Here is a 144,179-nt window from a genome sequence, read left to right as displayed (position 1 = left end):
TAGTTGCACATTCAACTTTTCTATCAATAATTTCTTTAGCTTTAGGCATGCGAACATTCGTTGATCAAGAAAAAGTTGGCCGAAAACTAATTTTAACAATTAACTAAATTAAAATTATCATTCCCACTTTGATAAGGTGGTAAAGTGGTTAAGGTATTAAATAGGAGGTCAATGTCAATAATTCAAATCCCATAGTGTACAGATATTTAATCGTTTAAAAAAATTAAAAATAAACACACACTAAATTAAAACGATCATAATTTTTTTATGAGTTAATGGAGCGACGTAGTTGGTGGTGGTGGCGATGGTAGTGGTGATGGATGTTGTTGTTAAGTGGTGGTGGTGGTGTTGAAAAAGTAGGGTGAAGAAGGAATGTAATGAAAAAAAGAACGGTGTGGGAAGAAATGGTTTTGATGGAATGTGATTCCATGTGTAATGGATGATTCTATTCCATTGATCAACCAAGCTTCACTTTTTTCTCTCACGCAATGAATCATTCAATTCCTCCTATCATTGTTGTATATCAAACGCTACCTTAGCGTATTTTTCATTTCATTCTCTTCATGTTTCCCCTTTCTCATGATTATGTTTAGGGAAAATTCCCAAAATAACCCATTATAGAGAGAGAGTCCCCAAAATATCTCAAAAGTATTGATTATTCCCAAAGAATTTGGACTGAGTAGACACATTGGGAGAAGATCTTTATTATGAGGGAGCAGGCCAAGCTCTTAAAAATATGAAGGGAGCAAACCAAATATGGGAATAATGTTGATGGATAAGGCCAAATTTTTGAAAATATTGAGGGGGCATGCCATATTTTTTTCTTAATTTTTCTTCTCAAAAGACAGTCTTCCCAAACGGTTTTATTATGATTCCTACCTGGGCTGTACAAATTTACAAATTCTTGGAAAACGTGTCTTTTTAATTTCGTCTTAGAAGACACATTTAAGAGAAATTTGTTCTAAGGTGACGAGATTTTTTATTTTCTTCTTATAAGTTGGATTTATTCAAATTTTGTCCACTCCGGCAATATTTATTTAACTTCCGTCGGCATCGACAAGATTTAACTATAATCCGTCTACACCGGCAAGATTTTGATTAATAACTTTCTTTCCTTAATATTTTGATTTAATGCATCTGTTCATTTGGACTTTACGAAAGATTTGGACGGATTATTTGGTTATTTTGGGAATATATATATATATATATATATATGAAAAGTATATAATGAAAACCATTTGAGTTGTGAAAACCCATGAAAACCCTATATAATATTGTTTTTTTTTATGTTGTTACATTTAATACAAAACATCGAAAAATGTAAAAAAAATTGTTTTGCTATTGTTTTTACATTTTTTTTACTAATTTTTATATATGTTTTCAGGAGAGAAAGTATAAATTTACTTTTATATTTTTTATTAACTTTAATTGTGTACCATAAGATTTAATATTTAATTAAAAACATGTGGTTGAGAATGGGTTTCTAGAGTTTTCACAACTCAAGTGGGTTTTTATTCTAACCTAACCACATATATACATATATATATATACATACTAGATTTTATCCCCCGTATTACGGGGGTTGTTTTACATTATTCGTTTTTAATATTTATATATGTATATTTGGATTTTAATTTTATTTATTGTAAGAAAGTTAATAATTAATATACTTGAGGTTTGATGATAAAATGGTTTCACAAATAAATGATATGTTATAATCTGGTTTAAAAGCTATCTGGGTTTGGTGATACCCGTTACCCGTTTATTTTCTTTATTATAAAATTGTTTCTTAATTATAAATAATATCTTTTTTAAAAATAAAATAGGATATTAACTTTTTAGTATATTCCTATTTTGTAGGATTTTCATATCAAATATTTGATGAGATTATTTTTTAATATAATGAGATGTTATAACCCGTTTAAAAGCTAGCTAGGTTTGGTGAGACCTTTACCCGTGAATTCGGGTCAAATGCGTGAGAAACCTTCATTTACAAATAAAGTAAGCTGATGGTCTGAGAGAATGGCTCTGATACCAACTTGTAAGGACCCGAACCCTGGGAACCCCACAGTTGGTATTCATACAAAACACTTAGGAAAATAATTAAACTTGAAAACGGTTTCTTCCATTACAACAAACATCTCAGAGTATAATTTAACGGAAAACATAAATAATAAAATAAGTTCCCAAAACCCGGGAATTTTGCCCAAAATCAACATAGTTATCTTTAAATAAAAACTTTTAAAAATAATTGTTTAATAGTAAAACTTCAATTCCCGTATGCCCTTCACCGTCCAAGTAGCTTCATGCACGTTCAAGCGATAAGGCATTCTCTTCCTAACCTGAAACTCACACTAACATGCACACAAAGTCAGCTTGAGCTGGGCGAGTTCAAGTTTTAAGTAAATAATATCAGTAGTAATAGTTATGATAGTCATACCAAAAGCTTTAAAAAGTAAAAGGGTGCATCCATCAAATCATCATTACCGAAAACTAAACATCCTCATACATACATATACAAAATGTATATGTAAACATCCTTTCAATTACATCTCTATATATATCACAGTATATATATATATATATATAATATCCACGTATAACATCAGGGTCGAGCAAACGTACAACCCAAACACGTAACATCAGTGCATGCAAACACAAAGTAAGCATACACAACATCAGTAGTCGAAACGACTACAACATCGCCAGATATAGGCCAAACAATAATGTATATACATATACATATATATATATATATATATATATATATATATATATATATATATATAACATCCCAAGGCCTACCATATGCTAGCAAGCCTATATAAATTCGTTTAAAACATTTCATCATGTAAGAAAACACTTAGGTGTGCATGCTAGCCCAAAAGTAAAAAGAGTAAAAAGGGCATCATGAACTCACCTGGAATCAATCGAACACTTGCAATGAGCTAGGAAATCCCTAAGTGCACAATCACAAGCAAAGGCCTGTAAATTATACACAACACGTTACTAAACTAGACCGTAAGAACACTCTTGCCTAATGGGTCGTTCAAGCCCAACACTTTGGCCCAAGGCCCAACACTTGGCCCAAGGCCCAATAACTTGGCCCAAGGCCCAACAACTTGGCCCAAGGGTAATCAAATCGGGTCGAATGCGCGTGTAATAAACCTTAAAACCATTGGTTAAACGAATCAGCCCCAAATGGACCAAATTCCATTTTAAATCTTTTCATTCATCAAGATTATGTCACCCGAGTTGATAGGGTTGACCGTTCCTTTTTACAACTCTTACTTTAACATTTAAACGAAATTTCGCGTACCGCCGACTCGATTGACGAAGCACTAACCACAACAGCCCCGAGCATCAAAAAAAATAATTTTTCCACAGCCCTTAAACCCCCCTAGGGCTGTACAAACTGATTCGGTCGGTCACCCGACAATTAACGCATCAAACTCAACAATTTGCAAATCTACACCCGATAAACCCTAGTTTTCGAACTAAAATCGATTGACCGACCTAAACACCTCCAATGACCACGAAATTTTAATATGATGTAAATGCCATACCCGGGGATCTTTCTACACCGGAAACTCTAATTTTTATCTACGGGAAGTGGGTCAATTACACCTTGGCCGAAAATCTATCCAACGAAAAGTTTCGGCAAAATTGAGCATCAAAACGATTAGGGGTGATCAAAAAGAGTGTTGGGGATTGTAGTACATACCTTGAACTACTTCTAGGAGCTTGGAATCGATCAAAAAGTCGAAGCAAAGAAGGGGGGTGGTCAAGTGGCCGATCGGCAGCTGCACATAGGATTAGGGTTTTTTTTTGTTTAATGTTATATTGTAAAACATTTCCATTCTAGCCCCCAGAAATGGAAGAAATGTTAAGAGATTTGACGTACCGGGATGACGTAAAGGCTTTCGAGAAACGTCGGATAAATCCCGAGAATTATACATACTCTACAAGCTTTAATTCTTGAAACCGGAATTAACGGGCGTTACAATTTATGTATTGTGTAGGTTCGTATATGTACTGTGTATCTGGTAATTCGAATTGTGTATGTGTAATGTTTATCGTGCGTAGGTTCATTTATGTACTATATAGGTTTGTTATTGTGTAGGCGCATATATGTAATGTATATGTGGGATTTCGAATGGTGTATGTGTATTTTTTTTATCGTGTGTAGGTTCATTTATGTGCCATGCGAGTTCTCATATGTACTATGTAGGTGATATTTCGAATTTTGTATATGTAATTTTGTTCATGTGTATGCTCAATTATGTAGTGTGTAAATTTATCGGTGCTATTGGCTTTAAGAACCATTACCTGGATAAATGTATGAAATTCAAATGACAAGAATAAAAAAAATAAAATTGATAAATCAACAAAATTGAATATGATAAAATAAAAAAACAAGAATTCAATATAGGTTGATTTGACTATATTTTAAAAAATATATAAAAACAAATTACTTGTAACTTCTCCATATATAATAACCTACCAAATATGAAAAAAATGCACATTTTACTATAACCCCCTTGTTACTAAATAAATGATAAAATAAAAGAAAAAATGTGATTTGTTGTATTTATTTCTCGCACTTCTCACAATAAGAAACACTTCTTAAATGAACCTAATCCTTTGTGTGTGTGTGTATCGATTAATTAAGTATTTCAACTACTTTTTATAATATTAACTAATAACACGGGATTAGTATTCAAAATTTAAACATTCTTTATCTAATACTTTGAACTATTATGAATAAGAATCACTACCTTCACTTTATACAACTTTAAATCTTCTAATATTATCCTAACTCAGAATAATCACTGTTATTTGAACAATGGCTTTAAGGTTAGTATGCCTTTGTCATTTTCCTATGAATTGCATTCATATGAAATGAAACAAATCATTTTGTTATATTTTAATTTTCGATTTTATATGTTGCTTGATTATACAACTTTTAATAGTAAAATATAAAATCAATTAAAAATTTGTCATACACGAAATATTAACGACAATAAATTTATCATGATCAATCAATTTCAAATTCTAAAGATTATTATATCATCAAAGTTCAGGTAATCTGGTTTTTGGGATAATCATGTTTTTTGGATAAACAAGAACAGATGATTTTTTCAAATGACATCATACTAATTGTTTAAAATGTATGATATTTTATGTGTATGAGTATTTTTTTTTGTTAGTTTCATGGATATATTTATCATTATTTAGGGTTGGTATGTACTTGAAAGAATCTTATTTGTCACACGGACAACTATACGTGAGCAAACCTATATGCTACCTTATCAACAGTTACAAGAAGACATGGACTAAAGATTTTGATTTTTGATAAATAATATATATCGACCAATACAACAACAAATTAGTGTGCAAGAAAATTTTTTACTTATTTGTTAACATTTTTATGTAACCTTAGTTATGTAAATTTTACAATTTTAATGTAAATTGTAATTTTATTAACAATATATGATCATTTTGTTAACTGAATTTCACTTAATGGCTAGAGTTTAAAATTTTCATCAATTACCTATATAATGCACGAGCCTCAAACTAGTGTACAAATATATTTGTGCTTGTGCTTGTGTAGGATTTAATTATATGTGTAGGCATACTTATATAAGTGCAAACATGTATTTTCGGTGTCATTTTTTTTATCATATGTGCCATTTGTGTATTTACTACGTTTTTGGTACCAAACTATGCCGTGTAGTGAAGAGGTATGTACCCGCCTCAACATCGAGCGGGGCGGGTCAACCCACAAGATATATACAAGACATTAGAAATCAAAGATATTATCAAGGCACAAAGCCAAAACTTATGCTCAAGCATCACATGCTTGCACATATCACATATGCTCAAACATCACATATGCTCACGCATCACATGTGCTCATGCATCACATATGCTCGCGCGTATCACATGCTCACGCATCATATATGCTTATGCATATCACATCGTGCGTGGCGCATCCGCGCGCGGCGCATATCACATGCTCGCGCATCATACATGCCCACCCATATCACAGTTGCGCATGGCGCAGCTGCGCGTGGGGCATCCGCGCGTGACGCGTATTACATGCTTGTGCGTATCGCATCTGCGCATGAAATATCTGCGCGTGAGAATAAAGAGAAGACCTCGCGCATCCTCAGGATGGGCGCATATCACACATGCATATAATCAACCTCGTCCTTATCCAAATCAGGATTAGGGCAACCTTGATTATGCACGTCAGACAACCTTCCAGAAGGCATCTTTTTAAGGAATAAGGATATGCTGATGTTGACAGCTGCTAAATGAAAGATGGACAGCTCAGCATGACTCATGGGTTACCACGTGATTATAACCAATGAAAAAGCACCAGGTGTCTCCAGGGACACGTGGCGCAAATCGATTGGAGGAGGCCAACAAAACCCTAATTTGGTCTCAGCTCAATCAGTGGAAACCCTAGCATTATAAATACATCATAACGTACACAGTTACAGACACACATTGATTCACATTGAAGCATATTCAATTACATTCACTGACAGGCAGCCCTAGTCAGTTACTTTCTCATACACAGAGAGACAATCACACAATCATACAGAGTAAACATACAGTATTCAGCTATTAAGCAATACTCTCCCAATTCCCTTACTCTCACATTATTATCTTCTCCACCATATACTTATTCTCACGCCGGAGGGTTACCCCAAAGAGGACCCCTCTGTCCCTTTCTAAGGGGTAAGTAACGGCGATGTTCGTTTTGTAGGTGGAAGAACATTGATCCAGACGAACCATCGGTGAAATAGTATAATCACACCCGAGGAAAGTAGATCTGCTACCAACAGGCGTAACATTTGTGTACCGCGATCATTTGTGCGCAGTGACAAGTACGCCGCGGGAAGGGAGAATGAAACTTCCAATGGCGGACAATGCGCCAGAGAAGTGGATTTTAAACCCAAAATTCCCAGAGTAAACGGTCACAATTGGCGCTACCATTTCAGACGAAACGAGATTGAGAATGAAAAAGTTGCTCACAAAATACACGTCAGTCTTCGCGTGGCAACACTCCGATATGACTGGGGTCCCGCGAGACTTGGCGCAACATTCTCTTAACACGTTCAAGTCGGTGGAGCCAATTGCTCAGAAAAAGAGAATCATGGGGGATGAAAAGGCGAGGGCCATGAATGAGCAAGTTGAGGACCTGTTGCGCGCAAACATCATCCGCCCGATCCGATACCAGACGTGGGTAGCCAATCCTGTGATGGTAAAGAAAAGCAACGGGTCATGGAGGATGTGTATTGACTTCAAGGACCTCAACAAAGCATGTCCGAAAGACTGTTACCCCCTCCCAAACATCGACGCAAAGGTGGACTCCGTGGCGCCATTCAAGCTCAAATGTTTCCTGGATGCCTACAAAGGCTATCACCAGATTCAAATGGCACCACAAGACGAAGACAAGACTGCCTTCAGAACCGACAAGGGTGTTTTCTGTTACACAAAAATGCCCTTTGGTTTAAAGAATGCGGGCGCAACCTATCAGAGACTTATGGATTCGGTTTTCAGTGAACAAATCGGAAGAAATCTAGAAGTCTACGTTGATGATTTGGTGATCAAGAGCAGGGAGGAGAGACAAATGCTCAAAGACATCGAGGAAACTCTTCAGCGCCTAACGGAAGTTAACTTGAAGCTCAACCCGAGTAAATGTACTTTCGGCGCGGAAGAGGGGAAATTTCTTGGTGTAATGGTCACTAAGGATGGTTTCAAGGTGAACCCTGAAAAGGTGGAAGCCATCCTTGACATGCCCTCACCATCCACCATGAAAGAGGTTCAGAAGCTGAATGGTAGATTGGTGTCAATCAACAGGTTCCTAGCGAACCACGCCAGCAAATCTACTCCATTCGTTAACACTTTGAGGAATTGCTTGAAGAAGAGCCAATTCAAGTGGACGCCTGAGGCTGAGCAAGCTTTCAGTGAGATAAAAGAATGTCTCATAAAGCTGCCCGCGCTCACAGCTCCACTTCCTGGCGAAACCCTAACATTGTACTTGTCAGCTGGAGACCGCGCCATCGGCGCAGTATTATTGGTGGATCGCAAGGGGATCCAAACGCCAATATACTATGTGAGTCGGGTGCTGACAGACCCTGAGACGCGCTATTCCATCATGGAAAGGTTAGTTTTGTCACTAACACACGCGTCGCGCAAACTTCATAGATACTTCAATGGTCATCCTATTGAAGTTCTGACTGGTTACAACATCCAGCAAGTCTTGCGACGCCCCGCGCTCTCCGGAAGGCTGACAAAGTGGGCGCTGGAATTAGGTGAACACTCGATCACCTATAAGCCCCGTCCAGCAATAAAGGGTCAAGTTCTGGCGGATTTCATCACGGAAATCCCAGAGGGAAAGATTGAAGAAGCTCAGCGCGAGGTAGATCCTCCGCGAGCAAATGATGAAGAAGATGTTTGGAGGCTATTCACTGATGGAGCCTCCAACAGCGAAGGATCCGGCGCGGGCCTCAAACTGGTGGACCCTGATAATCATGAATATACTTATGCTATTAGGTTGGACTTCAAGAGTACCAACAATGAGGCTGAATATGAAGCCCTGCTGGCTGGTCTGCGCATTGCGCGCAAGTTTGGAGTTAAGAAGCTAGAGGCCCATGTTGATTCGTACTTGGTAGCAGCACAGGTCAATGGCCTTTATGATGCCAAGGAGAACACCATGCCTCTATATCTAGAGCAGGCGAAAAAGCTCACTGAGCAATTTGACAGCTTCAGAATCATTCATATTCCGCGCAGTGAAAACAAATCTGCAGATGCGCTGAGTAAGATGGCATCAACCAGTTTTGATCACTTTGGCAAAGATGTCAGGGTAGAAGTAATGAGCAACCCGTCGGTGGTGGCGAAGACTGTCTTGGTAACCCATACAACCCCTTCATCATGGATAACTCCAATAATGGAATTCTTGAAGGAGGGAAAGGTACCAGATGATCGCGCACAAGCGAGGAAGATAAGACACAAGGCGCAGAACTATGAACTGCTTGACGATACATTATATCGACGCTCTTATCTTGGGCCGCTCATGAAATGCTTGGATGCTGAGGAAGCAAGCTATGTGATCAGAGAGATACACGAAGGAATCTGTGGAATTCATGCTAGCCCGCGCATGGTGGTTGCCAAGGCAATGAGCGCAGGCTACTATTGGCCAGGCATGTACTTGGACGCTTTAAAAGAGATCCAAAAGTGCAAAGCATGTCAGAGCTATGCGCCAAACACCATGCGGCCAAAGAACAACTTGATTCCGGTAACCTCAGCATGGCCTTTCCACAAATGGGCAATCGACATTGTGGGTCCCCTACCGCAGGCGCCTGGGCGAGTAAAATTTTTGGTTGTGGCAGTAGACTATTTTACAAAATGGGTTGAAGCCAAGCCACTAGCAAAAATAACGGCCGAAGCAATGAAGCAGTTTATCTGGGGCCACATCATATGCCGTTTTGGCTTGCCCATGGAAATTGTTAGCGATAATGGCAAGCAATTCACTGACAAGAAGATTTCCAGCTGGCTCAAAGAATTGCGCATTAACCAAATTTTCACTTCAGTCTATCACCCTCAGGGGAATGGACAAGTGGAACGCGCAAATCAAAGTTTGTTAAATGGGCTGAAGAAAAGGTTGGAGGGAGAATCCCATTCTTGGGTCGAAGAGTTACCTAATGTCCTGTGGGCGCACAGGACATTAAGCAAAACTAGCAATGGCGAATCCCCGTTCAGCCTAACCTATGGGACAGAGGCTATGATCCCAGCAGAAATTGGATGCCCATCCCATAGGGTACTCATGATGAGCAAGACTGATAACGAGCGCGAAAGAAGATTGGACCTCAACTTGCTTGAAGGGCGCAGAGAAGCGGCTATCATCAATGAAGCCAAATACAAGAAAAAGATGGAAAAATATTATAATCAGCGCGTTAAAGAGTGCCACTTCAAGAAAAATGATTTTGTCCTTCGAAACAATGAAGCTAGCCGCGCAATACCCCCAGGAAAAATGTCCCCCAATTGGGAAGGACCTTATCAAATCTCAGAAGAATTGGGGAAAGGCGCGTACACTTTAAAAGATTTGAATGGAAAAAAGATACCGCGCGCGTGGAACGCAGCACAGCTTAGAAAATGCTTCATGTAAAAATCCAAATATGTACTCAAGGCTTTTAAGCCATCATGAATGATGATTCGCGCTATCTTTCAATATTTGTTCTATTACCTTTGCATACATGTTTCACACTTCCTTTATTAATTTGGAGCAATATGACAACACTATATTGACTTAAAAAACAAAATAAAACGAAGTAAAACATACATGCGCGAGCCTTAGCTCAAACGCGTTAACGAGTCTTAACTCTAAAACGTCAGGGCCTTAGCCCAAACCTACGAGCCTTAGCTCAAACACGTTAACGAGTCTTAACTCTAAAAACGTCAGGGCCTTAGCCCAAAGCAAAGAGCCTTAGCTCAAAACACTCACAAACATCCATCTTACATCCCGCGCAGTCTGACCATAAAAATCCCTAAACACAACTAAGGCAAAGTACATGCCAAATCATAGTTGTTAAGGTCTCAGGTCGAGGTCGCGCGCGGAATAAAAGTGGATATCTGAGTAATACATGCTGACATGTAATGGCTAAAACTCATATAAAAAACGCGCGACAACGACGCGCAAAAAAGGAATAGTGAAAAGTCATCGCGCGTGTCAGCATAAACAAGATACTGCGAAACCACTTACAAAATAGGACTATGGTTAAGTGAATAATTTCCTTACAACCTTGTTCTTATTTTAACGTGCAAGCATATCTTATATCTATACAAGCAAACATGAAGAGATGAATGGAAATGCGCAAGATGTGAAAAAGGGAAAACAAATTTCATTCCATAGCGTTGAAATTTACAAGTATGATGAGTTACAAATTACAAATAAAAATAAAAACATGAAGGGCTTCTCAGGTCTCCACGTCGACGTCAGCCACTTCATCACCCTCATCATCTCCCGCAGCATCTGGCGCGGCCTGCTCCTCATCTCTGAACTGACCATAGTCAAGTTCTTCCTCCTCATTGGAGTCTTCTATCACGACGGTGTCAGGAGCAGATTCTTTCGCCGCGCCAGAGCTGCTGGCAGGGGCAACATCCCCCGCGCCACCATCATCGCCACCAGCCCTCTCGCATTCATCGAGCAACTTCTTTAGCGCGCCGAGGTCGGGCTGGTCAGCAAGCGCAGCAATCTGCAAATCAATAGAAAAGTATTGAGTACAAAACACTTGGAAAATTAATCAAGAAAAACTCATTAAGGTCAAGGTACCTGAACAAGGATGGGGATGGGAGTACTCATATACTTCTCCCCCACCGCGGCCATGTCCGCGCAGGCCGCGTCGCTCTTGTAAGGGTACTCGGATGGGTTCTTCTTCAACATACCATATTCGTACCCATCCGTAAACCCTTCAGCTCGACCCACCAAGCGCGCGGCAGCATTGCAGTCCATCACAAGGGCCTGAAACTCGCCAGAATATTTCATCGCCAAAGCGCAACGAGTCATGCCCTGTGACACCAGCCATTGGCGATCCTGCGCGAGGCCAGCAACAGACGTCTCGAGGGCAGGAACCTGGGAGTTTAATAACTCCACAGTTTCCTTGGTCTTTTTTAGCTCCTCTCTATCAGACGCTGCTGCCGCCAAAATTTCTTCTTTCTCCGCCTGCGCAGCATCAAGTGCTTCCTGGCTAGACGCTGCCGTCGCCAGGGCCTCATCTCTATCGGCCTGCGCGGCCGCCAAATACTTCTTCAGGCGCGCAACCTCGCTCTCCAGTGATGATTTCTCAGTGATATTCTGGACGATAGCTTGGTCACGCGCCTCCGCCTGCTGTTCCAAGACACGCACTCTCCGCGCGTACTTGGCAACTTCGGCCTCCGCCACCTGCTGCTTCTCCCGCGCAGCTTGGAGCTCATGCCCGCGCTTAATAAAGGCGGTGTTGGCACTTGCTCGGTTTTCGCTGAGCTCCGCCTGGAGTTTCTCAGCTCGTGCGCGAGCATCAGAAAGGTTCCAGGCAGCCACCTTAGCCTCTTGCTGGGCTGCCACAAGAGCATCGCGTACTTTAATATAATCGCGATGAAGCTCTTGGGAGGCAGCAAAGAAAGCTGACCCAGCGAAAATGTGATCGTTGAGCAAGTCAGCGCGGGTGCGCTCCTCCTGATACCTCCTTTCAGTAGGAGGGACGGCATGAGCCCAGAAGTCCTCGCATACGCCCATGGATTGGAAGGAACTGTCTTCATTAATATTCCATCTCGGGCGGTAAACGTGGTCACCTTCCTGCAAAACACAAGAAATGTTCTAAGTCATAAAACATACTTATATGGAGGTACGCGCAGCGGAGCAACAAATTAAAACATACCTGCGGGGATGAAGCAGAAAAGTCAGCGCTAGCCCCACCAGAAGTCTGCGCTGCGAAGTCTTGTGGCATCGCAGGGCTGGCGCGATCTCCCAAGGAGTCTTCAGCTTGAGCCCCCTCATCCTCCTCATCTTCTTCAATAGGCCTCTTTTCCTGCGACCTGGAGGGCTCCAAACCAGCCTCGCGGAGAGGGCTGCGCGTAGGAGGAGGCGAGGGAGGTCTCGACGCCGCCTGTTCGGCGCGCAATACGGCTTCCTGCTCCTTTGTAATCCCAATAAGGGGAGACTCAGCACTAGCAGGAGCAGGACCAGAACCAGCGGCGCCACCAACGGCGCCAGGAGTGTCACCAGCAACTTGTACGCCAGCTACAACTCCTATGAACAAATCAACAAGGAAAATTGGTTTATGACTGGATCCAAAAGAAAAAATTCAGAAGACAAATGTGCAAAACATACCTTGGCGCAATTCTGTTCGCGCGGCGAACATCGCCATAAAGTTCATTCTACCCTTCTCAGAGGGTAGAACGGGGGACTTCGAAGCAGACCCCGGCGCAGCCTCAGCACCTTGTGGCGCCTGCGACTGATCTGCAACCGTCGCCGGTCCTGCAAACATTCAAAGGAGCAAAGGTTTAATAATAATTCAATCAGATGAAGATAAGCAAAGTATACCTGTCGCAGGCGCGGCACTGCTTTTCTCTTCAGCCGCGCGAACGGAGGAGGTGACGCCACCATACCTCAAGTGGACAGGAGGTCTGCCCACTTTCACAGGCAGGGAAGCTAAAGAACCCATGGTGGTAAACACCTGGGTTTCCTTAGGTCCCTTCGTTTGAGCATGGGGATGAGCGATAGGGGTGTCATCTTTCTTTTGTCTCTTACTGCCCCCTGCGCCAGATTTCCCCTTAGCTTTGCGTTTTAGTAGGGGCGCCTCCTCTTCCTCCTCCTCCTCTTCCGCGAGCTCCAGCTCGTAGTTTTCGAGCGCATCTGCAATACATGCAACACAAGTGTTAGCAAAATTTGGTATTCTAAAGGAATAAGCATAAGTGCGAAGGCTTACCAGGCGCGTCGCCATCAAAGTCAAATTCCAGATCCACTGGGATGAACATGTCATCGAAGCGATCTGGGAAACCAACCTCCCCAGCGCCAAGCGCGACGGAGCCACCCTCCACTTGATCATCATAAGCGGCGTGGATATAATCCTTGGTGACTGCGCAAAAACAAGTCAAGTGATATCAGAAAAAGAATTATGTTCGCGCAGAAAAAGAAATAAAGCAATAAACTTACACAACCCGTCGACTTGGATAACGGGCTCAAGCGAGCTGTCCGCCCACCTCTTGCTCATGCCAACCCCCACCAGCGCCTCCTCACGAATGCTCTTGGCGGGGGATGGTTCAGTGGACAGCTTCTTAACCCAGGCGCCAGTTGGGTTCTTGAGGACACCCACATCCGCAGGCGCAGAAGAGATGGAGCGCATGGTCATACGGATGGGTATCACACCAGCCCTAATGTAGAAGAACCTCTCAGACCAGTCATGAAGGCTCTTGAATGAAACAGTGGAGCACTTCACCTTCTGACTGCGAGGAATAAAAGAGAACCAATTGTCTTGGATCTTGGCCTTATAAAAATACTGAAAGCGCCGAGGGGTAGGCTCCTCGCGCTGGGATTTGCACATGAACTCAAAGTGAGTCATGCGCACAAGTCCAAAAGGATGGACTTGGGATATATGAATCCCATAGAACTGCAGCAGTGCACCCACAAACCTTGTCATCGGGAGACGAAGGTTGCAGTGGGTGAAAAAATGGCTATATAAGGATATATAACCGGCAGGCGGGTCCGCCGCCGATTGCCCGGCCTCAGGCAACATGTAGCCAAACAGGGTGGGAAAGCCCTGAGAGGCGATAAGGCTGTCAAGATCAGCCTGCCTCAATTTGCAGGGGATTTCATTCCACCTCCTCACCACCTTGGTCATCCTTACCTCCTCCGATGAGCCCTCAGCAACCTTCTTCCCCTTGCCTTTCTTCTTCAACGTCGACATCACTACGGATTTAACGCGGCGTTTTCGGGAGACGATTGAAGTGATCGACAGGTTCGACGAGTCCGAGCTATCAGACATACAACTGACAAATCTAACAACGGAAACTTCTGAAGAACAGATATTTCAGAAGACAAAGAAAGAAAAACTCAGAAGAGAAAACAAGAAGATGAAGGATAAAGAACTCCAAGGGCTGGCTTTTATAGGCCGAGGAGAGAGAAATTTGGGTGCTGAACGGACTTCACGCGCCCCCACTCGCAGGTATAAGCCAACATGAGCGCGACACGTGTCCCTGACAACTGTGTGAGAGGACACGAAAAGAAAAATACGGCGGATGCCAGAGTTCACGCGCCCCCACTCGCAGGTCTTGGCCAACACGAGCGCGACACGTGTCCCTGACAGCTTGTGAGGGGACACGAAAGGCAACTGTAGCACCTCGAGCACACGAAATGTCTGACACGTCTCCATCACTGACCCACGTCAGCAACCGTCACGTACACAGACGATTCGTTTTCAACCAAATGGATAGAACTTCGCGCAACGATGGAAACAACCAAGAAAACGACAAAACCCATTTTAAAAGACCAAATCAGTAAGTCTAATATCTATCTTACCGCGCTCGCGCGAGATAAGACACACATTAGACTGGGGGGGCTTGAAGAGGTATGTACCCGCCTCAACATCGAGCGGGGCGGGTCAACCCACAAGATATATACAAGACATTAGAAATCAAAGATATTATCAAGGCACAAAGCCAAAACTTATGCTCAAGCATCACATGCTTGCACATATCACATATGCTCAAACATCACATATACTCACGCATCACATGTGCTCATGCATCACATATGCTCGCGCGTATCACATGCTCACGCATCATATATGCTTATGCATATCACATCGTGCGTGGCGCATCCGCGCGCGGCGCATATCACATGCTCGCGCATCATACATGCCCACCCATATCACAGTTGCGCATGGCGCAGCTGCGCGTGGGGCATCCGCGCGTGACGCGTATTACATGCTTGTGCGTATCGCATCTGCGCATGAAATATCTGCGCGTGAGAATAAAGAGAAGACCTCGCGCATCCTCAGGATGGGCGCATATCACACATGCATATAATCAACCTCGTCCTTATCCAAATCAGGATTAGGGCAACCTTGATTATGCACGTCAGACAACCTTCCAGAATGCATCTTTTTAAGGAATACGGATATGCTGATGTTGACAGCTGCTAAATGAAAGATGGACAGCTCAGCATGACTCATGGGTTACCACGTGATTATAACCAATGAAAAAGCACCAGGTGTCTCCAGGGACACGTGGCGCAAATCGATTGGAGGAGGCCAACAAAACCCTAATTTGGTCTCAGCTCAATCAGTGGAAACCCTAGCATTATAAATACATCATAACGTACACAGTTACAGACACACATTGATTCACATTGAAGCATATTCAATTACATTCACTGACAGGCAGCCCTAGTCAGTTACTTTCTCATACACAGAGAGACAATCACACAATCATACAGAGTAAACATACAGTATTCAGCTATTAAGCAATACTCTCCCAATTCCCTTACTCTCACATTATTATCTTCTCCACCATATACTTATTCTCACGCCGGAGGGTTACCCCAAAGAGGACCCCTCTGTCCCTTTCTGAGGGGTAAGTAACGGCGCTGTTCGTTTTGTAGGTGGAAGAACATTGATCCAGACGAACCATCGGTGAAATAGTATAATCACACCCGAGGAAAGTAGATCTGCTACCAGTGAGTAGATCCACGTTTCTTCATGTAGGAATGTGATGTTTGTTTTTGTTTCATTGTTAGGACTTAGGAGTGGAAGTATAAAATGTTTAATGTGTAGGATCTACTTTGTAGCATATGTGACATTTGTGTAGCTTTCCAGTTTTATACAGTGTTATATTATTGTTAAGGATTTTTATGTTGGATTTACTGTATAGAATTATTACGAATATATAAGTACTCATGTGAAGAATTAAGTGTGTGTAAAATGTAAAATATGTGTGACAAGAATTAAGTTATCCTGCATACTTAATATTCATTCTTGTGCTTGTGTAGGATTTATATTATATGTGTAGGCATACTAATATAAGTGCAAACATGTATTGTCGGTGCCATTTTTTTATCATATGTGCCATTTGTGTATTTATTACGTTTTTGGTAGCAAACTATGTTGTGTAGGAATGTGATGTATGCTTATGTTTCATTGTTAGGAGTGCAAGTATAAAATGTTTACTGTGTAGGATTGTGTTTATATGTGTAGGATCTACTTTGTAACACATGTGACATTTGTGTAGGTTTTCAGTTATACAGTGTCATATTATTGTTAAAAGATTTTTATGTTGGATTTGCTGTGTAGAATTATTACGAATATATAAGTATTCATGTGAAGAATTAACTGTGTGTAAAATATATATGTGTGACACCTATACGTGTTCCTGCATATTTAGCATTCACTTCAACACTTTATATGTGTAACTAATTGTTACCAAAATTACAAAATCCAATTTTTTTACTAATATATCGTTGTAATAAAATAAATGATAAAAGAAAAAAGCAAATTGCGATTGGCTGAATTTATTTCTCACACTTCTCGCATGAACTTAAGCCATGTTATATATATATATATATAACATAAAGAATGGAAGAAGAAGATGGTTTTGAAGAAAAGAAAAATCTGATCTTCTCATAACAAATTTCTCTTAAATGCGTCTTTCAAGACGAAATTAAAAAGACAGATTTTACAAGAATTTGAAAATCTGTACGGCCCAATTAGGAAACATAATAAAATCGTCTGGGGAGATTGTCTTTTGAGGAGAAAAGTTAAGAAAGAAATATGGCATGTTCCCTCAATATTTTCAAAAATCTGGCTTTTTCCATTAACATTGTTCTCATATTTGATATGCTCCTTCCATATTTTTAAGAGTTTGGTCTGCTCCCTCATAATAAAGATCTTCTCCCAATGTGTCTACTCGATCCAAATTTTTTGAGAATAATCAAGACTTTTTGATTATTTTAGGGATTTTTTTCTCTAAAATTAGCTATTTTAAGAATTTTCCTTTTATGTTTATATGTGAGAGTTCGGCAAAACATTGTTTTTTTTTTTCAAGAACACACATAACAAAATAAAACATTCATTTTTTATAATCTATAAATTTTAAAAATAAAATTCAATTATAATACGATATTTATTTATCTTTTTTTTTTGTTCTAAACATCCGTTCTGGGGATTTTGTAAAAGATTGGAAATCGGAAATCTTTGAATCCAAAATGAAAAGAAAGATTTATTTTAATGTTTGATTTTAATGGTCGAAGCAAGACTTCCCGATTCCTTTCTACTACTAATGTAATGTCTACTTATTGGGTCTTGATTGGAGATAATTTAACTACTGGTTGGGGGAAGTTCTTTCTATTTCTATACTGTGTAATCTACATATATAGGCTCGCGAGAATCTCTGAGTGTTCAGACATTCAATCACTATTAGATTGAGATGGATAATTTATAGAAAAAAACATGAAAAAAATGATTCTTTTTTTTTTAACATCTTGTCAAAAGTATAATATACTATCTCCCAACTCCTTCAGAGAGACAATCGGGAAAGGGTACGGATTAGATCAAATAGGAAAAAGTTTGTAATAGATAGCAATTGATTTATTTTTACTTTGAAGGGCAAGAAAAAAATGAATGTGCCCTCTTATTTTATTACTAGATGTTCCATTAGTAACATTCCTTTGTAGTTTTGATTTTTTATTTTACTTGTGTTTAGTCTTTCCCGATTATAAATCATATAGAAATTTTTGAAACGGATTTTTTGATTGGTTCATCAATAGTGTTCGCCCAGAATCCCTTTTTGGCTACATCAAGATACTCCAAGAAATAACCGATATTTACCCAATCACCGTCGGGAAACATATCGGCTTCGCACCAATCCACAAGAGTAAACGCTTGTAATGTTTCTTGTTGGGCAAAAGCACATGAGAGCATATGACAAGTTGAGTTCCAACGGGTTGGAACATCCCAATTTGGCCCAAAATATTTTCTTTCCACCGATTTGCAATAATTTTTGTATTCGAAATGTCTTCTTTTCCCACTTTTTATAACATCTTGTAACATATATCCTAAGCATTTCAAACCGGCATCCATAGTTTCATTGGCGAGACCCTCTTGAACAACCAAATTGATAATATGTGCAACACATCGAGCATGAAAAAATTTCTGTAGCAAGATGGTGTATATTTTATGTAAAATTTTTCAACCGCCCTTGTATTGTTTGTTGCGTTACCAAACGACATTGAAAAATCTTTTTTCCTCAAGTTAAAAGTCGTTATTATCTCATCTAAAATTTCAAACAATTTTTCGGCGGTATGTGGATACGGAAAGTTTTCAACGCGATGGTGCGTTTCATCATTTGCCAAGAAACTGGAACGACCCAACGAGCGGTGACACAAAGTAGGATTCCGGTAACCCATGTGGTACCAACCAAACATCACAAGTTAAATTCACACCCGTTTGTATAGTTCCAAAAAACTCAATTAAATCTTTTTTTGCACATTCCCACAATTTTAGACAATGGCGTCTAAGGGTGGTACGATCTACATGGCTGTAGCGAGGTTGAAAAGTCTCTCGAATCATGGTCGTCAAACGAGGGTTGTCAAAGTGGTTAAACGGCAAACCTTCTTGAATTACAAACTTCGCAATTACATCATGAACCGCTTACATGTTGTAATGAAATATTGTACCATCTCGACCCAATTCGACTTGGTCTGATGCGGGAACTTCTTTCAACGCCTTGCAATATTTCTTTTCGATGTGCTTTTTAAAGTTGAGTTTGAATCATGCTTTAGGAAAGTGCCACAAAATTTGCAACGAGCCTTAACGTCTCCATTGATCAACTCAACCAAATCCCAATTCCGCCATGCATCTTCGTTGCGGTTATGCGGGATGACCCGTACAACTTCGGGGTCATCTTCAACACGAACCGGGTCAATAAAAAAGAATGTAGAAGCCGCCTTCTTTTTTCCCTTGTTTTTGCTTGCCATAATAACTAACAAGTGGAGGTGGTGGAAGTGAAAAAACTTGGAGGCGTGGGTAAGTCGGGAGTGTAAAACGAGTGTAAACACCGAGAAGTTTTTTTTGGTGTTTTTGACTTGGGTGGTAAAACAATTGATCCAAAACCATGTTATATAGTTTTAGGACCTCAAAAACGGTTCCAATGGTCCTAAAACGGCTAGATTACCGTTGGAACTGGTTCCAACGGTTACTTTTGCACAGCAGGCCATTTAAATCAAAAACCTGGTGGAACCGGATATTCCGGGTACAAACCGGAACCGGGTTGGAACTGATTTTTGAAAGAATATTCAGAACCGGGTAGGAGTTTTCGGGTATAAAATAACCCAAACTGGGTATAGGATACACCGAGTACGAACCGGAACCGGTTCCGCTGGGTCGGGTACCGAACCGGTTTTCTGTGCACGTCTAGCTCAGCCCAAATATTTATTTTTTTATCATGATTCATGAGACAAGAAATATTTATAACACGTATATGTGTTTGATAATGAATTGGCGTGATATATTTTGACAAATACTAGTATCAGAAAGTTTTTGAAATTTGGTGTTGACCAAAACCAAAAGAGAAGAATACGTGAATGGCGATGCATGAATCTATGCAAATATTAATCTGTGACTTATATTCACACACAAACACACAAGAGTGAAAACTGGATATTAGTAGTACGAAAAACATGTCAGATCAAGAATTGTGACGAAAGCGAAGAAAGTGTTCCTTCACTTTCTATTTTAAGACTCACTTTAAACAACATATTATTAGTATAAGTACAATCCTAACTCACTTATGATCCTTTACATTGCATGCATGCACCCCATTAAATCACTTTTGCTTCGGGTTTGATCTAAATTTCTGAATATTTATCTCTGTTGTTGATCATCTCTGTCCAGTCTTTGTGTTTTCTTTCGTGTTCGTTGGTTGAAAGACGATAAAATGGATCCCGCCGCTTTGAGAACCCTCATTGGAATACTTGGTTCGTTAGGACATCTTTTTTAAACATTTCATTTAGTTGTGTATTTATTTTAAGAGAATGTAGCAAACGTAATTAGTTGATTTTAAGTAGTTTTTGTCTAACTTGTTCGGTTTTGTGTATGCAGGGAACATCATTTCACTTATTCTCTTTCTCTCCCCCTTGTAATTTCTTAATCTCTTCTAATTAATCTTTACTTGTATAAAGTTGTATTGCGTATTTTTTTTTGTTAACTTTTGTTAAGAAAAAAAAATATTGACGATCCGCACGCATAAAAAACTAAGAAAGGAAAATTTTATGTTAAAATATATAAATTTTTTTTTTTTTTTTTTTTAGAAAATGTAATATCGAAGTTTTATATAATTTACTATAAAACGATTACAATAAAGTGGCAGGCAAACGGGCAACAAGTTGCGCCGCAACCCCCTTTTGAACAGCAAAACTGCAAAACTGATTAAGTTAACCCTATACAAGTTATAAACTTTACATTTAGGCTCTTAGGTTTATGTAACTAAAAAAAAAAAAAAGAAACTCTTGCCATTCACCAGTTTATTATCCATATGTGAAAATCTATTTTGAGTAGTTTTAATCACCAAACCTTTGGTGTAATTTTGGAAACAAAAATTTACAGGCCAACATTTCTAAGGATTATCAAAGCAAAATCAGTTCAAGCTTTCAAGCCTGATCCATACGTTGCCACGCTTTTAAATTGTGCGGTGTGGATGTTCTACGCTCTCCCAATTGTCCATCCAAACAGTCTTTTGGTCATGACGATCAACGGTGTTGGATTAACCATTGAAACCGTCTTCATCGCAATCTTCTTCACATATTCTACTTGGGGTGGTCGAGTACGCTCACACTTATCTACTTTGTATCTTATTTCACTTGTTTTAGTCACCTGTATCTAAGCTAAATTTTTAAAAAAATGCAGAAAAAGATCATAATCATCCTCATTATTGAAGCCATTTTCGTAGCTGTCCTTGTTGTAGTTACGTTAATGTGCTTCCACACCTACGAGGCTAGATCTATGGTCGTTGGAATGGTTGCCATCGTCTTCAACATACTCATGTATGCAGCTCCATTGACTGTCATGGTAAGTGTAAATTTTGTATAAACGAAAATCTATCTAATATAACAAAACATAGACATGGTTAGGATAACTACAGTATTTGGTCCTCAGGATTAATTAGATGTTCCAATACCGTGTAAACTTTGTGTAAGCAAAAGGTAGAAAGAAGGTGATAATTTACAAATGTTAATACACGATAGCTCGCTTATTTATACTAGAATCTTGTATGCCAAGGAATCATGATAGGTATATAGATATAAATTATTCTTGACTCAAAAATATACTTGAAAACAGAGAATGGTGATCAAGACAAGAAGTGTCAAATACATGCCCTTTACTTTATCACTTGCCAGCTTCGTCAACAGCGTTGTATGGTGTGGGTATGCTCTCATGCCGTTAGATCCCTACATCTTGGTAACCGGTCTTTTCGTGTCATTAATTCGTATGATTTTACATTTATGTTCTCTTTGACACATTTTTCATGTCTAAAATAGGTTCCCAATGCTCTAGGATCAATATCAGCTATAATTCAACTGGTATTGTATGCAACTTACTACGGGACCACGAACTGGGATGACAACGACGACCAAGGTGAAGTTCAAATGTCAAAATCCAACGTCTAAGCATCGATCCAGGACGCATTTCTTTCAGTAATAACCGTTGATGTTTATGGATCTGTGAATCTAAACATGTTTATGCATCCCTGCATGGAGTTCAGGGGATTTTTTGAAACTATTGAGAAGTCATGTTCTGAAAGGGTAAAAAAATGATTCATTTGAAATAAAAGAACACATGATTAGGGTTTATATACTCTTGCAAATTTTCTTTCCAACTAACAATTTCTTACTGATTATTAATTTCAGTGGTTGGATCATATGTACTAAGAAAATAATAATATTAAATCGCTTAAAGATATAAAAAAACAAGAACATGTAACCGATAAAATACTCGATAATTAAGTAATCTTATTAATAAAACAAAACACGATTATATATTTATATCGTCAATACTTCTTAATTACGCATCAAATATAAATACCAGTAAATAGAAACATAACGCTTTACATGACACAAATATCAATCATCTAACATATTCCCATTTTAAGGAATATGCAAATTTCCTTGTTTTTTCGAAGTAGCAAAACCGGGTCGAATCTTCCAATATTTAAATAACAATGTACAATCATCTCAACGCAAGGTTGAAGGTACATTTCTTTAAGGCCCACGATACTTCCGGAAGCAAAGACAACCCTGAGCTTGATCACCTGGAATCATACCTCCGCCTTTTGTTGTATCGATTGCCTGCAACATTGTAACCACCTCATCCATTTCAGGTCGCTTGTCGGGATTTGCATCCCAACATTGTTTCATCACATTTGCAAGAGAACTCGGACAACATCTAGGTATCTCGGGCCTTAGATTCTGCACATTTTTTAACCATATGTAGACCAGCATCATCTTTACAAGACCAAAAATGTCATAAATAACTAAATGTGTATGTACTTGTCGAACGACAGCAGATGTAACTTCTGAGAAACTAAGGTCGGGATATGGCATATCACAACAATATATTTCCCATAAACAAATGCCAAAACTATACACATCACACTTCCTATTATATGGATTCCCATTTAGTACCTGTAATTGTTTAACAAACCACCAAACACATTAGACGAACAGTTAAAAACGAATAAATCAAAAGCCGTTTTATAGTTAAAAGATAAAAAGATGGAAGGTAGACCTCGGGAGCCATATAGCCAAGGGTCCCGGTTTCACCAGTCATGTCATTTGGGTTAGACGCTTCAACCCGAGCAACCCCAAAATCAGCAATTTTAACGGTTCGAGTTTTGTCCAATAGCATATTTTCGGTCTTCACGTCTCTGTGTACAATCTTTTGGGAATGCAAGTAGCTTAACCTAGTCAAAGTCAACAGATCTAGTCAAACAACACAATTTCCAACTTATTGGATTTTTCAAAGTAGTAAATCTTTAGGATAGCATACCCTCTTGTGAGATCAAGTGCAATCTGGATAACAACTTTAAAGGGCAGCTTTTTTCTTCGGTTCTTTATTAAATATGACTTCAAAGCGCCCCCGGGAAGATACTCAACCACCACACAACAGATATTGCTCGGTAATCCAATTTGACCATTTTCGGTCTGCACTTGAAGATCCGAAGAACCCATTGTTGCACCTATAAACTGCATTACATAATTAAATGTGATAGTTAAGTTTGACTTCTGGTTTGACCAGAATTTCAACTTCATAACGGTGAAATCATGACCTTAGTGACATTAGGATGATCAAGCTTATGCCACACCACCACTTCCTGCGTAAACGCCGCCCGTAACGCTTGTATCTCGGCCTCTGACCGGTGTCCTTCTTCACCCCAATCCAACAGCTTTACTGATAATGAAATTAAAAAATAATCACTCAAAACAACTAATTTCAGGCTGTAGTCAAAATCCCCAATATGAAACCCTAATTTCAAAACTTGCATAGATTAATTAAACTAATTATTAAAACTAAACAAAATTAAGGTGTGAATAATTAATAAAAAATTGGGTAAAAACTGACCGGCGACGTCGGTGCCGTCGTAGATGCCACGGTGGACGGTGCCGAATGTGCCACGAGCAAGGACACCTTTGATGATTAGGTTAGACGAATCGATCTCCCAGTCCTGGCGCTTAGTTACGAAGGATTAAGAGGGTGGTGATCTTAGCTGTGTGTTGTTCTTTTTGTTTTCCATGGTCCATACTCTGGTGAGATGACGTTCAAGCTGTTCATCTATGCTCTTCAGATCAATCTGATCTGCTCGCACAAACCCATCATTATTATTATTGCTGGTGGTGTTGCTGTTGTTGTTCTCCGTCATCTCGTCGGTGTTTACAGACTCCCCAAAATTGGTAGTGAAGAAATTGGGGTTTTGTGGGTGAGTTTGAGTTTGAGTTGAGAGGCTTCCATCCACAATTATTCTTTTATGGAGAGATATAAATATATAAATACAGATATATACGTACAAATATAATACAGTTAAAAACTCGACATGTGGCGATATCTGAAAGGTCCGACTGTATTTGTATTTTCTAATGCAGGTCAAATTAGTTTAGTTTTTTTTTAATGGTAATTAGTGTTAGTCCTGCTTAAAAGAAGATTTGACATTTCCACATTGTTTTATCTCAGGTAGGTTTATACTGGCTTACTTTTAAATTAAAGTATATTTTAATCAGATAACGCAAAAAGAAACAAGACCGGTGTGTATTTTTTAGTGTTTTGATGGATGTGTAATGTTAGTGATAACTAGGTTACTGTCATACATAGTAATAGATATTTGAGGTTGTTGTTGCTAGGGGTGTTTATTGTTTGGGTATAGAAGATACGTCTTTGTATATCGTTACATTTCTCTCGACTGCTTCTTTGTTTGTTGGTGGTGAGCAAGTATCGACTTTAGTGACTAAACATTGCATATCATTATAAAAACAACAAATCGTGTGTATATTGAACGTTGCCATTTGCCAACAAGTATAGAAAGTAACTTTCTTTTTTGTTGAAATGATTACAAGTACGTATATAAAATCGTAGTCATGGCCAGCATGCTTGATCCATGATACGATAAAAGAAACATTTATAGCTAAAATATTATTCGTAGACAATAATTTCGTTAAATCTATATTACATAAATAATATTTCATTTAAGGTTAAAAATATTTTTCATCATTAATAGCTAGCATGCTCTCTAGTACAAACATAAGTTTTCTTTATGTGATCATATTTGAAAGATGATACTACTTGCCACTTTTTCATCTTCGGAAAACAAGTTCCCGAATATGCTGTCTATAGAAGACCAGCAATAAATTATTTACCAGTGTGGAACCTCTTATGAAAAGAAGACTAGTTGTTCATCTACGTTCCATCAATGTAACCCTTCAAAGTACAAATACGTGCTCGATGGTATACATGGTTTACAAAAGAGGGGTCAAATTAATATTATCGAACATTAGGAACTACCTTCGTATGGGTTCGGACCAGCATATTTTGAAAGAGTTGAACCTAATGAAGGTTGCTCTTACTGGACTTGGCAACATTTGATTCTTTTTTCAGGTAAACATGTCTACGATCAAGCATAACATCCTATATGTTGGTGAAAGGGCTGAATTATGTAACTTTAAGCGCAATCGGCCTTCTTTTCATTAGAGAATTCACACATTGGAAATTTGGTCTTGGTTTAAGATGGAAAGAAAAGTACTTGATATTCATTTTCCATGAGAAGAAAGAAGACAAACTTCTTCTTTTAAACATATGGTCTCGTGTGTCCCGTTATATGGTATGTTAATAATGTCCACATGATCTTCCATAAGTCTCGACATGTACTATCATTCATTTATGATAGCGGCAATGGGTTTGGCTTTCCTCCTAGTGCTGTCCTGAGGACTCTTATTAGCTTCCCAAGTTTGACCATAACTTCATGTTGGTGGTATGCGTGAGTTGTATATAAACTCATAAATATTGACCGGTTTAAAATCTTTTTCGCAATTGAAAGACAAAAGTCATTTGTATACTTCTTACACTATATGTGCCGCCTTTTATAAATATATGATAAGAATTTGCCATTTGTGTGTGAAATGTTGAAATGCATGTGGGCACATGGGATTGCCTCTTGCCTGAAACCTAGCGTGTGTTCCTGACCCATAGGAATGGCAATGGGGCGGGTTTGGGGCGGGTTTTGCTTAACCCGAACCCGAACCCGAAACCAAAAACCATCCCCGTACCCGCCCCATTACCCGTCGGGTTTAATTCGGGGATTCCCCGTTTGGTTTTTTGTACCCCCCCGACCCGCCCCGTCCCCGAACCCGAAAACCCGAAACCGATCCGACCCGACCCGAAATTGGTTCATCACATAACTGAACATTTATCGAAATAAACTTCTGCATCACACACATGAAAGCTGAAACAATGTGTTACAAAGGAAATAAAACCAAGTCTACATGGCCGAAAAATCATGCCAAATACACAAACTACAAACTTGCGACCAAATCTAAATACCAAATCAAACCAAATCATCCAAAGTCGTCGTGCCACTTTCTTTAGTACCTACCTACATTAAGAATATTTATCAATAAATCAACCAAGTTAAAAGAATAAAAGCTATGTTACAAAAATGGTAAATTTTATAAATATTATTACCTCTTCCACATCCATTTCATATTTAATTGGCTTTTTCTTACAATAGTTACATTCCGCCTTATCTTCACCGTTCACTTTCATTAATTTAAAATGGTTCCACACGGCAGATCTTTTCCTTTTACCACCGACATTTTGACCATCTTCAAAAGTATCATCAAGGTTAGACTCATCGTGGGTAGTAAAGTTAGTTGGTGGTGGTTCATTAGAATCATGTACCCCTTCACTGCTTCCTTGAGGAGTAGAATAAGTAGGAGTGTTTGAAGCAACGGGAGTAGGAGTACAAGTGTCTGAAGCAAATTTATCACCTTGTGATGCCATATAGTTGTAAAAACCTACAAAGAAGAAGTTTGAAATAAACCAATTAAATCATTGTGTAATATCTATACGCCTTCACCTTTTTGATAATATTTTCAAAAAGCTGGTAGTTGTCAGTGTACGGATATCTATACGACTCGTATAGGCTGTACGAGTCGTATAGAGGGTGTATGAATATTGAAGCAGGGTGTGTTATTAACAGGTGCCAAAGGAAATATGACATTTCAGAATTCAGGAGTCAAATAAACATAAAATCATGTCTAAGTGCAGCCCATATAGACACAAGAAATGCAGTCAAATTATCTAAGAAATTATTACATCATATCCACAAATTATCTAAGAAATTAATAAGCATGACATATGTGAACTCGATAAAATAATACAATCATATCCACAAATTATCTAAGAAATTATTACATCAAATCAAAGTATTTTGTTTAATGCAGATAAGATCAAGAAACTGTAAGCACACATAGTCACATATTAGCTTAATTTGAAAAAATCTGTTAAATCTCATCAACATATCCAAACAAACAATATCACATGTTCTGCTATCTAGGCACTTCGTAGTCAAAACATGATGTGTGATTTTGAATGCATCAACCATTTAAGACATGTCCTCTTTTTCACTCAAAACAATCTGTATCTTAACGAATTATAGATCTGGATCTCTGAATAGTTTAATTGAGACTCAAAACAAACGGGAGAAAACATAGAGAACGGTGTATCAATTACTCAATTTCAAATGATTAAAGAGTGAGATTACATACTTCGGCTGGGATCAAAACGAGGAGGAGGAGGAGGGTGGTCCGGTGGTGCAGACGGCGATTGAGTGGATGGTGATGGTGGCGGAAGAGTAACAGCAGCAGGGGAGAGGCTGGATTGTCGGAGTCTGGATTGCCGGAGTCTGGATTGCTGGATTGCCGGAAGAGTAAAAGCGGATATGAATCGGGGGGACGGGGGCGGACTGGATGTCTTTTTAGGGTTTATTGGTTTTTAATATATATATATATATATATATATATATATATTATTTATATTTATATTTATATATTATATCGGGGCGGGTCGGGGAGGGGGTACCTGAACCCAAACCCGAACCCGAACCCGAAACAATCCCCGAAACAATCTCCGAAACCCGACCCGAAACCGAAAAAACAAAACCCGACCCGACCCGAAATAAGCCGGTTTTCGGGTTTCCCCGTCGGATTCGGGGATTTTTGACATCCCTACTGACCCACCTTGCTTCCAATCATCTTATCTTATTTAAATTATTATTTTTCTCTCTATTTACAAATAATAAAAGAAAACTTTAAATATTCCCCTTTATGTTATCATTAATCGTTTTCAATATTCCCCCTTAAGTTTATTAATAATAAGCTTTAATAGAAATGTATTATTGAAGCACACATGATAATAACACTTTTTTTTTTCTTTCTAATATCAGATGTAAGAACTCTTAATAGACTTCTTGCCGAGCAAGTAACAGTTTTCCTTTAGACCACTCCAATGGTTGGTTTTTGTTGGTTCAAACCAACATAAACCATTAAAGTGATTGGTTCAAACCACAATCTAAGTTTTGAGGTTTGAAAAATCAAACCATCAAAAACCACCTATTGTGGGTCCAACACATCTTTCACCACACACACACACATATATAAGGTAAGGTTAAAGTGAAAACTCATTTGAGTTGTGAAAACCCTATGTAACATCGTTTTTTTTTGTTACATGTAATATATGTTGTAACATTTAATACAAAACATCGAAACATCAAAAAAAAATATGTTGCTATTTTTTAACATTTTTTTACTAATTTTTATATATGTTTTCAGGAGAGAGAAAAAGTTATATTTATATTTACATTTTTTATTCACTTTAATTGTAGATCACAAGATTTAAAAATTAATTAAAAACATGTGGTTGAGAATGAGTTTCTAGAGTTTTCACAACTTAAGTGGGTTTTCATTTTATACTTAGCCTATATATATATATATATATATATATATATATATATATATATATATATATATAAAATATATTAAAATATTATATATATACATATTTTTATATTTATTTCAAAAATGATGTATTTTTTTGTTTGTTTATTTTTTATGTAACGGCTAGTTTAACGGTTAAATTATTTAACGCCTAATTTTTTAAAAACGCCTAGTTTTTAACGATTTTATTATCTATTTTACAACGCTTAATTTGAAAAAAAGAAACATGACAAGTACTAGAAAAAAACACGTTACAAGAAGTCCTAGAAAAAGGTTACAAGAAGTCTAGACATTACAAAGAATCCTAGAAAAAAAAACGTTACAAGAAGTCCTAGCAAAAAAAAATGTTACAAGAAGTCCTACTCATCCAACCCGTGTTTCGCTATTAATTTAAATAAAAATTATAATATTAAATATTTAATAGTATTGCAAAATTCTTATTTAAAATAAATGTAAAAGTAAGTGATTATGTGAAAATATAAAGATGGTTTGAGAAGGTGTATTGTTTGAGTAAAAAGGTGGTTTTTAAAAAAAGCTGATATGGCAGTGATGTAGCTGGTTTAAACCAAAAAATGTTAGAGATGGTCTTAATAGTGTCCTTTTAGTGTCCTAAAACAAGTAACGGTTTTTAATGAAAGTTGTTGTTCGAAACTAAATAGTGTCTAAAAGCAGGTTAAGCAAACAAAAAGTATATATAAACTTATTTTACACTCGGATTTATATGATAACTGATTAACTCCTGACGTCTAGATATGGTTTTCAAATATAAAACCTTTGAAATTTAGAAAAAATCAAACGCACATTATTTCATGTTACGTGATCACTTAACTCTAATTAAATAACATTATTATAAGTAATATAATACGACAATTCAAATCCATCATTAGTTTATTGACCATCATATAGCATAATTATGATTTATACGACTAAAAGCCTTAGTTCTTTCTATTTGAAGATGTAAAATGGATAAACATTAAAATGTCATTGGTCAACACACATTAGACTAGGGTTCCTCTATATGGTTAAGGTTCTTATGGTAGAAACCATATTGAGAAGTGTTGAACTATGAAGCAACTTCATCAAGATAAAATGAAAATAATGAAAAGAATAATAAAAGTTGACCGCTTTGTAAAGATATGATACATTGTTGGAGAGTAATACACATCTTTCGATTTTTTGGTATGTGTTATTCACAAGTTCTATCATCAAACCTAGAGATATATATATATATTCTGATTCACCCGATTTTAACAAAAAAATATTATAACTTAATCGTTAACTATTGTTTCGAGAATATAAATCAAACCGTTCACTTTAACAATTAAATTTTGATGGTCTTAACGGTTTGGTTTTTCAAAATAATAATAATAATTAGTTAGTATTATCATTTTAAAAATAATATAAATGGTTCATCACCTAATATCAGTCAACTTGCTTTGGTTTAGTAGATTCGGCTAGCTTCAACTAGCGTCCGCAGTTTTTTTTTTCGATTAACCCCGAATTTTCTGAATGACAACTCGCATGATGGCGAAAGTTGTGTTAAACAAGCCAAAATAAACATTTTGTATGTGTGACCTTCGTTTGAACAGGTTATGAATACTCGTAAAACTATTATATGCAATATGTTAAATGAATATCCCTTACAAAATATGAGGTTGTGGGTTTAAATTAGGGATGTCAATGAGTCAGGTTTGGGTCGGGTTTAGGTATTTCCAAACCCATACCCGGTTATAAAAGTGTTTCCCAAACCTGTCGGGTTTTAATCGGGTAATTACCCGTCGGGTTTCGGGTTTTCCCATCGGATTTCGGGTTTCCTATCGGGTTTTGACAAAATACTCGTAGGGTATACCCGGCTGAAAACCCGTCGGGTTTCTACGGGGGTTTTGACAAAATATAACTAATCAATTACAAAAATTGTTACCATAAAGGTAAAATATCTCAAATAATTGACATACACAAGTTTCGACAAATAATATATTTGGAATATAGTGTGTGTGTGTGTGTGTAATAAGCAATATCGGATACATTGGGTATATGATCGGGTAAATTGGTCTATGCTATCGGGTAATCGGGTATATTATAAATCCCAAACCCGTCTCAAACCCGCGAAAAATTTAAAAACTAATCCCAAACCCGTCCCAAACCCTAAAGGGTCGGATATTACCCGTCCCATTTATGTGGGGTTTCAGGTTTTTCCATCAGGTTCGAGTTTCATTGTTATCCCTAGTTCAAATCCTTGTAAATTAAAGATTTGAAGGATTTTAAAGAAAATTTGTTGTTATGTTCAATGGATGTCATCATTTCTTATTTAATGGTCCATTTAATTAGCATGTTAAAAACATTGAGGGGTGGTGATTTATGGAAAATTAGCAATAAATATTAAGAAAATATCAATTAGCTAGTGATCATTTAATATTTGATCCGTAAATGTCAATGTTTAACAATAAATATAGTCGGCAACTTGAGTTTGGTATAGTGACGACGGTGATAAACATTTAAACATAAATAATCTAATTTAGAATGAGTGATGTTTGGATGTACCTCGCGTGGGTTTATTAATGTTGGGTGATAGGTTTATATCAAACATGGTCTTGTCCTCTCTTTACAATTGTAATTTGCTTTTGGTGGAGAAAACATATACAAATTATTTAAAATCGATCCAATGCTAAATCACTAAAACCTACATTAATTGCAAAACTAGCGTATAATGACAATCGAGGATAGTGAACATAGGTATTAGTCACATACATGCACACATAAATATAGACACCTACACACCAAACACACACAGTCATTCTAATGTTATTATTTTAAAGTATATTAAAGAAAATGATACAAATATAATTTGCATATTTATGTCTATTACCTATTTACCTACACATGTCTTATTAATGGTATGTAATTATTTATGTGCATAACCTTGACGACACTTATGGGTCCAAGGGGTGAAGGGGCGAAGCCCATGGCAGAGTCTACAGAGTTGAGCCTGTGGCAGGGTTGCACTAAGAAGCTTAATCATATATGCTTTGGAATTACATGGATGACAATAGGTTGCATGAAAAATGATAGTTGATGGGAACTGATGATTAGTTGGAAGTTGGAACTAGTCATTAGTGGTAAGATCAATGTCACATTGATCATCGGTGAGCAAAATGAGGATCCGTGGCAAAATGGTAATAAGCAACAAACTAATCACCAATAGCAAGTTAATCATTAGTGGCAACTATGCAGTAATGGCTATTGCGAGCGGTGACACCTAAAATTTCCACTAAAGCCCTATTGTTGTAACCGTCAAATGTTTACACCCAACTATCATACTATTTTACGTGAGAGTTGTGAGACCTCACTCTAACCATGCAACGACTTGAAGGCTATATAAAGAAAACCGTCTTGTCTATTAGACACAAACCCTTTTCCGATTATTGATATCATATACCCATGTTATACCTTAATAATATGATAGTAAAACATTCACGATTCACAAGCTATCCATGAACTGAAATACAAAACCTATCCACTAATAAGAATTATATGCAAATCATGGTAATAACATAAAGTAAATAGTCTATAAACTGCTACCATAACAATGATATTAGTCAAGACTCCAAAATCAAATACGAACAAAAATATTGGGGAACACTCTGTCCATGAGGCACGTTCACTCTCGGAAGTGTGCCTGAGCATCCTGGGCATCTATCTCCCATGATACAATAATATTGATATGCATGCTAGCACAAGATTATTCACTCTAAACATATAAAGTGTAATGCTTTTAGATTCACGCAAGAGAGAGCTTGAATGTATCTTTGCTCACAGCCTCATACCTTTCACCCTTGGGCCTTGATAAAGACCACATGAGTGGGTTGGATCCAAACCTTCGATGGGCCTTAGCCTGTGAGGTCACTTCAAACCTTAATGGCTTAATATCGATATATCGACATATCGTGGTACTATAAAAAGAAAATGTGTTTTAAGACTATTCGTTATCATGGCGTTAAAGTGGGCGCCAAACCTACTTGGAGGTGAAAGGGCGTCAAACATCATAAAATCATGTAGGTGAAGGGGGCGCAGCCCCTTCGATGCATCACTAACGGGCGTCGCCCACCTTTTTGTTCTTTTTTGAATTACTAATATTCAATAAATTGTAACCAATAGCACGTCTTCAATTCACCCCCGTTCAATGATTTTTTGTTCATTTCACTCACATCTCCCGTAACACTCTCCAAAGAGCGTGAAATTGAAAACCTTTTGGCATCTCATCGCTAATTAATATGTTGTGGTTTGCTTATTTCACCTTGTCACTTTTCACTTATTCCATGATGGATAGTCTAATCCTATAACTAGAAGGGGAAAAGGGTGAATCACATGACACTTAGAGACCTATTTATTGGTTTTAATTTCGAATAATGATAATGTTCATCAGATTGGTTTTCTAACTATTCAAATTTCAAAATTTCAAAACGAATGGCATTATAGTTTCAATTATGATTCGAATTTGGATTGATTCTTTTAAACTGAATTACAAGAAATACACAAAAATATATATAAACTAAATACATAACGCATGTCCTTTATAAATTGAATTCGAATATTCAAGGTCAAATCGCTCTGAAATTACAAATAGTTTTAAAATAAAATAAAATTCAATGTTTAGATTACATCGAAATAGAAGGCAAGCGGACAACAACCTGCGCCGCTACCCCATTTTGAATTGCAAAACCCAATCTTTTAAAAACTATATTTGCTGATCTTGGAGTCATAACATTACTATGCATGACCCGCTGAACACGGGTAAGTAACTACACAGCTTCAGGAGCGAGGAAACCAAAAGTGTCAAAAGCAAAAGGAATAAATACATGTTGGTTGTCAAGACACGCCTTCTCATATTTTGCCACCTTACCTGAAACAGCTTTTAATGCAGCTTGACCGACTGTGAAACCACTACTCCCTAAGCCCACCAAAGTGGAAACCCTGTTAAATCCGCACACACGTGTTTTCCTCCTATCCATCCAAACACCAAAATGTCAGTCGGTTGAAAAGATGATCTTCCCTCCGACGAGTCAATTAGGAAATTCATAGGTGCTTCTTTTTTAACAGAAATTCCGGCCCGCTTGAATATATCAAATAGCGCATCCTCAACCAGATTGTGTGAGATTCAATATTAGGTTCAGATGTTAACCCAGCTTAGAAGTTAAAATCCAAGTTCGAATTTATTCTTTGAAGTTTTAAGTTTGATAACTTCAAGTTTGATTCAAGTAAAGAAATCTCTAGTTTAAAAAAAGTATATTATAAAAATATTCAATAACATATTAACAACTAGAATCTCAGCGGAATCTTTTACTGCATCCTTTATAATTGTTAGTTAGTTAGTTTAGAATAAAATAAAAGTAGAAACCCGAAATCTAAATTCTTCAGGATGTTTTCATATTTGATTTGTATGGTTGTGTTTTGTTAGCAAACTCCACTAGCCTTTTTCTTTTTTCTTTTTTAAATAAAATAATATTGTAAATAATAAAAGGTAACAGTATTGTTATTGTACCATATCGTACGTCACGTGGTTGCATGTGATTTCAATTATGGTTTTTATGGTTACTCATTTGATCCCATGCCTAGGTCCCTCCCTAGTTCCCTCTGTCTAGTATATTAATAAATTATAGAAAAATAAACAAAACATTTCTTTTCTGTCACAGTTATACATAGGAGCATAAATATCACAAAATTATATTTTGCAGTTATATACAGTTCACTTTGATTGTGACTAGCTTTTAAAATATAAAGTGGACATGCAAAAATAAAAAAGACACTAAAAATTTGTCACATGAAAAAGAGTTGTAGATATCCAACAATATAAGTAATAACTTGATCATTTTATTCGTATCTTCAAGATGTTTATAATCATACATTAACATAAAATAATTAAATAAACATACCTAGTATGATATATACGTGAACATAAAGTCGATCAACATGTCATCCTCATAACCAACAATTAGGGCATTGCATAATATTTGTAATTTGTATCTTTTGCTTGAACTATTTACAAATATGTTATACACGCTAAATATGTTTTTTTACATGTGAGTTCTTATTTTTTTAAATACAAACTAACATAAAATATGTCTAGTGGAGTATTGATTGAGTGTTGCGTATCGGTTTGTGGTCTAGGCATTTAAGTATCTCAAAGACAAAATGTCCCGGTTTCCTTAGTAATAAATACGCCCAATTTTAAAGAAATAAATACTGTCAATTTTGTTGTTAACTAAGGCCGAGGGGTGTGGGGCTTCAACGGGGGCGCTAGAGCCCCTCCGCTCGCGCCACCAGGCGCTAACACCACACTACCGGGGCGCTAACCGGGGCGCTAACGGGGCACTAGCGCGAAAAAACATGCAGGCGTGAGCCTGTTAGCGGGAGAAGAGAGAGAGGAGCTTGTTGAATTTTAAAAAAAGAGCCGTTGGGCTCTTATTAAATTAAAAAAAAAATCGCTGGAGCCCCTGCTGGAGCCCCTCCACACCAGGGCCAGGGGCTCTAACGGGGGCTCCAACACCCCCCTTATCCAGTTTCTCTTTCTGCCACACGTCATAATATTATTGGTTGGAGCCCCCATTAAAGCCCCCCACACCCCTCAGCCTAAATAAATATACTACGTGACGTGTGACGTACCGTACGTTCCCATTTTTTAACCTTGTAGAATGCTTTTTATTTTTTTTGAATCACTAAATTTTTGTATACATTATAGGATTTGATCCCATAATTTTCCATTTCACACCTTAACCACCTCACCAAAGTTAGAATGACAAACTTATAGAATGTTATTTTAAATATATTTTTATCTCTACTATATATAAAGCATGAGTTAATGTTCTCTAAATTTTTAAGAGATATTTAACTTATTGTTTTATCCACAACTTTTGTAGCATGAATTTTAAAATTTCAAGGGGCAGTAAATGTCTTTTAATCACTACCATTGTATGTGACAATTGATTTGCTAGTATATAATTACATATTTTCTCCTCCATCTTTGCCATTTTTTATAAATTTAAGCAATAATTACTTTTTCACCCCTCATATTGTTCATATATCCCTCAAATTTTATTTGTTTTTTACTATTTCTCTTATATCTTTGACTATATTGTATTTTTAAAAAACTCAAACACACCGTTCCAGCATTCTTTTTTTATCTACGTTTTGATATAAATTTTATTCAAAACATATGCGCGAATTATAAAGTACAAGTCATAGTTGTCTCTATTACAAGTATTGATAACATAAATGCTGCAACACTTCATTATTCTAATTTTAAAGTTTTTCCTCTTAATCCGGTTACCTAATTTTGTTGTTTTCCCCTTAATTTAGACTCTAACATATGTTAAATGTCCAAACGTAGGCTGTATCTTTATTGTGAACGGGCCGGCCAAGTATCCTTAGTAAGATGCATCAGTTTTTGTAAATTAATAAAAAAAAATGTAATAGTTTACCGATAAGTTTTTAACTCTAATATTACTAAAGTATTTTTCATTTACACTTGCATACCAAGTGTAAGGTTCATTCACGTCCACATATTAAATTCGTAGTATTCGCTAATATTTTAGTTTTTATAATCACTAATATATTTCTGTATATTTATATTCAAGAAACTTTACATGTTTAAACTAAACATGATATTCTCTTTTTCCAAACTACATTACTTTCCAAACAAAAGCTACGAACTATTTCTTGACCGTCAACATTAGCATCACGTGTAATGTGTGGCTGAATAATTTGTTATTTTTAGCAAGTTAAATGGCATGTTATGTGTTTGCCTAATAAACACATGTGAATTGGTTGTTTGGAATCCATTAACAAAACTAACTAAAATACTATTCTTGGTTTAAAAAAGCGTGAGGCGAACAAAAACGAAGAGGTCTTCATCCGAGGCGAAAAGCGCAAAAACAAACGCTTTTTGAACATGAGGCAATCGTGTTTTAAAAAGTATGTAATTATTTATAAGCAACATATTATAGACAAACCACATTATAATATATATTAAACGTCTGAAACATCAACATATTTTATCCCAAAATTTCAAACGTAGTGTAGTATAATTTTTCGAGTACCACATTACTCGCCCAAAATATCAAAGTAGCATAAAAACAAGTTATCGAGTACCAAATTACTCATAAGTGTTTCCAAAAGAACACTACTCAAAAGTGTTTTAACTTTCAAAAGTTTATTGCCAAATGTAAAAAGTCTAGAAATGACTAATTATAAAGGTTAAGTTGAAAATGTTTGACTGGTCGCTTTTTGTACATAAAGCCTTCGTCTCCTCGCTTTTTCGCCTCGCACAAAAGCGCAAAAAGCGTTCGCTTTTTTAACAGGCTTCGCCTTGGGTAGGCAAAAGCGTTGAGGTGTTCGTCTTAGGTCGCTTCTCGCCTCACCTCGCCTCGAGCGTGCTTTTTTCAAAAAGGTACTATTATACATTATATCAGGAGTTAATTTATGAACCAACATAAACAAGTATGGTGTTGTTAATTCCCTCTATCGTAGTAAAGCGCAGGCGCTCTACTAGTAACATATGAAGAAAAATCACAAATATTTTCATTACTTATACTATATTTATATGTTACAATTAATGAAAGTTAAATCCAGTGTTGTAAAAGTCGGATTCCAAGGCCGACTAGTCGGTCCTCGGACCCCTACCTTGGAGACTTTTTCCAAGTCGGCTGGATTAGTCGGAAGCAGACAAAAGTCGAACTAGTCGGGCTAGGGGGTCAAAAGTCGGCCTAGTCGGGCTAGGAATTTCCAAAAGTCGGACAAAAAGTCGGGCCAGGCGGTCAAAAGTCGGGCCAGGCGGGCTAGGGTTCTCTAAAAGTCATTAAAAAGTTGTAGAGTCAGCTAGAGTACCCTTTTGATGTGAATTATGCTTATTTTGACAAATATATACTGTCCAAAAATTAATTTTCATTATAATTACCATGTCCGAGTACTCATCGAGTACTCCGACTACTCCTAACTCCCCAGTCGGCCGCCTAGGGTCCGCCTAATGACTTTTGCAACATTAGTTAAATCTTATAAGTTTAAATTAAACAATCTATTTCAACTTCTTTAATCATACGGTCATACCAAATAGCCTTTGACTTTAGAAGGATGATATGGTCTAATAAGGCTTTTGCATTTTCATGCGGGGCAAATAGGAAATAAACATTCTCATTTTTTTTAAAAACCATTACCAGCGATTCAATCTTTCAATTATTTTTGTTTTAATAGACATTCGTTAGAAAACACTTAGCGTAGTTAAGGTTTTTTTTTCGAGTTTCAAACCGATGTTTTAAGGCTTTTGATCGGAAGAAGGATACGAGTCGACTGATGTAAAACTTATCTCGAAACGGTGATTCAAATGTCTTGATTTTTGTTAATTGGAAATTCAAACACCCGAATTGAAACTCTGTTTCATCGTTTAGGACACCGTTTCGAGATAAGTTTTACATCAGCCGACTTGTTTCCTTCTTTCAATCAAAAGCGCTAAAACATAGGTTTGAAACTCGAAAAAAAAAACTTAACGACTGTTTTTTAATGAAGGTCCATTGAGGCAAAAAAAAATAGTTGAACCGTTGGTAGTGATTTTTAAAGGTGTGATTAATATCAGCCAATACACAAAATGTGAGATTATTTATTTTCAATTTACCTTCATGTAATTATAGTTCTAATCTCGTGGATGACAAAAATATTTTGTGTGAATTAAGCTAATACCAAAAAAAAAAAAAAAAACCTCTTTAGTCAAGAGCATCCAAATAAGTAAACTCATAAACGCAAACATGTTAGCTCGGTTTTATATCAAGCTTCCACTCCTTTTATTAAAAATATTCTGTTTTTCAGTTACACTATTCACAAAACAATCTTATATTTCAATATCTCAGGCGCTCTTCATCCTAAAACTTTGGATGAATTCAAAGGCAACCAAACACCCGCAAGGGTTTCCTCCAACACATCAGTCACGTCAGATGTGAACGGGCTCATGAACATAGTAATTTTGGCCTGTCATTTTTCTTGATCGTGATTTTAATCACATATTTCCACAAATCACTATGTTCATTTTTGTTTTTGACTTTTTAATGCATATAGGTATAATCTCAAAGACTTTGATACAGCATACCTTTTCTATGTTAGGTATCGATTAGTCACACCTTTCAACATTTGGTTCTCATAGTTGCACATTCAACTTTTCTATCAATAATTTCTTTAGCTTTAGGCATGCGAACATTTGTTGATCAAGAAAAAGTTGGCCGAAAACTAATTTTAACAATTAACTAAATTAAAATTATCATTCCCACTTTGATAAGGTGGTAAAGTGGTTAAGGTATTAAATAGGAGGTCAATGTCAATAATTCAAATCCCATAGTGTACAGATATTTAATCGTTTAAAAAAATTAAAAATAAACACACACTAAATTAAAACGATCATAATTTTTTTATGAGTTAATGGAGCGACGTAGTTGGTGGTGGTGGCGATGGTAGTGGTGATGGATGTTGTTGTTAAGTGGTGGTGGTGGTGGTGGTGTTGAAAAAGTAGGGTGAAGAAGGAATGTAATGAAAAAAAGAACGGTGTGGGAAGAAATGGTTTTGATGGAATGTGATTCCATGTGTAATGGATGATTCTATTCCATTGATCAACCAAGCTTCACTTTTTTCTCTCACGCAATGAATCATTCAATTCCTCCTATCATTGTTGTATATCAAACGCTACCTTAGCGTATTTTTCATTTCATTCTCTTCATGTTTCCCCTTTCTCATGATTATGTTTAGGGAAAATTCCCAAAATAACCCATTATAGAGAGAGAGTCCCCAAAATAGCTCAAAAGTATTGATTATTCCCAAAGAATTTGGACTGAGTAGACACATTGGGAGAAGATCTTTATTATGAGGGAGCAGGCCAAGCTCTTAAAAATATGAAGGGAGCAAACCAAATATGGGAATAATGTTGATGGATAAGGCCAAATTTTTGAAAATATTGAGGGGGCATGCCATATTTTTTTCTTAATTTTTCTTCTCAAAAGACAGTCTTGGAAAATTCTTGGAAAATGTGTCTTTTTAATTTCGTCTTAGAAGACACATTTAAGAGAAATTTGTTCTAAGGTGACGATATTTTTTATTTTCTTCTTATAAGTTGGATTTATTCAAATTTTGTCCACTCCGGCAGTATTTATTTAACTTCCATCAGCATCGACAAGATTTAACTATAATCCGTCTACACCGGCAAGATTTTGATTAATAACTTTCTTTCCTTAATATTTTGATTTAATGCATCTGTTCATTTGGACTTTACGAAAGATTTGGACGGATTATTTGGTTATTTTGGGAATATATATATATATATATATATATATATATATATATATATATATATATATATATGAAAAGTATATAATGAAAACCATTTGAGTTGTGAAAACCCATGAAAACCCTATATAATATCTTTTTTTTTATGTTGTTACATTTAATACAAAACATCGAAAAATTTAAAAAAAAATTGTTTTGCTATTTTTTTTACATTTTTTTTACTAATTTTTATATATGTTTTCAGGAGAGAAAGTATAAATTTACTTTTATATTTTTTATTAACTTTAATTGTGTACCATAAGATTTAATATTTAATTAAAAACATGTGGTTGAGAATGGGTTTCTAGAGTTTTCACAACTCAAGTGGGTTTTTATTCTAACCTAACCACATATATACATATATATATATACATACTAGATTTATCCCCCGTATTACGGGGGTTGTTTTACATTATTCGTTTTTAATATTTATATATGTATATTTGGATTTTAATTTTATTTATTGTAAGAAAGTTAATAATTAATATACTTGAGGTTTGATGATAAAATGGTTTCACAAATAAATGATATGTTATAATCTGGTTTAAAAGCTATCTGGGTTTGGTGATACCCATTACCTGTTTATTTTCTTTATTATAAAATTGTTTCTTAATTATAAATAATATCTTTTTTAAAAATAAAATAGGATATTAACTTTTTAGTATATTCCTATTTTGTAGGATTTTCATATCAAATATTTGATGAGATTATTTTTTAATATAATGAGATGTTATAACCCGTTTAAGAGCTAGCTAGGTTTGGTGAGACCTTTACCCGTGAATTCGGGTCAAATGCGTGAGAAACCTTCATTTACAAATAAAGTAAGCTGATGGTCTGAAAGAATGGCTCTGATACCAACTTGTAAGGACCCGAACCCTGGGAACCCCATGTGACATCTGCCCCGATCCGACCCGACCCAGGTACCCGTTTCTCTGACCCGATCTCTTTCTTTTATGATTTAGTATTTATTTATACTTATATTTTACTTTTAATAATAATATATATTTTCCTTCCCGCCTCTTTCTCTCTCTTTCTTTCCGCCGTCCCGTCCCTCTCCTTCTCTCTTTCCGCCTTCTTTTCCCTCTTGTCGCCGTCCCGCCCTTACGCCTTGTTTCCCTCTTTTTCTTCTAACTCTTTGCTTGTCCTTTGTTCCTTCCCGCCTAAGGTTGTCTGCGCAGCTCCACGCACCAGACTCCTTACAAGGAATCCTGCGTGAAGACCACCTGTTTCAGCGATACGCGAGACGAACTCTTCTCGCAGCGCGCTAAGAATTGTAATTCTTCTCGCAGCGCGCTAAGAACGGTAGTTCTTCCCGCGACGCGCTAAGAATTTGTAGTTCTTCTCGCAGCGCGCTAAGAATTGTAGTTCATCCCTCGACGCGCGAAGAATTATAGTTCTTCCCGCGGCGCGTTAGGAATTTTAGTTCCTCCCGCGGCGCGCTAAGAAATGTGATTCTTCCCGCGGCGCGCTTAGAAATGGTAGTTCTTTCCGCGACGCGTTAAGGTTAGTTCTGTCTGCCTTCGCGCTCGCGCTCTCTTGACCTTCTGTGTCTGCCTTCGCGCCTTAGCCTTCTCGCGCTGAATCCTTCGAGTTTTCTTCTGTTTAAATCTAGCCGTTGCTTTTGTGTTGTCTTATCTTTTGAGCTGTTGACCTAATCTGCTTTATGTCTGAAAAGTTACTTTCGGCGCAGCATGCGCGCCAACCCCATTGGTTGACAGATAAAGTGACTGACATAATCTTTTGAGATCTGCTTTTTCCATGCTTGACCAGTACCTTTATCTGACCTGCCCATGCCTTTTTACTGTTCCCTGTCAGCCTTTTTCTCTTTTTCCCTGCTACCATATCTTTTGATATCTTTTGCTTTTGGAATCTTTTACTTTTGGAGATCTTTTCTAGGGTTTGTGTCCCCTAGGGTTTGCCTATATATAGTACTATTTTCTTAACACTTCACACACTACACTTATTATCTCTTCCTCCCTTTTTGCTCTCTGCCGTTGTCCTCCTGCCGCCTCCCTCCCTCTCTGCCTCCGTCTTCCTCCGTTCTGCCCTGCTTTTCCGGTAATGTATATATATATATATAATAATTTACTTATTAATTATGCTAACTTATAATCAAGACTTAAAACAAATCATTAAAACAATAATCTTGTTTATAGGTTAACTTGTACTTGTTTAAAGTTGGTTCTTGCTTTATCTTACACCGCACCGATTATCAAGTGAGTAATCTCGTACCTAATCCCTTTTTAGTTTTAATGTTTTGGGATGTTCATGTGTTTGTACAAAACTTAGAGTCTTAAACTTGTTTATGAACTTTAGTCGCGCAGTATCCCATGTGTTGAGGACGTTTACTTGGCTGTTTATTTGTATGTGTGTATCATTAACCGCTTTGTTCGGCCTATTCCGCAGTTCCGTTGGTACCATTAGATGAACACGGGAGACCTATCGTTTACGGTTTTCTTTGTTTACACTTGCACAGATGTTTTCTCGTTTTTATGCTCAATTGGGAGCATGGATTGAACTATGATCTATGAACTATCTTAGGCTTGATCACAATCTGATTACACCCTTGTTAAACTCTAGACATACACGTGTTGCGCGCAGATTTATGATTTTCTATGTATTGTATTAAACTTGATTTCTCACCAACACGCAAGTGTTTGACGTTTATTTTAACACATGTTCAGGTTTGCAGTAGCTGTTTTGGAGCTTGTGGACACGTAGGACGTTTTTACTTTTGGACTTAGAATTAAAATGTATCAAGACAAGTTAATGTTGTTCGAATGTTATAATTTATAATATATTGATTTATGTTTGATTTATGTTCTTTATTTTCCCCGCTGCGCGTGCGCGATAAAATGTGTATAAATAAATATTGACACCAATAGTGTCGCGAGTAATGAAGCAATATGTGGCGCCCCGATGTATAATCCGCCTTTGGTCGGGGTGTTACAGATTGGTATCAGAGCTCGTTGACTTTAGGATAGGTGGTTAGACGTAACGGCCTAGAATACCTAAGAGTCCCTTCTCGCGCATGAGAGAAATCTCATGTTTGCGCGCTTATTGTTAATTACTCGTTATTTGTGAATATGCTCGCGCTTGCGCAGTATATGATTTTATGTTTTATTTCGCGATATTTCGATTTTTGTTGAATTTCGATTTTTATTGATTTTACTTACATACTCGTTTGTTGGATTTGAAAATCCGAAAAGTCATGGTGATACATGAATAGTTGATTTTCAATTTCCATTTACGATTATGTTCTGAGGTTGGAGACTTGAAAAGTCATGGTGATACATGAATTGTCAACCTCCAATACTCATTTTCTTGTATATTTTATATTGAAGATTGGAAAGTCATGGTGATACATGAATTGTCAATCTCCAATACTCGTTTACTCGTATATTTTAAATTGGGAATTCGGAAAGTCATGGTGATACATGAATTGTCGATTTCTGATTCGAATTTGTTACCTTTATTAAGTCTGCATTTAGGGTCATTTATTTTACTTTAACTTTTGACAGTAACTGACTCCGCGAAACCAAGCTTTATGAGATTAAAACTTTGCGCTAAAACCAAGGTATTAACTAAAATTAAAATTTTTATAGAATGCCTCCGCTATCTCGCCGATTTCAGAGAAGAGAAGCCTCGCGCATGCGTAGACAGCAACGTTCCCAGGAAATGGCCGCCGCAATAGCCCAAGCCTTGAGCCAAAACAATACCTCCAGTTATAACATTAAGTCCTTTAACGCGGGTAACCCTCCAAAGTTCACAGGTCTTGAAGGAGCCACCGTGATGCTCCAGTGGCTTGAGAAAATAGAAAACACTTTCCTTCACACCCAATGCCCCTCAGACAGACGAACCCTATATGCTTCCAGTGTCCTGGAATCCAGAGCGCTTACATGGTGGAATGGAGTAGCTCATGCGCGTGGCGCAGAGGCTGCTTCTAGCATGACGTGGGAGGAATTCAAGGAAATTCTTACGCGAGAATTCTGCCCTCCCAACGAAGTTAAGCGCCTGGAGGAAGAATTTTGGAATCTTAAGCAGTACAGCGGTGAAGCGCGCGAGTACGCGACGCGCTTCCATGAACTAAGTTTGCTTGTCCCTCACCTTGTTACCCCTTCACGCCGAGCAATCGAGAAATTCCTTGGGGGACTCCCCATGGAAATTCAAGATTCTGTATGGGCCAGAAACCCAGTTACCCTCTCTGACGCCATTGAGTTGGCCGCTGTGCTCAGCGACAACCATGTCAGAGCAGGAACCCTGTTCCTGCGGGGAACTGAGAAGACCAAACTCACCAAGACTGTCCCTGAACCAACAGAAACCAAACCTGAACCCTCAAACCGTAACAACCTCAAGCGCAGGCGCAAGGCCTATGCGCTTACCAACCCGCCCATTGCCCAGCAACCCATTTACCAACCTCCAGTTTACGCGCCTAACCCACTGTCAGCCTACCCAACTCCTCCTGTAGTTCACAACTATGCCCTAACCAATCCAGCACTCCCTGCCCCGCCACCTAAGAAATCTTACACAGGAAATCAACCCTTTTGCCCAACCTGTAGACTTCACCACCCAACCCAAACCCCGTGTCGACAATGTAACCGATGTGGCCGCGTTGGTCACTCTGCCGAATACTGTAGAGTCCCTTCCGCCAACCCAACTGCGCCAATACCACCAGTTTACCCGCAGAACCCACAATCAATCTACCAAAACCCACGACCCAGGTCGTGCTATAACTGCGGTGATCCCAGTCATTTCCGGAACGCGTGCCCGAGACTACAAGTGCAAATCACACAAGCGAATCCGGTGAACCAGATTTCGAACCAAGTGACGCGTGGACGAGCTTTTAACATAACCGCGCACCAAGCGCAAGCGAATAATGACGTAGTTAATGGTACATTTTTACTTAACGGATTTTATGCTTCTATACTTTTTGATACTGGCGCCGATCGAAGTTTTATCTCTCGCGCCTTCGAGCAGAAGCTTGCGCGACCGCGCAATGATTTAAAAGAAGATTTTTCAGTTGAATTGGCTAATGGCGAAACTGTTTTAATTAACTCTGTGATTAAAGATTGCACGCTTAACCTTAACGAAAACGATTTTCTGATTGACCTCATCCCCATGCCTCTTGGAAGCTTTGATGTTATCATTGGTATGGACTGGCTCTCGAAAAATCGCGCCGAAGTTATTTGCGCCAAGAAATTTATTCGCATACCTCGAGAAAATGGTGATCTTCATATCTACGGCGAAAAACCCTCCCGCGGTCTTAAACTTATGTCTTGCGCCGAAGCCCAAAGACTCATGCGGAAGAAGTATATTGCATTCCTAGCCCATGTGGTTAAGCCTGCTGAAGAGAAGAAGCTTCGCGATATCCCTGTTGTGCGTGATTTCCCTGAAGTTTTTCCTGATGATCTTCCTGGTATCCCTCCCGCTCGTGAAGTCGAGTTCCGTATTGATCTTGTCCCTGGTGCTTCCCCCGTAGCTAAATCTCCTTATCGTCTTGCGCCCGCTGAGATGCAAGAATTGGCCAGCCAACTTCAAGAGTTGACTGCTAAAGGATTCATTCGCCCTAGCTCTTCGCCCTGGGGTGCTCCGGTGTTGTTCGTTAAAAAGAAAGATGGATCGTTTCGCATGTGTATTGATTACCGCGAGTTGAACAAACTCACCATTAAGAACCGGTATCCCTTACCGCGTATTGACGACCTCTTTGATCAACTCCAAGGTGCCTCTTGTTTCTCGAAGATCGATCTCCGTTCTGGTTATCATCAGTTGCGTATCCGCGATGAAGATGTTCCGAAGACTGCTTTTCGAACTCGTTATGGCCATTTTGAATTCTTGGTCATGTCCTTCGGTCTAACCAACGCACCCGCCGTTTTCATGGATCTAATGAATCGGGTGTGTAGGCCTTTCTTGGATAAATTCGTGATTGTGTTTATCGATGATGTTCTGGTGTATTCTAAGACCAAGGCCGAGCATGAGCAACATCTCCGATTGGTATTGCAAAAGCTTAGAGCTGAACAACTCTATGCTAAGCTTTCCAAGTGTGAATTTTGGTCTGATGAAGTACAGTTTCTTGGTCATGTTGTAAACAAGATGGGTATTCATGTCGACCCATCCAAGATTGAAGCAATCAAGAACTGGATTACGCCGTCCTCTCCTTCCGAGATCCGTTCCTTTCTGGGCTTAGCTGGTTACTACCGGCGATTTATTTCGAACTTCTCAAAGATCGCTTTGCCTTTAACAGCTTTAACGCACAAAGGTAAACCGTATATTTGGGGCTCGAAGCAAGAAGAAGCCTTTCTAACACTCAAGCGTTTGTTGTGTGAAGCTCCTGTTCTTGCGCTACCTGAGGGTAATGATGATTTTGTCGTGTATTGCGATGCATCCAACCAAGGTCTCGGTTGTGTTCTCATGCAACGAGGCAAGGTTATCGCTTACGCATCAAGGCAACTTAAGGTTCATGAAAAGAATTATACAACTCACGATCTCGAACTTGGTGCAGTTGTTTTTGCCTTGAAGATCTGGAGACACTACCTTTATGGTACTAAGTGTATCCTTTACACTGACCATAAAAGCCTTCAGCATATCTTTGATCAAAAGGAACTTAACATGAGACAACGCCGATGGAACGAACTCATCAGCGATTACGATTGTGAGATCCGGTATCATCCTGGTAAGGCTAATGTGGTAGCCGATGCGCTCAGCCGAAAACCCTGCCAGCTTAACTGTATTTTGCCGCGCACGCATCTTCACTTTGCGCCGATCCAAAGCAACCTTGAATCGCGTATTCGTGACGCGCAGCGCGCATCCATCAGTAATGGAAACCTTCGCGCCGAGTTAGCGTGTGGCGCGGAAGCACTCTTTGTCCCTAATCTGAGTGGAATTCTCTGTTATCTTAATCGCATCTGGATTCCCTTTGATGGGAATCTTCGCGCTGATATCCTGAGTGAAGCGCACAAATCTCGGTATTCTATTCATCCTGGCACTGATAAGATGTACAAGGATTTGCGCATTACTTATTGGTGGCCCGGTATGAAAAAGGATATTGCTGCGTTCGTAGCTAGATGCCTGACTTGTTCTAAAGTGAAAGCTGAACACCAACGCCCATCTGGTTTGCTCGAACAACCAGAAATTCCTACGTGGAAATGGGAATGTGTAGCGATGGACTTTATTACCAAGTTACCTTTGACAGCAAGCAAACATGATAGCATTTGGGTAATAGTGGATCGTTTGACTAAGTCTGCTCACTTTCTGCCCATTCGTGAAAACTACCGTGTTGAGCAACTCGCGCAGCTTTATGTCAAGGAAATTGTCTGCCGCCATGGTACTCCTTTGAGCATCATATCCGATCGCGATGGCCGTTTTATATCTCGCTTTTGGAAATCTCTCCAATTTGCGCTAGGAACTCGCTTGGACATGAGTACGGCATATCATCCTCAGACTGACGGTCAGTCTGAGCGAACTATTCAAACTCTTGAGGATATGCTCCGATCTTGTGTTCTTGATTTTGGAGGTAATTGGGATTCGCACCTGCCTTTGATCGAGTTCTCTTATAATAACAACTATCATTCCAGTATTGGTATGGCCCCATTTGAAGCACTTTACGGTCGAAAGTGCCGCTCCCCGATCTGTTGGAGCGAAGTGGGTGAAACTCAAATCACAGGACCCGAACTTGTTCAAGAGACAACCGATAAAATCGCCAAGATCCGTGATCATCTGCTGACTGCCAGAAGCCGACAGAAGAGTTACGCAGATCGTAGGCGAAAGCCTCTCGAATTTCAAGTTGGTGATCTTGTTCTCCTCAAAGTGTCGCCTTGGAAAGGTGTTGTCCGCTTTGGGAAGAAAGGTAAGCTTGCTCCTCGTTATGTTGGTCCATTCAAGATTCTCGCGCGTGTGGGAAAAGTTGCCTACAGACTTGACCTGCCGCCCGCGCTCAGTAATGTGCATCCAACGTTCCATGTATCCAATCTCAAGAAGTGTTTAGCCGACGAGAACCTTCACATTCCACTTGATGAAGTTCAAGTTGATGAAACTATGCATTTCGTTGAGAAGCCTGTTGAGATTATGGATCGCGAGGTAAAGCAAACCAAGCGCAGTCGTATCCCTATCGTGAAAGTTCGCTGGGAGTCCAAGCGCGGAGCCGAGTTTACATGGGAAAGGGAAGATCAAATGAAGATCAAGTACCCGCACCTGTTCTCTGCGCAACCTACTTCGAGATAAATTTCGGGACGAAATTTCTTAAAGTAGGGGAGACTGTGACATCTGCCCCGATCCGACCCGACCCAGGTACCCGTTTCTCTGACCCGGTCTCTTTCTTTTATGATTTAGTATTTATTTATACTTATATTTTACTTTTAATAATAATATATATTTTCCTTCCCGCCTCTTTCTCTCTCTTTCTTTCCGCCGTCCCGTCCCTCTCCTTCTCTCTTTCCGCCTTCTTTTCCCTCTTGTCGCCGTCCCGCCCTTACGCCTTGTTTCCCTCTTTTTCTTCTAACTCTTTGCTTGTCCTTTGTTCCTTCCCGCCTAAGGTTGTCTGCGCAGCTCCACGCACCAGACTCCTTACAAGGAATCCTGCGTGAAGACCACCTGTTTCAGCGATACGCGAGACGAACTCTTCTCGCAGCGCGCTAAGAATTGTAATTCTTCTCGCAGCGCGCTAAGAACGGTAGTTCTTCCCGCGACGCGCTAAGAATTTGTAGTTCTTCTCGCAGCGCGCTAAGAATTGTAGTTCATCCCTCGACGCGCGAAGAATTATAGTTCTTCCCGCGGCGCGTTAGGAATTTTAGTTCCTCCCGCGGCGCGCTAAGAAATGTGATTCTTCCCGCGGCGCGCTTAGAAATGGTAGTTCTTTCCGCGACGCGTTAAGGTTAGTTCTGTCTGCCTTCGCGCTCGCGCTCTCTTGACCTTCTGTGTCTGCCTTCGCGCCTTAGCCTTCTCGCGCTGAATCCTTCGAGTTTTCTTCTGTTTAAATCTAGCCGTTGCTTTTGTGTTGTCTTATCTTTTGAGCTGTTGACCTAATCTGCTTTATGTCTGAAAAGTTACTTTCGGCGCAGCATGCGCGCCAACCCCATTGGTTGACAGATAAAGTGACTGACATAATCTTTTGAGATCTGCTTTTTCCATGCTTGACCAGTACCTTTATCTGACCTGCCCATGCCTTTTTACTGTTCCCTGTCAGCCTTTTTCTCTTTTTCCCTGCTACCATATCTTTTGATATCTTTTGCTTTTGGAATCTTTTACTTTTGGAGATCTTTTCTAGGGTTTGTGTCCCCTAGGGTTTGCCTATATATAGTACTATTTTCTTAACACTTCACACACTACACTTATTATCTCTTCCTCCCTTTTTGCTCTCTGCCGTTGTCCTCCTGCCGCCTCCCTCCCTCTCTGCCTCCGTCTTCCTCCGTTCTGCCCTGCTTTTCCGGTAATGTATATATATATATATAATAATTTACTTATTAATTATGCTAACTTATAATCAAGACTTAAAACAAATCATTAAAACAATAATCTTGTTTATAGGTTAACTTGTACTTGTTTAAAGTTGGTTCTTGCTTTATCTTACACCGCACCGATTATCAAGTGAGTAATCTCGTACCTAATCCCTTTTTAGTTTTAATGTTTTGGGATGTTCATGTGTTTGTACAAAACTTAGAGTCTTAAACTTGTTTATGAACTTTAGTCGCGCAGTATCCCATGTGTTGAGGACGTTTACTTGGCTGTTTATTTGTATGTGTGTATCATTAACCGCTTTGTTCGGCCTATTCCGCAGTTCCGTTGGTACCATTAGATGAACACGGGAGACCTATCGTTTACGGTTTTCTTTGTTTACACTTGCACAGATGTTTTCTCGTTTTTATGCTCAATTGGGAGCATGGATTGAACTATGATCTATGAACTATCTTAGGCTTGATCACAATCTGATTACACCCTTGTTAAACTCTAGACATACACGTGTTGCGCGCAGATTTATGATTATCTATGTATTGTATTAAACTTGATTTCTCACCAACACGCAAGTGTTTGACGTTTATTTTAACACATGTTCAGGTTTGCAGTAGCTGTTTTGGAGCTTGTGGACACGTAGGACGTTTTTACTTTTGGACTTAGAATTAAAATGTATCAAGACAAGTTAATGTTGTTCGAATGTTATAATTTATAATATATTGATTTATGTTTGATTTATGTTCTTTATTTTCCCCGCTGCGCGTGCGCGATAAAATGTGTATAAATAAATATTGACACCAATAGTGTCGCGAGTAATGAAGCAATATGTGGCGCCCCGATGTATAATCCGCCTTTGGTCGGGGTGTTACACCCCATAGTTGGTATTCATACAAAACACTTAGGAAAATAATTAAACTTGAAAACTGTAACATCCCGTAATTTCAAAGTGATATTAATTATATTACTTACTAATAGAGGGAAAGTTTACTCGGGTTGTCAGGAAATAAATAATAGAGTAGGAGTTGGTATGAGTCGGGCTAGCGTTGGATTAATGGAGACGGGTTAAATGAGAATGGGATTTAAGGGATATAAATATCCCCTAAAACCCCAAAATATCTTCATTTCCATCATTTTCCTAAAAACACTCAAAAACACACACACCACCTACAACCGCCGGCGGCAGCCGAGGAGAGGGAGAGCGAGGTCCGAGAGAGAGAGAGCGGTTGGTTGTGATTAAGCAAGTAAACGAGATCCAAACAAGCCCAAAAAGGTATGGTTCTTGATCTTTGAAGTTTAAAGATCCAAGCTTTTTAGTGTATAAACGACCGAAAATGGTCGGGAAGCGTAGTGGGTGATATTGAACAATAGCAAGGGTGTTAAAATCGCTCGAAATGCTGATCCGAAACTAAAACAGCGGCTATCTGGGCAACTTCGCCTTCATCTGGGCAACTTCGCCTTCAAAGCGATGAACTTCGCCTGCAAGCTAAGTTCGCCTGATGAACTTCGCCTGCAAGCTAAGTTCGTCTGATGGCAACTTCGCTGTAAAGTTAAGTTCGCCTAACTGGTAACTTCGCCTGAGGCCAAGTTCGCCTGATGACAACTTCGCCTGCAAGCTAAGTTCGCCTGATGAACTTCGCCTGCAAGCTAAGTTCGCCTGATGGCAACTTCGCTGTAAAGTTAAGTTCGCCTAACTGGTAACTTCGCCTGAGACCAAGTTCGCCTGATGACAACTTCGCCTGAAGCCAAGTTCGCCTGATGACAACTTCGCTGTAAAGCTAAGTTCGCCTAAGGTTTAACTTCGCCTAAAGCCAAGTTCGATTAAAAAATAAATTAAAAACGATAAGTAAAAGTAAGCTAATACTAGACCACCAGATTAGATCAGGCGAGTATTGATACGTGTAACTTGTACAGTCAGCCGAGCTCAGTTAAAGAAGGGATTTACAGATATCAGAGGAAGAAGCAGAGTCCAGGTGAGTTTCTAGCCCCATTCCTTGTTATGTTTTCGGGGCTGTGTGCATACTCGATGTGTTGTTAATACATTTATCCTAAGTGATAAGTGTATGCCATATGTGATATATGTGATGGATATGAATGATTGCTTGTCGGTACGCGAACGATCTTCGGATATTGCGCGTACTGTCAGGTTAAAAATAAAGGTACTAATATTATATATCGAGGATAGTAAATTCCAAGTGGTTGATAGTGTGTACGAATGTTATGATGTGACTGGTTTATTACGTAAATACCGAACTGATATGAAGTGTGATATAGGCAGGTAGAGGTAGAGTGTGTTAAAAGTGGCAAGAGTCTAGTAAGAGTGTTAGTGGCATAACGATAGTACGTGGTAGGGTAAGCCTATACGTGCCTTCGTTATTAAAGTGGCAAAGTGGCATAACGTTCTACGTTATTAAAGTGGCAAAGTGGCATAACGTTTTACGTTATTAAAGTGGCAAAGTGGCATAACGCTTTACGTTATTAAGTGGCAAAGTGGCATAACATTATACGTTATTAAAGTGGCAAAGTGGCAAGGTGGTAGGTGTAAATAAGAGGCTAAGTAGTAAGTTAAGCAGGTTAGGTGCGAAAGTGTGAATACACTTACCTTAAGTGGTAAGTGTATAGATGTTATACAAGTAACTATTATGTAATGCTTGTCGGTACGTGAACGGTCTTCGGATATTGCACGCATCGTCAAGGAGAGTGATTGTCAAGTGGTTGTTAGTGTGTATGTATTCTATGATGCGACTTGCTTATTATGTAAATATTGTATTGGTATAAAGAGTGCTGTTGACAAGTAGTGGTAGAGTGTGATAGAAGTGGCAGAGTCTAGTAAGAGTGTTAGTGGCATGACGATAGTACGTGGTAGGGTAAGCCTATACGTGACTTCGTTATTAAGGTGGCATCAAGTGGCATATAGTGTCATAAGTGGCTAAGCTGTAGGGGTAATTAAGAGGCTAAGCTATAGGGGTAATTAAGTGGTTAAACAGTGGCATGTTAGACAGTGGACTATGTGTCTTCGGATACGTATATATTGTATGAAGTGGTTGTATGATAAGTTGCTTGATTAACTAGAACTCACTCAGCGTAGCTGACTTTTAGTATGCACGCAGGCGAGCTGATTATAGAGTTAGCATGAGGATGACACACGGCATGGATTGAACGGCTGGCATCTGAAGAAAGAAGTAAAGATGTTTTAAATATAAAGTTTTGTGTTATGGTATCAAAGAAAAGATTTAATGTTTTGTAACAAATGATTGATGTTTTATATTCCGCGAAAAGTTTTAATAAACTCTGATTTGAAGAACTGTGTTTATGAGTAAATCCGACGCTAAAGTAGGGTCACCGGGTTCGGGGCCTTACAAAAACGGTTTCTTCCATTACAACAAACATCTCAGAGTATAATTTAACGAAAAACATAAATAATAAAATAAGTTCCCAAAACCCGGGAATTTTGCCCAAAATCAACATAGTTATCTTTAAATAAAAACTTTTAAAAATAACTGTTTAATAGTAAAACTTCAATTCCCGTATGCCATTCACCGTCCAAGTAGCTTCATGCACGTCCAAGCGATAAGGCATCATCTTCCTAACCTGAAACTCACACTAACATGCACACAAATTCAGCTTGAGTTGGGTGAGTTCAAGTTTTAAGTAAATAATATCAGTGGTAATAGTTATGATAGTCATACCAAAAGCTTTAAAAAGTAAAATGGTGCATCCATCAAATCATCATTACCGAAAACTAAACATCCTCATACATACATATACAAAATGTATATGTAAACATCCTTTCAATTACATCTCTATATATATCACAGTATATATATATAATATCCACGTATAACATCAGGGTCGAGCAAACGTACAACCCAAACACGTAACATCAGTGCATGCAAACACAAAGTAAGCATACACAACATCAGTAGTCGAAACGACCACAACATCGCCAGATATAGGCCAAACAATAATGTATATACATATATATAACATCCCAAGGCCTACCATATTCTAGCAAGCCTATATAAATTTGTTTAAAACATTTCATCATGTAAGAAAACACTTAGGTGTGCATGCTAGCCCAAAAGTAAAAAGAGTAAAAAGGGCATCATAAACTCACCTGGAATCAATCGAACACTTGCAATGAGCTAGGAAATCCCTAAGTGCACAATCACAAGCAAAGGCCTGTAAATTATACACAACACGTTACTAAACTAGACCGTAAGAACACTCTTGCCTAATGGGTTGTTCAAGCCCAACACTTTGGCCCAAGGCCCAACACTTGGCCCAAGGCCCAACAACTTGGCCCAAGGGTAATCAAATCGGGTCGAATGAGCGTGTAATAAACCTTAAAACCATTGGTTAAACGAATCAGCCCCAAATGGACCAAATTCCATTTTAAATCTTTTCATTCATCAAGATTATGTCACCCGAGTTGATAGGGTTGACGGTTCCTTTTTATAACTCTTACTTTAACATTTAAACGAAATTTCGCGCACCGCCGACTCGATTGACGAAGCACTAACCACAACAGCCCCGAGCATCAAAAAAAATAATTTTTCCACAGCCCTTAAACCCCCCTAGGGCTGTACAAACTGATTCGGTCGGTCACCCGATCAATTAACGCATCAAACTCAACAATTTGCAAATCTACACCCGATAAACCCTAGTTTTCGAACTAAAATCGATTGACCGACCTAAACACCTCCAATGACCACGAAATTTTAATATGATGTAAATGCCATACCTGGGGATCTTTCTACACCGGAAACTCTAATTTTTATCTACGGGAAGTGGGTCAATTACACCTTGGCCGAAAATCTGTCCAACGAAAAGTTTCGGCAAAATTGAGCATCAAAACGATTAGGGGTGATCAAAAAGAGTGTTGGGGATTGTAGTACATACATTGAACTACTTCTAGGAGCTTGGAATCGATCAAAAAGTCGAAGCAAAGAAGGGGGGTGGTCAAGTGGCCGATCGGCAGCTGCACATTGGATTAGGGTTTTTTTTTTGTTTAATGTTATATTGTAAAACATTTCCATTCTAGCCCCCGGAAATGGAAGAAATGTTAAGAGATTTGACGTACCGGGATGACGTAAAGGCTTTCGAGAAACGTCGGATAAATCCCGAGAATTATACATACTCTACAAGCTTTAATTCTTGAAACCGGAATTAACGGGCGTTACAATTTATGTATTGTGTAGGTTCGTATATGTACTGTATATCTGGTAATTCGAATTGTGTATGTGTAATGTTTGTCGTGCGTAGGTTCATTTATGTACTATATAGGTTTGTTATTGTGTAGGCGCATATATGTAATGTATATGTGGTATTTCGAATGGTGTATGTGTATTTTTTTTTATCGTGTGTAGGTTCATTTATGTGCCATGCAAGTTCGCATATGTACTATGTAGGTGATATTTCGAATTTTGTATATGTAATTTTGTTCATGTGTATGCTCAATTATGTAGCGTGTAAATTTATCAGTGCTATTGGCTTTAAGAACCATTACCTGGATAAATGTATGAAATTCAAATGACAAGAATAAAAAAAATAAAATTGATAAATCAACAAAATTGAATATAATAAAATAAAAAAACAAGAATTCAATATAGGTTGATTTGACTATATTTTAAAAAATATATAAAAACAAATTACTTGTAACTTCTCCATATATAATAACCTACCAAATATGAAATAAATGCACATTTTACTATAACCCCCTTGTTACTAAATAAATGATAAAATAAAAGAAAAAATGTGATTTGTTGTATTTATTTCTCGCACTTCTCACAATAAGAAACACTTCTTAAATGAACCTAATCCTTTGTGTGTGTGTGTGTGTGTCGGTTAATTAAGTATTTCAACTACTTTTTATAATATTAACTAATAACACGGGATTAGTATTCAAAATTTAAACATTCTTTATCTAATACTTTGAACTATTATGAATAAGAATCACTACCTTCACTTTATACAACTTTAAATCTTCTAATATTATCCTAACTCATAATAATCACTGTTATTTGAACAATGGCTTTAAGGTTAGTATGCCTTTGTCATTTTCCTATGAATTGCATTCATATGAAATGAAACAAATCATTTTATTATATTTTAATTTTCGATTTTATATGTTGCTTGATTATACAACTTTTAATAGTAAAATATAAAATCAATTAAAAATTTGTCATATACGAAATATTAACGACAATAAATTTATCATGATCAATCAATTTCAAATTCTAAAGATTATTATATCATCAAAGTTCAGGTAATCTGGTTTTTGGGATAATCATGTTTTTTGGATAAACAAGAACAGATGATTTTTTCAATTGACATCATACTAATTGTTTAAAATGTATGATATTTTATGTGTATGAGTATTTTTTTTTTGTTAGTTTCATTGATATATTTATCATTATTTAGGGTTGGTATGTACTTGAAAGAATCTTATTTGTCACACGGACAACTATACGTGAGCAAACCTATATGCTACCTTATCAACAGTTACAAGAAGACATGGACTAAAGATTTTGATTTTTGATAAATAATATATATCGACCAATACAACAAAAAGTTAGTGTGCAAGAAAATTTTTTACTTATTTGTTAACATTTTTATGTAACCTTAGTTATGTAAATTTTACAATTTTAATGTAAATTGTAATTTTATTAACAATATATGATCTTTTTGTTAACTGAATTTCACTTAATGTCTAGAGTTTAAAATTTTCATCAATTACCTATATAATGCACGAGCCTCAAACTAGTGTACAAATATATTTGTGCTTGTGCTTGTGCTTGTGTAGGATTTATATTATATGTGTAGGCATACTTATATAAGTGCAAACATGTATTTTCGGTGTAATTTTTTTTATCATATGTGCCATTTGTGTATTTACTACGTTTTTGGTACCAAACTATGCCGTGTAGGAATGTGATGTTTGTTTTTGTTTCATTGTTAGGACTTAGGAGTGGAAGTATAAAATGTTTAATGTGTAGGATCTACTTTGTAGCATATGTGACATTTGTGTAGCTTTCCAGTTTTATACAGTGTTATATTATTGTTAAGGATTTTTATGTTGGATTTACTGTATAGAATTATTACGAATATATAAGTACTCATGTGAAGAATTAAGTGTGTGTAAAATGTAAAATATGTGTGACAAGAATTAAGTGTTCCTGCATACTTAATATTCATTCTTGTGCTTGTGTAGGATTTATATTATATGTGTAGGCATACTAATATAAGTGCAAACATGTATTGTCGGTGCCATTTTTTTATCATATGTGCCATTTGTGTATTTATTACGTTTTTGGTAGCAAACTATGTTGTGTAGGAATGTGATGTATGCTTATGTTTCATTGTTAGGAGTGCAAGTATAAAATGTTTACTGTGTAGGATTGTGTTTATATGTGTTGGATCTACTTTGTAACACATGTGACATTTGTGTAGGTTTTCAGTTATACAGTGTCATATTATTGTTAAAAGATTTTTATGTTGGATTTGCTGTGTAGAATTATTACGAATATATAAGTATTCATGTGAAGAATTAAGTGTGTGTAAAATATATATGTGTGACACCTATACGTGTTCCTGCATATTTAGCATTCACTTCAACACTTTATATGTGTAACTAATTGTTACCAAAATTACAAAATCCAATTTTTTTACTAATATATCGTTGTAATAAAATAAATAATAAAAGAAAAAAGCAAATTGCGATTGGCTGAATTTATTTCTCACACTTCTCGCATGAACTTAAGCCATGTTATATATATATATAACATAAAGAATGGAAGAAGAAGATGCTTTTGAAGAAAAGAAAAATCTGATCTTCTCATAACAAATTTCTCTTAAATGCGTCTTTCAAGACGAAATTAAAAAGACAGATTTTACAAGAATTTGAAAATCTGTACGGCCCAATTAGGAAACATAATAAAATCGTCTGGGGAGATTGTCTTTTGAGAAGAAAAGTTAAGAAAGAAATATGGCATGTTCCCTCAATATTTTCAAAAATCTGGCTTTTTCCATTAACATTGTTCTCATATTTGATATGCTCCTTCCATATTTTTAAGAGTTTGGTCTGCTCTCTCATAATAAAGATCTTTTCCCAATGTGTCTACTCGATCCAAATTTTTTGAGAATAATCAAGACTTTTTGATTATTTTAGGGATTTTTTTCTCTAAAATTAGCTATTTTAAGAATTTTCCTTTTATGTTTATATGTGAGGGTTCGGCAAAACATTGTTTTGTTTTTTTTTTTCAAGAACACACATAACAAAATAAAACATTCATTTTTCATAATCTATAAATTTTAAAAATAAAATTCAATTATAATACGATATTTATTTATCTTTTTTTTTGTTTTTTTTTGTAAGAATCTAGGCACATCAAATGGTTAAAAGTAAGAAAAGATGAACTAATTAGTTTGGTGATTTTTATATACACAACATACATATTCGTATTTAATAAATAAAATGATTTATAAAAAAATTAAACAATTTATTTTTTTCTTCTTCTTCTGGTAATAATTTAATATATTCTAATAAACCTCATGTATCATAATAAATCAAATTTAATTTAACTATACTATTAAAGCAACACAAATCGTTCACATGGCATTTAACTGGGCATTCCACATAGAATGCCAAGTAGATGTCACGTCACTATATTCTATTATATTATGACCCATGACTCATTTCCTATTATAACCCATGGCCCGTAAGGCTTTATAAAAATTTGAAAAATCTATTATTGTGTGATATGGGTTTCAAATCTAAGACCTCATGTTTCAAACCAAATGTGCTTACCAACTCCACTAAAATGGTAATTGTGTTTGATTTTTGACTTAACATATATAAATGTGATTTATTTTCAAGTATAAACCCAAAATTATATTTAGAGCATGTTTGGGATTGAGTTTGAGAAATGGTTATTGGCTTATTGATTTTCTCAAAAAGCTATTTTGAAAAGCTAGGACTTGCGACTTTTGGAAAATTACTTTTTAACTATTTCAAAAGGCTAAAATAAGAAATATTTTTGTGATTGCCAAACACATTTTAATTTCTTGGCTTTTTAAAAGCATCAATAAGCCAATAAGCATTTTTCAAACTCAATCCCAAACATGCTCTTAATTGTTAACATTTTTATAATTCACAATATGACATTGTCTTCTCATAAATCTTTAACACAACCATTTAAAATTATTCATCGTTTCTCTCTTTATTTTAAAATATAATATATTTTTATTTATTTTCTTTACAACAAAACCTTAGTATTTGTAAATCTAGTTTTTAAATTTGTGACAACATTTTGTTATAAATATCATTTTTATACGCACAATATTTAATATAACAATATCGGCATTATATTTTATTTGAAATAAATCAAACATCAAGATTTGGTTTTTAACTTAAAATCATAGTACATAATATTTCAAAAAGTTAGTTAAAAAGTCATAAATAAAAATTATTATATGAAACAATTGAATTTACGTATTATATATAATATTTTTTTATTTTTATTATATTTTACACCTGTGTACAACACGTGCTCTAACCTAGTTAATAACAATAAAACAATAAGAAACAACTACAAGAGGTAAAAGAAAAGGTTACAAAACTTCAAAAGAACTACAAAACTTCCGTTTTCTTTACTTTCTTTAAGTCATTTAAAGATTAAATGAAATGAAAAAACAACTAGAAGTATTTATTTAAAGGTCTTTAAATTTAAGAAAATGTGATTTAATATTTTAATTTTAACAAACATAAACCTATATATTACTCTAAAATTTACATTATTATTCACTTGGTCACAATACTCTTAATTTAATTTCTAAGAAATAGCAGTACATTATCAATCAAGTTGATATCACTACAAAAGTGATTCTGTCGGCGTGTGTTTTAAATCGGTGGATTAATGTGTGGATTTTGACCAACTTTGAAGGGTGGAACACAACGAGCATGGCCCCAACTAGTTCCAAAAATGAAAAGAGAGACCGTATACGGAAGGAGTCCGACACACCCATTACACAGTATGGGTCCCACTGCTTCCGTTTTTGATTTCTTCCTTTTTTTCTCCCTCCCTTCAAGTTTTAACCTATTTACCCATCATTGGCATTTTCATTCATGGTGTGAATTCGATCACTATTAATTTTGTTCGTTAAGATATTGGCACCCGATATAACACTATTAATTCGATCGCTATTAATCTTGGTGGGACCGGTTCGACTGGCCAATCCGATTTGTTTTCAACAAAATTGCTTTTAACACCACCTTAACTTCGCACTCCAAATCAGTTGAACTTAAAAATGTCTTATACATACCTGACAGAACCTTGTTTATGTACGCCAGTTTAATATTGATGATTGGATATATATTTAATTTGATCCGTCTGAGTTTCCTATGAAGGACTTCACAGATAAACTCATTCACCAACATTGCTTCCACAATTTTTTGTTTTCAAAGCAATTTATAGATTTAAGTTCTAGAATTAAATCTTGAAAACGTCATGGGTGTTATATTCTTTTTTAATTACTTGAATTCAACCTTAGTGAAAGATTTGTGACAAGCTTTACCATAAATCATTGTATCTGTTTATTCTGCTACTAAAATAGTTTTAAGACAGATTTCTAATTAGTTTTGGAATTAAATTGTGTTTCTAAATAAATGGTAAATGTGAAATTAAACTTCAGGCTCATCATCATAAGTTGACCCTTACATTTTAAAAGAAGTTAATGCATCTTGTAAAAAATATCATTGAGACGACTATCATATAGATACTTAACGATTTTATTTTTTTAGTCAAACTCTTATTTATGTGAGTTAAGTTTGAACAAATGTAGTCTTAAACAAATAAGGTGGGACACTAATTTATATAATTTAATTTGAGTATAACATTATATATATATATGTATATGTATATATGTATATATAGGGGTAAGATCAAATGAAAATTGCTTTTAAAGAGAAAACTTAAAAACCTCTAAATATTATTTTTAACTTTTTAAAAAAAATTGTTTATAGTTTCTTTTTTTCATTATTCTTATATGTTTTTATTATACCAACATATAAGAATAATGAAAAAAAGAAACTACAATTTTTTTTTAATTTATAAATAATATTTAGGAGTTTTTAAGTTTTCTTTTTAAAAACAATGTTCATTTAATCCTATATATATATATATGTTATACTCAAATTAAACTATATAAATTAGTGTCCAACCTTATTTGATTAAAAGACTACATTTGTTGAAATTTAACTCACATAAATAAGAGTTTGACTAAAAAAAATAAAACTTGTAAAGTATCTATATGATAGTCGTCTCAATGATATTTTTACAAGATGCATTAACATCTTTTAAAATATAAATGCTAGTACGGGTCAACTTATGATGATGAGTCTGAAGTTTAATTTCACACTTATCATTTATTTAGAAACACAATTCTTAAAACTATTTTAGTAGCAGAAAGCATATACAATGATTTATGATAAAGCCTGTCACAAATCTTCCACTAAGGTCGAATTCAAGTAATTAAGAAAGAATATAACACCCATGACGTTTTCAAGATTTAATTCTAGAACTCAAATCTATAAATTGTTTTGGAAACAAAAAATGTGGAAGCAATGTTGGTGAATGAGTTTATATGTGAAGTTCTTCGTAGAAAAGTTAGACGGGTCAAATTAAATATATATCCAATTATTAATATTAAACTGGTGTATATAAACAAGGTTCTGTCAGGTGTGTATAAGACATTATTAAGTTCAAGTGGTTTGGAGTGCGAGGTTAAGGTAGTGTTATAAGCAATTTTGTTGAGAATAAACCGGATCGGCCAGTTGAACCGGTCTCACCAAGATTCGGTTCATTGACCGGTCCGGTTTTATGAAGTTTGCGTTCTTAGAGAGCCAACGGTCTGAACCGGTCACACAAATCCGACCAGAAAAACCGGACAGGTTGAACCAGTTTTACTATAAAAAACTTTTTTTTTAATTTTTATTTTTAGCCCTAACCATCATTTTTTAGACGAATGTTGTTCGCTCGGTTGAACCGGTGAACCGTTCGGTTTGCTTTCCAATTCGGTTATGAAAACATTGGTTATAAGATCTAAGAACTGGGATTAGCTAACCATTAACGATTCATATAATATTAATTGAATTAATGTGGCACCTGGGTTAGTAATTTTACTTGATCACCCGTGATGGTGGGATGTCACACCCCAACCTACGGCGGAATTGTCACACCCCAACCTAAGGCGGAAATGCCGGGGCGTGATCCAATTGCTCACAGCTCGAAGATACTATCATAATATAAATGTGACAATATTTATTTAATTATTTTATTTCAAATGTACACACAATAATTAAATACAACAAAATAATTCAAATAAATAGAGTAAAATAGGGGAATGATAAAACTCACCTTAGATTAAAGGCAAGTGAGTATAATTAAGAATAAACGAGTCAATGGATAAGCGAGTCGTCCAATACGTGTCAAACGGGATAACAGATCAGAACCTGAAACTTTGTGATATGAAACTCTAAATAAAAAAGAACTTAATGCCGCTGGAATCAATCCAAACAGATGAGTAGAACTCTAGTTATGTTGAATTAAACGTTTAAGCGAGTTGGTACTGACCAGAATCCGAACAGCGAGTCGGAAGTCGGGTTTTGGTCAGTAGTCTTAAAATCGCGTTACGAGAATAAAAGTCTTTTGGACCGAACGTTGAATCCGACCAGAAGCATGAGAAAACATAAAGTCAAACTTGTTGATTGTTTTGCCATTTAACGGGTTTTAAGCGAATTGACCAGTCAACACCCTTCAACCACCAAAATTGATTGAAGTTTATTGACCAGGGAATATGTATGAACGATTCCTATGTTTACAACTTACCCGGAAAGTGAAAGAATCGATGAGAAACGGAAGTCAAAGGTCCTAAAGCAAGCAAAGTCAACGAACAAGTCTTGTATCTTCAACGAACATGCAAAAACCGAGAGAATACGAGCTGGGCAGAGGGTATGACGGATGTGAGGCTCCTCTAGGGTTTGTGCAAAAGTGTTATGGCAGGAGATTAAGGGTTGTTTATATAGGAAAAGCAATAATGAACTAAATATGGGTTTTTTACTCGTTTAAACAAGAATATGCGATTTAAAGGAAAGAATCATCGATTTATTTATAAAGATCTGACCTTGGGCAGAGAAAAACGAATTAGAACTTGTAATTTAGTTATATAATGTTTACTTGGTCCTTAATTCACTTAAATATGCCAAATATAATCGATTTTATACCAAAATCGAACTAGGAAACGATCTATCACGAAACGAGTGTGTGCAGCTATCCCAAAGCGCCGTGCGGTAGGGGAGGGGTAGCCCACCGTGTGAAGCTCCGGCCTAGGGTGCCTAAGTTTTGATTTTTGACGCAAATGGTCCTTGAAGTTTGATGTTTGGTCAGTTATTGATCTTGTTATACAATAAAGAAGAAGTGAACATTATCTAAACTATGAGGGGTCTAAAATGAACTTTAGAAACTTAAATATTTGTTTCTTGATTAACTATAATGAACTAAAATATTCCTGGGTCGAATTATGAGTAAACGAATACGGGCTTGAAAAGTCCGAAATGTTACATGAATGCCGAGGTGCGAACCGTTGGTTCACAGCTCACAAGACACTATAATGCAATTTATGACAATATCTAATTTATTTATTTACAATTTTCAAATCAAGTACACATATTTCGTACAAGTACAAAATTAATCTAAAAACAAATAACAAAAATAAATAATTCAAAACACTTTATCTTTCTTGTATTAAGTATCCTAATGTCCTTTCTAAATAATCTTCTCATTCCCTTCGAATCAGATGGTAACCTGCAATATGCTTACAAAATATATAGGTTTGTCAATATAAGGTTGAGTGAGAAAATCATCAGTTTTTGATAATATGATATTATATGTATGAATGAGCAAACTCATACTGTGAGTATCAACAATTAAACAAATGCAAGTAATTGGTGTTGTTTGACCATTGCCATGCGAATCCAGATTTGGCTACTAAGATGTAATCAATGAGTTATGCCATAATCAATGATAGACCTCTCCGAATGCTAGAATTAAACAAATAAGCAAGTAAGCAAATAGCAAATAATCATTTAATCGATCAACACACAATATTCACAGCTAGTTGTGTATAGTATGTAATATGTAAAGTATAGTATGTAATGTGTAAAGTATGGATAGGTAGTGGCGGAGCCACATACAAGTCTCCGGGTTCGGCCGAACCCGGTCCATTTCGGATTTATATATAACTTATAGGTATGATTTAATGAGCGAACCTATTCTTTTTCAACTAGCGGTGTCATGAAATATCCACAAACATTTCACCGTTCGCCGGTGAAAAAACAAACAACTTGAATTTTACAGAGAGACAACAATGTCGTTTTCTTCATCTACTTTGTCATTTTTGTGCTATTAGTACACACTATTTAATTTTAGAGCACTCACGGAGAAGTAGATGGTATGATGAGTTTTGTCAATTTTTCTACATTCATAAAATATATGTCTAGAAAACTATTGTTTTTATTATAATAATATATATAGAACCGTATTTGTTTAATGGTCGTCATCATTCATTATATGCACTTTTATTTTTTTAAAGGCTAAAACATTATTAAAAAAACTCCAATACCTAGCAAGAAGCTTCAAACGGAGGAACATGCAACACCAAACTTCAAATTTTTTAAAATGTAAAATTACACAAACTCGACCAATCGAGTTCCCTCGCCGCTCCTATTTTTTACTCATAAGAATGTACTCATTTGGATTTCCTCTATCATCATTTTAAAAAAATATTTGAACTACTCGGATGGGTAGCGGTTATCCGAATGAAGTTGCAACTGCTATATTGAAAATGAGTCTTTTAGAAAGTCGCAATCGAAGATATTATGATTCGTTTTCAATACATGAAAACGCGTAGGAAACAATTATAATATGTAAACTTTTTTATTTATTTAATATGACTTTGTCTTTTATTTTAACGGTGACGATGTACTTTTGTTATGGTAATTATATTGCGTTTTACTTAATTGGCCGAATGACCGACCCGACCCGAAAAATTTGACGCTGGAAAAAAATCGAACACCGAAAAATCCTGAACTCATAGAAAAAATTTTCGGACTCCGCCACTGTGGATAGGTATGCATAAGTCCCCAAAACAGTTTTAAATGCGGTAAATAGGGGAGTGATTACTCACCTTATTAATAAAACGAGTTTAATGATAATAATGAAAACAAGAAACTTGAACTTTAACGTGCGGACCGAGCCAAAACGAATGGACCTAAAACTTGGAAACAATAAAGTATAATTAAAACCGAGAATAATGCAATTGGAGTCAGGTTAAACGGATGTGTAAAACTCAAGTTATGAGATTTTTAAGATTTAAATGAGCTAATACTATACAGAATCCGAACATCGATTTAGAAGTTGGGTTTAGACCATCACACTCAAAATTTTATGGTGAACAAAAAAGTCTTATGGCCCGAAAGCCAGTTTTGACCAGAAGATAGAAAAATTGTTAGTCAAAATATTTGACTATTATGCCCTTAACGAGTCGAAATCAAATTGACCATCGCCTCTCAATCTAAGAAATTGATTGAGGGTTTTTGTTTATTGATATTAGTATGGGCAGATAGGGTTTATGGTTATTGATATCATGTAAAGGATTGTGAATCAGTGGTTTCTCATTCCAATCTCAATGATATGTAGTTACAATACATAGGATAAATAAGAAAATACAATCACCTATACTAAACACAATATTATACAAATAATACAAGAATACACACTAAGATCAATGATGTTGTATTGTTTTCAAAGCTGAGGTAGCTTGGGATCGTACCTCTATTATACATGCCTAAAGTGAATGGAATGAAAAAGAAAAAAAAAGTGTTTGATAGCAAATCCTGAAAGGTGCTATCAAATTTGGCATGTCACCTAATAATACAACTAGCCTATTTTATTGATTAAATGTATTTGGTTTTTAATTTTAGAGGGAATTTCAAGTATATTTTATAATTAAATGATTGTAAGTTCTACTCTTATTTGAGAGTATATTGAATTGTAAAAGGTTAATTTATTAATGGTATGAAAATATACTGAATTGTTAGTGTATCTTGCATGATATTCAAATTACCGATATCTCCACATAATGGTTGATATCTCACATATCGGTCCTTGACCGATAAGAATCGATATCCGATATTTTTCTTCATTAACTGCATAGTATAGCGCTTAGCGACTAGACCTAAACTTTAATAAAGTTATTATATGGATCATAAACATTAATAGTGTTTATTTAAACAATTTACGTTTCTACTCATTAACTTTAATAGCATTATCACACCTCTTTTTGAAGCTTAATAAAGTTTTTTTTTCTTTCTTTTACCAATATTATTTCTTTTATATTTTCTTATACATTCCTTCTTTATTTAACTTTGTATGATTAAAAACTCTAGACATGCTTACTTAAGTGTGTGCCTTTTTCTTCTTCTTACGTCAATTAAGTTAAAAGTCTACATCGATATACCATGTAACAAGTACACCTCGTTGCGTGGCACAATATAACAAACCAAAAATGTAAGCAGAGGGAAAGTGAAGAAATAAAATCAGTCAATTTTCATCTCACATTGATGGAGGAAGAAAATTGAATGCTTCCACCTTGATATAAATAAGAAGGTAGGTTCTTATGCCACATCACAAGATTACAAAACTTTTTAGCTCTTTATAAGAAAGAGAGCTCATATGATAATGTTCTTGTATTACACGACACACTCAGTGGCCCTAGAGAGGGTGCGAAGCACCCGGCACGCACGGGCGCATGCGAAGGGCGCAATGTGGCGCTTTGATGGCGTACTTCGCACGCTCACATCACTGCAAGCCGTTTGAGAGCCGCCTTAGTATTTTTTTGGAAAATAAAATATTTTAGTTATCTTCCCATCGTTCTACACGACGAATTGAAATAAGCCTCTTCGTGATACGCGATGACATGTAATTATCTAGAAAATTTTGTATTTCATCGCGCGACAACTGGGAGGCTACACAATGGGTTCCCACTTCGCCCATCGTGATACGCTACGTGGAGGCTACGCAGCCATGACACGTTTCCTGCCACGTGGCATAGCTAGAGCTATCTCGGCAAAGCTATAAAAGGGATACCCCAATGCATGTTCTACTCGTTCAATTCCCACGTCTCTCTCACACACTTTCTATTATATTAAGAGTGTTGGTATAACACCCTTGATCAGTCGTAACTAATCTGATCGAAAGAAGCTTAGTATACGAATCCAAAAGCTCTGCCTGAACAAGGTAAGACTTTGTGCCATCGTGTAAAGTTTCTATTCTCATGATTATAGGGCTTATACTAATCAAGATATACTACATTGTGTTTAACAAGTTGTTTCATACCAAGAAGCTATTTGTGTGTAAACTTACAATGTGAGACATTCGAGTTTTTATATGACTCACATTTGTGTGAGACAACTGGTTTTTCAATACTGCTATAATGATTTTTAAACTTATAAAATCATGACAGATGGTCTAAATGTTTTCAAAGGGTTTTAATTGTGTTTACAGTGATTAAGATTTTGTTGTTTTTTCAGAGGTAAAATGTCTGTAGACTGCGGACCACATCTGCAAACATTTGTAGAAGAATAGGTGGACCAAACCTATTCAGCATGCAAGAAAGAGACTGTTTGTTTTTTAACGCCTGTAGATTAATAAAATAAACTGGTGGTGGTGTACGAACTGTGATAGTAGGTGGCGGTGCTGCTGGATGGTGATAGTGGTAGTGACGGGTGGTGGTGGATGGTGCTAGTTGTGGTGGTAGAAGGCGGCGATGGTTGGTGGTGGTGGTAGAAGGCGATGGTGGATGGTGGCCAGTGGTGGACGATGGTGGGTGGTAGACGGTGGTGACGGCGACGGTGGCTGGTGGTGGTGGAGGAAGAGGACGGTGATCGTGGATGGTAGATGGTGGTGGTGGTGGACGGTGGTGGTGGGTGGTGGTTGTTGCGAAGGGTGGCGGTGGTGGATAGTGGGTGTTGATAGGGTGTGGTGTTTTAACCCCATGCATATCTTACAATATCTCAGAAATAGATGTTCCAAATCTGCACCAAAAAGGGCTTGCACTGAAGTTTTTTAGTGAACGTCTTCGATAAAACAAACAGTTTACATATGGCAATGTCTGCGCGTGGTTTACGCGGCACGGACAAAAGGGCCTACGCAGACCTTTTTCAGAAAAACAAACAACACCTAAGTCTCTGTAGACTTACGGGATGGTTACTACTGGTATTGTGGGGTTTGTATTATTATACGTTGCTTATTGACAAGTGTTAGTCAATAAATAATATGATCACAGTCATAGATACGGTCGTGTGACAAGTACCTTTCGGTAATTTGTAAGCAGGCAGTTGTAAAACCATTTTAACGTTATAACTGTAAAAATGTGTCATTTGCAAATGAATGTACCCACCAGTATTTCTTACTGATCAAATATTTTAAATATGTTTCAGGTGACTTGTCAGAGAGACAAGGATGATGCCTGCGAGTCTTTAGCTTAAATAAGTGGTTTGTCACCAGAATAAATAAGTGTTTTGTAAATTAGGGTTTCTCTCTATAAAATTTATGTTTGTATAAAAATGGGTTATATTCTCAGTTTATGAAATGAGAATCATAGTGTTTTTATAACTCTGATAATTTTCCTAATTACGATCCTGATGAATTTTCCGCTGCTAAATATTTTAATAATAACATACACCGATACCACCGCTTGAGTTCACGACTCTCCTCCCGAGGTATAGGGTCGGGGGCAGTGACACACAAGTATCACACGCTAGCATAATACAACATAACATAATAGGTAATGCAATATAATAATATATATTATAAATACAATACAATATATTATAACATAATGTTATTGACGTTCTTGTCCAATAACATGTGGCTGAGGTTAATGCTTGGGATTTAAAGTCTCAACTTCTTATAACATAATATAATGTTATTGTAACGATAAAGGGGTTTATTTCCTATAGTGGTTGGGTTCTTTCTTAACGACGAGTTAAAATTGGAGTGTTAAAATCAATATGAACGGTTGCTAAAAATGCTCACTTGGGAATTAGTGATAATTTCAAATCCTAATTAAAATAGAATAAATATATAAAATATTTTGTAATTACAAGATAATACAGGTATAATAAATAAAAGGGTAGTTTGGGAAGTAAAAAAGGGGTAAACGTCGTTATCAAGGGCAATACCCCTCCGGTCTCCCTTGAAGTGGATCTTCGCACGTTATGATTATTATTATTATTATTATTATTATTAGTATTGTTACAACTTACAAGCATTTCTTTGTGTCTGTGGGTAGTAGTAGTGAACAAACAAACAAACAAACACACACTCCAACCTTCGTCTCCTTTCTTCTTCAACTTCACTTTCTAGTGAGAGAAACAACACAATAATATTAATATTCTAGAGAGAGAAACCACCACCGGACGAACATCACACCTATCTCTTTATCTTCTAATTTGGACCGTACACATTCACGTTTCTCGATGTAGTTCGTCGTCGTCATCGTTATGACGGAGTAGTAGATTTGGATTTCATTAATTTGCACCATATCTAATCTCATCTTATTACTTTTACAGTAACACTTACTTTTGCTAGTCTCTACTAATCCAATCCTAGTTAGTCATTAGCTATTATTATTATTATTATTATTATTACTACCTAATAATGTGTAATTGATGAATAATCGATGAAGAAATTAAACTGGTTTAAGCAAATTTCCAACAATGGGAAGCTGGAGAGGCGATTATCACTCGGTGAGTACCGTAGAGCGGTTTCCTGGTCTAAGTATTTGGTATCGTCCGGAGGCGAGATTAAGGGGAAAGGATCAGGAGGTGAAGTTGAAGGCGAATCCGAATCCGAATGGAGTGCTGACATGTCACAACTTTTTATTGGGAACAAATTTGCCACCGGGAGGCACAGTCGGGTTTACCGAGGGGTTTATAAGCAGCAGGATGTCGCGATTAAGCTCGTTAGCCAGCCCGAGGAAGATAGGGACTTGGCTTTGATGCTGGAGAATCAATTCACTTCGGAAGTCGTCTTGCTGTTTCGGCTTCAGCATCCGAATATTATCAATGTAAGTGTTCATAGCTAGCTGCAATTGTTGGTGAAAGGCTATAGGCATAAGTATAGTTGGCTAGATTTCTAATTATGTCACACCTAAAGGTTTAAGTTTAGTTTTTATGGCACTGCTTTGAAGGCTTCAAATGTTAGGTGATGATTGTAGTGTTTAAGCATGAGGATGAAAGTAACATGAGTTTTCAAGGCAAAGGGACCACTTTACCTTTTTTTATACCTTTGTATATGAAATTAGTTATCATCTTATGTGCATGTATAAAGTGGGCTGCATTTTCACTTTCAGGTCATGTGATGTGCTTCAAATGAATCTGTTACAGTTATTTAAAAGCCTCGATTTTTCGATTGAAGATGAATACTTACTTGGGTTAAAAATAGTAGGAATGAGTTATATGTTATTTAGTTTGATTAGTATTTAATTAATAATATCAACGACTCTAGATCCGTTTGCTTGATTACCTTAATCGCTGTTGCGTGAATTCTTTAGCAGCTTAATTAGTTTATTACCATATGAGTCGAATGTAATATTTCATGTTGTAAAGTAATATACTTATAAATGTGGTTAAAGAATGTTATAATAATCAATAACTGGCTGTATATGTTATGTTAAAGATCATATTTTGGTTTCAATGCAGTTAGTTGCTGCTTGTAAAAAACCTCCTGTATTTTGTATAATCACTGAATATTTGGCGGGTGGGTCCCTTAGGGCATATCTTCATCAGCAGGAGCCATATTCAGTGCCACCCAACCTAGTTTTGAAGCTGGCACTTGATATTGCATGGGGAATGCAATATCTTCATTCACAAGGCATACTTCACCGGGATCTAAAATCTGAAAATCTGCTGCTCGGTGAAAATATGAGTGTAAAAGTAGCCGATTTTGGCATCTCGTGTTTAGAATCGCAATGCGGTAGTGCGAAAGGGTTTACTGGTACTTATCGTTGGATGGCACCCGAAATGATTAGAGAAAAGAAACACACAAAGAAGATTGATGTTTACAGTTTTGCCATTGTTCTTTGGGAGCTTTTAACTGCTTTGACACCTTTTGATGACATGACTCCAGAACAAGCTGCATTTGCCGTCTGTCAGAAGGTATTTTTCTTTAAGGACGCTGATATTGGTACACACCAACTTCAGATCTTCAGACACTACTGATGTCTATACGAGTTGTATGGGGCAGCAAGTTCGACTCGTATTGATGTCGGCGGTGTCAAATTGTGTTGGACAAAAAAGACAACGATAGAGTTAGATTATGAAAATATGGTTATAAAATGTTAACCTGGTCGGTTGAAATCATTGATATCTTGCTATAAGATTCACCACCTGACGTTAGATAGTTACTGTCGTGACTCGACTTCACTAACTAGCTTTTGATTAAAATTGATAATATGTGATGCAATGAATCAGAGGAAATGAGAATTGAAACAAAATGAAGGAAACATATAGTCCTACATAAAATAGGTTTTGGAGGAATATTATGTCGTATCAAATAATTGGTGGAATTCTGTGTAGTGGTAAGTAATTGGTTGAATCTGGCACGCTTATTGAACAAAAGCTTGACTTGCACGTAAAACTAGTCATTCATACGTGTCGTATTAGGCCAATGACTCGTATGAGTATCCTGGTGTACAAGTTGTATGGGTCTACACAACTCGTATCAATACCAGATTTGACTGATGTGACTGGCTCTGCAGCCTTGTCTGGAAAGTTGGATTGATATGAGTCGTATAGGGTTATACGACTCGTATCAATGACAGCCAACTGGTGTTATTCGGAGGTGATGTACGAATATAACCCCCCTTGTTAAATCATATTGGTATTTTTCATATTGATGTTAGATGCATTTGTGTAATTCTGTTTATATGCATGCTTGCAGAATGCTAGACCTCCGTTACCTGATTCATGTCCAATGGCGTTCCGCCACCTCATCACCCGGTGTTGGTCAAGCAAACCAGAAAAACGACCTGGGTTTGATGAGATTGTGCGGATTCTGGAGAGATATGCGGCTTGTGTGGAGGAAAATCCTGATTTCTTAACAACATATGAACCGTGTAATGGCAGTTCATTCGGTTGTGACCGTGGATGTTTCGGTCCCTGTAGACCTGCTTTTGGGAATTAATCATGGATTATGCCAAATGTGAGTGTGATCTGATTGTTCCTTCATTATCAGGTAGTGAACTGAGCAATTATGGATTATTATGATATTGTAAGTCTGATTACAAATATTGGAGTTGTTATTGGTAACTTTGACTAATTTGCCTGAGATTTAGAAATTAAAAATATTATTTTGCTTTCGGATCTCTATATTTTTGCATGTTCATGTTGTTAGCCTTTTAAACCCAGTTTTGATATAGATGCAATTATGGCCAAAATAAATTGTTCAAACGGAGATAATTAGCAGCTTTTAGTTCATACTTCATACTTGTTTAGGTGTGATAGTAAAGCATAATTGGAGTCAACTAGAAAACATAACTAATCTGTCACCTAATTTAGCCTTTAGGTTCAAGTAGATAAAATATGTATTTAATTTTAAGTTAACCCCCCAAACCCGAGTGGTTCGATGAAAATAGTCAGCTAATTTGGGTAAAATGTGGTCGGTTTCGTGTAATTATTCAACTTTTGGTTATGATGTATTGTTTTATTAGTGGTTAACTTAGAAATTAAATCTTGGTTAACTTAAACTAAATCTTGTTAATTTGATGACATCTTTACCTTATAATGTAGATAAAAGTAGACACGTTTATTTCGTTTTTGGTGACGTACAACATGGTTTTCGGCTTTCATATTCTTAAATTTTGGTTGTCAATTATGGTTCCTGTCCCGTTGTACAATTTTTTGTCCCCTCCAGTCAATTAAAGATTGCCTCGAGTTCTTGTTCTTTTTGAACCAGTCGATATTGGCTGAATGCTAGGGATGTCAATTAACAAACATTGTTGGTATACATGATTGTAAAACCAAGTTTTATGTCTGTCTATCGGGTATCACGAACACCTGATAGTTTGTTTAAAAGTGTCTGTTGGGATTCATAAATATATTTCTTACTCTTTTTAGTTTTTATATGGAAAAACTAAAAATTAATGAATTGGTAGTTTATTGATGTATTCGGCTACCCGAAACAGAAGAATACAAATATGAAACGTTTAGGGGTAAATGGGCATGCAAGGTTCGTTTAATCGAGCCGGATATTAACTAATATAATACCTATTAAGGTTTTTAAAAATAATCCCATTCCTAATTCCATACCCAAATACCTGTTTCATTATATGTTTTGAATATTTCGAGTTTCGAGCTCATCCTTTGAATTTAGTTAAATTAAATTAAATTTGCCTTCACTAGATAGGTGAAATGATGATCCAACATTTATGAGTTTGTGATATTTTTATTATAGACAAATGACTGCTATCATTTTATTATTATAAAATGGAATGACGAATAAATAAACACAAGCACATAAACCTTTCGATGTAGCCACATCTTTACGGACAGCGTTGGCCATCGCCATCACGTCACCACCTCGAACCCACACCATCTATTCTCAGTTCTTTCTCTTCCGAGGGTTTAGGTTATTAAAATTAAACACTAGAGATTCATGTATGATATATATATATATATATATGTATAATTTTATACCATGATCATACAGGTATATCTTAAAAATGCTAATTTCGTTATTTTCTTCTACCTTTATGATCTATCAATTATTAGTTGATTGATTTACTTCAATCGATGTATTTCTTGGACATCATTGGACACATACTAAAGTTATACTTAACATCTATATATAACACCTTCTTCATGTTTATATTGTCGTTAAAATAACAATTGCATTTAACGTCTATGACCCAGGAGGCCAGGAGTGTGCAAGAGTCCATCGGCTTATGATCAAGTCGATCGAGATCGGCTTGATAAAATGTTGAACCAAGTCGAGATTAAAGGAGCTCGAGCCTTTATTAGAGCTCATTAATAAATGAACCGTTGTCCGGGCTTGATTAGCCTTGTGAAACCTAAATGAATAAGTTACAACACAATAATCATTTCTTCGTTTAATAAAAATGTTATTACATTTATTAAAACCAATTACATATTTATACATGATATACAAACCAGGCCGAGCCAAAATTTAGGTTTAAAAACTATTACTAGGCAAGCTTGAGTTTTAGATATAGAACTCTAAACGAGTTGTGCTTCAGCTCGACTGGTTTACACCCTTAATGATCATTAATGACCATCTATGCCCTACCACGAGATATGCTAAGTTATTTGGCCTCAAATTATATAAATGGTATTAATTACTCGCAAGCCAAGTCCGAGTTGTTTTATATAGAACCAAGAAAGGAGTCGAGCTAAAGTTAAACAATGAGCTTGAATCGGTTACACCTTAATGGTCATGTATGTACTACATGAGACATTTTAAGTTACTTGGGCTTATGTTGGAATATTTTTTGTTTGTAGAAGAAGTGACACACATAGATAAGATAAAATTTACATATCTGTGCTTCTAATTCAATATATCATATTCCCTTTTTAAGGTGATATAGCCATATAGGTAACATTGTTTTGAATGAAATACCTATTAGGGCGGTGGAAATGTCCATACCATCTTTCACGCTCTCTTTTCTTCACGTCAGTACTACCTCATTCCATCTCTAACCATCTTTCACCCTAATTCATCTTTCAATTAGTAATAAAAGTAAATTAACTAAACTTTTTCAAATAAAAACAAAACACTTAAAAATAAAAATAAAAAGTAAAAACTAAATTAAAATTTATTTTAAAAAATTAAATTTCATTAATATAAATTAATATGACTTTGTGTATATTAAAAATCAATTTGGGCCTTAAAACATCTCAAGTATCAATTGGGCTATTTACTTAAAATCAATCTGGGCCATTAATCAATTTATGTAGACCCCCTAGTAATCTTGATTTTTCGTTAATTCATTATTATTAGCATTTAAATGTCTCGGGGTCTTCAGCGTGGCTGCTCCAATCGGGGAGTTTTTTTATCGGCACCGAACCACCCGAGGTGGCGTTCTCGGTGGGTCCGAGCCCACCCCGAACGCACTCATCCACCCTTATACTTATTTTAGACAGGTGATGATAAGATGAGATGGATTTATAAACATTAGTTAGCATTGGAACATATCTGATTTACCGTTTTTTTAATGGCCAACAAGCAGAGAATTGCCCAAGTACTTTGTACGGGGTGACCGAATGGCAAAAGGCCACCGTCAGCTGGCCCAACCCAGCCGTACGGAACCCTTAAACACCTCCTACTCTCCTAGTTATCTCCAGTTCCTGGGAAAACTCACTCGGCCGAATGCCCACTGGTAGTAAAACCCGGACGTTCTCCGGATCAAACTGGAGATCACAAAGATCTCAAATTTTCCTTCATTAAGTCACCCATATCCTCCCCAAAGTGTTGTCTATGGGGATTGAACATGGGTATCTACTGAGAAACCCAAACTTCGTACCACTACACTACATTGGAAAAGACTAATTTACCTATTTGATTGAAAATAGATAGGGATGCAAGTAGAGGTGCACAAAAAAACCCTTACCTAAAACCGGACCCCAAAAAGACACCCAGAATTGGTATTTTTATACCCGAAACCAAAACCGATTCTGCCCGTAAGGTATGGATAGGGTATGCACTTGAGCTTAATACCCGTACCCGGATACCAATTTTTTAGTACCCAATATAATACATGAATTTTTAGCGTATATTTTTTTATGTTTACTTCACAGTTTTTATATTTAAGTTTTTTTTAAAATACATTTTATAATGTAAATAATTTGTATTTGAGTGAATTGAGTGAATTTAAGGTTATTGTAATATATTTTTATTATTTTTAAAACTTACAAAGCAAACTTAATTTTTAAATGAATTCAAATTTGTGTAAAGAAATTGCAAATTAAAAAATGGGTATTAATACCTGGTCATATCCGGTTTCAATTCTCGAACCTGATCATACCCTACCCGGGTACATAGGGTTTCTACTGAGAAACCCAAACTTCGTACCACTACTGAGAAACCCAAACTACTGAGAAACATGGGTATCTACTGAGAAACCCAAACTTCGTACCACTACACTACATTGGATCCAAGACTAATTTACCTATTTGATTGAAAATAGATAGGGATGCAAGTAGAGGTGCACAAAAAAACCCTTACCTAAAACCGGACCCCAAAAAGACACCCAGAATTGGTATTTTTATACCCGAAACCAAAATCGATTCTGCCCGTAAGGTATGGATAGGGTATGCACTTGAGCTTAATACCCGTACCCGGATACCAATTTTTTAGTACCCAATATAATACATGAATTTTTAGCGTATATTTTTTTATGTTTACTTCACAGTTTTTATATTTAAGTTTTTTTTAAAATACATTTTATAATGTAAATAATTTGTATTTGAGTGAATTGAGTGAATTTAAGGTTATTGTAATATATTTTTATTATTTTTAAAACTTACAAAGCAAACTTAATTTTTAAATGAATTCAAATTTGTGTAAAGAAATTGCAAATTAAAAAATGGGTATTAATACCTGGTCATATCCGGTTTCAATTCTCGAACCTGATCATACCCTACCCGGGTACATAGGGTTGAGTTTATCTTCACAATACCCGTACATGACCCTGCCCAATTTCTCTCAATACCCGATTTATATCATACCCGAACCCGAATATTAGAAAAACCCGATATGTGCCCCTATAGATGCAAGCATGTATTCGACTATTTTTAAAAACCCCGGTTCAGAAAAAAAAATCAAAATCAACTAATCAACTAATCAACACAATATTCAAATCTAATTCTACACAAAAATATTTGCATTCTATCGCGTGTAACTTCGATGCTAAAAAAACATACCTGGATTTGCCTACACATGCAATTTATCGCATCAGTCATCGTCGTTGTATTTTAAGGAGCCAGTATCATTGATCTATATTCAAGTGGTTGTCTACTTGATAGTATCATACTACATGACCAACATCATTTTCCTGATCAACTTGTTTTATATTTGAATATTAGGTAGTGTTTGTTATAGAGGAATGAAAGATGGAATGTAATAAGCCATTCCAAAGAAATGGAAAAAATATATTTGGTTACCATGCATGAATGAAATGGATCATTCCAAATGGTATGAAACGCCTTCCATTTTTAGGATTTTCATTCGTTTGGGTATGTGTGTTTTTTTTTTCATTCCTTCATGTAATGAAAAAGTCAAAAAGTCAACATCATTATTACTATTATAAAATTATAATCATATTATTATTATTATTATTTTCTAATTATAGTTATTATATTATCATTATCATTTTGTATATTATAATATAATTATTATTATATTAGAACTATTACTACATTATCAATATATTTTACTTTTAAATTAGATGAGTTAACATTTCACAATGTATATACAGTTTAACGATCTCGTTGCAGCATGAGGTCCTAAAAATACTTATTATGAATATTCATTTATTATTAATATTATTTATTTATCTTTTATTATTATTACTAATAAAAATATTAATAATGATAAAGTGATTAATCATTTCATTTTTACATGGTAACCAAACATGACAATGGAATGGTAATGATCCATTTCATTCATTTCTTCATTCCATTCTCTTATCTATTCCATTACCCCGTACCAAACATACCCTTAGAGTTGGTTCATGTTTATAGTTAATGTTTTCTCTGATTATACACGTTATTTAAATCATAAAAGGCAAACATGTAAAGCAAGAATTACACGTTATTTAAATCATAAAAGGCAAACATGTAAAGCAAGAATTATAAATAGTAAAATAACTTTTTGGGTGTAATACCCTATTCAAGTATGACCATCTACTCATATAGTAGATTTGATATACGAGTGGTACGTGTATAGTAGATCGATTTTAATAAAAAACAAATTAATAAAAAAGTGGAAAACACATTCCAAAAAGGTAAAAATATACATAACGGAGCAAGTAAAAAGATGCATCTAATACTCTAATATAATAAGACCACACTTCATCAATATTATAGCATTATATACTAAACAAGAAAATTCTAATGTGACCCATTTCTGTTTTCATTGCAATTTGCCATGCTCTATAAACAAACACATAATTCTAAATCTAGAGACCAAAGGTTGAACCGGAAAACAAAGACTTGAAATTATGTTACTTAATGATCTTGAAAAACCATAAAAATGATAAGTGTAGTGCACACACAAAAGTGTTGTCTAACTATGTTCATTTTACACACCTTTAAAAACCTATGCCGGACCGGAAAGTTGACCATGGCATTTAACAACTATAAGAGACCATTCTTCGATTCTAAGACACCTTTTTACCATTATAAATTGCTTACATTCTCTCTAAAAGGAAACCTAAACCCCTGTTGCATATAACATAAGTGTTTAATTTGAAACTAATAATGTTATAATATTAAACAATCATAACAATAATCGAATCTTCCTTTTAGCTTTCCTTAATAATAAACAATCAAATTTATTGCTTTATTATTCTATAACTCCTATAAAAAAAAAAACAAAAAAAAAACTATTATAAAAAAAGCATATGGATTAAAGAATAAACCAACCACCGATATCTAATTTGTCTCTCCATTCTCTTCTTAAAGTATATAAGATTGCTTAGGATTCCATTTCTGGCCTTGAACAAGGCCTCTCCACCTAGTGGCTTGCACCATTCCAAAGTAATCTTACCTTACAATTGACTGTGACCCTGTGTCTAATTCTCTTCTAACATTTTACCCAACACAGAGTAGAACCAAAAACCAACATGAGCCCACTCCACCAAGGGCAAATCCGTCTTTTCACTACCCCCCATTTCCTCTATATCTAGCAAGTGCAAACAAACAAACAAACAAACAAACAAACAAATAGGAAACCAAGCCTGCAGTTGCCAGAAAGGCATGAACCCTTCTGGGTTTCATTGTGTTTCTTCAACAATGACTTTCCAAGTTACCATTTTTGTCCCTTGTATTTCCCCATAATACCCATTTTGTCACTCTCATTACCTCCACTTTAATCTTTATCACAAAAGCTTCAATTTTGTCAAAGTTTTCTTCATGGGTTCTCACTAAGGTATGATTTACCCCCAGATTTTGATAAATTTTGATGCTTTTTAATGATTTTCTTGCAAATAACCTGCTAAAGCAGGTCAACTGCTTATAAAGTTACAATCTTTATATGCTTTTTCACTTTATTTCATCTGGGTTTGTTGTTTCTTGATTGGTTTTAGTGTATAACATTACATAAGATCTGTATCCTGCATCCTATTCAGCAGTATGAGTTTGAAGCATCTTACCTGCAATTTACTTTTGAAAAGCTCAAACTTTACCGGGCCTAGTGCCTCCTTTCAAGCTTTTATGTGTACTTAGATTATAAAAACATCTGGTCCTTATCTTTATGATCTGTTATCCATTATTACAAAGTATCAAATTTAATGCTATTATTGTTCATTTTGATTTTTTTTACTATATCTATAATTTATCTACCCTTTGGGGGTATTTGCCTAGGGTGTTAAATCAATTTACTATTTGGGTATTTTGTGTGTAGTTTATTGGTGAAAGATGCCTGGGTTAGTTTTGGATGAGATTCATGAACAAAGGGTGCCAGACGAAATGCCCGAGAATGGAAATTTACCGAAAACAGATAATAATTTGGATTTGAGCAGGTCTCCTGATAATGTGGCTACTGGGAATAATAATAATGTGAGTGTCGTGGTCGAGCCGTCTATCGATCAGCTTTACGATAATGTGTGCGAGATGCAGAGTTCCGATCAATCACCATCTCGGCTCAGCTTCGGGTCGGATGGTGAGGAATCGAGAATTGATTCAGAATTGAGACATTTGGTGGGAGCTGAAATTAAAGAAGTTGAAATTATCCAACAAGATGAACAAGAAGAAAGCTCTAAATCTCATTCATCAAAGAAGTCAAAGAAAGATTCTGAAATTGAACCAGAAGTCAACTCTGCATCAGTTTCTAAGACCAAATCCCATCAAAAACCCACTAAAAAGTCGGCTGTCGGTCCACATTTGCTTAAACAAGCTCGGGATTTGTTATCTTCGGGTGATAACCCACATAAGGCACTCGATTTCGCTCTCCGGGCAGCAAAGTCGTTTGAAAAGTCAACTAACGGGAGCCCAGGTTTGGATGCTATTATGTGTATGCATGTTACAGCAGCCATATATTGTAGCTTAGGTCAGTACAGTGATGCCATTCGGACCCTCGAGAATTCGGTTAATGTTCTGGTAACAGAAGAAAGTCAAAGTCAAATTCAAGACCACGCACTTGCTAAATTTGCAGGCTATATGCAATTGGGTGATACTTATTCTATGTTGGGTCAGCTTGAAAACTCATTACAGTGCTACAAATCGGGTTTGGATTTACAAAAAAAGATTTTGGGCGAAACTGACCCGAGAGTCGGTGAAACTTGTAGGTAAGTCTCGCAAACCGGCTGGGTTTGGGTGACAGGTCAAAACAGGTTCAGGTCAAACTGTTTATAATCAAAATGAGTTCTGGAAAGCTGGCCGTTCTAAAAAAGCATGGTATTGGTTTGGGTCAAAATTGTTTGTAAGGAAAATTAGTTTGGGTCAAAACATGCCATTTTAAATAGCATCAATTTGGTTCGGGTCAAAACGGGCTGTCTTAAAAAAAGCATCAATTTGGTTTGGAATGGGCCGTCTTAAAAAAGCATCAAATTGGTTCGGGCCAAAACGATTTGTAAGCAAAATGGGTTATGGTCAAAACGGGGCGTCTTAAAAAAAGATCAATTTGGTTCGGGTTAAAACGGTTTGTAGGCAAAATGAGTTCCAGTCAAAACGAGCCAATTTAAAAGACATCAATTTGGTTCGAGTCAAGACTGTTTGTAAGCAAAATGTGTTTAGGTTAAAATGGACCGTTTTAAAAAAGCATCAATTTGGTTCAGGTCAAGCGGGCCCTGACCTAAATGCACTCGGGTTCACTTGCTATATCTAAAATTAACTAGTTTCATAAAGTGACCCATTTTGACCCCTTGTCTAGGTTGAGTAGACCCAAATTGACCCGTTTTCTAATTTGTGTTTACCCAAATTGAGACGTTTCTAACTGGCAGGTATCTTGCTGAAGCTCATGTTCAAGCTCTGCAATTTGATGAAGCGGAAAAACTTTGTCAAGCGGCTCTTGAAATCCATAAACAAAATGGGTTACCCGCTTCTTTAGAAGAAGCAGCAGACCGAAAACTAATGGGTCTAATATGTGAAACAAAAGGTGACCACGAGGCTGCACTCGAGCATCTGGTGCTAGCCAGTATGGCCTTGGTGGCTAACGGGCATGAAGCCGAGGTTTGTTCGGTTGATGTAAGCATCGGTGACGTGTATTTATCTTTATCTAGATTTGATGAGGCAATTCACGCGTATCAAAAGGCGCTCTCGGCTCTAAAATCATCAAAAGGCGAGAATCATCCTGCGGTTGCTTCCGTTTACGTGCGTTTGGCTGATTTACATAACAAAATTGGCAAAATACGGGACTCGAAATTGTACTGTGAAAACGCGCTTCGAATATACGAAAAACCTTATCATGGGATCCCACAAGAGGAAATCGCGTGTGGGTTTACGGATATTTCGGCTATTTACGAGTCGATGAACGAGCTTGAGTATGCGTTAAAGCTGCTACACAAGGCGTTAAAGATATACAACGACGTGCCAGGTCAGCAAAGCACGGTTGCCGGTATTGAAGCTCAAATGGGAGTTATGTATTACGTGTTGGGGAAATACTCAGAATCTTATAACTCGTTTAAAAGCGCGATATTAAAGCTTCGTGCTAGTGGCGAGAAGAAAAACATGTTTTTTGGTATCGCGTTGAACCAGATGGGACTCACGTGTGTTCAGCGGTACGCGATTAATGAAGCTCTTGACCTTTTTGAAGAGGCGAGAAGCGTATTGGAACATGAATGCGGGTCGTATCACCCTGATACCCTTGCGGTTTATAGCAATCTTGCTGGCACTTACGATGCTGTTGGCAGGTATATAATTGTTTGTAAAGGGGTTGTCTAAACTCTAAACAAACCCGTATATGCTACACGTACCCCCAGATACTATTTTAGATAGTTAAAAGGTAAAACACCATTTTGTTGTATGTGTTTTAATGCTGTTTTTTTAAACTAGATTGGATGATGCAATTGCGCTCTTGGAACGGATTGTTGTGATTAGGGAGGAAAAGCTCGGGACCGCGCACCCTGATGTGGATGACGAGAAGAGGCGGTTAGCCGAGTTGTTAAAAGAAGCGGGAAAGGTTCGAACCAGAAAGAACAGGTCACTGGAACACCTTCTTGACTCGAGCCACGGGCCAACAATAAACAATGGTGCTGCTCTTACTGTTACTGATTAAGGTATGGTGATCAAGTTGGCTGTACTATACAAGTTGATAAACAGATAATTATATATATATTTGAAGAAAAAAAATGATCAAATAGTTTTGATTTTTGTTTGTCATTATTGGGTTCATGAAATTGTGTTGTACTTGTAAGTTATGTAAGTTTTTTATTTGTGAAGTTGAATTTGTACATTATTATATGCCCCTTTGAAGAAAGTGTTGATGTCTAGTACAATTATAGAATGCTTTTCAGACACCTTAATAGTTTACCTCACCTCACTCGGATGTGTCTTTTAAGTGTTTGTGGGGACCCCATTTAGGGGTATCATCATCCGGTACACTTCTCAACGGCAAATTTCTTTTAATTTTTGTTATCTAGAGATTTGAACTCACGACCTCTTAAACCGTGTTTAAAATTTATAATGAAACTGTTCTTGATATGTAAAAAATACAGTTTTATTTAATTATTTTTTATTTTTTGGTTTATTGAAAATAATATAGATATTTTAGAAGAATAGAAATGGTACTAGACAATCATTGATGGGTGGTGGTGGTTGTAAGGTACAAGTTGATGATAGTTGTCTTGTCTACCATGTGTATGCAGATCTTCTGATTACAAACTAGTTATTGCACCTGTCTTTTACTCTTTGCAGATGTTTTTGGCCCATTTATATTTATTATTTTTTTATTGTGGGTCTTTTTATGTGGTTTGAAAATGATGTAAAATGGAGAATAGTAGGTAGGTAAGTCTTGTGTTCATAATTTCATATCCAGGCTTTATGATGCTGACTATCAATGCACTGAGAAGGATGTTTGGTCACTTGGTGTTGATGATATCATTCTTGTTTTTGAATGTATGCTTGGTGATTTTGTTGGTTTTAAAAATGACGGTGTGTTATGACTAGCGATCGGGTACAATGCCTCGGGGAGAGTAGCATGTATATATCGTATGAAGGACGGGGATTTATGTCCAGGGAGACGGCATCAACTGAAGTGGCCCTTTAGCGTGTTTTAAAATCTTTCTTAAATTTACCAATGAAAAAATGTGTCCATTAAAATTTCAATCATAACAAACCATTAATAGCCTAGCAGGGTCTGATAATGGTAAGATGGGTCATGAATTGTGACAAACGTTTTCTCTATCCTAAAGATAGAAAGATTGTTTCATTTAAGTTGACCGCTAAAGTTTTATTTTGGGGAACTTGTGATTATCATTTTGGGACTAGTTATACTTATGCAGTTATGTATAATGTTACATTTCATTTTGATATTATTGGGTTCAGGCATCACAAATGCCCTTTATCACTATAGTTAAGTTTTGTCTCTGATACCTCTAACGTGTTACTTACATTTAAAATGTTACGATGCATACCTTGGTTGCTTGCCTTTCGTTGGTTTGTGCTCTTATCATACTGTTTATCAGCCAATCAGATGCTTGGGTCATTCCTTTTTATCACCTTGAATATTTTCTAAATATTGAAGATGTGTAATTATCTTTGGCTTCAAATGCCAGTATTGGACTTGCTCCCCAACCGTGGCCGAGCCTCTAGGCCGTGATTGGGCTTCACATGTGCCTTAGGGTCACATTTCATTCCTTTGTCACTTCTGTTGAAGGTGAAGCTGTCAATTATGCATTCCTTGTACGTTTGATCCCAAGGCTGTGACTCGGCCTGAGCCACAGTTCTTGAGTATAGTCTCATCATGTCTTAACAGTTGGCGCATTTCCCCTAAGTGAAGTTCTTATTATATTGGGCTTTAGGTAGTGAGTGAGCGTAAGTCATGCTTTGGTTGTCATGAGTTGAGCCGAACTGAGCGAGCGAGCGCTTGCTCGTTGCTTAGCTTGTTTACATATCGATCGAAAATCTAACTAAGCCAAAATCAAACAGAGCATTTTTTTGATCAAACATCGAGTGAATTTCAGAGTGTTACTTATTTCCTTTTCACTTTAAAATTTTCAATAAGAAACAAGTTTGAAGTTGTAAATAATATGTCTGCAAACAAATTAGTAGTATTTAGGCAATCGCGTAATAGATTGTAAATTTCTATAAGAAAGAAATTTGAAGTGATATATAATAATCATGTAAACAAATCTTCTAGCAGCTTGAAAACTTGATGGAAACAAATAAAACTATGAAATTGACGAAACAAGGAAAAAATTAGAAGAGTTTTAAAAAATTGTATATTTATATCTATTTGCGTGTGCATATATATTTATATATATGTGGTTAATTAGTAATTAATTAATTTGAGCCAACCGAATCGAACCGAACCGAATGTACCTTTGCTCAATGTTTGGCTCGTTTACAAACTTAACCAAAATCGAACAAATATTTTTCGAGTCAACGACGAGCATCATGCGTAAATAGACAAAGAAAAAACTGCCTAAACCCACCAATAGGGGTGAAAAACGAGCTAAGCCAAGCCCGAGCTCGACTAGGCTCATTTAATTTACATAGAGCTCGAGCTCAGCTCGTTTCGATCTCTATTCCCAAAGCTTGAGTTTGGCTCGTGAGTATTTTTTCAAGTTCAAGCTTGGCTCGCTTACTATTTATTAATTATTATTTATATATTTTTTCAATTATAATTTTATATATAAGATAATATTTGTTATTTAATTATTTTTTATAACACTAAATAGATTAATTAATAATTAATAAATATATATTATAAAAATTATGTTTAAACATGGTCATGAGGCGGTTAAAGCTCAATAAGTGAAGTTCGGACTCATTTATTAAACGAGCTTAGTTTTAGACACAAGGTCGAATTAATGGAGTTTTCTTCACACTTTGACCAGCATCTCACGAGCATCTCTGGTTGTTTTGCACCCCTACCCACGAAGCTTAATAAACCTTATAGCCTAAACCCTTTTCTTCTTCTCCACCATCAGCGGCAGCAATGGAAGCCAAACCCTCAAATTTCGTCGATCAATTAGTCGTAAGTTTCTTTATTTCTTCTTCTTCTTCTTCTTTTCGTGCGCATGTGTACCGTTTTCCATTTATTATTTGCGATTCAGGTTCCAGGAGATGTGATACTGGACCTCACAAGCATGGCTAATCAAACTCTCAAGCTCGGAGGCGGCCTACGTCAGGTTCATCCAATTTCAATTTCAATTTCCATTTCTTAGGGTTTATTGTTTCACACACTTGTTAGTCACTATATTCATGCTCAATTTTGCCTCCATTACTTTAATTGATCCCTGCTGATTTGAGTGTTGACGTCAGCCCTAGTTTTAGTTTTGAATGATAATTTGTTAAATTGGATATTTGATTTGTTAGGATGGTGATTCCATTTGTGTAATGAAGGCTGGGAAGTTGAGATTTACGAAGCCAAACAAATACTGGGTTGAGACCTCCCAAAAGAGAGTAAGTAAGCTTATTGCTATATCATTCATATGTTGTCACATTTGGGATTTCATTTATATTATCTAATGTATTAAGCTTTATGTGCTTTTCATGTTAATATTGGATATGAATATGTTAATTGGAATATTAGTCTTTGTGTTTTGCAAATATGTTTTTCAAAGTAATGTTATCCTATCATAATTTGTCTTGAGTTTATTTGTATTTTGTAGTATGTGCCCAGTGCTGGGGATAATGTTCTTGGAGTGGTGGTGGATACTAAACCAGAAGTAAGGTTTATTTTAATTCTTATGTTGAATGATTTTTGGGCTTAAGTTTTCGTCTAATTTCTATTTTTCTTTTTTGTTATTTGTTTGTGTTTCAGAATTTTCTTGTGGATATTAAAGGACCCGCACTAGCATTTCTACCTGTTTTAGCATTTGAAGGAGGAACTAGAAGGAACATACCCAAGTTTGAGGTATGATAATAATAATACTGCCTTTTTATTTATTATTTCTGTTAAATAGATCTAGCAGAACTTCTCATTTGACCTAGGTGTTGACTTATAGGTGGGCACTTTGTTGTATGTTCGTGTGGTCAGTGCCAACACTGGGATGAACCCCGAGCTTTCATGCATGGATGGTTAGTAACGTTTTTACTAGCGTCTCAATTTTGGTATTAGTTTAGAGTTAAATATTTCATCATATTTTTTTTTATAGATAATGGCAAAGCAGCAGAATATGGTTTACTTAAAGAAGGTCATATGTTTGAATCATCCACTGGCCTCGCAAGAGCGTAAGAATTTATTTTATCTTCTGTGATCATTAGTTAACAAATTTTCGTTCATAGGGAATGTTTCATATAGTAGTAACTGAGTTTCTTCAGTGTTCCCCTAAAGTCAACACACTTATTATATTTACCAGAAAGAACCACTGCAAGTTTTAACATTGTTCAATTGTGAGAAGCTTGTATAACTTTTGTTTTTATAAGTGGCCTAAATGTGAAGAAAGAAGTGACCTAAATTTAGGACTGTAAACAAACTGAACGTTGAGTGACCCATTCGGTGGGAAGTTTGTTTATTAAGTAAACGAATGAACATGACAAGTTTGTTCATTTATATTTGTTTATGTCTATTCGTTTATGCTCATTTATGTCTGTTAGATTACATTTGTTTTAAGTTCGTTCGTTTACATTCATTAGTATATTCATTAATTTTTTTAGGCTCATTACAACTTAGTCAGCTTTAATAACTTTTTAGGCTCAACACGTTGTTTGCATCTACTTTTATAAGGTTTAGCTCGGTAAGGTTCATTCGCTTAGGTTCGTGAACTGTTTGTTTATACTATTAACAAACGAACGTAAACGAATATGAACATGTTCGTTTTCTTAACGAACAAACACAAACAAGAAAATTCATTTAATTGTTCATGTTTAATTGCTTGTGTGGTTAAAGTTAAACAAACAAAGATGAACATGCTCATTTTGTGCTTGTTCGGTTCATTTACTAGCCTATCTATTTTTATTTTCGAAGTGACCTAAGTTTTTTAAATGAAACTTTATATAAATGGTTTTTATTTGTAGTAAAAGCATTGAGTTATTATATTCAAACAATATTGAAGTTGGTTATTATTTCATGAAACTTACTTGATGCATAAAAGCGATCTTTTCAGGCTACTGAGTTCTCCGCCACATCCTGTTCTTGAAGGGCTCGGAAAGAAACTCTCCTTTGAGATAGCTGTTGGCATAAATGGTCGATTTTGGGTATGATTCTTGCTACAGCGAGTTCATATTGTTGCATTAATGTTTGTTGAACAAGTTCAGCTGTTTCTGAATATTGTTTTGGCTGTGCTGAAATTGGTACACAGGTGAATGCATCACAAGCGTCAACAGTGATCCTGGTTGGAAATGCTTTACAGAAATCAGAATCTCTCAGCTTGGTGCAACAGAAGATTTATTTAGAGAAATTGCTTAAGAGCATTCAGTGATCAAGTCATGTTACCCTTACTTCTTTCGGCTTATTTATGTTCATTGTGTCATTTTGATTATATGAATTAAAAACTAACCAAATTTTAAACCATCCTATTCATATTTTAACAAATATTTCAATAGTTTTATTTAAGGTTATTCGATTAAAAAGTAAAAGGAAAGTATAAAACATAAAAGGTTATAGATTTACTTTAATGTGTATCTTTTCTTTGTTGGAAAATAAAACCGACTAATCGTATATAAACACCTTCTTTATGTTTTGACACTTGATTAAGCGTGCTTGTGCAATTAGATTTTTAGAAGAAAACGTCAACTAACATTATATAAATACAACAATCGTTGTCTTACATGTAACAAAATATCAATGATAGCACCATATATGTAATAATTTAATCTGACGTTACTATACAACATATTACCATAAATGTCAACATCTATTTGACACATACAAGTTAAATCATTTTTTGTTAACAAATTACTGATCTCACAATAAACTCTTATAACAAAACTCATCCCGTCATCATAAACTCATTTGCCACCTCTTTTCTCACCGTCTCGTTAAAATTAAACTCATCCTATCATCATAAACACCTGATCCATCGAATTCTCATAATGAAACTCATTCCATCATCAAAAGCTAGTTGCTGGTCTTTCTCATTGTGTCCCACAAAAGCACAACCCATAAAATGTAAGGACTAATCTACGAACCAATAAAAAATCCAAGGACCATAACGAAACATAAGATTTGCCATAATAATCAATTAATTAGTTGAAGTTTTAGTGGAAACAAAAATAACGCAAAGTTTGGCTGCGGATGAGCAGTAGCACACACCCTATCGCCGCTGTAGCTGCTGATCCATTCGGTGACGTCATACTTTCCGGTAACTCACTTATTAATATTATCCGTGCCGAGAGAAGAAGCTATTTGCTATTTGTGTATCGGTTTATAATTATTATAAAGTTTTAATCGTGCAGTGTGAAGATGTCAACTCCTCCAAACCCTACCGATGGAAACCCGCAAAATCCAGGTCTAATTCTATTCATATTAACTTCAACTATCTCTGTATACTCGAGTTAGAATTCATCCATATACAAGCTTAATTAAGTTTATTATTCACTTCAACTTGACTTTAATTTAGATTATACTACGATGTTTTCTACAGGGTAGGATAGATCATATTGAGTCAAATCAACTTTCAATTGATTTCATTTTGTCTATTTCGGTTAATATGAATTCGTATAATGTAATAAGATGTATCTGGAGCATAGTTGTAGAACTCGCTAGGCGCTAGTCGGGTGCTGCTGGGGTAGGTACTAGCGATTAGTCGGATTGCAATTTATATGTAATTTTTTCAAATATACATATATATATAAAATTTTCAATATTCACCGATTTTGACCAGATAGTGATTAATCGGCAACTAGTCCGGGGGGGGGGGGGGGGTACCTACTAGCGATTAGTCGATGGCTAGTGGTTTTTAAACCATGATCTGGAGAATATAAGCAAACACCATACACATACGATTAACACACAGAAAACAGAAAATAAGATCGAACACAACAATATAACATGGTTCTGTTTCAGTGTGAAACCTATGTCCACGGTTGCAACTAGGTTTCTCTTTATCAGCTCAAGTTTAAAGATTATAAATACATATGTAGGGTAATTTTGTAAGAAACTAGTCTAGGGCTAATTACTTGGGTTGCAAGAAAAATAAAATTTAGGCCTAAAATAACTTTGTTAAAAAAGTGGCCTCCTTTGTGCTTCTACCTATCGACTTCCATGAGTCCAAAACTGCCCCAAACTCTTCATAACCCAACAATATGTGTGTTGTTCATATCTGTAAATTGAATTACTCATAACCGCTGTTCCAGAGGCCGTAAAACCAGTGACTAATGAACAGCAAGAGGCTAACAAAGGGGCTGCAAAAGACGCATCAATATTTGTCAACACAGAACCGATAAGGGAGGACCAAGTGCAGAATGCTGTGAAGTTTCTTTCACATCCAAAAGTTAAAGGATCCCCTGTTATGTATAGAAGATCTTTTCTTGAGAGAAAGGGCCTCACAAAGGAGGAAATAGATGAAGCGTTTCGTCGTGTTCCAGTACGCGTTTTTTAAATATAATTATGCGTCACATGGTACCTAATATGGAATTACAAGACTGTTAATAATATTGTTTTTGTGTATCATGTCAATTGCAGGATGAATCACCTAGTGTTTCAACTACTCAACCAGCTGTTGCAAATCAAGGTGAAAATTGTTTGTTTATGGAAAGCTATACAATTTTATTAACACTATAATATTCATTGTTGTAAACCTGAATATTATATTTGTGTATGTGATGATAGGCAGTCAGCCACAGACTACATCAAATATTCAAGAGCAAGCACCGGTTCAATCGGTTCAATCTCTGCAACCTGCACCAGCAGCTCCTGGTTCTAAATTGGGGGCCTTGACTGGACCGCGGTTCCATTGGTCACATGCGTTTCTTGCTGTAGGAGTTCTTGCTATTTCAGGGGCTGGAACAGCTGTAGTTTTTAAGGTTTGCAATAGGCTTGTAAACAGACCGAATGAACACAAACGGGCATGTTTATGTTCGTTTGTTTAACTTTAACCGAACAAACGGTCGAACACGACCAATTAAATGAACGCTGTTTTGTTGTTCCTGTTCGTTCGTTAACAAAATGAATGTATTTTGTGTGTGTTTATGCTCGCTTGTTAATGCATAAAAGAATGGTTCACGAACGTAAACAGACCTAGACAAACGAAAAAAACTGAACGTATATGAACGCATATAACTGACTGAACATCGATTAAAAAATCAACTTCAGCATCTAGTTAGACTAAATTGTGATGGGGGATATTTTAAAATCATAAAAATAAACTAAACTGTAATGGGCCAAAAAAAATTAAATAAATATATAATCGAGCATAAATGAATGAACTCAAAAGAAACGTAAACTAACAAACATAAATGAACGTAAACGCATGAACGTAATCTGGTGTTCACGAACAAAAATGAACAGATGAGATAGTTCACGATCAGTTTACCGAACCTCCTGTTCGTTTACAGGCCTAGTAATAATGATAAACAATTGCTTCATTAAAATATTAATATTCATTCTTGTTCTGTTGAGGCTTTTATCGAATCTTGTTGTCATCTGACAAATTTTTGTTTCAGAATGCTGTTGTTCCTAGATTGAAATCTTGGATCCGTAAAGTGGTAAATGAAGATGCAGAAGAAGATACTGCAAATAAAACTGACCAAAAACCAACAGCGGCTGAAGAGGCTGCTGCTGCAGCTAAAGCTGCTGCAGCAGCAGCATCCGATGTGGCACGTGCAAGCCAGGAGTTGTTGGTGTCAAAATCTGAAGGTATCTTTGTTTTCTCAATTTCATTTTTTTATTTCCCCTCTTTATTGTTTGTATTTGAAGTAATCTTTGCTTGCATCAGATAAGAGATTCTTTGGGGAACTTTTGAGTCGATTTGATGCGCAAGTACAGGAAATGAAATCAATGAGCAATTCAATAAAGAAGTTGGAAGGTATAGAAGAAGTTGACTTTTGCTCATATGGGAATTGTTTTTCGCAACAAAATATAAAATTTACATATTATATTATATCTTATTTGCAACTAGTGAACATCATTGTTATCTGTCTATATTATCATGTCAACATAAAATCTATCATCATGGTTTGTTTCAGGTCAAAACAGTATTCAGGGGCGAGAAATTCAAGTCACACCTTCAAGGGTGAGTTAGTCAGTTAGATGTGGAAATATCTTAGATTATTGAAGACCAACTAAAGCCATCAGTCAGTTTTATATAATTTTTAATTTTAATTATGTTTTGAATATGGCAGCCATCTTCTTATACAAATGGCAGGGCAGACTACGACTCACGTTCAAGTAACCATTACTGTTATACAAATCATGAATTTTTTCTTAATTATATTTTAGTTGTTAAATGGCATAATGATTACTATTTTATGAACAGCGAGATCTGTATCACCACCACCTGCATCTGTAGAAACCTCTGCTAATCCACCTCACCCAAAATCTTATATGGAGGTCACCTTTTTGTATTTTAGTTGTCTAATTAGATAACTTTTGTTTAATTTCATACCGACTAAAGTTTTGACAAACTTTTGCTTTTACTTGCAGATAATGTCTATGGTTCAAAGAGGCGAGAGGCCTCCCAACATTCGGGTAATTGAAATTCTCTTTTCTTTTTCTTTTTTTTTTTCGTGGAGACTTATTTGTGATTGTATACTGCAGGAAATTAATGATCTGCCACCAAACCCTGACCAACCTGTATCAAATCCTCGCCTAGCACCGAAACCTAAGGTTCAAATTCTACATTTCTCATAGTGTGCTATATTTTATGAAGAATTTTGCGCACATATTTCTAAGGGTGTTCATGAAACCGAAAAAACTGAACACAAACAAAAACCAACGGTTTGGTTTTATGTTTTCGTGAAAGCCAAACTTCCAGTTCGGTTTCGGTTTTGTGTGTAATTAAACTGAAAAACCAAACCGTATATATGAATTTTCATTATCAGTTTTCAATTTTAAGTAAATTATAAGAACTTAGTAAATAATTTTATCCTTTAATTAACTAACAAAAAATTTTAATTTCAAAGTTTTATACTCAAATTAATTCGGTTACCCAAAACTGACCCATGCACATATCTAGCCATTTTTAATATTTTCAGCTTTTTACCAATACTTTTGGTTTTAATGACTAGCCTTGGGAGGCGGGACAGTCACAGGGTGGCTCAACCTACCCTCCTGAAAACAGCAACGGGCTTAACTATTATGGTCAAGATAATGGGCCTGCATCTGTCTACAACGGGGAAGGTGCAGCGCCGTGGTGGCAACCAAAGAATGCTAGAATTACTGAAATGGATGCTGAGGAGAACAAGACAGGCTATCCTGGTGCAACCAATGAGCGACCTGTCCAACGGTCTTCTTCATGGGTCCCACCTCAACCACCTCCTGTAGCAATGGCGGAAGCAGCGGCCGCCATCAGGCAACCCAAAAAATCACCATTTGAGAAGGAGCAGTTGACTGATGAACAGTTCCTGGCTCGTTCGGCTGAGGTGACGGATGAATTACAGAGGATTACAAAGATATCTGAATCTGGCGGTGTGGCGGCAGATGCTGGCGGTGGTGGTGTGGTGGCGGATGTTGGTGGTGCAGGGAGTTCAGTTGTGACAAACACAAATGAGATACAAAGAGAAGAGGGTTCTTATTATGAGGTTTGAGCACCTGCAGATCCTGCTTTGAAGGTTAAAATTAATATTAATAATAGTATTATTAATTAAATATTAAAAAAGGTGTTTATTATGTATTGTATACTCTTGGATGCACATAGACAGCCTTCTGAAATAATGTCATCGTTTGTTTTTTGACATGTTTTATCTTGGTTTGAAAGAAAAAAACTAATTGACAATTTGCTTTTTTTGGGCGCAAATAGGTTATGAATAATGGTGGATCTTCATGTGTAGAGCATTGTAAATATAATCAAAGACTAAAAGTCTACACATGTGGTTTTTGAGTATATTTTTGGTTGTTTTTTTTTTGTTTGTTGGGGTATCTAATCATACGGGAGCCGAGTTTTTATTTAAATCACAAATGGGGTCAGCATTAGTTAAATACCACAGCCTGCCACCTAGCTTCTTATTTTCTTTGGGCATTGGCAAATATGGGTTTAATCCCTGTTGGTATTGGCGTTCATAAAGAACAGAGGCTATGCAGTTTTCAAATAATTTGCGCGATGCTTTAGTGGAATGTGAAAAGGCTCTTATTTTGTTTGGAGGTATGTTGTTTCAAAATAAGCATCATGTGAAGGCTATCATAGGAAAATAAGAAAGCAAGTGTTAGATCAAATCATCACGTGAAAAGTTAAATGATAGCTCAGTGAAAGTTAAACGAGAAATAGAGAATAACGCTGTGTTGTGATATCTGGCAGCTTTCAAAAATACAATTTATGGCAAGGCTGCAAATAGTTGGTAACGCGTTTAAAGTTATGACTTAAAAAGAATTTACTGGTTTGTAATTATATATGTAATTTTATTGTAATTAAATAAAATCTTTTGGGCTAACTGAACATCCCATGTGGGAGGACAACTTGGATCCAAGTTGAGGTGAGGATATGTGGGGCTTGTGTGTCATTTGGTATCTTAACCATAAAACTTGCACACTAGTTTTTGTACCTTGAAAGATTTAAGTTGGTTTACTTGAGTCATCTCAGAAATTTGATTGAGATTTAATAATCTCTTAATTCAAAATCAGAGTTAACTATGGGTATAAATGTGCAAATGTTAGTAGTTATGCCCCAAATAATTTATGCACGTTTTAAATTTAATTTAATAGTGGTATCTTACAACTTCAAAATTTAGTTATACATGAGATATATGAAGTAACTCACTTTATAAATATTTGTTAAGTTAATTTTGTTTTTCTACAGAGTCAATCCTCATAATGAATTCAACTTTACGTATGCATCCAATAGAAGGCGAAAACATATTACTTGAAGATTATTGGATGGCGAAAACATATTACTTGAAGATTATTGGATGGCGAAAACATATTACTTGAAGATGAAGCGCCTTTTAGAAGTCACTACTATGTTGATGAGTCCACTGTCTATCCTAAATTTCAAAATAATTTTAAGAGCGTTATCTTCTAAAATATTTTGTATGAATTTCGGTTTTCCAACTTCGCTTGGTGTCTATTTGTGAGTCATACGTTTACTTTCGTTGCTAAAGATTACATGAGCTTGAAATTGATCGAATCAAGATAACCTCTCTATAAATCGGATATCATATAGTTCTCAATAAAATAACAATAACCATTCTGAAGATCGGCTGCATTGTAACAATAATTTCCGAAAATAACTGTCAATTGTCATATACACTTCCCAATCTTTTGTAATTCTTGAACTGTAGTATTTCTTACTCAAGTGTCTATGTAACTATAACCTAAAACAATCTAAACTTCTTCCCTGCAACAATATTACTCCAACTTCTGCCCATACTGCTTACTATATGCAACCACCAATTTTCAATCAACTCGATTAGATCGCCTCTGCAAAATCAAACACAAAGAAAATCAAAACATCTTCCAAATGTTAACATGTGCACCCAGATTTCAGCTCTCTTTTAGACTCATATTTCAAATTTCTTGATAACAGTTTCACGGATTGAACAACGAAATCTAGCTATAAATCGGCTACCTGTTTCGTGAAATCTTTTAGAACCGCCAACAACAGCCTATCCCCAGTCACTTCTCTGATTCCTTTTATCATATCGCGTCTACAAATCTTACGTTCCTGTCAAAACCATTAATAATAAGAAACCGAATCCAACTTTGAGTAAAACTGCTGTTTAACAACACCTACAAGGTAACTGCGACGAAACTGTGCAATCTCCTCCATTGCTTTGGGGGCCAAGATCTTCGAAAGCACTGCAAGCAGATTCGGAATTGGAATCCAAGGGGAAACAGGCTTCTCAACACGAACCGGCCCTAAATCACATTAAGTTAAATCCATAATCAAACAATTAGAACCAACCATTAACTGAAAACAATAAATTCAATGCTAGAATAATGAAATTCTTGAAACAACTTACTGTCAATGCTGGTTAGCGTCTTGAAACTTACGACAAATTCGGGTAATATGTGAGTGTTCATCTGACTACTCCAGATGATAATCTTCTTGGGAGACACCAAATCATCCACACCTGATTGAAATTCATCAGAACTCGGGTAACACTGCGTAGAACCACGATTCACAACCTCCGATTTTCCCATTGACACACGGCAAAGCAATATGTGTTTAATCCCATCTTCATCAACAATTGCAGCATCCACACTGTCAATAAAGGAAACCTAATAATAATAATGTTCAATAAACCCTAACTAATATATTCATATTAACATATTCTTATGATCATAATAGAACGAAATACATGGATTAAGATTAGTGGTGCTCAGAATTTGATTCAAATCCGAAACATTCGAAATTCAATTCAATTCGAATTCGATTTGACGAACACCCCTAATTATAAACAGACCTTTCAAGAGGAGAATGATCAGCAGAAAGAACAATTCCATGACCGAAAGAACCCGCATTCCGAATATTATGACATCCAAATCCATGAACAACAATATTAACAATCTCTCCCTTGGAACCACCAAACCAAGCAAACTTAACATTGGCATCACCACCGTTCTTCTTCTCCACCGAATTCGCAAACATCCGAAAGCTACTAAACCTCGCCTGAGCAATCTCACTAAAATCAAACAAGTTCCGATGAATACATTCAATCTCAGCATCAATCCCGTAGTAACCTAACCTAGCCACAAACTTCTTCCCGATAATCTCATGCAACTTATCACTTACGTCCACTTTCACCATTCCGATTAACCCAAACGACGACGTTTGTTCCACTTCCACAATCCGGCTTCCTGACGTCACACTCTCGCAATCCGAAATCGAAGAATCACCTTCACCGTCACCGTTACCGTTATCTTCTGAGTTATCGTCAGAAACAGAGCCTTCGATAACTGGAACGTAAACGCCGTTATCACTTCCGTAACTTGACGTAATATCTTCAGTAACCGCCGGTATCATTGTTTAAAGTTGAATTTTCAAATCAAGTATGATTAACAAAACCTAAATTGCAGAACTAATTCAAATATGTGAGTGAGTACGTAACTGTATATGTGATGTGAGTAGTTATTAATAAAGTTGTAGAAAAATGAAGATTAATAATATGTAAAAATGGCGCCAACGGATTCTGTTAGAAAAATGGGCAGGCTGCGGAGTACGGTGGAAACTGGTGGCGATGGCCGCCGGTATTTATAGGTTCGTTACAATAAAGGAAGCCTGCTCTCCACGGAATGAGTGCCATGCAGTGAAATTACGAAAGTGCCCTTGGGGGTTTCTTGGGCAAGTGGAATTAATTTGTTTGTTGGTATTTTAGGGGTGTCTTGAGAGGTTGGTTTCGTGTGATATTCTATTTTGGGGAAACTGTGAACTGTCTCATATACCTCTTTATTGAAAACGGCATGAGATGTTTGTGTATTATATATGAATTAATATTTTTATGTAATTAGTTTTAGATCAAATATATATATATATATATATATATATATATATAATTAGTTTTAGATCAAATATATATATATATATATATATATATTTTTGTTTTTAAATGGGATACATAACACGATTATATAAGCCTATAAGAGCATCGACAACGTCCGTCTTATGTGGCAGACAACATGATAAGGAGAAAAAGAACTGGATGTATCATGTGTTGTGGAAGTTCGTCTGACGAGGAGGGTTCGGCACTACAAACGTAAGGAAGGACAAAAATGTGAGGGCCAACCTCTCTCTCTCTCTCTCTCTCTCTCTCATTATATATATAATTATAATAAGTTTGGTGATGTGGAAGAAAGTGACGGTTTTTGAGAAAATATGGAATATGATGTGGCGCCAATGTAACGGTCTATGGACGTCAAATGTTGTGCGGTAGAGATGAGTTCAATACCATACCGGTACCAGTACCGAAATATTCGGTTCGTTACCGGTACCGGTACAGTACTAGTATTGAAGGTAAAAGTTCGGGAAATACCGGTACCGTACCTATCCCGATCCTCAAAACTTTGGTGCCGGTACCGGTTTGATATCGGTACCAATACTGAATTTGCTCTCTCACACACACACATTATATATAGAGTTTTAATAAATTTGGTAATGTGGAGAAAGTGATAATTTTTGAGAAAGCATGAAATATGATGTGCCGTCAATGTGACAGTTTGTGGACATCCAAGTATCCAACGTTGTGGTGCTCTAATACTATATTTGTGAAGCACCGTGATCATGGCTAAAGCGAATCTAACTATTGTGAAACACCGTGATCATGGCTAAAACGAATCTTAGTTAGATGTGTTTTGTTTTTTAGTTTCAGTTAATAGATTTTGAATTGGGGCCTTGAATACGTGAAGTGAGAATAAAGTAGAATACGTGAATAGCTAGCTAGCACATGGAACTTACGAATAGAATAATTCGAAATCAAACCCTAGTATAGAAAAAGAATAAAATTGAAAGAAATTGTTAGTCCATTTCCTCCATGAAAACTATTGCATAAAATTCTAGCCTCAGCTCTTAGAAATTGTATATTTTAGGCACTCAAAAGTCATAACCCTAGTATTTTATTAATTAGGTCATCTCAAATAACATTCAAATATTTTTGGGCTAAATTGCGGCATAACTTTTGATGGTTTAGAGCTCCCTATCAACCTAGCTTATTTTCTAAGCTACATGGGTCGGTTTAGCTAATGTTTTTCTACATAAAATCGACTTTGTATATATTGAATTGCTTTTACTATTCTTTCTAATCATTTTATTATTCTACTTAAATAAAATTAAAAATTGTTGGAAAAGAATTAACTTAACCTCTAAAATGATCGTATATTTATGAAAATTTAGGTAATAAACAATATAATTACATTAAAATTTTAAATGTTTAATAGTTAATTCCTTTCAGATAACCATTTAATAAATATTATCTTTTTATATAATTATTCAGTTAACTTATATATAGTTTAACAATAATTTTACCAAAATAATATAAAATTGATTACTAACAATAATTTTTTTAATCTTAAAAATAATTACTATTAAGAAAAGCTATATAATTAATTAACTATTATATTTGATTAAAAAAACTTATTATTATTTTTTACATGGTGAGTTCCCTCATAGTTTATGACTTTATTCATAGATTAAAGAAATGCTCCATGTCACCATGTGATTCTTTAGTCTTCTAGTTGATTGGCCATTCCACCTAAAGTTCAATTCCAAAGGCTAAAACTAAAACCATTTGCAAAGAAGCCAACTACGGTCAAGAACTAAAATAAGAGTATAAGAGAACGGATTTTTCACATTTGGTTAGAGATGAATTGAAACTTAAGTAGTGGTAATTCTAAAGATTCCTCGGGTGTTTCCTACGTTACCCATAATATGTGGAAGTATCAACGCAATGCCCGTGAATAAAACTTGCAAACATGCGTATCAAATTCACTTCTAAACATGTATAGCTAAATACAATATAGTAAGGAGTTAGACACGTCGATATATACTTTCATATTAAAACATATTATGACAACTTTGAAAAAAATATAACGGATTCATCATTATATGTTTGTACATCAAAACTCATTATCATTAATTAAACATGTAAAGTGAATGTTGGGCTATTTAGCGAACCGGGCCGTAATAGGCGTGGTATACAAGTTAAAGGAATTACTTGGAGTACAGGATATGTTGGTTAACTGATTTAGGAGTCCTAGTTGTAGTCCAATGAGTTAAGAGTCTATGTTAGTCTATATAAACCGAGTTATAGTTATGAGTTTATAATTAGGTTGAAAGTTATATTTTTCTCGTTATTATAAATTTAGAGTTATTTAATCCAAATTAATTGTGAGTTATTCAGTTAGATTATCGGTTGGGACTTCAGTTAAAAACATATTTTCTAAAGGGGAAACATACAAATGTAGTCAATGATAAACAAGAGCTATGTTAAAAATTGCTATTTAAGATAAATTGTATATTACTTCTTAAAGAAATAATAAATAAAATTATCATATTTCCTTGCTACATATAGGGATGAAAAAAAAATTGACTAGACGCCTAGACGGGAATTCATAAAACCCAAAACAGGCAGGTATTTGGGTATGATATTAAATATAATATTTTACTAGTGTGGAATTAGGTGATACCGAGCCGATTATCCGAACTTATTTTACCTGAACCATATACCTAAATTTGTGCAATCCTTCAAGTAGAAAAAGGATCAAATGAAAGATGAGTTTTTTTTGGATGCGTAAGTAGAATTTTGAACTATTAACGCATCAAATTAGTTGTTAAGAATAGGGTGATCTCTACATATGTCTTGTTTGATCAGAACTCTCAAAACTATCAGCCACTAAAATTACGTAAAAGATAATATATGAAAGTTAGAAAGGATACACAAAGATCACATTAATATATATATACTCATTCTCAAATTTGTTGTAATGATAATGGTTAATACGATAATATTGTATACATATATACAATAAGATAGAATACGATATGATACAATTAGTAATATCGTTTGTTTTAATTTCCACACCTAGAATTGCTAACCAACTTACTTAATGCTACACAAAATACCGAATGCCTTCATGCACACGAAGCTTAAGCTAAAATGCCATAATGGGAGCAACTTTCACCTCACACTAGACATTCAGAAAAAGAAAAAGAAAAAATCTCATTTTATTTCAACAAATATTATCGGAAACAATTTATTAATAAAAGTTTTAACTCCATTAAGAAAAAAATAATAATAATAAAATAAAATAAAATTTTAACTTACTGGCTCAACGCAAAACCCCTCATAAGCATATACAGGCAGAGATTTTGGCCTTTGGGGTGAGGGAGCCAATTGAGTGTAAAATGCTTATTTTTCTTTTTTTTTAAATTGTATTAGCCCCCAACCTTCTTAAGAGGCCCTCATCACATTTTTAATAGCCACTTAATCTCAATATTTTACTAAAGCCCATCACTTTATTTTCAAATCATTATATATTTATATTAGGCACATTTAAACCACGCGGATAAGTCGTTTCCCTTCGTGTCAACGTTGAGAAACTGTTTGAAGAAAACGCACTTCCGCTGGACACCAGAAGCGGAAGCAGCTTTTCAGGAGATTCGGTCACGCTTGATCGAACTCCCAACACTCACAGCACCAGAAGCGGGAGAGAAGTTAATCCTATACCTTTCCGCAACTGATAGAGCAACCGGGGCAGTCCTGCTAGTAGAGCGAAAAGGCATCCAGATGCCAATCTATTATGTCAGCCGTATCTTAACAGACGTAGAAACCCGGTACTCTACCCTCGAAAAATTAGTCTTAGCACTTATACACGCTTCACGCAGGTTAAGACGATATTTCCAGGGTCACCCAATCACCATTCTCTCCAACTTCAAACTTGCAAACGTTCTAGGCAAACCCGAGTTATCGGGACGCCTAGCCAAATGGGCAATTGAGTTGGGAGAGTACGCGATAAAGTATAAGCCAAGACCAGCCATAAAAGGCCAGGTTCTGGCCGACTTTATTACAGAAGTGCCTGCATCACGGGAAAAAGAGTGCCAGGAAGAGGCTCAACCCTCTCCAGCACAAGACATCAATGATGTCTGGCGACTCTACACTGACGGGGCAGCCAATAACGAGGGTTCAGGCGCAGGGCTAAAGCTAACCAACCCAGCGGGCCAAGAATACACTTACGCTATTCGACTGGATTTTCCAAGTACGAATAACGAAGCCGAGTATGAGGCATTCCTGGCTGGGCTGAGAATTGCGCGTAAGATGGGAGTGAAAAACTTGGAAGCCCACGTGGATTCCATGTTAGTAGCCAATCAAATCAACGGGACGTACACGGCCGTGAACGACACAATGGCCCTGTACCTCGCACAAGCAAAATCCCTTATGCGCGATTTCAATGACTGCAAAGTCATACACGTCAAGCGAAGTGAAAACAAATCTGCGGATGCGTTAAGCAAGCTTGCATCATTAGCCTTTACCCACTTAGGAAAGGATATCCGCATTGAACTCCTCGAGACACCATCGGTCCTGCATAAGGAAATTTGTGTCATCCAAACCAGCACGGAAACGTGGATGACACCAATAATAAAATACCTTGCGGCAGGTACACTACCGGAGTCCAAAACACAGGCAAGAAAACTACGCTGTAAGGCACTGAATTATCAACTCGTCAATGACATCCTTTACAGACGTAACTTTCTTGGCCCACTCTTAAGATGCGTGGACAACCAAGATGCTGACTACCTCCTAAGGGAAGTACACGAAGGCATCTGTGGAGTACACGCAGGTCCCCGCGCTGTTGTAGCCAAGCTAAACAACGCGGGATACTTTTGGCCGGGGATGCATACGGATGCACTGGCATACATCAGAAAATGCAGGTCTTGCCAGCTTTACGCACCCAACACGCACCGCCCGAAGAATGAACTTGTTCCAGTCACTTCTTCATGGCCATTTCAGAAGTGGGCCATCGATGTGACAGGCCCATTTCCTACAGCAGCAGGAAATGTTCAGTTCCTAGTGGTAGCCATCGACTACTTCACCAAGTGGATAGAAGCAAAACCTTTAGCCCAAACAACCGCGAAACATATCAAAAAATTTATTTGGGAATTTATTATTTGTCGTTTTGGACTTCCACAGAATTTGGTGAGAGATAACGGCACCAACTTTGCTGACAAGAAGCTACAACAGTGGCTGAAAGAACTTCAAATCACTCACACCTTTACCTCAGTGGCACACCCGCAAGGTAATGGTGAGGTGGAAAGAGTAAATAAGAGCATCGTCGAAGGCATCAAGAAAAGACTATTGGAACACAGATCCGGCTGGGTGGACGAGCTTCCGCACGTCCTTTGGGCAAACAGAACGCTGAAGAAGGCCAGTACGGGAGAAACCCCGTTCAGCCTCACTTATGGCACTGAAGCCATTGTCCCGGTCGAAATTGGTCTACCCTCACCAATGGTCTTGATTCAGCCAGAAGACAATGATGCGGAAAGACGGTTGGATCTTATGCTAACCGAGGAACGCAGAGACTTAGCCGCAGTGCGTGAAGAGAACTACAAGCGACAAATGCAAAAGTACTACAACACGCGGGTAAAACTCTGCAACTTCAATATAGGAGACTACATACTGCGTAACAACGAGGCTTCGAACCAAGAGCGCCCGGGAAAGCTGGCCCCGGTCTGGGAAGGGCCATACATTATCAAAGAAGTCCTGGGAAAGGGCGCATACCGGCTCGAAAGGCTCGATGGCACTCCCATCCCAAGAACATGGAATGGAGCTCAATTACGCAAATGTTATATGTAGATCAATTCCAAAACTTGTAAAGAAAAGGCCTAGAGCCACTTCTAATGGAAATGATTCTCCTTTCATAATGTGTTTACCTTTATACATATGAACTTCCCACACTGGTGCCGGTATTCACCGCATAAACGGGAAGAAGTAAGTCGTTACGTGTGGAAGGCGGCAAAACCCGCATAAACACAACGTTGAAAATAAGGGAAACCTACACGCAGGGCAGATGTAAGTAAAGTTTAGCCATCATTGTAAGTGCAAGTGACGGTCTTACCCGCACAATCACGAACAAGGAAGCAAAACTTCAACCTTTCATCTACCACGTTCAAAGGTTATCCTAAAAAAAAAAAAAAAAGGATAAGGAAAACCTACACGCAGGTCAGATATGGGTAAAGTTTAGCCATCCTACTAAGTGCAAGTGACGGTCATACCCGCACAATCACGAAAGAGGAAGCAAAACTTCACACCTATTATCTACCACGTTCAAAGGTTAACTTATCCTCAAAAGATGAGGAAAACCTACACGCAGGTCAGATATGGGTAAAGTTTAGCCATCCTACTAAGTGCAAGTGACGGTCATACCCGCACAATCACGAAAGAGGAAGCAAAACTTCACACCTATTATCTACCACGTTCAAAGGTTAACTTATCCTCAAAAGATGAGGAAAACCTACACGCAGGTCAGATGGTAAAGTTTAGCCATCCTACTACGTGCAAGTGACGGTCCTACCCGCACAATCACGGAAGATGAAGCAAAACTTCACACCTATCTACCACGTTCAAAGGTTAACTTATTCTAAACACTTGGAAAATTGCTAATTTAAACTAAAGTCATAACGTTTATAAAGCAAGGAATCCAATGAAAGAAGCGGTCTTAGCCGCACAAAGATTTACATTTCATAAATATTCGTTACAATGGCCGGGTAACTACCCGCCTACAAGAAAGTAAATCTATACAAACTAAATCTATCCTAGCAGCGGGAAGGGATCTTCAGGATCAGGCTTCAGGGCCACTTCCACTTGGACCAGCGCCGTCAGTAGAGCGTGGCTGTTCAAGGAAAGCCTTAAGGATAGCTAGCCCATCATCAGCAGCAGCAACTTCATTCACCTTCTCCACCACCAGATGCGGGAAGGCAGCATACTGATTCACTGCTTGGTCGTAAATAGCTTCAGTATCCACATTATACAAAGGGAAGTTGGAAGGCGGGACGCCTTTCTCAACGAACCCTAGACCAAGCAGGAAGCCGACCCGTTCCCCATCCTCGTGAGAAGCGTTGAGGGCTGCGCTCATAGCATCGTCGTAAGATGTCTCTGAGAAGACCCGATGCACAACCTACATAAGAAAATATACAAGTGTCAACACCCTATTTACAAAGAAGAGCGTAAAGACATGAAAGTTTACCTGAGACAACGCTTCTCGAAGAAGCCATTCCTTGGCAACCAGAGCTTCTTGGAGGGCAGCTTGAGCCTCGTTACGGGCGCGTTCGGCTTCACTCTTGTTAAGGTTGGCAAGCAACACTTCTTTAGCCGCAGCCTCTTCGACGCCCTTTAGCTTCCGCTCAGTATGGTCAAGCACCCCCCTCTGGTCCAAGATCTCCTGGAGCTTTTTGGCGTCTTCCATCGCCAAGGCATCATGAGCCTGCTGGAGAGCCTCTAATTTGGCATTAAGTTCTTCATTCTCCACGCGCAGAGGCTCAGCAACAGCTTCAGCCTTGGTGGCCCTCTCGGTTGCGTTCCTCGCAGTTTCCTTAGCCAGCCGAAGCTGTTCATTAACAGCTTGGGCAGCCTTGGAACGGGCCTCGAGTCGAGCCTGAACTTCAACCTCGAGGGCCTTGAAGGCCTTCTCCTTCTCCGCAGCCACTGCGGCAAGTTTTTGGTTCTCCTCCCGGACAGCCCGCGCCTGAGCTACTTCCTTGAGGCGAGCTGCTTTTAACTTGTCGTTTTCACGACAAAGCAGCTCGACGTGCGGCTGCATCCGGGCCAGGAGAACCCGAAGCTCATTGGTTAGCCTACCCTCCTGGTAGCTAGCCATGGCTTCCCCCAACGCACCACTAGGAGCAGCGTGACGAGCCCATTCCACGCACTCCACAGGGGTGCGAAGGGTTGTTCCTCGGCGAATGTTCCATCGTGGAACATACACTTCATTGGAATCCGACACTGCAAAAAACACAAAGCAGTTAGGAAAAGATGATAAAATATGTATATAAAATGGGCCAGAAGAACCCTACGCACCTGTAGGGTCAATAACAGGCCGATAGCCGCCGAACCCATCATCTGAACCCAAAGGAAATCCATCCAAGAGGTCAGGCAGATGGGAAGGTAGCAAAGATTGGCGGGAAGCCCCATGCGTACCTGATGGACCGGCCGTCGTTGCCGATGGCGGGGGGCATGGTAGCAGCCGCCGTGGTCGCCGTCGCGGTCGCTGCCGCGGAATCCGCAGCAATAGTAACCGCCGGCTCGGTGAAGGATGCTGTAAAAATCGCACTCACAGCCGGCGGTGACGTCATCTCGGCTGGAACAGTCGGCTCAAAGGAGTGAGCAACTGAACCAGCGGAAGCAGGCGCAGGCGCCTGGGTCGACGCCTCAGGAAGGCTGACCAAGCCTACCGTCATTGGCGGAGAGGTACTACTCGGCGCTTCACCCTGGAATGCGCCAACATCCACGCCTGCGTAAAGAAGAAAAGTGTTAACAGATTAAGCTATGAAGATAAAAGCTAAAGGAAAGCTGTACTTACGGGTTTTCTTGAGCCTAAAGGTACGGAGAGGCGGGGACGGACCCGATGGAGCCGGCCTCTTTGCGCCGGTCACCGTCGTCTTCTTTGGCTCTCCGGAGGTGACAGTCGCAACCTCCGGAGCTGTGGTCTTATAACCACCGGGATTCCCCGCCACCTCTTCGCTCTCGGTCTCCGAATCAGACCGAGGCGCTGGATCGGCAGTGGAGGCCTTCTCCTTCCCCTTCCCGCCGGCAGCCTTCTTCTTCCGCACCAACGGAGGACCATCTGCGGATTCCTCATCAGAACATACGATTAGAGGAATTCCAGCAGAGGTTTCAGCATTGAGGGGTCGAGGGGCGAAGAGCGCCTTACCTGGCCGACGGGCGCTAAGGATCTCATGGCCTAGCGGATAGACCTCCACGAACCGATCCGCCGTTTGATCTAGGATGGGCAACTCGTTCTCATCTAGAGCGCGAGTACCCATCCATGCGGGACCGTCAGCCTCCCGCGGGTTCAGGAGCGACTGCAAGTCGTTCCCCTCTGAAATAAACAAGAAAGAAGTTAGAAGAAATTCAAAATCAACAAAAGGGAAAAAGGCATACCGTAAGGAACAGAGTTCGAACCGTATTCGAGGACGATCGGAATCTTGCGCGCATCAGCCTCCTTCCACACCCGGCTCATCCCCAGCATCACCATCCCGGACTCCGCAAACCGGTAAACCGGAGATTGGACCCGAGATATCTTCGCAAACCATTCCGCCTCCTGGTAGCTGGAGGCGTGAAGGCTGGGAAGTGCTTGCCCGTTCTTGAATTTCATGGCAATGGGGATGGCGCGAGCGGATATGAAGAAGAACTCCCGCTTCCACGAGCGAAGACTGCGCTCGGTCGCGCAGATCTTTAAACCCTTGATTCGGGTTGTCAGGGTATACCACCCCTGGATGCACCTCCAAGTATAGAAGGTCATCAGGCGGTCAACATAGGGCTCAACGCCCAAAATCCGGCACACCCACTCGAAGTGGCGAATCTTGGCGATCGCCATAGGGTGCAACTCGGTCAAATGAACACCGTGCCTCTCAAGGACACGGTAAACAAACTTTGTCAATGGGAACCTAAGATTCCCATAAACAAAGAATGCTGCATAAACCCCGATCTTGCCTCTGGGGGCATCGTACACAGTATGATGGGGTTCAGGAAACTCAGGCTCGAGAGACTCGAGCATGAACTTCCTGACGACATACCGGTACAGATCGCCAGGCAGAGCACACTGGCACTCGCCAGCAGTACTCCTGTCATCGGCTGTGGATTCAACATCACGAGACGACATCTTGTGAAGGAAAGAAGAAGAACGATTTCGGGAGAATGCTTTCCTGAAAAGGTGAGTATTCGCCGGAAATCGCAAAGAAGATGAAGAGAAGAGTGAAAGTGTGGATTACAAAGAACCCTCTCCCCCTTTATATACTAATCGCAATTAATGCGATGAAATTAATGCGGAAGAGAGAGAAAACGAAGGTGCAATGAAACTATGACACGTGGCAAAAAGCAAGCTGGCAACAGCTGTTGACAAGACGCATACCATTAATTTCGCGGCCACGCGCCCGAAAAATCGCGCCCACGCGCCTGAAAAAGCGTCTGGAATGACCATGTACTGTCACGTCACCATAACTTCCTGCACGTCCTGACACAGTCAGAAGAAACCGTCGCACGACGTTTCAGAGGTTTGGACTGTTCTTATCCTTTCACCAACTCTTCGAATTCAAAATTCAAAAAGATTCAAAAGTAAGCGGGAAAATACCCCTTACCTTGGCAACCAAGTAACCGTAAGACGGGTGCGGGTACAGTGTTAAGGCAAAACCCTTCACATACCTAGCACCCGCAGGGAATTGAAGCCAAGAATAACTTGGCAACCAAGTAACCGTCAGACGGATGCGGGTACAGTGTCAAGGCAAAACCCTTCACATACTTAGCACCCGCAGGGAATTGACGCCAGGAAAACCTTGGAAGTAAAGTAACCGTAAGACGAGTGCGGGTACAGTGTCAAGGCAAAACCCTTCACGTACTTAGCACTCTGCAGGGAATTCAAACCAAGAAGGATCTTCTGGGCCATGCTTGCGGAAACGTGAATAACATTCCCGCACGACGGGAACGTCGAGAACTATATTATTTGAAACTCCAAGATGGAATTGGTGGTTTTAGCATAAATGATCACTATGTCGAAAACCACCAAGACCCCATGGAGAATCAACACAAGTGGGACTCAACGCTCCTGACATGCGAGGAGGTTACAAACCTACCCGCTTCACACCCAAAGATCAAGCAGAAAAGTCGGGAATTTCTGCGTGACATCAGGAAAACCGCGGGATGAATCACCACGGAAAACCGAAAAACTATACCCTTTTCAAAACCCCTTGCTAAGTCCAAAAGTTCACCTCACTTTATTAAACATTCATGAGAAGAACATTGGACTGGGGGGACTTGAAGAGGTAGGTCCCAGCAGAGCCCAGTTGGACCCGCAAGACTCACCTTGAACAGGGACGTTTGCGCAATGACCAACTGCTCCAGCAGGACACACCATGCTCAAAGAACCTTACGCGCAGTACGTCAGCTGTACCCGCAGGGAAAGCCTCCCAATGGTGAAGTACCTCGCCTGTTCCCGCAGCTGCGGATACAAGCCATCAGGGAAGGCTACCCGCACTAACAGCAAGGCTACACGCACAAGGCATTCGTTCAGTAGTCACATGAAGGAATGAGCAAGGCGGGAACACTCCCGCCTAAATGAGCCAGTCCGTATGCTTCTGGAAGGTCTTTCGTACTATACCTACTAAGGTATGGGCGGAACAGACAGTTTGACCAGAGCAGCCCATGAACTAATCACAGGGTGACAGCTCACCGACAACAATACGAGGAGGAGCACCCTCTAGTACTGTTTGTCACTATTAGCCGCTGCCTACTCACCAACCCTTACGATGGGACGTGCGCAGCCTACAGTTGGTGGAACAGTGCGTAGCCGGCAGTAAAAGGAACAGTATACAGCCGACCTTATTACTGTTGGCCGTAACCTATCCACCAACCAGCATGGCCTGTGCGTAATCCACTGTTGGTAGAACAGGAATACTATTCAGCCGGCTGTACCTGCTTGGAAACCTACCTTCGGCTATAAATACTCCAACACCTTGGAATGGTAAGATCATCTGATATCTCAGTCTTATCTAGCAATCTCTTAATATACACTTATATTCAGAGCAATCTAGTCTGATTCTCACGCCGGAGGGTGGTCACAGGGAGGAACCCCCCCCCCTTCTCAGTGACGAGCTTACGGTGTCTGTTTTGCAGGTCCCCTGAAGAACAACCTTCTCTGCTGGACCTCATTCGTGGGGAACATTACTTAACCCCCAGATTATCTATAATCTGCCTGTGGGTTCACTTAGTGTTTCTTCAGGGGTGAGGGAGCCAATTGAGTGTAAAATGCTTATTTTTCTTTTTTTTTAAATTGTATTAGCCCCCAACCTTCTTAAGAGGCCCTCATCACATTTTTAATAGCCACTTAATCTCAATATTTTACTAAAGCCCATCACTTTATTTTCAAATCATTATATATTTATATTAGGCACATTTAAAGTCAACCGATACAAATTACAATTGAGCTATTGTGAGTTTGTTTAGTAGAACAACAACAAAATTAGCAAAATTCCAAATCATTCTAGTTGCTAATTCGCTTGCTTAACTTTTCAAGTGATATGTTGTATTACCTGATTCGCTTGCTTATTTTGACCATTCACAAAAATTCTTGTATATACCGTTGAAACCCCACAATACTTTCATTGTCGTTCAACTAATCGACATGCAGGTAACTATTGTATGATGTAAATTATGCACAAAGAAAAATGCAAGTAATTGATTATAAAGATTTTTACTCGTCTTTATTTATATTGTATGACCAGAGTTGGTTTTGTACTTTTGTTGAGTACCCTGTGAGAATCATTTTCTTTTTACCTTGACTGCTCTGTTTGGAATATTAATTATTTCATTATGTTCAGCTGAATATACTAGTTAGACCATTTATTGTCTTTCGTTACAACTCTGTTTTGTTCATAATATATTTTGGAAACTTTGTATGGATTTATTATGATGGACATATATAACTAGTTTTATACCTGTCGGTGAACGGGATATTTAATGTCATAATGTCATGAACATATTTTTTCTGTAGTCTAAACAAAAACAAAATTAGTTTAAGACCAGACTACAACTCATTTACGTTGCAAGTAAAAAAGGTGACCAATTACATCACAAGAATAAAAAAAGGATGTCAAAATAGTATAGTCATTTCAAGAACATAAAATTGCATACAAAAAAGTATGCAACATATATAGTGCATAACAGTTTAGTTCTGTAGCAACTACTCACTCTCGTTTTTGCATTACAAACCCATATTCCACATAAGTAAGCCTAGTGGTCGGGTACTTTGCCGTAATAATGTGGAAAAAATGTCTTCCTCAAGTATGCTAGGTATTTCTCAATAACAAAGCCCAACCATGGTTCATAACTCCTTCATAGTGTATGGCTATTGCCCGCTGTATATCTTCTTGTTTAGTACCAGAATAGTATCCAAACCATGAATCGGCCATTTTTGGTGATTGTAAAATGTCATCCAACCTAAGATAAAAACGATATTGATGTGTATAAATTGTTATTGCAAGTGATCGCTAATCAAATAAGGAAAAATAGCATGGCTAGATATGGTAAGTTCGGCCCGTCTATTCATGAATGGGTTTATTTTTTTCTGGCCACATTAGGAATGGGATATAATCCAAATAGACTTATTCAAAAGTAAACGGTCATAATTTCAATCTCTAAATAACCGCATCAGTAGTAATGTAAATGGGCCATAAATAATTTTTAATAACATAAGTACTATGAAATCATACCTGCTAGCTATACCCGTTATCTCTATGCTTGTGAGATGACGATTTTACCGCTGGAAATGCGCATGAAAGCTAAAAAGAATGAAGCACAAAAATCAATTGGCATGCCTGCTGAATATCTAAATACTTATGATATACCTTAAAATGTATATCAAATGGGAGTTGGAGATGTACCAAACATGTAAAAGAGTATCATTGCAAAAGTGGAATGAACTAAGAAGCTTATGAAGCCCCATACATATGTCGATACGTCATACCCAATATGACAATATAGCTACCCTGCTAATTAATTGTTGATGTTTGGCTTTCACTTCAGGTTCCTACATAACAAAATGAAATCCCAAATATTATTTGTTTACCATAACCGAATTGTAAGTTTTAATACCAACCTTCACAATAGCAACAACAAAGGAAGTGGGAATGAGGGAAAGTGTAGTACTCACAATAGTGGCTGCATATTCAGGTCCTAGACGAATCAGAAAACTTAGTTACTGGATAATCAGAAAATGTGGCGCCTTTTAGCATCTTGCCAGTCAGCTAGTTAAGATATCTTTCGTTTCTTTGTCGCCTAAAACAAAGAATGTATACCTTTTTTCTTAAAGAAAATAGCTAATAAGAAAGGTGGATATACCTTTTTTATCATTTAAAACATTCACTAAAATTAAGAAAGGTGGATGTACCTTTTTTATCATTTAAAACATTCACTAAAATTAAGTGACTTTTGCCCTTTTGGCATAACAGTTGAGAAAGGTAGATAAACCTTTTTTTTTTATCATTTAAAACATTTAAGTGACTTTTTTTTTTTTAATCATTTGGGGTTTGGGGTTTTTGCATGTAAAACCTGTTGGTTGTTATTCCAGCTACATGTAATACTATCTTATGTGTAAGCTGCCAAGGTTCGTTAACTAGAGGATGCAAGATTGATGAATAGAATAACTGAATAAGATGTCAATCATGTGAATTTAAGCTTAATACTTTTCATTTTTAAAATGAGCCCATCAATCTGTTCACTGCTCAATCATTTAACCCCAACCCCCCCCCCCCCCCCACACACACACACAAAACAATCCCCATCTTTCAAGATTTTAATCTTCACTAAGACTTTACCGGCCATCGATCCTATCGTCTTCCTCCGATCATGTGAAACGGGGTTTTCTTTATAACTGCGCGCCAAGTGTTCGATGAAATGTCTTTTTAAGTTTTAGTATCGTTTTGTCATATTTTATGACAACTCATTCCTCTACTTTGAACGGCTCATGGCCGTGTCCGTTCCGTGCGTTTCATTGTTGTTCGAATGGTGGAGCGGGAAATAAGGGGATTTCTCGTTTGATCTCTCATCTCAAGAGTGTGCACCTTACTAAAGAAGAACGTAAAAGTGTGTTGCGGGAGGCGATCTCTACAGACCATGGCTTGTTTTTGAAAGTGGATGAAACATTGAAGGTGTTGGATCAATGGTTGTGTGGGGATTGCATGAACCTTCAGAGCTTGAAACGTGCTTGTCATCACCCTGATGGCATTGTGAAGTTTAATGATCATGCAATTGACTCGGATACACACATTATTGGGATTTCGAAACCTTTTATCAAGGGCCCCGAGACAACTGTTCATGAGTCCTTCATGTTGGATGTCTCCCTCCTTGATCGTGTACTTAAGGTACCTATCGTTACCGTCAAGAGTATCCCTCATAGTTGTCGGATGACCTTTTCGCAAGCTTTGAAAACAACACTCTATAAAGTGGTTGCTCAACCAGATTTTGTTGATGCGTGGGTTAGGCTGTTACTTCTTCCTCGTTGCACTTTACAGGTGTTCAGACCCGAAAAATAGGCACGAAAGCAGGTCCGGGAATAGGAAAGCCATGCAACATCATTCAATAATGAGTTCTTTAGCCACATGGGGGAAAGTTGACGGTATTACCATGTTAATTAAAAATCTGTTAAATGGTTCTGGTTTGAGGTCCTTAGGCCAAGGTGACATGGATATTCAAAAGGAGGGGGATCTTGTCAACAATAACGTTAAACAGTGTCTTCGAAAAGTTGCGGATGGTCACTTTACTGCTGCAGTAAAGGTGTTATGCTCATCTAGTGTTGCACCTTACAGTTCTGATACCACAAAGGCTTTAGAAGCTAAACACCCGTACAAGAAGCCGCCGGCTATGCCGAACATGACTTATTCCGGGCCTCCTCTTGGGGCAGAGGTTGATAGTGTCCTTGGTTGCATTAAATCGTTTCCCAAAGGAACTTCGTGTGGGAGGGACGGTTTGAGAGCGCAACATATTTTGGATGCTCTTTGTGGAGAAGGGTCGGCTATTGCCACTGACCTCATATGTGCTATCACTGCAGTGGTTAATTTATAGTTAGGAGGGAGATGTCCGTCTACTTTGGCAGAGTTTGTCGCGTCTGCTCCTCTTACACCGCTTTTAAAACCCGACAATGGGATTCGACCTATCGCAGTGGGTACTATATGGAGGCGTTTGGTTTCTAAGGTGGCTATGAAAGGGGTTGGCAAAGAAATGACCAAATACCTTAATGATTTCCGGGTTTGGGTTGGTGTGTCGGGTGGTGCGGAGGCCATATTACATAGCGCCAACAGGGTATTGAGTGAGCGCCACACTGATGGGTCTCTTGCAATGCTTACAGTTGATTTTTCTAATGCATTTAATATGGTGGATAAATCAGCTTTACTTCATGAGGTAAGGATCAGATGCCCTTCTATTTCCTTGTGGGTGGAATTTTTATATGGGCAGCCATAAAGACTATCTTGGGGATGATAATATTTGGTCCACCACAGGGGTTCAACAAGGAGACCCATTGGGACCACTCCTTTTTTCCTTGGTTTTACACCCCCTTGTGCGTCAGATTCGAGACAATTGCAAGCTTCTTCTTCATGCCTGGTATCTTGATGATGGGACAGTCATTGAAGATTCAATGGAGGTGGTTAAAGTGCTGGATATCATTAAGGTTACGGGTCCAACTTTGGGTCTTGAACTGAATATTAAGAAAACTGAGCTATTTTGGCCTTCTTGTGATGGTACGAAGTCTCATGACGGTTTATTCTTTGCTGACATCGGGAGACCATTATTAGGGGTGAAGCTTCTTGGGGGAGCTGTTAGTAAAGACACCGGGTTTATTAAGGGTTTGGCAAAGAAGAGAGCTACTAATGCTGTTGATTTGATGCGTCTTCTCCCAAAACTTGGTGACCAGCAGAGTGAGTTACTTTTGCTTCGATCATGTATAGGTATTGCTAAACTTTTCTTCGGTTTGAGAACATGCCAACCTGTACACATGATGGAGGCAGCAGTGTTTTTTGACAAGGGATTGCGTGAGGCGATCGAGGACATTGTAGTTTGTGGAGGTCCTTTCTTTGGAGACCTCCAATGGCGACTTGCTTCCTTACCCACTAAGAATGGGGGTTTGGGGTTGTATTCGGCAGTAGAGGCTTCCTCTTATGCGTTTGTGGCCTCTAGAGCCCAATCGTGGGTGCTTCAGGATCACATTTTGCGAGACAGTGGTATATGTGGGATGGATTCTGATTATTCTTGTGCTCTGGCTTGTCTTCGTGATATGATTCCAAGCTTCGATTTTAGCAGTTTCTCTAACAAAGAGACCGCCCCCTCTAAAGCTTAGCATGCATTGGCGAACACTCTTTTTAGTAAAATTGTTCACGACATGGAGTCACACTTTAACATGACAAGCAGACAAAAAGCCATTTTTGAGTGTCTACAAGCACCACATGCTCAAGATTTTCTTCTTGCTATCCCTATAGATGGGTTAGGCCAGCATATGTCTCCAGTGGAGTATCGTAGTATCCTTAAGTATCGCCTTATGATTCCTCTATTTCCGGTTGATGAGATATGTCCTGTTTGTCGTAAAGCGTGTTTAGACTCATATGGGGAGCACGCGGTGCACTGTAAAGAGCTCCCGAGGTTCAAGTACCGACACGATCTGGTTAGGGATGTGCTCTTTGATATATTCAGGCGAGCTGGAATTTCTGTTAAGAAAGAAGCATCTGTGAATTTCCTGACTGACCCGTCGGAGGGAAAATCATCTCTTCGACCGGCTGGCATTTTGGTGTTTGGATGGATAGGAGGGAAACACGTGTGTGTGGATTTAACAGGGGTTTCTCCATTGGTGGGCTTAGGGAGTAGTGGTTTCGCGGTCGGTCAAGCCGCATTAAAAGCTGCTTCAGGTAAGGTGGCAAAACATGAAAAGGCGTGTCTTGACAACCAACATGTATTTATTCCTTTTGCTTTTGACACTTTTGGTTTTCTCGCGCCTGAAGCTGTGGAGCTACTTACCCGTGTTCAGCGGGTCATGCATAGTAATGTTATGACTCCAAGATCAGCAAATATAGTTTTTAAAAGATTGGGTTTTGCGATTCAAAAAGGGGTAGCGGCGCAGCTTGTTGCCCGCTTGCCTTCTGTTTCGATGTAATCCAATAAACAATTAATAAGAATGTATTGTTTTTTTAAATGACTCATACTTGGCGTTGCAGGTTTCGGTCATTGGTAATGGATGATTACTTGCCTGTATGGTCATATCCTCATCAAGTGTAGTAAGCCTAAGAATTGCAGCACGTGTAGAAATGTTTACCCGATACTACCATCATCATTCTGTAGATCCTTTACAATGGCCCCATACTGCATCAAGATGAACATAAGTACATGACAAAGATGTGATAAAACTTTTGTAATAACACACTTTTGCAAAATCACACTAAGACTCAAACTGAACATATATAGGTACATAACAATTACTGCGCAAAATCACACTAAAGGTGGAATCCTATTCAAACAGGTCAATAACGAAATTGAGATGAACACATATATACCTTGTTTTGTACATTCTTTGTTTCTGGTGATCAATCTATTATCACCAAAGGGACCTGTATGATCACCGATTGATTTACTAAAACAAATTCCCTCCTATTAAATATGGCAATACAAAATTAATCAAAAATCTCCTCGTCGGTGAAAGGATGTATACATTATTCGTCTATGAACACCCTTCTCTCTCTTCTGTCACTTTAAATAAGGAGGTAAGGTGGTTATCAAGGAGAAGAAAAGGGAGACGTGGGAGAATACAATGGAACCGTGAAGCTTTTCAAGGTCTAGATTTCTCCTCAGCTTCATCTGACGGTCCATATCAATCAGAATAGCAGTTTTCTATATTATATAATTAGCTACCGGTTGGTTTTGAGTATTAATGACTAAGTGACAACATGAACATACTCGTCTCATGAGGTCGACACATTAAATGTATTTTTTCTTTTATCTTTAGCTCTAAATTGGTCATCCACTCCAATACTCTATGATATCAAATGTACACAGGAAACAAAAAATATGCAAGTATATATTCAGTTATAAAATTTTGACTTACAAGTCTTTTATATTGGCATCAATAGAAACGTAACACGGGCTTCATAGCTGAAGCTCCAGCTTATCACACTAGAAAATAAAGGTGAAAAAACATTGTGTTTTAAGGCATGCTCTGGTTTTCAAGCCTTGGAAGCAGCTTAATTTGTTGGCAGTTGAAGCAACCGATTTGCCTCGTTTAGCTTCATAATCTTTGACTGCTGCCTTGATGGCATCTTCTGCAAGCATGCTGCAGTGAAGTTTCACAGGTGGAAGTGAAAGGTGTTTCGCAGTTTCTCTGTAAAACTTTAAACTTTTAAAGCAAATATGTATTCTCATACTCACGTGTTCTTGATGGTCAAAACTTCTTCCATTTGTTTTCCTGACCCATTCAGTAGCTGAAAACAAAATATTTGCATTAACAAAAGCTATCATTATGCCAAAATACATAACAATTCATCAAAATCTTTTGCCCATGATCAATCTTTAACCTTTAGCACGCTTATCAGTCATCGAAGAAGGCATTCTGATCAAGCAACATAAGCCATGAGGCATAAGTTATGCAAGTACAAAAGGTAGATATGCGAGTGTGGTTCACGTATTATTTATAGCTCCCAATATAATTGCTCGAATGATCACACCGATGGTTGTAAAAATCCTCACTAGGCGTTGAATAATCCCAGTTAAATAATCTGATTATTCCTTGTTAACCGCTAGTCCACACCCCATCGACTGACTATCAATTACTACAACACAGATCACACCCAATGTATTTTTGCACATTAGACATTTTCACCTTTTGAGTGAACTTGAACCCTTCAAACCTAACAGTAAATGTTTTGTATATTGCAATAATTTCACATTAGTTCATCTTTGCCAAGATCCTAGTATGATTTTATGCTGCTTTCTTTTATTATGATTTCTGCATTTACTATGATTATTTCTTATAGAAATATGCCACCATATTTTCAGCCCAACAACCTACCAAACATTATCAATCACTTATCATATATTCATATCAAGAACATAATTTCCAAAACCAAAATAAAAAACTTCAAACAGGCTATTTAAAAAAAATTATTTCTTACAAATACCACCTTAATAGGTGTCATGTGTCACAAACGTGAAAAACAAAACACTTGTGTTCATCATAACACATAGCAAAAATCACTGCAACACAAACCTACAACTCCCTTGCAACTGCCGCAACCGTCTTACCTGAAAAACAAAAAAACAAAACAAAACAAAACAAAAAAGTCAGTAATTTTGCACATAACTATAATAAAAATAACATATCAAAATATTGTTTTACCAATTTCCTGCTCCACAAAGTAATCTTGAATAGCAACCATTTTAAACTTGGAACTTTTCAAGCTTCTTATAGCTTCACAAGTAGCAAAAGCACCCGAAACCGTTGTAATAACAGGAATCTTGTAAGCGAGCGCCATTCGCCTCAACTGACGCCCATCAATCTCATCCAAATCGTCGTTAGAACTCGTAATCACCATTAAATTAATTAACCCATTTGCAACCATATCACCCGCATGCGGTTGACCTTCATGCAACTTCAAAACCCGCTCAGCTGGAACCCCATCCATTTCCAAAATATGAGCAGTCCCAGAAGTTGCAACTATCGTAAACCCAAGCTCCAAAAACGCGCTTGCAAGTTTCCCCAAATATGGTTTTGTCATATCGTTTAGGCTAAGGAAAACAGACCCAAAACAGGTAGTTTTTGCCCAGCTGCGATTTGAGACTTTGCGAACACTATTGGGAACTCAGTGTCCACACCCATTACTTCACCCGTGCTACGCATCTCAGGCCCAAGAAACACGTCACATCCTTGAAACTTCTCGAAGGGTAAAACCGCTTCTTTAACTGAAACGTGTTTTGGGATGATTTCGTGTGTGAAACCGAGATCCTTAAGCGGCATTCCCGACATTAGAAGTGATGCATATTTGGCTAACGGGCGTCCAATCGCTTTTGAAACAAATGGAACCGTACGCGAGGCCCGCGGGTTTGCTTCAAGCAAGAAAACTTCTCCCGATCCCGTAATCGCATACTGGCAGTTCATAAGCCCGCATACGTTTAACCGTTTAGCCAATTTTGTGGTCCATGATCGGATCGTTTCAAGGCTAGACTTTGAAACCGTTTTTGTTGGAATCATACACGCAGAATCACCGGAATGAACACCCGCTTGCTCGATATGCTCCATGATTCCACCAATCACCACGTTCCCGTGCAAATCTGCGAGTGAATCGATGTCGATTTCAATCGCGTCCAATAAATACCGGTCAACTAAAACGGGTCGCTCCAGGTCAACCTCAACTGCAGTTTCAAGATAAGTTATCAACTTCTCGTCACTGTACACAATCTCCATGGCCCGACCACCCAAAACATAAGACGGTCTGACAACAACCGGATACCCGATTTCAGATGCAATAGCCAACGCGTCGGCTTCACTTTTAGCAATCCCGCCTTTCAGTTCTTCAATTTGTAACTCTTTTAAAATAGCATTGAACCGTTCCCGATCCTCGGCTGCATCAATGGAGTCAGGTGTTGTGCCCCAAATTTGGACCGGACCGCCGCTAGCCGATGGTGGTTTGTGCTTGTCTAGATAACGTTGGATGGGCAGGGCGAGTTTTAGCGGGATCTGACCACCAAACTGCACGATGATGCCATCAGGTCGTTCGATGTCGATAACGTTAAGTACGTCCTCAACGGTTAAGGGCTTAAAGTAGAGATGGTCACTTGTATCGTAGTCGGTGGATACGGTTTCGGAATTTGAATTCATCATTATAGTTTCAAATCCTGCTTCCTGAAAAAGTTTAATTAAATTTAAAAAATTTAGTAAACAACTGGTAAAAACTAGTTAAAAAAACTTAAATTTCAGTAAAAAAAATTAGTAAAGATTAGTAAAAACTAGTAAAATTTAGTAAAGATTAGTAAATATTAGTAAAAGTCATGAAAAATTAGTAAAGATTAGCAAAAGTCAGTAAAGATTAGTAAAGTTAGTAAATAATTATTATAAAACTGTCAAAACTTGTTAAAGACTTAAAGTTAGTAACAAAATTAGTAAAGATTAGTAAAATTTAGTAAATATTAGTAAACATTAGTAAAAACTAACAACTAAATAAAAAAGAAAAGATTAGTAAAGCTTAGTAAAAAATAGTAAAGCTAGTAAAGATTAATACAAATTATAAAATACTAGTACAAAATAGTAAGGATTGGCAAAAACTAGTAAGAAAATAGTAAAAATTTAAAAAGATTAGTAAAAATAGTAAAAGTTGGTAAAAGAGTTAGTGCAAATTAGTAAAAAACAGTAAGTTAGTGGGCATAGTACAGAGTAAAGAAAATAAGAGTAAACCTGAAGAGCAAATGAAGCATGACAGCAACAATAGTCAAACTCAATCCCTTGACCAATTCGATTGGGCCCACCACCCAAAATCAAAACCTTTTTCGTTTTAGTTGGAGCCGACTCACATTCATAATCATAAGATGAATACATATACGGGGTGTTTGCTTCGAACTCAGCAGCACAAGTATCAACACGTTTGTAAGCCGGAACAACTCCTAAAGTCAACCGTTTGGCCTGAACTTCTTTCTCAGTTGACTTTGTAGCAAACGCAATCTGTTTATCACTAAACCCGCGTTTCTTAACCTCGTAAAACTCATCTTTACTCAACTGAGATAAACTTTTCGCCATTATATACTGTTCAACATCTTCTAATTCTGTTGCGTTAAAAACCATTTGTCAATGAAACTTATTTCATGGATTGCATCCACTTTCATGCCTCGTTTCATTGCAGCATATAGGGCGTGAATACGGTCCGGATTCGGGACCCGCAAACTGTATTTGATTTTTTCCCAGTCCAAATCGAGCTCTTTGATTGGTGCACAGCCCCAACCCGAGTAGCCACATTCAAGTGATCTAACTGCCTTTTGAAAAAGATTCTTGAAATGTGCGTCCAACTGCCATGGATTCACCAACCGACTTCATTTGTGTTGTCAATACCGGTTGAGATCCTGGAAATTTGTCGAATGCAAATCTCGGTCATCATCATCATCGTACTCAGTATATCCCACCAATAGCAATGCTATGGTAAGGTCTGAGGAGGGTAAGATGTAGACAGCCTTACCTCTATCCCATAGGGATAGAGAGGCTGCTTCCGGTGAGACCCCCGGCTCGATAGTAGTTTTGCATCAAGCCTTGGACATAAGGCACATAGCACTCAATCATCAGGGACACCGGCTGATTGGTGCATGTGCCCTTGTCTTTCGGCTATCAACGCCACCACATGATGCCTGATTAACCTTCCGCCACCTTTAACGTTATTTTCACGAGATTGGTAAAATAACGTCAAAATTAGTGCAATTTTACTTTTGCCCACCCGAGGGTTCACACATATATACTTTATATGCGCGCACCGAATGCAAATCTCGGTATCTGAAAAAATATTGTAGATTTATAAAATTAATAGCAAAATAAGTAATTAACCAAAAAAACCATTTTTGTCAAAAAAATAAAATGTAAAAATCTTGTAAAATGAGGGTAAAAATCTCTCAAATTAAGATAAAAGAATAAGTCAGTAACTTTAAATTATCTTAATCTCATTATCCAAAATAATTCCTTGACCAATAAAAAAAATCAGCCACTTAGAAACTGAATTTGTTTATACAAATATTAAAATCTGATAATAAATTTAATAACTCAAGTCCAGACATTCCCTAACATGAGATTAAATATTAATCAATTAACTAATCATAAAGGTCAATAACTAAATTATTACTTTAGAATCACATAGCCAAACGCCAACATTTAACATGAACAAAGAACATAATATAAAGGTCAATGATGGTTCTAACCTATGTGACAACATAATCAATCGACGGCTCAAAACTAGCCGGTGTCTTCATGGTAATATCATTCGGAATCTGATCCAAGGAATACCCAACCGACAGCTTAGCGGCCATTTTAGCAATCGGAAAGCCCGTAGTTTTGAAGCCAAAGCAGACGACCTCGAAACCCGAGGATTCATCTCAATAACCATAACCTCACCATCTGCAGGATTCACTGAAAATTGCACATTCAACCCCAATTTCCCTAATAATCGCAATCGAATAATCACGAAGCCGTTGGTACTCCTTATCAGTCAAAGTTTGTGCGGGCGCAACAGTGATCGAATCACCCGTATGCACACCCATTGGATCAATATTCTCAATTGAACAAATAATAACAACATTATCAGCCAAATCCCTCATAACCTCAAGCTCATATTACTTCCACCCTAATAAAGACTTCTCAACTAACACCTGTGATGTCACACTGGCTGCAAGTCCCGACTTGCAAATCGCCTCGAATTCCTCTTTATTATACGCAATCCCCCCACCCGAGCCACCTAATGTAAAAGCAGGCCTAATAATCAACAGGAACTCACCGATTTCATCGGCAATTCGAAAGCATTCTTCGAGGGTAGTACCAATACCAGATGGGGGCGTTTTGAGCCCGATATTCTTCATTGCTTGTTTAAACAACTCTCTATCTTCAGCTTTCTTAATCGCTTCAAGTTTCGTCCCGATTAACTCCACATTGTACTTATCAAGCACCCCTTTTTCGGCCAAAGCCACCGCAAGATTAAGCGCGGTTTGCCCACCCATCGTGGGCAAAATGGCGTCCGGTCTCTCTTGCGCAATCACCTGCTCGACTAACTCCGGTGTCATGGGCTCGATATACGTCTGGTCAGCCATCTCGGGGTCAGTCATAATAGTTGCAGGGTTGGAATTAATCAGCACAACCTCATAACCATTTTCCCTCAAAGCTTTACACGCCTGAGTACCCGAGTAATCGAACTCACACGCTTGGCCAATGACAATCGGGCCAGCGCCCAAAATCATAATCTTTTTAATGTCAGTTCGCTTACCCACATGGGGCTTTTGATCTTGAGTCGGTTTGGTGGGTGTTTGAGTGGTTTTTGAAGTGCAGGCAATTCGTCGAACACTTGGTGTGCATGTTGCAGGGGTGGAAAATTGATTGGTTATTTTGGAGAATAACGAGAAGGGGTATGATTTGGGTTTGTGGGGAATGAAAGCTGAGGTGTTGGTGGGGGTGATGTCACATGGGCTGAAGCAATGAGCCGCCATAGCCGTGCAGGTTGAACTTGAAGATGATGGTTATATTTATAAATGTTCTGTAACAAATGAAATGAAGGTTAACTTTCTATGAATAATTTAGACAGAATTACAAATTTTGTCCCTTAAAAATAACCAAATTACGGTTCGTTTCTTTTTTTAAGTTTCCTTACAGGCGGTATCCTTTAAACATTTTTTTCCTACACGTTATGTCCTTTACGCTAACTGGGTTAGAAAAACGCAGTTAAATACCCTCACGTGAGGCGCATGTGAGGGCATTTTTGTCTTTTCGCCTGTAATTTGTCTAATATATATTAAAACGATTCTCTCTCTCTCTTCCCATCTCTCTCTCTCTCTCTCTCTCTCTCTCTCTCTCTCTCTCTCCACACCAACACCAACACCAACACCACCACTTCTTCTTAAATCCGGCACCATCTCCTGGAAACAAGCCGATGAGGCCATTCCGCTCCGGCGAGGAAGACGACAACACCATCTCCGGTCTTCTTCTCCGGCGAGGAAGACGGCAGCTTTCATGAAAATCATGACTAACCTGATTTTGACTTTAAGGTCAATTACATGCCTGCATAATTTTACATGAAACAAAAACCTATTAAAGCAGCCAAACAAAACAAACCCGGATCGGAAGAAAATCATCAAAATGATAGATTTTATTATTATTATTGGTTTCTAATATGAATCAATAATATTCATATTCACCATCTAATAATAATAATAATATAAACATCAGATCTACCGGAAACCAGTCATGCGACGAGCCGGAAGACCCAAGACCGTCGCCGGAGATCCGACCGGACCGCCTCCGGGCGAGCCCCGGTACCGCGGCGTCCGTAAGCGTCCCTGGGGACGGTTCGCGGCGGAGATCCGTGACCCGTGGAAGAAAGCCCGTGTTTAGTTAGGTACGTTTGATTCCGCCAAGGACGCCGCACGCGCCTACGACTCCGCCGCACGTGCCCTCCATGGATCCAAAGCCAAGACTAATTTTCCTCCTTTAACAAACGAAACGATTGATGATATGATGATGACGTCAGATCGGCGTCACGGTCACGCCAAGCCCGTGCCGACGATGAGCGGCATGAGCAGCACCGTGGAGTCCGCCACACGGCCGACTGTGAACCCGGTTCATAGATTGAAATTAAAGCCGGTTCAAGTGGATGACGATTGCCATAGTAATTGCGACTCGTCGGAGTCGGTGGTGGATAATTATTACTGTGACGTGGATCTGACGTCATCTTCGTCACGGAAGCCGTTACCGTTTGATCTGAACCTGCCTCCGCCGCCGGTGTCTGATGAGTATGAACTTTGTTCTAGAGAGAGAGAGAAGATGGGAAGAGAGAGAGAATTATTTTAATATATATTAGACAAATTACAGGCGAAAAGACAAAAATGCCCTCACATGCGCCTCACGTGAGGGTATTTAACTGAGTTTTTCTAACCCAGTTAGCGTAAATGACATAACGTGTAGGAAAAAAATGTTTAAAGAATACCGCCTGCAAGGAAACTTAAAAAAGGACACGAACCGTAATTTGGCTTTTTTTAAAAGACAAAATTTGTAATTGGGTCAATAATTTAATATGAGTGTGTGATGGCTAACTTCAAAACCGGTTGGGGGTATCATTAATTGTTCATTGCACATAAAATTAATTGTTTATTACACATAAAATAAAATGCTTTAGGAACGAGAATATATAGAGATTTACAAAGACACGTGTATATCTCATCTCATAATAAAAATACAAGCAACTAAAATAATTTAAATCATCGATGGTCCAGTTTGAAAGTGTTGAACAATGCAATTATGCAAACACCACCCACCGTCACTCATTCCGTAACTCAACCATACCATATCTTTTACTTTTTTATTCCCGTAAGTGAACCGAATAAAGAAAACGAAACCTTGTTTATGTTCGTTCATTTATCTTTTAATTTGCTCATGAACCGCTCATGAATACTAACCGAACGGAAATCTTGTTCGTGTTCAGTCTTAAGGCACTGAACTTGTTATACGAACGGTCCACGAACACAAACGGACATGCACTATTGAAGAAAAAACAACATTCTTAATCCAAAAAATTAGACATAATCATCGTATTTTAGTATAAACCTAAGTACTTGAGATAATAATAATAATCTCCCAATCAGCGGTATTATTCAATAATGTCAACGAGGCACATGTTAGATTTGTTTTAGTTAAAACGACACTTTATAAAACAAGTCATTATCGAAACACACGGAAATTAAACAATAAAATTATTTAAATGTTAGGTTGGTTATTACAAGTAAAATATTATAAAAATATGAAATAAACCTTTTAATTAATTAATATAAGCAAACAAACGTAAACGAACACATTACCGAACGTTCACGAATGCAACCTATATTCATGTTCGTTCATTTCGCTAAACGAACAAAATTTCCTGTTCGTGTTTGTTCATTTATTAAATGAACGAACATAAACGAATTTTCCGCTGAACGGTTTGCAAACTGTACACTGAACGTTCGGTTAGTTTACAGACCTACACACTCATATACACTTGTCATATATTAAATTATTCAAACAAAACTATAGAAATTGATAAAGTTCAACTTCCTTTCATTTGTTACAGAACGAGAATATATAAACTACCTATTTACTCATTTACAAATACACATGTATATCTCATAAAATTACAAAAGACATAGCAGCTAAAATAATTTAGAAAATCCTAAATATCATTTTTTATAATCTTCTAAGTGCTTGCATATATATACAAGACAGGTTAGATTAAACCATTAGGTGTTATCCCTATTTGAAACTTTTTGGTATAACGTAAGTAGCCAAATAAAACCAAACTTGTTTTCCCTACTACCTTTGTTTGGCTTTGGTGAGAATCATTTTCTTTTTACCTCGACTGCTCGGTTTGGGATACTATTTGTGTTCAGCTACTGGGTGATTTTGAGTATTAATGACTTAACAACACGAACATACTCGTAACACGAGATCTACACATTGTGCAGCCCCGAGTGACATGTCTGTTGAGACACTGCCAAGTGTCTTTTTCTCTTCTATCTTAAGCTACAAAATAATAAAATTGGTCATCCACTACATTGCATCTGATACATAACATGTGATGAAAAAATATATACACCAGAAAGAAAAGATACAAGTATTCAGTTCTATAAATTTGACTTGCTAGTCTCTGAAAAAGAAATCAAGAGAAACCTAACACGAATTTCATAGCTGAAGCTTCAACTCCTTATCACACTAGAAATAAAGATGAAAAAAAAAACATCTTGTTTAAAGGCATGTTCTGTGTTATCAAGCCTCAGCAGCAGGTTTGTTGGTAGTTGAAGTAACCGATTTGCCACGTTTGGCTTCATATTGTTTTGACTGCTGCCTTGATGGCATCTTCTGCAAGCATGCTGCAGTGAAGTTTCACAGGTGGAAGTGAAAGGTGTTTCGCAATTTCTCTGCAAAACCATATATCAACTGTAAGCACCAATAACAGTAAATATTAAAAGCAAAAAATATATACATAAAACAGACTGATACTCACGTGTTCTTGATGGTCAGAACTTCTTCCATCTGTTTTCCTTTGACCCATTCAGTAGCTGAAAACAAAAGATTTACATTAAAACAAAAGCTATCATTATGCCAAAAATACATAACAATTCATCAAAATCTTCAACACATAATCAATCTTTAACCTTTAGCACACTTATCAGTTATCAACTTATCATTAAAGAAGAAGGTATTCTGATCAAGCAACATAAACAACCTAATGCTATTTACTATGACCTATGTGCTACAAAAAAGAGCATATGTATGTTCCTTCTAGTTAAAACACTAGCATTTAAACATAATTCCCTTAAAGGCTGAGACATTTTAGAGAAGATTAAGCATGCAATTGAGCAAAAGCACAATAAAATTATGTCAATATATAAAATATAATTCTGTCTAGATTATGCAAACATGTAAGAATAATAGCTTAGAGTTAAGAATTAGAGGTGACCAATAACCGAACCGGTAACAGACGAAACCGAACCAAAATTAACGAACAACCGAATTAACCGAAAAGGGGTAATCGTTATTTTTCTACCATCGGTTAACCGAAAATAACCGCACCGAACCATTCATATTTTCATATATTTCTAGTTTTTATATCTCCGTCATGTATTTCATAATTTATACCACCATTTCATGTATGTATGCCACCATTTAATGTATAAAATATCTCAATTTCATGTATTTATACATTCATTTCATGTATTTATGCTTCCATTTCATGTATTTCTAAGTAAACCTTTTAACCCAAATTTGATTCTAGTTATTAACCGAACCAAACCAAATAAACCAAGAACAGATTGGTTAATTTGGCTGAGGCTATTAACCTAACTAAACCGTACACACCCCTACTTTAGCAAGCATGAGCATCTCTATCTCTCTCTATAATTACACTAAAAAACACTACATTTGCTCCCTCATTTTCAATTAAATAATATTTTTTTATATTTTTATCATTATATTCTCTCTCTCCTACACTCACACTCACTTTCAAAAACATTTAAAAATTAAAGTTTCTCTATCTCCTTCACTCACAACTACTCTATATAATATAGAGAACTCGCTCACAACAACAACAATATGCATAACCTGTTGGGAATGCTCGAAGTATTATTCAACTAAACACATGATTTCCCCAAATCATCAGTAACCAACCCTAAATTCAACCTAAACACGCATCTAACCGTAGGCTTTACCATTAATGTAGCAAAATCAATCATATGTACACAAATCACCTAAATATTAATACAACCAGCGTTAGGGTTTCGAAACCGTAAAACAAACCAACAGAAGAAGACGCAATGGCGGAGCCACATCCAAACGTCTTGAAGCAAGCATCAACAATCTTTCCGGTCTCATCATCAACCTTAATATGAAGCTTCATTACATCTCCGCAAGCTGGAGCACCTACAAGCCATGTGCCGATGGTAGGATCGTTCTTATCAAATGCACCGACGTTACGTGGATTATTGTAATGGTCCACAACCCTCGGATGGTATAACCGACTCGCTGCTGGTGTGGACCGTGATCCAAACCCTAGGATCCTTTTAGCAGTGTGCCTCAACATTTTTCGTGATTATCTGTTAATGATTTGAAGGAAAATGAATTAAATTCGATGTGATATTAGGGTTTAGATTTACGAACGGGTGTGAAATTGGGGGGAAGAAATTGTAACCCTCACCGTTAATGAACGCGGGATTTGAATAAACTCGGGGCAAGTACTTGATGGGCTTTTTGGCCCAATTAGAGTTTCATAAAACGGGTTTTGGGCTAAACCGGATCAGGCTTAAAACTAGGATTTGGATTATTGGATTCCGTATGGGTATAATTGGTTTATCAAAATATCGGTTAACAACCTAACTGGTTATTGGTTTAGTTTAACCCGGTTTCGACCCCAAACACAACTTACAACTTTCTTCGGACCGTGCTCTCCAAAAACAACTCTTCTCAAAATATGCTGAGTTGGAATCTCATTCTAATTGTAACTAAGGATTCTGGTTTGATAAGGGATTGAGTGGCATTGCTTCTTCGACCTGAACCAAAGAATTCCTTAGATATGATGCAAACTCCTACATTCAAATAAAATTCCAGCTAGAAACATACAAGTATTGTAATGCGTCTCTCCGTGGGGTATGGATTTCCAATCCTAGCAGGAAAGGAATGTAGTCTCAAGCCGAGGATTGGATCGAATTGAAACGACACCCAAACAGATTTTTCTGTGTTACTTTAGATTGGATACTCATCTCGGATACCAAACCCGTTTGAATATTTAGTGATTCACCTCTTACAAGTTATTGCTTTTTTTTTTCTAATTCTTACGTATTTAAATACATTATAAATGAGAAAATTATGATTTGAGTAGTTGAAAATTCACGTATTAAGTATTATAAATCACTTGTAATTAAATATAAGTTTTAGTAACCTGGTTAACTTTTTATAAGGTGGTTAAGAAACAATTTTTTGTTTTTATAAGGTGAAGGTTAACATCTTAGCCATATGAACAAGTAAAAGTTATATAATTAAATGTGATAATTACCAAGTGTTGAATTGTTTCCTTACGCCAAAATTACAAGAAATGCTTTTTGAACATATTTATTTTGTTTTGGATATGAATAATTATACATTTGATGTCGATGACTGTCGATATGAAGTGGCATAACAGGTGCATTTAGAGGTGTACAAAACCGGGTTTTCCCAAACAGGTTCGGTTTTGAAAAAAAAAAGTCAAACCCGTTTGAAGAAAGTCCGCACTCAGGTTTGACTGGTTTGAAACTGGGTTTTGCGCTATTAGTCTATTACCAACACCAAATGTGGTTATAAAACTACATCTAATGTTCAAAAGAAACACTCCATCATAAACAATCCCCAAAACATATCATCCTTCAACTTCAGTAACCAAGATTCCATTTCGATTCATAAACACTTGACAAAACACTTGTTCACCACTCATTTCAACACATCAAAACATGTACACTTTCGGTCCTCGTTACTTGACAAACAGGACAATTTTCCACCAACATTTCGCAATCTTTACACAAACACAAGTGCCTGCAAGGCATTAACAAAACACAAACTTCTTTACCATTGCACGCTTTGCAACTTAACCGCTTCATACCATCATTTACATTTGTATGAGAAGCAGCATCATCTACCTCGCTATCACCATACCCTTCTTGTTGCTCCACATGCTTTGTTGTCATAATTTGTTGAAGATTGTTTTTTAGAGCATTCACTAATGACTCATTGTAATTTGCTATGTAATGCCAGGCTTGAGCTTCCATAGAAACTTGCTTTATTTTCAACTCTAATTCCATGTTTCTTCGGTTCATGGTCACTATTTCAACATCTTTTTCATTCAACTTCTTTCTTACTTCCGTCTCCAATCTATTTATCAACAAAGCAGTATGCTTTTGATTCAATTCTCTTACACCCTTCATCATACTTTCTTCCTGAAAACAACCAAATTCCCATGTTATCATATAAATAATATGAACCAATGAATAAAAGCGCGGTTTACCTGAACTTTAATATAATGATCAAGGAGTTTATTCTGGCAATCCATTTCGAGTTGGATGCTATTGATGAGCAAATGAGTGATCGAAGAGTTGTGTTCATATTCCCCATAGGATAACTTCAAGCCAGTTGATACATGGTTCTGATTCATGGCGGTTGTAACGAAACCTGCATCATCTTGACACAAGTTGTTTAAAGATCTTTGAAGCTTTTGCTGAGTGAACACTGGTCCAACCTCACGCCCCCTCTTGATGGACCGACTTGCAGTCGTTGCAGTATCGGTTCCCACAAAGTTTGCGTTGTCGATTGTACAACCAATTGGAACTATAAGCAATCAAAGATATAGGAAAACTGATTATTATTCTGATCCATATCATATGCAGCAAACAAAATGAAAATGTTGAATAATGGAAGTAGGGATGAGATTGGTACCGTACCGATCGGTACCAGTACCATTGAAAATATTGAATGGCACCGACACTGAAAACATGAAAAGGCGAATACCGATACCAATATCCCTAAATGGATGTATGAAACTCACATTTGTCAAATAGCTGAAACTGAGGCAATGCAGTGAGATCATACTGTGAGTGGTGTTCTTGAGGATATCCAGAATTGCCAATTGTAACACCACCAAACATCTTACAGTTTCCACAGATGAAATATAAATCTAAAAAACCTAAATCAATTTAGCAATCGGATGAGAATTAACCTAAAATTCAATCGGAATACACGCATACGTATTAGCAATCCAATCGTCTTCAATTAATAATAAGTAAAGAGATAAATAAATAAAAAAGAATAGAATTAGATGGGTGGAATACCTTTGAAATAGCAAGGGTGAGAATGATTTAGGTGAGAGGAAGTGGGTGATGGTAATGATAAAGAGGGAGCTTGTTGAACAATTCTTGTTTCATTTTCATTGTTTTGTTGGTTGTTTTTCTCGCCTTGCTTGGATTTGGTTTTCCCACCAGTAATAGTAATAATAATTTATTATTATTATTGTTGTTGTTGAATACGGTTACCGACCGTGCGGACTGCAACAGCAGGGTCCATAATTTGACTATTCGTTGGTTTGCAATTGCATCTTCTGGTCAATCTTTTCGTTGTTTTGCGGGTTTTGGGCGTACTAGTATTTATTAACGCACATCCCCAACAAACAACTCCCACCTTTCATCATCATCATCATCATCATCATCATCTTCATCTTCATCTTCTTCCTCGTTCTTTCTTGTTTTTCTCGCTCCTTTTTTTTACAATTTTCTTTTCATTTTATGTCTTGTTATTCGGGTTTTTTACTTTTATTTTATTCTTTTTTTTATCGGCCAACGAATAGAAAAATGTCTAGTTATTTCTTGTGGGGTGACCTAATATTAAAAGGCGTCAGCTCGCCCAACCCAGCGTACAGTTCCAAGGAAAACCCACTCGCCCAAAAGTCTACTTGTGGTAAAATCTAGACGCCCTCAGGATGAACTAGATATAGCAAAGATCTCAGTTTTCCTTCGTTGAGCTACCAATATCCCCACCAAACTATTGTTTGTAAAGACTGAACCTGGGTCTTCATTGAAAAACTTAAACTTCATACCAATATACCACATCATAAAATATTTTATACTTTTATTTCATATTCAAAATTGATCAGAAAACAGTTAAACTATTTTTAGAAAGTACCACAAAAGTTAAAAAAAAACAAATATTATCCACACTTGACATATATTCTAGTGTTTTTGATATATGAATTTTATAAAATGCTTTTACGTAGTGTATGGAAGATAATTATTGTTTAATATATCATCTTATTATGATGTTATTACATTTAAATCAGTAGGTATATGTATTTATATGGTTCTGAACTTCTCGTAGCTCTCTACTTAAAGACGGATTGTATATTGAGCATCACCTTACATGCACGCGTAATTCAATACACAACCAACTTAAGTGAATGGCCGTAATTATTAGATGTAGGGTATGCTTGGCAAAACTAGCTGGAAGCTGGTAACTGGTAGCTGGAAGCTGTAGTTTTTAGATATATTTAGGTGTTTGGCAAAATAGCTGAAGCTTTTAATAAAATATATAAAATGACCAAAATGGGCATAGCTAAAAAACAATAATATTAAATATACTTATTTTGGAAGGTTATTTAAGTAATTAAAATACTAAAAGCTTGTAACTCTTTCTAAACGCTACTAGTTGGAGCTTTAAGCTTTTTCTCATGGCCTAAAAGCTTCAAGCTCCTTTAACCAAACAAGACTTTTAATTAAGTATGAGTTTTTTCTTAAAAGCTTGAAGTTTGAAGCTTGAAGCCCCTAAAAACTTCTAAAAGCTCATTGCCAAACATACCCGTAGTGAGCGAGGAATATATGGATTTTTTGTAAGTTACATAAACGTCTTATAGTCCCTTGTATAGGGATTTTATACGGTATAAATGTTTAGTTGGAAATTATGATGAAAAAAGAAATATTTGTATCTAAATCGTCTATTGCTCAGACTGTGATATATAAGACAATGATATATAAGAAAATACGTACTAGTATTATGACCACTCTTCCTTTTTCACAGCTTTCGACAACACTATGCATACGTACTTGTATAATTCTCTACTTAAAGTTAGTTAAGTATCAGGAATCAAGGATTATTAATTACTAAACAAATATATCATATTTGAACAAATATAATTATTTGCTTTATGTATCCTAAATAGCTTTCTTTTCCTCACTACTCAAAGCAATGAAACAACACGTTTTGAAACAATAACTTTCTTTCCCTCAATACTCAAAAGTAATGGAATGGCTACAAGATGATTTTTTTGTCTGTTTACTAATAATAACTCTTAAAACTAAATATATTTAGACAGCTTGTGGCCCTAGAAGGAAAAAAAAATGCTAGTAAATGTTTTTTCGGAAATAGAAATGGCCGAGGGATGTAATTTCACGATAACGTTGATGTTGATTTAGGAGGTGTTTGGGATTGCTTATTTTCATCAATTTATAGCTTATTAACTTTTTGAAAAATAATAAAGTATTTGGAATTGCTTTTTATAAAAGAAAGAATAGCTTATTAACTTATTGAAAAGTGATAAGTAGTTTCCATAAGGAATCTCATACATCCCCTTAGAAGTGGATGGATTAGTCGTTCTAACTTATTACTTAATCCTATGTATTTTAAAATGATTATAGTCTTTCTACTATTATTATAATATTTCCGTAGTTTACGAAAAAGATTTTTAGAGGGGAAGAAAAAGAGGGGTGAATGATAACGGCTAATGGGTTGGTTGTCAGGCTTTAAATGAACAAATGGAGTTTGACCACCACCTTACTCTATGCATCTTTTTTTTAATTTTTATCGTGGGTCCGAACCCAGGCCTTGCCTTCGGCTTGTCTCCCGCCTTCACGTTTACTTTTACTCGTTTTCCAACCCACTCGCTCACGACTCGGACCCTCCCCATTTTCTCTTCTCGGCTTGCTCCTTCAACCCAATTGCCTTTTATGTTTCCACATGTTCACACTTTTCATTAAAAGTCCTATAAAATTAATTCATTTCTTACCCACTAATCTAGGAAAGGGTTTCAAAACCCGACCCGAAAAAATACACCGAACCCGATTGACCCAAGCCCAAACAAGGCAGATTCGGGTTAACCCAATTATGGGTTTAACACTTGGGTCCAACTTTTTACGGGTTTCATTTTCTATGACTATGCATGTTCCTTATAGACGACTACGTCTACGTGTTCTTCCATTACTCAACGACCGATTAAAATAGGCAATGGATTGGTATACATAATCGACTTCTCATGTAGCGATACAAAGAGATTAACATGGATCATTGTTACACCTTAGTCAAATCTCAAATCGGTCGTGCATAGAAGAGACTCTTGGTTTATAAGGAAATGTCCTGCCTCTTAATCTATCTAGCGTTCTCGATTAACATTAGGCCTAAAGCAACTAAATCTAATAAGCAAAGTGGATTATATTGGTGGTAATAGAGTCGAATGATCTAATCGTATCAAACACCCTTGCCGATACTTGTCACATTACTACCATCCATCGTCACTAGCATCAATAAAGCTAACTATAACGCGTGAACTCATTTCGACACATTTCCCCCCCCCCCCCCCTAAAATGTCTATTAAACCCATTTTGGTCGGAAACACTTTTGACTCAAACCAAATTGACACCTCCAAACTCGAACATAGTTTGACCCGTTACCCAACCTGACCCGACTCGCAATTTTTCCCAACTTGTTTTTTGTGTGCATATACAATTATTTTTATGATGTGGTGTACCGGGCAAATCAGCCTAAAAGGTTGGTTAGCGTTTCCAATTCTTTTCTCACTTAATCAAACACATCCAATTATTAATTTCTGTATATATACTTTTAGTAATTAAAGTTAAGTACTTGTGGAGCTAGTCTGGTACACTGCACAAAACATATGAGCTGATTACCAAACTGTTTGTCCTTCCTACAATATACACTTGATAGAGCTATTTAGTTTTCATCCCATGTGTAGTGTTCCTTTCATTGACTCCATTTTCGGGAATTTAGCTCCCGGTTTACCCATCTTATACGAAATAAAGATACCGAACATTCATGTTATAAATTTGTGAAACAATCGCGCCATTTGCATCACAGACCTCTTTGTGTTCATCTCATCTTTGAGTACTAGCATTCATGTTATTCACCATGGAAACTAAAGGTATGCAACTATCCTGTTATATGTTTCTCATCATTGATCAAAATTTCAAATTTTGAAATATTTATAAGCTTGCTTCTGTAAATTCTGTTTTCGATCTAAATTTGGAAAGTGAGATTGCGAACAAAGTTGTTGAAATTGCGGTTCGAACTGAAAATTTCATGAATGTTGCATGAGTTTGTTTTGTTTTGGGAGACTTTAAATTTACAAAGAAAGTTTTGATGGGTTGATCAAAAGAATTAAGAGTAAGCAGGTGTCGCGTCCTGGTTGTCGAACTATGGTTTTATGATGCGCATGGGTTCCGGGTCACCTGATTTTGGTGGTGGTTTGGGTAAGAAAATGAATAAATAAATATATGAAACAAATGATGGTATGATAGAAAATTGGTTCAAAATTCAGAATTTGTGGTGTTATTTGCATTTTAGGTTCATGCATTATGTGTTTTCTATATGTATAAACTAAAGATCACGCTAATCTTCACTTTGCATGCAAATGAGATGATCCACTGAATCCATGTGGCCCCCACAACTCATGCAGAAGTACATGTACTATGAAAGTTCATTTCTTTCCCTTTAATTGGTGTCACATTTTTAAGGCTAGTTTTACAGCAACTAATACTTGGTTAACCATAATAACATGAAATCATTAAACCCTCATGTTCTGTGAGCTCGCCCGAGTATACTGGTTCATCTTTAACGTTTAATATTCGTCTCACCTACATTTTAACCTTTTAAGGTTAAAAATCATTATATATATAAAAACGTAACATAGTGTATAGTAGTATATGTATAGTACAACCATAGTGTATAGTAGTATATGATGGATCTGTGTTTTAGTAGCCTTTGTTAAGTATTTATAGACTTTAGTTGGTTTAGTTATATTTAATGTAACATTTTTAAATGATATGGGTTGGGCTTTATAAGCCCATTCCTATGGTTATGGTAGCCCAAAGTTATTTTGTACTAATAATACCATTTAAATTGACTTTTTTTCTTTAACAAATTATGAATGATTGAAAAAAACTACAAAATGACAAATACTCACTAGTCATGGGCTTTGACTTTTGATACTACAAATCACCTTCCATTTGTTGTCCTAACAAGCAATTTATCGTCTTAACAAGAAGTACAAAACTACTTGTCGGCTATTAGCCTATTAAGAATGAGTGATTGTTGTTCTTTAGCCCTTACTATTCAACCCAACAACAATTTATGTTTGATGTTGGACTCGAGCCAAGCCTATATAAAGTCGACCCAATCTTTATATATCGAGTTCGATTCGATTAGGTGCGCAAGACTAGACAAACATATTATTCAAATACATATAATAGATATTATAAAGTTTTAAAGCATTTTAAAAGTAAATTGAATAGGAAAATAAAGTGATAGTTGAAAATAAAAGTACATTTATATGTAAATGATGATAGCATGTCATAATCGCACCAAACAATGATTAAAGATGGATTATTATGTGATCAATCAATTAAGCACAAGACTTTTGTGTATAAGTTACCGTGTTTTCCTTCCACTTAGAAAAGTTTGAACTTATATTTGGAGTCATAGAAGTTTATATTTAATAATTGTGTCCCTTCTTTTGATTTTTACTGAAGTACTTTAACATATCCTCTGATTTTAGATAATTATTGAACTTAAAAATGATTGACTGTTTATGTTGGAGTCAAAGGAGTCATGATTCTAGACCCTTGACTCTTCTTGATCTCTACATTGCTCCTTGATTGACTGCACTAGGACTTGACACTTAGTAAACATGGAAGGAGCCAAAGCAAATTAGTCCTTTACTAGATTTTAAATGAATGATGTAAAACGAATATGTTTGTTAAAATCCGATATGCATGGCTATACGTTTCCGTTTTATATCACTTTTGTACCCCGATTGGATAATCGAAATTATATTTTGAACAATTTTATATAATTTTTTTTTTTAATTTTGCTAGAAACCCCTAGATAATAGTAATAACAATCCAAACTAAATCTATCATAATATATTTAGTAATTACATTGGAGATTATTTAGCCTTGAAAATGTGCTATAAAAGAAATGTTAGTAAGTCCCTAAATAATAGGCAAAGGGGGTGTTTGTAATACAGAAAATTGTATTGCTAGTGTATAAAAGAGGTTAGATTTATAAGAAATGCATGAAGGCAAATATCATTAACATGCTTTTGTGCACTTTGGTTGTAAATGAGATGAGAAATAAATAATTGTGTCGAGTAAAAATCGTGTCATAACGTATGATTTATGAGAAAAGTTTCTAATATACAAATCGAACTATATTGATCAGTACAAAGAGTCACATTTTTTCACATCTAATCTAATTTTTTCTTTTTAAGTCTTATGTAAACTATACAACAAAAGTTTTGCATTATAATTAACTTTGTTAGATTTACAAAAACAAGATATGGGCTACACCAGCATATCAAAATCCAACACAAAAATCAAAAGCATTCATATGGTGGACCCCTCACACTAACTTCACTTTCATAGAAGACCTCAGATGACAAACACACCTCTATGCAAAAGATAAAATAATTGCATGGGAGAAGCATATATTTTTCTTGAGATTATGACATAATAAGACCACACAAAACAGAGCTCTCTGTTCCCCAAAATATGCCCATATAAAACACCTTGAAAGCATAAGAAAGCTTATGCTCCAAGCACATCCATTTATCATTTATTTTATTATTTTTCAAAATTTTTAAAGTGGGTATATTTTACACTTTTTAAATTGATATAAATACAAAAAATTATCTGAACCAAAGAAGCAAAGCATCTCATCTGTTGTTCTTGCACATCTTCTTCCTTTCTCCTGTAAGTTTCTCAACTTACCTTTGCTTGTAGTTACAACTTGACATCTTTCTATCCTCTTCCAATATTTTTCTCTTAGTTTATTCAAATCTTTTAATGCAAATTCAGTTTTAAAGTTTGGAATCTTGTCTTATACTAATGCCTCATTTCACCATTAATATCGAAGCTGCAAAAGCTTGAATTTTTTTGTCTTTCTTGAACACCCTTCATTGCTATATACCACATGATCATCAATTCATCATCATCTCCATTGATGAATTTGATCATTATTATTGTTAAAGTTTACCACTTTCCATAAATTAACTCACTTTAATAGTTGAAACTTCAATAATTTCTTTGATAACCAACCAAAAATGGATTTGTTAACAGGGTCAAAGCATACGTGGCAGCCTGTGATGGGAGCTGATACAACCACCTCAAGTTACTGGTTAAACTGGAGAGTGTTTTTATGTTGTGTATGGATCTTGACAGCAATGGGTGTGGCTTCATATCTCATAACAAAGTATGAAAGACCCTTGAATCAAAAATCAAGAAACAGAAGTGATGAGTATGATGAACATGATGAAGATGATGGTGATGATTATGGTGGAGTGTTGTATGATGATGAAGTTTGGAAGCCATGTTTGAAAGGAATACATCCAGCTTGGTTGATGGCTTATAGAATATTTGCTTTTTTTGTGCTCTTGATTTTAATTATCCTAAATGCTATTGTTGATGGAGGTAGCATATTTTATTACTACACACAGTAAGTTTCATCTTTTTTTTTTCATGCATATATTCATCATGAATTGTTGAAATAATAAATCTTGATTTTCTGCTTGGTTTTCAAGAATCTTTGGTGGGAATTAGATTCTTTCTATATCCAAGAAAGCTGCAAGTTTAAACAATTTACCAATTTACCCATGTCACTAATACAAAGTTACTGAATAGTTTATATGAATTTGATAGCTTTTTGAAAGTTAAAATAACAGAAGTGGCTTTATTCTGATTCTTGAATTTCATGATTTTTTTTAACTTTATGTTTATGAAATTTACTTTGTGTTCTTTTGGGTGGTGATTACAGGTGGACTTTTACATTGATTACCATATATTTTGGGGTATGCTTCTCTTTATCTTTCTTTAATAAAGCTGTTATTTTTATATATATTTTTTATTTTTTTATATAAATTTATTTTTTTGAATTTATGTTCTTGGTGTATTTCGTCGTACAGATTGGATCATTGTTGTCGATTTACGGATGCAGCCAGTATCACAACAAAGTTGGTGGTGACAGAAGTGAAGAACAAGATGAGGAACAACAAGCTGAAATTACCAATTTGCCCAATGCTGCGAAATACGCAGGCCCTAAAGATAGTATGCATCCTCGCCAAGTTGCTGGCTTTTGGGGATATGTTTTTCAGATCATGTTTCAGGTAAAAATCCCAGAAAAATAAATAAAAAAGAATCTAACCAAAAATGGAAGCATTAATGATAATGTTTTGTTCGTTTAGATGCAAGCAGGTGCAGTTGTGCTTACAGACTGTGTTTTCTGGTTTATCATAGTACCATTTCTTGCCATCAAAGATTATAATATGAATTTTGTAAGTTTTATCAAGTGTTCAACTCTTTCAGTCTTTTGTTTAATTGATTAAAATCGTGTTTTCTCGAGTTTATAGTTTTGATTTTGTTCTCGGATATTATGTTATGCAGTTTATTATTAACATGCACTCGATCAATGCTGTCTTTTTGCTTGGTGACACTGCCTTGAACAGCTTGGTAAGTTCATCATCTAACTGTTTTCGGGTTCGGGTGTTACATATTTTTATTTACATTTTATGACTCTTATAAAATGTTGTAAATTTCAGCGATTCCCATGGTTTCGAATTGCATATTTTGTTCTTTGGACGTGCGTTTTTGTTGTCTTCCAGTGGGTCGTTCATGCCTGCATAGCACTTTGGTAAGTCATATGACATTTTTGTTTGTAAAAGAAAAAAGTTAAGATTATTTTGGCAAAATCGTTGGTAGATGCCCGTTTTGGTGATCTTTCCTAATAACTATCCTAATAATCAAACTCGATTTGTAATAATAACTAACAAACATAATTAAAGAAACTCCACTAATAATTTTTAAACGATATGCATAGATGCTAGAACACATAGTGAATTTGTTGTGTATGTTTTCATCACTAATATATGACGATAATCTTTTAACAGGTGGCCTTATCCGTTTCTTGATCTAGCATCATCATTCTCTCCATTATGGTATGTTTAATGTTCTTGCACAAGAACACACGGTGAAGGTGTACGTTGTGTGTATTTTCATCAAATAACTTGCTTTCTAAATCTTTAATATATGCATATGCAGGTACTTATCAGTGGCATTATTGCACATACCATGTTATGGACTTTTTGTTCTAGTGATAAAACTGAAGCATTTTCTCTTGTTAAAATGGTTCCCTGATTCGACTCGATACGTTCTATGATGCACGCGAGTCTTAAAGCAGGTTCAAAGGGGCCGACGATGGCTACATACCCTAGAGATTGACTGAAACCGAGATTTTCTTGTGAAACTGATAAGCTTGTTAGAAGAATGTTAATAGCATTGCTAGAAAGTTTGGAATATATCTGTTTGCTGTAAACTGTAACGAGCTTAGAGCGTTATAAAAGGCATGTTTCTTGATTGGTTTTGCTTTTATATCGACTGATGCTTTATGCTTTATAACATGTATATTGGATCTGCAGATAATATATGGGTGGTCAAAGATATTGAAACAGATTTGGCCACTTTACACTTTTGTGACCCATCTATTTTTGAGCCAATAACACGTTCAAATGGTTAAAACCCACATTCCACCATGTTAAAAGTCAAATTTGAAGCATTAATTAGTGAAAACTGTAACCTCTACACATCACAACAAGATATGAGCCACAATTTTTACTTTTTAATAAATGGTGAAAATCAAGTATATTATACTCAGGGACCAATCATACCGTATATTTTGTTAATTCGTCTCTCTAGAAGGTGTGTGCATTTGCCAAGTGAGTTAGCCCAATGTAAACTTTAAACACGTAAATAGATTTTATAAAAAAAATCTATGTTAGAAACCGGGGTTTATGCTGTAAATAATAATATTTAGGGGAAAAGAATAATGAAACTTTAGGTGTGACGGTGAGATTGGGAACGCCGCACACTCCCACCATCGCATGATAGAGGCATGACATAATATATTAAATGTTATTACCAAGATAACAACCTATTTATTTTTAGTAAAGTTGTTAGGATATGTTGTGTAGTGTATGAATGAAAAATGAGTCAAAGGTGATACATGGTTATATTATGGTTGGAAGTATTGAAGTTTGATAAAACTTTTCTTTATAAAGTAGGATGTTATGTCTAGTCATATGTTTGTTGAATCTGATAAAATTTTATAAAATAGTTTAAGCCATCTAGTCTTATAAAGTCAATTGTTAAAACTACAGTCAATTATTGTGCATATAGTTAACATAGTTTTCATACTTAAGAATTAAGGGGGTTAGTTATGAATATTTGTGTGTGTTATGACATATAAGAGAGATTTTATGGTAAATTCAGATATTCATTCAAAGATAAAGAGTTCATTTTCGTAAAGCAATAAAAAGTAGGCTCTACACAGAAATATAATGACTTGGTTGTGTATTTGGAAGATAAGAAATGATGCAGTCTTTGAAGATAAAGCCGTTGCGATGCATAAAGTTTTGGAATATAATAAATATTTGGGCTTTCTTTAGATTAAAAAGGGGTCCTTGTTTAAATTTTCAAATTGGATAGACTCGTGTATTTTCTTTATAACGCGTTTGCTATTGTTTTTGATTCTTAGCGTCCTGCTAGTTTGCAGGTTTATTAAAAGTTGTCGTTAAAAAAATATATTTCTTTTTGTTTTATTATTGTACATTTGTATTCAAGATTCAATAATAAAATGATTGATTTTTTCCACTTTCCCATTTCATTTTCTTTAGTATAACTGTTATAAAATTCGGTGATTTATTCAAATGCAACAAAGTTAATTAGTTTCACACTAAACTTTTTAAGCTATTTGATTAAGTTCCTTTTTAAAAGCTTTCAAAATTTTTGAATCCACTAGCTTAAATCCACTAGATACACTAGGTTAACTTTTTTTCTTGCGTAAAATGGATTAAAGTTGTGAACCTCGACGTGTTCTTTGCACCAAGTATAAAATAGTGGTCACCCCCCACAATCACATGTGCACCAAAGTTGATGTCTTATTGATTGGACCGTTAGATGTGTGCGCTATCGTAAATACGTATCTGTCACACCCTGACTTAGGGCCTAGGCGTGACACCCGTAGTCGGACCTGTTTTATAAATATATCAGAGTTGTGGGTTATTAGCGGAAGTATTTGGTTAAAATAAAATATTAATTTATAGTGAAAATCTTTTGGATAATAAATACCCAAATATTTTGATTACAAACCTTTGTTTACATTATTTTATTTATTTAAAACTGAGTCATTTTCATCGGCGAGCTTCTATCTTCAAGACTGACTCTAACTCCTTGCTATATGTGCTACGCTTGCATTCCTGTAATGAGGGGGAAGAATACGTCAGCGATATGCCGGTGAATCGTTAACTCTGAAAACATTTGACTGACAAGATAGTTTTGGAACAAACTCAGCAGAAACGTCCCTTATTTCTGGAAACTTGTGTCACTGCCATACACACACAATTATGGTTCTTCAAGAGCGCATGCCCATTGGAGAACTTTCGTTATGTCTGTTAACCTGCGGCCACGTAGCCTTAATTGATAGGTTAACAGATATGTTTGGATCCAGATACATGTGTACTCGGTCTGAGTTGCTTTTATTATCTACCTTGTGACTTAGAGATCACGTAATCCCTTAAAATTTAGAGATCACGTAATCTCTTATTTGACTGACTATTTAAGATAAACAGCCCGTTTATCTTAATGACTGAAAAAGGTTTAACGTATTCACCTGTGATTGTGATTGTCTGTTCTGAATGATATGGTGATCTTGTTTGAAAACCCTTGTGAATGAATGATGATTGATCTATAATAAAATATGTTTGTATAAATACCCGGATCGTCTCTTGATCCAGCTACAGACTCTTAGTCTGGTTTTGATAGCTTTAAACCTTGACTGATCATTTGTTTGAATAAAATATTTAAACTCGTAGTCTTTTCATTTGTTTACAAATCATGTGTTGAGTTTTCTTCTTCATGAAGAAACATCTATAGATAGGTTTCTTCTTCAAAAAGAAACATTGAATTGACTATAACCCTTGTATGTAAAATCTTACGTTTCTTTAGTTGTGAAGAAACTACTATATCTTCTTGTATGTAAAAGCTTATGTTTCTTAAATTATGAAGAAACATTATTTTAACTATAACCTTTGCATGCATAAAGCTATTGTAAATATAATTATGATCAAGGTTTTAGGCTATACCCCTGACTATGGTCTAAGCCATAAAATAATATTTAGGCAAAATCTCTACCTTATGCGGGTATTTGGAGTTTGTTGCCTATGATTGATCGAGCAGCACTCCTACTCTATTTCGCGTTCTAGAGCTTAAACTGTCAGAGCATCGGCGTTTGGCACGTTCCACGAGCCCGGCACGCAAATTAAGACTAAGTGTGTGAAATAGTGTGTTGAAGTTGTGAGTTATGAATGTCGTAACCCCTCCCTTTTATAGCTGATTTTGGGCACCTTCGCGTAGCGCGATGGCCCCTTCACATAGAGCATCGCGTAGCGCGATGTCAGGAGTTGACGCGTGGCATGATGACTCAGCCCTAGCGTCTGCCACGTGTCCCCCTGATGCGACACGTGTTGTTGCGTCATCATGGACCGTCGTGTAGCGCGATGGTCTTGAGGTTGGGCTCATCGCGTAGCGCGATGGGTCTTAGAATCAGATTTTTCATTTTTAGCCCATTGTCTTTGATAACTTGTCACTTCTTGATCATACTTCCATTTTCTAAAAATATTAAAGCGGCCCTTATGCGGCTCGCGGCTATGCGAGCTTCACATAGAGCATCACAGCGATGTCAGGAGTTAACGCGTGGCATGATGACTCAGCCCTAGCGTCTACCACGTGTCCCCCTAATGCGACACGTGTTGCTGCGTCATCATGGACCCTCGTGTAGCGCGATGGTCTTGAGGTTGGGCTCATCGCGTAGCACGATGGGTCTTAAAATCAGATTTTTCATTTTTAGCCCCTTTTCTTTGATAACTTGTCACTTCTTGATCATACTTCCATTTTCTAAAAATATTAAAGCGGCCCTTATGCGGCTCGTGGCGATGCGAGCGTGCGAAGTGCAAAGTGCGCCATCAAAACGCCACATTACGCCCATCGCCGAATCCGAGTCCGAGTCCGTATCCGTGCACGTCGGGTGACGCCACATTACGCCCATCGTCCGAGTATGAGTTCGTATACGTGCGCGTGACGCCACATTACACCCATCGCCTGAGTCCGAGTCCGGTATCCGTGCGCGTCGGGTGCTTTGCACCCTCCGCTAGGACTATGGAAAGTGGTTAGTCATATTAAAACATTTCTATAGAAACTTGCTTCCTTGTAAAGAGCTTTCATTTCTTTTCTTGTTTCCATGTGGGATGAAATTTTTCTCATTTCCTTAACATGAGATAACTATATTTTCTTATCTCACTTTTCCCATTACTTATTTTGAAAACATTTTTAATCCTTTAACTTTCAAAGTTGACATTTTTAGTTCAAAATAATTATGGGATTTTCTAGGATGCTACAGTATCCCTTTCAACAAGTTAATTGATTATACATACGACGCAACTCTACTTCAAGTTCAAGATAAAACTAAAACTAGTTATGTGTAAGAATCCATACGATAGATGATGTAAATTCAAGTGTAATTTGCATGTCAGTTCAAAACCTACGGACTTTATTGATTAACCTTAATGATTATAGAGAAAATTTGAAACCAAGAATGAAATGCAAGTGTCTTAAAAGAATATCTCGCTATGATTCTCTCCTCATCGTCTATATACATCTGTATAACTAGCAAATTAAAATGGTTACAACAGAATCAAAAAACAAGACATTTATATTGTATTAGCCTCGGCCACCGACAACTCAAGATTGATAAACGATAATTAACGAACAATATAGAGTAATCTGACTTAAATTATAACCAGGAAAATATAACTCAAAAAACCTGTATACAGTAACTGTCATAATACATAACCCTAACTTGGTTGATGCATTTATAGTGCTAACCCAACTTGGCTAACAAGACATCTTAATTAAACCCTAAAGCCCTTTAACCCCATACAAGTTAATGAGATACTTAGGCCCGGACCCAATAGGCCCGACTCGGTTAATTAATTTCCAACATTCACCCCCTAATTTCCGAGTCGGATTTCGGGAGGTCTTCAACTCCAAGTAACTCGCGCATCTCCGTGAACTTGATTTTTGCGAGTGCTTTAGTGAGGATATCGGCTCGTTGCTCTTTCCCGCTAATGTGCTCAACATCAACCTCGCCATCATTGTAGCAATCTCGAATAAAATGAAAACGGGATTTTATATGCTTTGTTCGATTGTGAAAAACCGGATTTTTCACGAGGGCAATTGCGGATGTGTTATCGATCTTCAATACAAGTTTCTGCAATTCTTCTCCAGTCAAATCACTCACCAACTCTCGGAGCCACACGGCTTGACACGCAGCTGCCGAAGCCGCCATGTACTCTGCTTCACACGACGAAAGTGCAACTGTAGCTTGCTTTTGTGAGCACCATGTAATTGGAGATTGCCCATAAT

General features: G+C 37.0%; 9 protein-coding genes and 3 pseudogenes across 13 annotated transcripts; 7 read left to right on the top strand and 5 right to left on the bottom strand.

Annotated features, from left to right (window-relative positions):
* Positions 1-20,481: 20,481 nt before the first annotated feature.
* On the top strand, positions 20,482-22,210 carry LOC143619511 (bidirectional sugar transporter SWEET5-like). Its single transcript, XM_077091421.1, has 6 exons — positions 20,482-20,521; positions 20,646-20,682; positions 21,150-21,366; positions 21,450-21,611; positions 21,882-22,001; positions 22,082-22,210. Exons 1-6 carry the CDS (start codon positions 20,482-20,484, stop codon positions 22,208-22,210), a joined length of 705 nt encoding a protein of 234 aa, XP_076947536.1.
* A 310-nt stretch (positions 22,211-22,520) lies between these two features.
* Positions 22,521-24,459, bottom strand: LOC143619667 (serine/threonine-protein kinase 52-like; annotated as a pseudogene). Its single transcript, XR_013151218.1, has 6 exons — positions 24,162-24,459; positions 23,869-23,990; positions 23,589-23,785; positions 23,328-23,502; positions 23,090-23,224; positions 22,521-23,008 (listed from the first exon to the last, which is right to left on the bottom strand). The product of XR_013151218.1 is annotated as a serine/threonine-protein kinase 52-like (transcript).
* A 45,196-nt stretch (positions 24,460-69,655) lies between these two features.
* On the top strand, positions 69,656-72,312 carry LOC143619587 (serine/threonine/tyrosine-protein kinase HT1-like). 2 transcript variants are annotated; one of them, XM_077091477.1, is made up of 3 exons: positions 69,656-70,060; positions 70,695-71,150; positions 71,935-72,312. In XM_077091477.1, exons 1-3 carry the CDS (start codon positions 69,674-69,676, stop codon positions 72,175-72,177), a joined length of 1,086 nt encoding a protein of 361 aa, XP_076947592.1. In that variant the 5' UTR covers positions 69,656-69,673; the 3' UTR covers positions 72,178-72,312. The 2 variants fall into 2 exon arrangements, with proteins under 2 accessions (XP_076947592.1, XP_076947593.1); XM_077091478.1 differs by having other exon boundaries at positions 69,824-70,064; positions 70,699-71,150.
* A 6,661-nt stretch (positions 72,313-78,973) lies between these two features.
* LOC143619665 (protein KINESIN LIGHT CHAIN-RELATED 3-like) lies at positions 78,974-82,510 on the top strand. Its single transcript, XM_077091544.1, has 4 exons — positions 78,974-79,158; positions 79,633-80,515; positions 81,170-82,078; positions 82,221-82,510. The coding sequence occupies exons 2-4, from the start codon at positions 79,647-79,649 to the stop codon at positions 82,441-82,443; spliced, it is 2,001 nt and encodes a 666-aa protein (XP_076947659.1). The 5' UTR covers positions 78,974-79,158; positions 79,633-79,646; the 3' UTR covers positions 82,444-82,510.
* A 2,834-nt stretch (positions 82,511-85,344) lies between these two features.
* Positions 85,345-87,775, top strand: LOC143619585 (uncharacterized). 2 transcript variants are annotated; one of them, XM_077091475.1, is made up of 9 exons: positions 85,345-85,365; positions 85,445-85,519; positions 85,707-85,793; positions 86,003-86,059; positions 86,155-86,247; positions 86,339-86,411; positions 86,489-86,564; positions 87,440-87,530; positions 87,635-87,775. In XM_077091475.1, exons 2-9 carry the CDS (start codon positions 85,478-85,480, stop codon positions 87,752-87,754), a joined length of 639 nt encoding a protein of 212 aa, XP_076947590.1. In that variant the 5' UTR covers positions 85,345-85,365; positions 85,445-85,477; the 3' UTR covers positions 87,755-87,775. The 2 variants fall into 2 exon arrangements, with proteins under 2 accessions (XP_076947590.1, XP_076947591.1); XM_077091476.1 differs by lacking the exon at positions 85,345-85,365 and having other exon boundaries at positions 85,393-85,519.
* A 1,830-nt stretch (positions 87,776-89,605) lies between these two features.
* Positions 89,606-93,169, top strand: LOC143619664 (peroxisomal membrane protein PEX14-like). The gene is made up of 11 exons (XM_077091543.1): positions 89,606-89,860; positions 89,959-90,007; positions 90,106-90,299; positions 90,939-91,131; positions 91,211-91,300; positions 91,461-91,507; positions 91,617-91,662; positions 91,751-91,824; positions 91,918-91,962; positions 92,032-92,100; positions 92,502-93,169. Exons 1-11 carry the CDS (start codon positions 89,786-89,788, stop codon positions 93,018-93,020), a joined length of 1,401 nt encoding a protein of 466 aa, XP_076947658.1. The 5' UTR covers positions 89,606-89,785; the 3' UTR covers positions 93,021-93,169.
* A 1,652-nt stretch (positions 93,170-94,821) lies between these two features.
* Positions 94,822-96,391, bottom strand: LOC143619510 (putative inactive poly [ADP-ribose] polymerase SRO5). The gene is made up of 5 exons (XM_077091420.1): positions 95,832-96,391; positions 95,388-95,629; positions 95,159-95,283; positions 94,994-95,089; positions 94,822-94,845 (listed from the first exon to the last, which is right to left on the bottom strand). The coding sequence occupies exons 1-5, from the start codon at positions 96,389-96,391 to the stop codon at positions 94,822-94,824; spliced, it is 1,047 nt and encodes a 348-aa protein (XP_076947535.1).
* A 20,317-nt stretch (positions 96,392-116,708) lies between these two features.
* Positions 116,709-121,820, bottom strand: LOC143619663 (carbamoyl phosphate synthase arginine-specific large chain, chloroplastic-like; annotated as a pseudogene). The gene is made up of 4 exons (XR_013151217.1): positions 120,544-121,820; positions 119,047-119,734; positions 116,995-118,497; positions 116,709-116,900 (listed from the first exon to the last, which is right to left on the bottom strand). The product of XR_013151217.1 is annotated as a carbamoyl phosphate synthase arginine-specific large chain, chloroplastic-like (transcript).
* A 650-nt stretch (positions 121,821-122,470) lies between these two features.
* On the top strand, positions 122,471-123,177 carry LOC143619509 (ethylene-responsive transcription factor 3-like; annotated as a pseudogene).
* Positions 123,178-125,112: 1,935 nt separating this feature from the next.
* On the bottom strand, positions 125,113-127,004 carry LOC143619584 (iron-sulfur cluster assembly protein 1-like). Its single transcript, XM_077091474.1, has 3 exons — positions 126,655-127,004; positions 125,363-125,417; positions 125,113-125,276 (listed from the first exon to the last, which is right to left on the bottom strand). The coding sequence occupies exons 1-3, from the start codon at positions 126,935-126,937 to the stop codon at positions 125,183-125,185; spliced, it is 432 nt and encodes a 143-aa protein (XP_076947589.1). The 5' UTR covers positions 126,938-127,004; the 3' UTR covers positions 125,113-125,182.
* A 931-nt stretch (positions 127,005-127,935) lies between these two features.
* On the bottom strand, positions 127,936-129,524 carry LOC143619583 (BOI-related E3 ubiquitin-protein ligase 1-like). Its single transcript, XM_077091473.1, has 3 exons — positions 129,425-129,524; positions 128,888-129,207; positions 127,936-128,819 (listed from the first exon to the last, which is right to left on the bottom strand). Exons 1-3 carry the CDS (start codon positions 129,522-129,524, stop codon positions 128,322-128,324), a joined length of 918 nt encoding a protein of 305 aa, XP_076947588.1. The 3' UTR covers positions 127,936-128,321.
* A 3,611-nt stretch (positions 129,525-133,135) lies between these two features.
* On the top strand, positions 133,136-139,058 carry LOC143619582 (uncharacterized). The gene is made up of 9 exons (XM_077091472.1): positions 133,136-133,576; positions 136,770-137,145; positions 137,464-137,497; positions 137,612-137,812; positions 137,891-137,980; positions 138,090-138,155; positions 138,245-138,336; positions 138,593-138,640; positions 138,744-139,058. The coding sequence occupies exons 1-9, from the start codon at positions 133,552-133,554 to the stop codon at positions 138,859-138,861; spliced, it is 1,050 nt and encodes a 349-aa protein (XP_076947587.1). The 5' UTR covers positions 133,136-133,551; the 3' UTR covers positions 138,862-139,058.
* The last annotated feature ends 5,121 nt before the right edge of the window (positions 139,059-144,179 follow it).

This window comes from Bidens hawaiensis, unplaced genomic scaffold, assembly GCF_021521415.1.
Source record: "Bidens hawaiensis isolate Kalapana, Puna unplaced genomic scaffold, B.hawaiensis_p1.1 tig00002477_1, whole genome shotgun sequence".
NCBI lineage: Eukaryota > Viridiplantae > Streptophyta > Magnoliopsida > Asterales > Asteraceae > Bidens > Bidens hawaiensis.
Note: the sequence above shows the minus strand (reverse complement) of the source record. Positions and strands in the feature narration are given on the sequence as shown.

Coding starts and splice junctions, on each gene's coding strand:
- LOC143619511 (XM_077091421.1), top strand. CDS start 20,482: ATGGATCCCGCCGCTTTGAGAACCCTCATTGGAATACTTG. Junction 21,367..21,449: donor ATTCTACTTGGGGTGGTCGA/GTACGCTCACAC, acceptor AAAAAAATGCAG/AAAAAGATCATAATCATCCT. Junction 21,612..21,881: donor CAGCTCCATTGACTGTCATG/GTAAGTGTAAAT, acceptor ACTTGAAAACAG/AGAATGGTGATCAAGACAAG.
- LOC143619587 (XM_077091477.1), top strand. CDS start 69,674: ATGAAGAAATTAAACTGGTTTAAGCAAATTTCCAACAATGGGAAGCTG. Junction 70,061..70,694: donor AGCATCCGAATATTATCAAT/GTAAGTGTTCAT, acceptor GTTTCAATGCAG/TTAGTTGCTGCTTGTAAAAA. Junction 71,151..71,934: donor CATTTGCCGTCTGTCAGAAG/GTATTTTTCTTT, acceptor GCATGCTTGCAG/AATGCTAGACCTCCGTTACC.
- LOC143619665 (XM_077091544.1), top strand. CDS start 79,647: ATGCCTGGGTTAGTTTTGGATGAGATTCATGAACAAAGGGTGCCAGAC. Junction 80,516..81,169: donor AGAGTCGGTGAAACTTGTAG/GTAAGTCTCGCA, acceptor TCTAACTGGCAG/GTATCTTGCTGAAGCTCATG. Junction 82,079..82,220: donor ACTTACGATGCTGTTGGCAG/GTATATAATTGT, acceptor TTTTTAAACTAG/ATTGGATGATGCAATTGCGC.
- LOC143619585 (XM_077091476.1), top strand. CDS start 85,409: ATGTGTACCGTTTTCCATTTATTATTTGCGATTCAGGTTCCAGGAGAT. Junction 86,060..86,154: donor TGGTGGATACTAAACCAGAA/GTAAGGTTTATT, acceptor TTTGTGTTTCAG/AATTTTCTTGTGGATATTAA. Junction 86,412..86,488: donor CGAGCTTTCATGCATGGATG/GTTAGTAACGTT, acceptor TTTTTTTTATAG/ATAATGGCAAAGCAGCAGAA.
- LOC143619664 (XM_077091543.1), top strand. CDS start 89,786: ATGTATAGAAGATCTTTTCTTGAGAGAAAGGGCCTCACAAAGGAGGAA. Junction 89,861..89,958: donor AAGCGTTTCGTCGTGTTCCA/GTACGCGTTTTT, acceptor TGTCAATTGCAG/GATGAATCACCTAGTGTTTC. Junction 91,132..91,210: donor GTTGGTGTCAAAATCTGAAG/GTATCTTTGTTT, acceptor TGCTTGCATCAG/ATAAGAGATTCTTTGGGGAA.
- LOC143619510 (XM_077091420.1), bottom strand. CDS start 96,391: ATGATACCGGCGGTTACTGAAGATATTACGTCAAGTTACGGAAGTGAT. Junction 95,630..95,831: donor GATCATTCTCCTCTTGAAAG/GTCTGTTTATAA, acceptor CTTTATTGACAG/TGTGGATGCTGCAATTGTTG. Junction 95,090..95,158: donor AGTTTCGTCGCAGTTACCTT/GTAGGTGTTGTT, acceptor TGGTTTTGACAG/GAACGTAAGATTTGTAGACG.
- LOC143619584 (XM_077091474.1), bottom strand. CDS start 126,937: ATGTTGAGGCACACTGCTAAAAGGATCCTAGGGTTTGGATCACGGTCC. Junction 125,418..126,654: donor CATTGCGTCTTCTTCTGTTG/GTTTGTTTTACG, acceptor TTTTGTTTTCAG/CTACTGAATGGGTCAAAGGA. Junction 125,277..125,362: donor GTTCTGACCATCAAGAACAC/GTGAGTATCAGT, acceptor ATGGTTTTGCAG/AGAAATTGCGAAACACCTTT.
- LOC143619583 (XM_077091473.1), bottom strand. CDS start 129,524: ATGTTTGGTGGTGTTACAATTGGCAATTCTGGATATCCTCAAGAACAC. Junction 129,208..129,424: donor GTTTCAGCTATTTGACAAAT/GTGAGTTTCATA, acceptor GATTGCTTATAG/TTCCAATTGGTTGTACAATC. Junction 128,820..128,887: donor ATCATTATATTAAAGTTCAG/GTAAACCGCGCT, acceptor GGTTGTTTTCAG/GAAGAAAGTATGATGAAGGG.
- LOC143619582 (XM_077091472.1), top strand. CDS start 133,552: ATGTTATTCACCATGGAAACTAAAG. Junction 137,981..138,089: donor AAGATTATAATATGAATTTT/GTAAGTTTTATC, acceptor TATGTTATGCAG/TTTATTATTAACATGCACTC. Junction 138,156..138,244: donor ACACTGCCTTGAACAGCTTG/GTAAGTTCATCA, acceptor TGTAAATTTCAG/CGATTCCCATGGTTTCGAAT.